Raw genomic sequence first — 107857 nt, 5'->3', positions numbered from 1 at the left:
AGCGGCGCTGACCAATCAGCGCAGCGAGTGTGTAAGTGGAGGGAGGGGCCTGAGCACACACGGTGAGCAATGGAGGAGGCGGGACTCTGAGGTGTCAGTGAAAGTGATGCTCAGAGGCCAACCCAAACCACCATTTATTATTATAATAATAACAATAACTCTTACGTTTGTTACGCAAACGGCTTCTCCTTCAGCCCCCGCACCGTCTCGGGTGGCGTTCCTCAGGGCGCTCGGTCCTTGGTCCCCTCCTCTCCAATATCCGCAGCCATGGGGTCAACTTCCACACGTTTGCGGATGGCACCCGCCTCTACCTCTGTCTGTCGGACACCAAGTCCTGGATGAGAGCTAACAAGACCGAGGATCTCCTGATTGGCTCCCGTCAGTGCCTCCACACCTCAGGCGCAGACTGCATCACCATCCATGGTTGCACGCTGCAGCTTGCTAAGCCGGTCCGGAACCTTGGGGTCTTGTTTGACCCTCAACTATCCTTTCTACCCCACATCTGTGCCATGACCCGCTCTGCCTTCTCTCACCTCCGCAACGTCGTCCGGCTCCGCCGCTGCCTCACACCGCGGGCCCCCGATACCCTCGTACATGCATTCATAACATCGAGGCTCGTCTCGGCAAACTCATTGCTTGTGGGGCTCCCCAGCTCCTCCCTTCATAGGCTGCAGATCATCCAGAACTCTGTCCTCTCCCGCACCAGACTCCGGGACCCTATCATTCCCATCCTCGCCCGACTCCACTGGCTTCCCATCACACAGAGGATACAGTTCAAGATCCTGGTCCTCACCTTCAAAGCCCTCCATTGTCTTGCTCCCTAGAGGGATTAAGGGATAGAGGATAGGGTGGGTAATGGAATTGGGTTAGAAGATCAGCCCTGATCTTATTAAATGGCCAACACCTTGGGACGTCCTCCTGATGTGAAAGGGGCTAAAGAAATGTTGTTGTTGTTGTTGTTGATATAGCATCTTATCACAATGTCAAGGCATCTTACAGCACTTCACGGGACACACTGTAAGGTGTAGTGACTGTGTATTTTGTGGGTGAAACATGGCAACCAATTGCGCACAGCAGTGTCCCACAAATGGTCGTGGATTGAGTAACCAGATCATTATTATTATTATTGCTCTTTCACTGCAGTAACTTTCCATTCACTTGCTCTTTCCCAATTGTCTCTGCTGGTGCTTGCTTCCTCCTTCTCCTCCCCCTAATGAGGCTGTTTATTCCTATTCCCTGGTCTTACCCAATACCACTCTATATTACATTGTTCCTCTTCAAATTGCCTTTTAAGACTCTTTAATTCCCAGATCAATGTCCAACCACATGTTAAGCACTTTTGTTTTATATGAATGGTGCCGTATAGACATTATACAAACACAAGTTGATGTAATCATTACGTATGATATTGGGCCTTATCACCCCATCGAGACGTTTCAGAGCGCTTCACAGGATTTTACTGTGAAACGTAGTGACTGTGTATTAGTAGGCAAGTGGGGCTGCTGACCAAATTTATCTTGCCAATTGTTGTCAAACGTCGGTCATTCACTTCATGGCTGTTTGCGGGACATTGCTGCGGGCAAATTCACTGCTGTGTTTGCCTATAAATAGACAGTCATTATTTTCAACAGCAATTAATTGTGAAGCACTTTGAAACGTTTCAATATTTCCAGGAGTTATATCAAATGCAAGGAATATTATTGATATCGTGTGTCAGTGTGCTACAGTGCCACTGCATTCTTTATCTATAGTTACAAGTTTCCTGGCTGATGTCACCAGTTTTGTTTCCTCTTAAGGAAAATCATTACCAGGACATCAATTTAAAAAAAAATCAAAGTACTGAAAGTGCTAAATGATTCTCAGCTACAGGTAATATGACTCAGGCCCCTGAGGACTTTATGGTAAATGCAGCCCAAGGTTGGTAGTGAAACAATCTTGATCTGTGCTTAGTTAACTGATGTCAGTCAGGGTAAAGTGTTACAATTAAACTTTTGAATATCATGCAGATTATGGATAATGAGATCTATCAAGGGTCACATGCAAACCAAGTGTAAACCCAGCTGAATTACGCTCCATGTGTAAATGCATATGTTCAAAGGGAATTATAGGTGCCCTTAATTATCTAATTAAGAACCAATGGAAACAATTTCTTAATTATATCATTAACAATCCTTTCAAGATAGAAAAGTCATTTTTGCACGAGCACCACAGCAAATAGGCTGTAAAATGGCCTTTCTCAGTCTCCGCTGATTTCTACCGTATCTCCAATTCGACATCTTTTCATTCAAATGAAATCAGGAAATATGATACTGACCAATTGCCATGAATAACCAGGTTTAGAAATGACATTGGCAGCGAGCCTATGTAACAGCAGCTGTGTCAACTGGCTCAGTTGATAACACTCAGAGAATTGAGGGTTTAAGCCCCACTTCAGGACTTTGAGTCCATAGTCTAGGCTGACACTCCAGTGCAGGACTGGAAGTACCTGCATTGTCAGATGTGCCGTACTTCAGATGAGACGTTAAGATGATGTTGGCAATACTTGAAATGAAAAAGGAATTTCTCCTGGTATCCTGGCCAACAATCCTCCAGTTAAATTGGCCATTCACCTCATGGTCCTTTGAGGGACAATGTTGTAAGCAGATTGGCTGCCACATTTGCCTACAAATGCACAGTCACTTCACTTCTCAGAAACTTAGGTGCTAATATCAAATGCAAAAATCATTATGTAGTTTATATTTCATACGTCTTTGCCTCATTCCGAACCTTTCAATGAAAAATAAATATGAGCAATTCCTAATTACCATTTGACTATGTCAGTAATGTGAATGATTGTACGGTGTTAAAGAGAGAGAGAGGAGGTCCAGAAATTTCAGTGTAATAACAGAATGATGCATTAGGAATGGAAGCAAAACAGAAAGAGCACTCAAGGTGAAAAATTACATTAGAAAACTGGCCAAAACCATCACAAGGCAGGATGTAACCGAAATTGCAATGCACAAGGATGAAACGTTTAAATGGCATTCAAGAAAATGGATGAATGAAATAATAGAAAGAGAAGGAAGGACAGAAGATTAAGGGTTTCAGCAAAATATTTGCAGGTTCAGCTAAGGGAACCTTACCTGATTTTATGCCCCCTTCCCCACTACCCTGGGGCAAACAGACCTAGGGATCAAATCTGTGATTACTGATGAAAGTGATTCAGTTTCACACTGTACTGTAGCTTTGTCAACTGACCCATCAGAGGAGTCACTTCTAAACCGTCTCCCCCCCCCACCCCAACCCCTCTCTCCACGATACATTTTAATTATAGTTGTAATTTTGAAAAGATATAAATAGAAAACAATTTCCATGCAATCTGCTGTGTAACTGGCTCCATCTGTTACAGCGAGGGAACATTCTGGCTAATCCAAGCTGCTCCATCGCTCCAGGAAATGAGGCTGACAGCAAAGGCTCCAACTCGGCAACAAACTCGAAGCAGAAAGTATTGCAAGTGTCTTCGAAGCAGCTGATGGGTGTAACAATGTGTGGCTGCATCCAAAGAATGATCACATGTTTGAGATAGCAGAAGTACCCCAAGATGGGTAGGGTGCCCCAAGATTTTTTGGGTGTATCCAAAGAGTATTAAGAGTATCCAAACCAAGCTGAGAATGCCACGCATCCCCACTTACACATGGAAATCCCAGAGATAGATTGTTCAAATGGAATGCACACTCTCTCTCTCTCCCTGGAGGAGGAGGAGGAGGTGGTGGTAGACATAAAAGGGGCAAAATGAGAATCTGGATGTGTTCCAACATTTGTCAATTACACTGTAGGAGCTTCCTGTTTCACCCCAGCACTCCCTTCTGTTCTTTCCTCTGTCAACATTCTTTTCTGGGTTCCTCTTCTCATTTCAGTCCCCTGAGGGGTTTCTGGTTTCTAAGCGCTGATTTTCCACTGCATCCATCACATATCCTCGCTGAAGTGTGCACTCCAGGGTCACTTACAGGCAGCTGCTCACACATTAAAGGACAGCGTGCACCAAGTCCCTAATCCTGCATTCTTGAAATAAACAGAATCGCATGAAACTTGTAAGTTCAGAGGTCGAAACGTTAAGAATGGCCACTTGGGCAGAGGAATAGGAGGCCATTCAGTCACTCCCTCCTACCCCTACCCTCCCTGCCCTCTATCCCCTCCTGATCCGAACACCCCAGCCCAAGTGCAAATCCTTGACTGTCCAGTGCCTTGGGATGTCATCCTGTCATGAAAGGTGGTATACAAATTGTTATGTTCTCTTCAAACAACATGTAGAACACTCTTTTATTTCAACTCACAAGTTACAAAATCAAAGAATCTCACTAAAAGCCCTCTCCCTGCTTGCTGCTTTTCTACCTCCTGTTTCCCTTCCATTGGTCCTAGTCAATTGGTCCTTATTGTCTCAATGAGTATCCAACATAAATGTTATTTGTTCTTCTTGTTGTTGTACAGCAGTTTATTGGATCATGGTAGATATTTCAATCCAGTTTCAACTCCTTTTCTCCATACCTTACTTCCTAAAAATCTATTTCCCTTTCGAATACCCAATCGATCCTCTCTGTAATCTGCTTTTGACAACCTCTATCTTAAGAAAAAATGTTTGATCTCACTTCTTAGCTCTAATTTTAACATTGTGTCTCCCTGTTTTGTATCCTGGAGGTACTGCCATGAGAAGAAAAGAGGAGCTGTGTTTCTATATGACCTTAACAGTCGAAACATCTCAAAAGCCTTTTACAGTTATTATTGTCAAGTATAATGACTTTTATTTTTGCACACAAATGTAAAACAGTCAATGCTAGCATGAGGGAGGGGGAGAAGTGAAAGGTAAATGAAAACCTGAAATTGAGAACCAGCCATGAATACAGATAAATACTTCAAAGGCAAAGAGAGGGTTCCTATTAGAGAAAGTATTGATATCACCAGCAGGGCTTCACAATGAGCTGTACAAAGGACACTAATGCAATCTTCCAAAAGTAAAAATAAGGGACAGTGATCCGTCATATTGAGACTATCGATAAGGGAATTAAAACAAAAAGAGGAGATTTATGTGTTGTCTCATTTCACCTTGAGGTATTTCATTTTATCCTTGCTGTGTGCAGAAATGATTTCAGTGGCTACATTGGTCTATTTCAGTCCAAACCCATTCACACTACCGTAAATCACCAGACAGCAGATATTAATCAACCATTTTTAAAATAAAAGGCAATTGGCCAAGTGTTAATAAAATTCCAGACAAGCCAGACGGCCAGAACTGTGAAATGATGCTACAATTTATAGCCCACTCCAAGGAGAGCTGTGCTGTAGTGCAGTATAACAGTGACGATTCACCAGGGAACGGAACAGAATTAGTCAATGTTGATCCAAGGTGGATTTTTAAACACATACACAGCGTCTCGTTATAATCAGGCGGTATTTAATGTACCTTGAGTGTAAAACTTTCCCAGGTAGCAAGGGTAAATTAATGTTTCTTTGATAACTCTGCAGTGCTGATGTCACGACAGTTAATGTCACATAGTAAGGTTATGAAAAGGCAGCAACACAGCAGCACCAAAGGCTGATGTGTGGGGGACAAAATTACCTAAACCTCTCACGTAAAAAATTAAAACGCTTTAAACAATTTGGCAGGCGATAATGTAAAGCCTACCAAAATTATTTTGAGGACTTGATGATTTGTTATTCAACTCGCCAGCTCTGGCCACCCGATGTGAAACGCTGTAATAATAAAATAAATAATCCTCGCATTTGATATAGCGACTTTGAGACATCTCAAAGTGCTTCCCAGAATATACTGTAAAGTTTAGTGACTGTGTATTTTTTAGGCGAGACGCGCCAGCCAGTTTCACACAGCAGATATTGAATGCTCTAAAATCTAACGATAGAGTCCAGCTGGATTCCTTGATTATATCCGAGAGTGCCTCTTCTGAGGAGGGACTGCACATCAGAAAAACATAAACCGTACATATGTTGAATTCCCAGTGGAGGTTCTTAAGCGTGGGGATGGGTATTTGGGTGTCACACCCAGCTGAACCAAGCCAAAAAAATGTTTGGGACATTTTAGCCGCTACACCAAATGCAAGAATTATTATTAAAGAGTATTGTGATCTTCCTACATACAAGAGCCACTGAATGCACTTGGCACACTTTTTTGACAGGAGGTGGGGGCGCGGGTGGGGGGGGGGGTGGGGGAAGGAGACAAGTACTGTTTAATCCAGGCTCTTTGCTGTTATTTAAGGATCTCCACAAAAGGTTAATGAGCTTAAACCTCAGAGCCTGTGAATGGAGAGCAGCCTCTTAAACTAATTAATCTGAAAGTGGCAATTCCTTTTTTCATCAGGGTGAATTATGAAGCTGCAGACTGCCACGAATGTTAATCACGTGTCCCTCGTCTGTTTAACTAACAAGGATTTGACTGAGTCAATATAGACACATTTAAATATCGCTTCCACGAGACTAAAAACTGTGCTCCCGTTTTTCGTCGGAAAGGTCAGTTTTAGTTCCATCACAAATTCATTCCCTACGAAGAAAAGTAAAGCCAAATATTGCTTTGAATTTGAAACAATTAGAACAATTCTGGAGGCATTGTAGCAAGTAGGTCAGAGCCTGAGAGAAATGATATGTCAACACTTTGGTTGTGACTTTTCGCAAGAACACAGGTAACCATCACATTCTCTTACCTTCTAACGCCAATTGATTTGCTGTGAGTTTCCAGGTTAGATTTCATTAAGGGATTGGTAATCCTTGCATGAATTGGTTGCTGCATTTTTCCTACAAATACAGAGTCACTGTATCTCACGGCAATTACCTGTGAAACAATTTTATGGGTGCTATATAAATGTAAGGATTATTATTTGTGGTTTGTCCATCTCCCACCATCCTATTTGGAAGTCAAGTGAGGGGATCCCAGCTGCTTTCCTGCCTCCAAAGAGCACTTCTTTGTGGTGGTTTCAGGCTCTGCACTAATTGATGACTCCCACTCAGATGTTACTCAAGATCAAAGGTCATGCAACGATGAATCAAGCAACCATTTCGCCCCAACTCAGTTGAGAGATATCCTAGAAATCTACATGCACCAGTTGGGAGGTCCCTGGACTTAGAACATGAGCAGAGATCTTGACTGATTGCTTGAATCTCGGTAGCATGTTAAGCCGAGACCTTGGCTCTTCACATTGGGTCTCAATACATAAAGGACAAGAGAAATATCCAAATGAGAATATGAATCCAACTGCTTACTAATCACAGCCGTCTTGTGCTGACAGTTTGTGCAGACAGCTATAAGCTAATGATGGAGTCGAGCCAGTGTTGTGCTGTGATTGACAGGGTTCCACTTCACTGTGATCTTTTGCTGCAAAGTCCTTTTTTACTTTTAAGATATACACAAATAATCCAGCACCTCCTCCTCCTCTTCTCTCACAATGCTTCACGTAGCGATTCACATTGAAGTGCTGTCGCTTGTTATGTAGATAAATACAGCAGCTACCTTGCTATAATGCCTAAATCCACCCCCCCCCCCCACCCCCACCCCATTCATGCACACAAACAACCATGAGACAATTAACCACTTACTTGTGTGTAAATTTGGATGAGTTGGAAGTATTGGCCTGGAGATGGGAAATTGGATTCAAACAGAGTACACGGATGTAGAGGCGTCTTGCTACTCACAATCATAATAATAATCCTTGCATTTGATACAGCCCCTTAACATGTCTTTAAGACGTCTCAAAGCGCCTCACGGGATATACCATAAAGTGTAATGACTGTGTGTTTTTGTGGGTGAAGACAACACAACAAAGAGTGCTATAAAGTGCTTCAAAGAGCAATGTGACATTTTCTACTGCAATAATTCCTGTGGTGCAGCAGTGCCTTGTTATCTGAGCGATGCTGTGTCAAAGTGTAAGTTGGTCTCATTCCAGTATCAAAGCTGCTTTGCTCGGGAGAGGTTTACAAGCCACTCGCTGCTCCACAGGTGGAGGGAGCTCCTGGCTGTGGGAGATAAGATGGAATTTCTTCACACATTGATCCCAGAGTGATGAATAATTCACACATGTCCTCATTCATCCCCTGCACACTTGTATGTCTCTATGAGATAGACGCTTCCAGTCCCCTGCTGTCCCCCCCAATGTCACGGTTTTAAGAACAAGGTGAAAACAAGATTTCCCTATTGTTGTACAATATCTGGAATTAAATTTGCATGATTTACCTTTTCAGTTGCTCGAACCATTGGGACTCTATCCCTTGTTAAGTTTTGATGTCACCTCATATTGAAGGGTTCCGTCAATCAAACACAGGACACTGCACAAGCAAGAGGTTTATACCCGCTTCCCCATTGGAGTCACAGCAAGTATGGTTTGAGGAGGGGAGGAAGTTCGTGTGATGTCAGGGTCAGTTATAGCAGAGCCATTAACAGTGAAGAAATACTTTAGCATGTTTATTCATTTATAATTTAATTTATAAATTGATTTATTCAGAAAGTACATCGAACCATAGAAATTCACAGCACAGCAGGAAGAAGTCGCTTCAGACCATCTTGCCTGTGCTAGCTGTTTGAAAGAGCAATCCATTTAGTTCCATTTTGATTGCTACCCAGTCCCCTCTCCCATCTCCCCTGCTGCAAAGTGTGTGTGTTTGTGAGAGAGAATGTTAGGTGAGGAGCAGACTGAATTCCCTCTGGCATTTACTGTCTGGCTACCATAATGTCTGGTTGCCTAATGGTTGGAGTCTAGAGTCCCTGTCCTAGCAGAGGAGAGAAAGGGGAAAGAATCAATAACACTGATCCTAACTCTAGATATACAAAGACTAGCAGGTGTAGGGATCTTACAGGTAGAGTGAAAACCAATGAAATTCTAATAAGATGGGTGACAAAGGTGACTTAATAAAAACATCAACATAAAGGACTAAGACTGGTCCTCACCTTCAAAGCCCTCCATGGTCTTGCTCCCACTTGCAACCTCTGCGACCTCCTAACCCCCTACCATCCTGCTCGCTCCCTCCGCTCAGCGGGCTCCGGCCTGCTTCACGTCTCCTGCCTCGCTTGCCACTGTTGGCAGGTGAGCCTTCTGCCACTCTGCCCTCACCCACTGGACCTCCATCCCGCAGTCCCTCTGCATCACCCCCTCCCTTGCCTCCTTCAAAACCAGTTTCAAGACCCTCCTCTTCAACCGTGCTTTCGATCACCCTCCTTCCCCACCCCATCCCCCCGCCCTCCATCCTCCCCGATCCCGAACCCCAGCTCGGGTCCAAAACTCTTGACTGTCCAGTGCCTTGGGACATCTTCCCGACATGAAAGGCGCTGTGTAAATGTAATTTTGTTGTTATTGTTAAGACTAGTTTTCATCATGTGTTTTTGTCTCGGTTTGAATGAGGTGTGCTCAGCTCCTATCCTATTGTTGGAGACTCACTATCCAATACCTCTCTGCTTAAGAAGATAAGAATTGCTTGATGAATAAAGACAAATTTGCCTTTCGGCATTCTGGCAGTTGCGTGCACATGTCTTATTCCAAACTATATACTTTATCCCAAGATATTATTATCTGAAAGAAATCTATCTCATTTGCTTTTGTAAGAACCGACAGGAAGGCATATGGAGAAAGTGCAATCAAAAACAAAGGGTGATAATACAGGCAGCAGTGCCAAAAACACCAAGGGTCGAATAATCTCCTCCTGTGCTGAAAAACTGGATGTTTCAGGCTGTGAAAGTGACGCACATACTTGCAGGCTCCAGGGGACAGAGAAAGAAGCTTAGAGTTTTGGGGAAGGGAGGGAGGGTGGGAAGAGAGAGAGAAAGAGGAAATGAGAGGAAGAAAAGGAAAAAAGGAGATATAATCAGTAACTATCCCAGCAAAGGGGAGCACTGCGTCAAGAGAAAAATGGGAATTGGGGTAATTAAACAGTTCACACAAAATAAGGAGTTCACAGCAGCTTGGATCTGTGGTGATGCAGAGGGAATGTGTGTGCGTGTGCTGCAATCTTTTCAGAACCCAACACAGGAACACTCTTGTCGATTTCCATTCTCTTTTGGTGTGTTGAGCCTCTTGGCTCAGTGCCAGCCCTTCAACGCAGGAAGAACCCAAGGGGAAAAAGAAGCAGTTCTGACAGCTGAGGCTAGCTTTGTACATCACCTACCCCCCCCCCCCACTCCCCCATCTGCCCACCACATACACACACTCACTCTTTTTCTCTCTCTCTGTATCTATTCACCCAGCCTGAATGAGCTAACTTGATTTGAGATGTGTTTTTATCTATCAATGTGCTTCTCGCTGTTCTTTTCCTGTTTTCTCCCTCCCTCTTTCCCTCCCTCCCTTTCTCCCCCTTTCCCTTCCTCCCTCCCTTCTCTTTCTTTCATTCATCCTTTCCCATCAATGGAACATTTCACTGCATTGACTGCCTTCAAATTTCCGATGTGCTGAAATCAGAAGCAAATATGGTCCGCTGGCTTGTGAGCTCTGTGTTCTGTTGCTGTTACACTATTTGTTCGCCACAGGACATTTGCCCTCTGGTTTGGCATATGCGGGGACAGGTATGGCACTCTGGCCCAGGTGGGGAAGGTGATAAGATCCCATAGGCGATTGCATAAGAAGCAATGCCAGAGCGTGACTGACTAAATGCCATCGGAATGCCAATGAGGAAGGCAGCAGATGGTTGTGTAGTGAGAGACCACAGGGGGATTAATGTAGCTGCTAGTTTTTATGTGACCTCATGTGTAGCCCAATCAACATGTCCACTGGAGGAGGTTAATGATTATCTGAAGAGTTTGGTCTTTTGTCAGTTAAGGTCCAGGAATATGACCCCCACCACCCCCAACACACACTCACATTCACTGTCAAGTCAGAGAACGTGAAAGCAAAGTTAAATAGATTTACAATTTCGAAATCCTTGACTGTCCAGCGCCTTGGGACGTCCTCCCGATGTGAAAGACGCTATACAAATGTAATATTGTATTGTAATGTATTACAAGTCTCTCCCACGTCGAGCTGACTTGGGCTGAGGTATAGATGAACAGGGAACCCAGATGTGCCATGGGATGGAATCCTAGATGAGTCCTAGCAATCCAATAAGAATATAATGGAGATGCATTCCTCCAAACACCACCACAAGTAGAACCACTTTTTTTTGTTAGATAACAACAACAAATTACATTTGTATAGTGCCTTTCACGTTGGGCGTTTCAAAGCACTGTACAGTCAAGGATGTGGATCCGAGCTGGGGGTTGGGATCAGGAGGGCTGGGTGGGTGGTGTAGGAGGACAACCGAAAGCACAGTCGAAGAGAAAGATCTTGAGATGGGTGTTGAAGAAGGCAAGGAAGGTGACGAGGCTAAGGACTGTTAGATGGAGTTGCAAAGATGGTAACAATGCGGAGGCTGTACAGTGCTCTAGGCACCGTCTTGTCCCTCATCCAAGTAGCTATTCTTTGTGGGTGAACTTTGACAGTGAGCGTGGATTGAGTCTGATGTGGGAGGTGGGAGAAGAAATCACAGCATCACCCAATGACCATATAAGCACAGTTTCTATAAGAGTGTCTCTGGATAGGGATGAGGAGCAGGTACCCCGGCTAATTAAAATTTCCCTAAACTTGGTTCTTTCATTGTAGCCTTGCTTATTAGCTTGCAGTGGTTTGGAAGTCAGTAGATTCTTTTAATTCCCAGTATCTTTATCTCAGCCCAGTCTGTGGTGATGCAGCCATGTCTGTAATTAGTTAATTCATCCTGACAATAATTACCCAGCCTAAGAAAATGGTTGTTTTCGTTCTGTCACATCAATGCCGTTCTTTTTTTTGGGGCTCCAAAAAGATCTTGCAGTGGCATGAAATAGGACAATTCATTAGTGGCCTCATTTGGGGTCTAATTTGTGGTGTTTCTTAACGGATTTCCTTAATAAAGAATCACTTGGAACGCTACTGTGGAAGCAGATTGCGTTGGAGTGGAGGTGCCTGGGGTTGATGTGATGTATAGTACTTCCATTTATAGGAAAGGAATCCCCATTTGCACAACTTGGAATCCTTGTTAATGAATACCATTGGGAAATAACAAACTTTGGGAACCAATGCTCATTGTTAAGGCTGGAACTTGGAAGAGGCACCATAGCAACACCTGTGGGACGACACCTCAATAGAAGGAAAACGATAGGGAGTCAAATGCTTTAAGGAGAGGATAAAATGAAGGATAAATCAAACTAGTTCTAATCTGCACCGAAGACTGTCCTCGTGCATCCTTCTGCCACAGAGAGCATGTTGAACCCACAGCATAGCCCACTCCCGAAACAGCCTCCATTTGTCAAATATCAGGTGATGTGAAGCCTCCTCAAGCCACTGGGTGATGCTTTGTTACCATTTAGGCACAAAGTGGCCTCACCTATAGTGATAGTGTTCAGAGGAATCCATCTTTCTTATATTCCCATTGGATTCCTAAGGCTCATCTGGGATTCCTGATCATTTGAAAATACATCCTGCGGCTAGGAAATACTGACTAGCTGAGTTAATTTTGTCAGTTTGGGATGTAGGAGCTCAGTGCTTTGGGGTCTCTAAGGATATTTCTCACCACTGACTGGTAAACATTCTGACTTGTCTTCACAAGAAAGAAAGTGAGACAGTGAGAGAGAATAAGAGAGCGAAAGCACGATAGTGAGTGAGACTAGTGAGTGAACTCGAACGTGTGTGTGTATCTATGTATGTGTGTGCATGTGCGAGAGAAAGATAAAGACCTCCTTCAACTTCAACTACATTTACTACTCTGCCTGATCTTCGGCAAATAAAACACGGAATAAACCCAAAGACTGAACCGTTGAACCAGTCAATGGGAAGAGATCGAAAAACATACTGTTTCTGAAAGATAGACATTTTATTGAATATAAAATAATAAACATGTAGTATCGAGCACGTATGGCGATGCGGTGACATTACTGGACTTTTGTGCTTGTCCAGCTGTCCTGCAAAACGTGTATTGGCTGTGCCGGTTCCTTTAAGAACTGGTGAAGCGCTCCTGTGCCGGTGAACTTTGCCTGATGAGGAACCGTGGCTTGTGAAAGGGGTCGGCGGAGAGCGGACGGAGAGAATTGCAGTTGATAAGATGAGAAAAACTCCTATCCCATTATGCATTCTAGCCCTGTCCTTTTCCAGTGCCCTCCGAAGGCTAGAGCACAGAGCTTAAAATACCAAAGGTGCAAATGGTTGCTACAGCAACCCACCGATGACGCATTTACAATAGTCCCAAACCCCCTGAAGGAGAATTCACAATTTATAATCTCCTGCCACTGAGATCTTACATCGCTTCCCATTTGTTAGAAGCCGTCACAGGCAAACCAACATCAGCATAAAGAAAGCAGCAGCAGGGAGGGGGAAGATGAGAGTAAATGGCTGCGTGGGCATTTCTTCAGCTTGTTCCATCACACTGCACCTCAATAAGGTTACAGCAAACACACCATCATCATTCGCCATGTGTGGAGCACTCTACTGCATGCTGGATTGCACTCTGTTCTGCCCCGGCCTTTTCAGAAAGCATTCTTGATTGTGATTCTGTGTTGAATGTGTGTGTTGTGTGTGTGGGTGTGGGTGTGTGGGAGTAGCTGATTGAATCCCATCTGATCTATCAACGGAATAATTAATCAGAGCCCAGTGAATTTTTTTTCAGTCTATCACAGAAGTCTTAAAGCCGCAGGCTCCTTTCTTGTCCGCCCACTTAGCTTGTTATGGCCAGATAGACTGGTCTTGTCCGATACACAGCATTTATTACTATTGAGTGGCCTGAAATTCCACATACTTTAGCATGAAGCACTCCGAGATGCTATCCTGTGTAAAGTGCACTATATAAATGCAAGTTGTTGTATGGGCACTTTTTCCTCAAAATTTAAGGTCCTGCAGAGTGGTGGAAAATTCTTAAATTCAATCTCAATTTGGAATCTTATTTTCTGCAGTGTTAACATACCCACACAAATACTTTACAGTAGGGTGGGGAGGGAGAGCGGTGACAGGGATCACTCGTGGTGTATTGGTCGATTTTTCTCCTCCCAGCACTGAGTTTGCCGAGGCTAATTGCAGTTCCCAAATGTTGACTTGGGTGAGGTCAGAAACTCCCAGACCTGGGATTGAACCTGAGACCATCTGGACCAGTAAAGTACTCAATGGCCTCTGGATTACACACCACTGCCCTCAGCAGTGTGGGACATGCACAGCGTGCATCAGTGTACCTTTTGTACATCACAAGAGATCAGATAAAGAAGGCTCTCTGGCCCGTTTGACTTTATCCTTCTATAATACCAACTCTACAATTTTTCCAATACTGCGACTATTACATTATTAAATATTATTATTGTTAATACATTACATCAAGCTGTTTCTTAAATGAGGCCAGCCTGCTAGTCTTCCCGCTATCCCATTTCAGTTGTTAATCACCTTTTACGTAAAGAAATACTTCCGGACTGTCCTGAACTTTCTCTTCACCACCCGAACCTCAGCCCTCTCATCCTACTTTATTTTTAAGTATTATTTTATTATTTTGAGTTTATTTCTCAACCTCATTTAGCATTTGTATACATATTTCTATGAGGTGCCTTCTGAGAAATCTCTTTTCAAGGCTCCATCTGAGGCATCTGATTTGAAGGCTGATGAAACCTAATTTATCTGATCTTTCAATGTAGCTTATCTTTTCAACAGTAGGGTTTGCTTGCCTGAGTGTCGGTCTGGCTAGAGGTCGTGCGCATGTAATGCAAACCTCAGACAGGTGCTAATGCGCACTGTTGTGTACCAGTATACAGCATACAAACCACAGGCAGTCATGTTGATTACAATGACATTGTCACTGGTTCAGTCCGTGTTCTGTTTAATTCCTGTACCTCTCAAGTGTAGAGTGCTGTTTAACTGTTTGTTGCCCACACAACGCACCAGCACCAACATGATACATTTCCCTCATTTTATTAGAAAACTATTCAGCAGGACATAGTTCAGAGGAGACATGGCACCAGTTCATGTGTCGGAGGAAGACTATGTTCTACAATAAATCTTAAATTTCATAAAAATATTATCATGTGTAATTCTAGCTTCTCGGAGGGAGCAGGCGGTACCTTGAGTATCCTCGTCATGCTGGAGTTAATACACTTCATGATTGAAAGGTGTCCTGTACAGGGCTGAGTTGATGTGTTAACCTCGATGGAAATGGGTATACTTCACACATGGGGATGCTCTGTGAATTTCTCTCTGGCATTCCAATTCCACATGCAGCTGTTCAGCGGCTCTGATCGAGGCTTACAGTGTCTGACGATGTTTTGTTCAATCCTTGTGGACACCACTACCATTGTCTTTCAGACTGCAACAAGACGCCTTGTTCACTCGGACTGAAGACTTGTGTGAATTCTCTCACACTGTCCAGTGGTTACCCAACAGGGGAGCGTTGCGGGTATATTTAATAGACGGATTCTGTGGACGTATTTAACAAGGAGGTGTTGGAGGGAAAGGGGGTGGGTATTCACCCTTTAGCAAGCGGATGACAGAAGCCAGGCAGCTGAGCATTGAAGTTCTACTCCTAACAAGATGGAGACAGTAGTGAGGCCCTACGAAGAACAGGCAGTGAATCATAAAGATTTTGGAGGAACCAGGAAGCTAATATTGAAATTAGGAAGTAAGTCATGTTCGATTCTGGTAACCGAATTCTGGAAGGAAGATTTCCAAATCTAGATCTCGGCTGACTGAGCCTAAACTTTTAGAGAAATGGACTATTCCGAGATTTTTATGGTGCGTTTGGGGCGATCTCAACAAACCGCAGTTCACAATGGCCATTATTTGACGACTCATCGAAAATGACCTTGAATTATACACTCTGATCACTTTGTTGACTTGTGGAGAGTGAGAAATCCTTCCGATTCAGAAGATGGCTTCACATGGCCTCACTTTGTGGGCACAATTCTCAAGAGGCAACCCGACAACTGGCATCAGATGCAAGACAAGATCAAACTGGTTTTCCTCCACATATCCGAAAAGGAAAGTCAATGATGGATGCAATCGTCATTCAACATGAACCCCAATAGGATTGGTTATAAGATCACCTTGTGTGGAACGTAATCAGACATCTGGACATCCTGAGTCAGCTGTTAGTATTGCTTAAGATGCTGAAGAGTCAGCGACGTTTACCAGAAGAGCCAGCCTTGCCACAACGGACCACAGCTTAAGATGCCAAAGTCCAGCTGTTCTCTTGCACTCCAATTTGGCTCTTCCTCAGCACAGGTTGGTAGTGATGAGGATATCCATATCTTACAGTGAACAGTCTCATTTAAAAAAAAACACAATTGACACAACATTAATGCTACATCTGTTTTTTTACATCTCACCCCCAGTCCAATGCTCCTCCTGCAAACTTTCAATCCTTCTTTATAACTCAACCAAATTGTGCAATGGACAGTAACCTGTTTGATAACCTTGACCTGCACTAAGAGCACACTCCCCCCTCCCCCCCAGCTTAGACCCTGAGCAGACAAGTGTTTTTGTTCTGTATATAAAGTTCTAGGGAGGGATGCGGGGAGAGGGGGGGGAGAGAGGCAGGGTGGGAGGATCGGAGGTGGAAGTCAAACCAAATACAGTGTATATTACTGATTGCATGGGGAAATGGGGAATGCCTCCTTGTCCCCTGTTTAGGCATTTGCACCACGTTTTACACAGGCCCAAGGTGCAAAGTTTCCTTGTGCCCAACTACTCAAAGTCTTTGTGCTTCTAGTTTCAATGTCCCCACCTATCCTGGCATGGGGACATCCCATTATCACAGTAACAAAGGTTTATATAAGTGGTGAGTAGATTGATTATTTACAGAGATACAGGTAGGAAACTTCAATTGGAAGCCACGTACACTAATGATATTACTAGGAATGTCCTTTTTACAACGGCAACATTTAAAAAGCTAACACATTTAGGAAATGGACATTATGATGAAGGGAACATGGGGGAAGGCCAAATATACGTGAATTAATCCTAACTACTAGCATTTTTCCTTGTCGCCAACATTCTGGCATGTGCAAGGAGACAAGGGGGAGGGGTGGGTGGGAGAATGGGTGTTCAGAAGTTTATGGTCACAGAGAAGAGGGAGGTATAATACCAATATAGACCAGATAACATGCATCTTCTTGGGACTGAGTCAATTACTTTTGTCTCTGACTATTGTTTCTATATGTGCTGAGCTTTGAAGAATTTTATTGCCATAACGGTAAATAACGAGAAAGTGCAATGCGTAAAACCAATTAAATCGTGTGGTATAGATCTCTCTCAGGCAGGCTGACAGGGGATGGAGGAGTAGGATCAGAGAAGGAAGAGCCTGGTGTTGCTTCCACACAGTCAGTTTCATAGCCTTACTGAGCGAAGCTACTCCACTGGAGACTGATCTACATCAGGTTACATTTTCCCTTCAACTTCTCGGTTCTCTTCTGCTGCTTGGATTTTTTGCCACCGATGTTCAGGCTCATTGACCGGTGCTTTTCCAAGTTCAGCAGCTCCTGGAAGAGCTCCTTGACATTGTGGTTCAACTTGGCCGAAGTCTCCATGAAGGCGCATTTCCACTCCTTGGCCAGAGCCTCCCCTTCCTTTGAATCCACTTCCTTGACTGTTTCATCACACTTGTTTCCCACCAACATGACCGGGATATTGTCAATACTGCCTTTGATCTGGAGGATCTGCTGGTAGATGGGTTTCAGCTCCTCCAGAGATTGCCTACTGCAGATAGAATAGACCAAGATAAAGGCATGGCCTTTAGAGATAGACAGGCGCTGCATGGCTGGAAACTGATGGGAGCCAGTGGTGTCAGTGATCTGAAGGGTGCAGACACTCTTGTCACAGCTGATCACCTGCCTGTAGGTGTCTTCGATGGTGGGAATGTAGGTCTCGTGAAATGTCCCTTTGACAAAACGTAGCACCAGGGAGCTTTTCCCAACACCCCCAGCCCCAAACACCACCACATTGTAATCATTGCTCTGTTCAGGCATTTTCTCAGCTCTTCTTTACCTACAAATAAACAGTAGAATAATAAGAGCCTAGCAGCAGAACGCATCGGTGATCACATTCACACAAAACGATTTGGAACGGCCACAGCTGTTGAATCACTTTTCCAATAACCTGACCATCCATTAATGGCACAAAGTTAAAAGCAGCTGATATGCAATCTGGGCCATCTTTGGCTGATTAACAGATAGAAGCCATTAGCAAACAGGCTATTTGCCACTACAGGCAAGAGAGAGATGTCAACTTGAGTTTTTTTTGGCATGCAAGCCAGAAATATCCGATTTGCTGACATTCTGATCTGACACTTCTCTATTGGACAGTCTATTAATATCCCAAACTATCAGCAGAACTTCTGATCAACTAAATTTACAGTAATTTGCCGATTTCTCTCTTCTCCCTTTCCTGAAGAAATAGAGTTGTGCTGGGCCACAGATCCATGTGTCCTATGTATCAGAACATTCAATAATGCAACTGGGCTTTAGCTTCAGAAAACAGATGCTATCAAACAACAGACTGCAGCAAAAAATGTCTATTAGTGTACCACCTCACTCACCTGTTATCAGCAGTGGCACACGTGTGAGTCAACAGCTTGCACTGTCATTAACAATACTTCAAGGGAAAATAGAAATAGCTTCCCAAGTATAAGCCTGGCTCAGTTGGTAGCAGTCTCTTCCGAGTCAGAAAGGTATGGGTTCAAGCCCCATGCTGGGACTTTGAGCTCATAGTCTAGGCTTCACTCCAATGCAAAGGAGGTGCCATCCTTTGAATAAATGTTAAACCAAGGTCCCATCTATCTATTCAGGTGGATGTTAAGGATCCCGGGGCAGACTATTTGAAAAGAAAAAGGAGTTTCTCTTTGGGTTCCTGGCCAACAATCCCCAGATACACAATTGATTATTAATTTCTGGCAGTCTGTAGAACATTCCTATGTACAAATTGGCTGCTGCGTTTGCCCACAAATAAACAGTCACTACACTTTACAGAAAACTCTGTAAAATGCTTTGAGAGATTTTGATGTGATAAGGCAATGTATCAAATGCAAGGATTGTTAATTTTAGTATGCCCATCTCTCTCTGATAATTGATATCAAAGTTAGGAATCACAGACATTGTAAAACCCAATTCTCTAGCTTTGAAGTATCATCATCAATTAAACATTTAAATTTCTATCCCTCCTGGCCAGTGTAAAGATACAGCGCAAGCCAACAAAACACAGTCACTACACTTTACAGTAATATCGGTGAGACATCCTCCTAACAGGAAAGGCTCTAAGCCAAATGTAAAGATTATTTTTATTATTTGAATTCCACGTTGCCATTTTCTATTCTCTCACAAGCGCAATGATGAATGGGTATTTAGTTAATAACTGAACTGAAATTCATCCCTGAAGTAATACTTACAGTTTTATTATGACCATCTCTCTCTGACAATTGATATCAAAGTTAGGAATCACAAACACTGTAAAACCCAATTCTCTAGTTTTAAAGTATCATCATCAGTTAAAAGTTTAAAATTCTGTGTGTTTGTTTCAGACCACATGAGATGCTGGTGCTTGAGTGAGTTATATCATTAACTTAACCTCCCCAAATTACATTGACATTGGGCAGGTGGGAGTGGGGGAAGAGGGCACTTCCTGATGGTATTTCTAATGCAACCCTTCAAAGTTAGGGCTAACGATTGGAAGTTTGAAAATACTCATCTGTTTCACTCTGCAAAGTGATTCATTTGTGGACTTTCTCGGAAGGTTATTGTCAGATTAAGTTGCGAATACTTTAGAAATGAAGGTGGATTGTAAAGGTTTCATTTCCCCCCTTTTCCTGTCCTTTTTCTTTTTGGTGGGGGTCTGACACCTGCTGAAACCCATCGCCATGCTGAAGAGTATCCAAACCAAGCTGAGAATTCCTCGCATCCCCACCTACGAATTCCTTTCTCCTTTCCTAAGGTGACTTGCACTTGGTCAGATTTTTGCATGCAAAGCCATTGCAAGAAGCATTGCAATACCATGCCTGAACTTTCGAGTCACGTCTGCAACGATGAAAAGCTTTAACCCTCCGCATAACATTATACGTGCAAATGTGCAATGCCTTTTTTTTTTAGAAACACAAATATTATGTGAATACAAGAGGCTTCTACCTACGCCAAATTGAGTGACCAATCTAAAGCCCAAAAAGAAACACGTTCAAACGATTATTCTTTCCCTTTGTGAAATCTCTTCACATTTCCTCCACCACATCATGTGAGTTACACACTCAATACTGTATTCGGAGTCGCTGCAAACCACAGATTAAATCAGTCACGTTTTCCCATCCGAATTGCTCAGTTAGTAACTCCAGATACCGCTCGCATTTTGGGGAGGATTCGCTAAAAAAAAACAACACAGCCATAGAAATCTTCGGCGCATTCATTATTTGGGAAACGTTTTATTTGCGATCCAAACGCAAGAAGGGTTCAAATATCGTGCAAAAAATAATACTCTTCCAGAAAGGGAGCTTTTTTTTTAATACCTTAAACGGGTAAAAAACACACACACACACATGACATATCCTCCAAAACGTCCCATCTCATCCGTATTGCAATTTCCCAGAATACATATATATCAATTAAAAAAAAACCTTTCTATATACACATATAAATACTATATGTTTGCGTATATATACTTATAACTGTATATAGACAACACATATATATTAAACATCATATAGAATGTACATTATATAATATATAATTGTATATATATTTAGTATAATACATATACACGGTATACAGTACACACATATATGTATATTATATATATGTATATATATATAAATATGTGTATTATTTCAAGGTTGACAGACTGGGTCTGAATGATTACCTCGTCACTGCTCGCTCAGCAAAAACTTTCCAGCCACGACCACAATCCGACAGGAAAGATAAATGGTTTGGTCTCTCACAGAGACAGCTTCTATTCAAAAAAATATCCCCCTACTCCCCCACCCCCCTCTGAATGCGCAGACATTTATTTATCTGTCAGTTGCACACTCCACACGCTCTGTTTCACCGACTGACACACTCGCCCACAGTTTTACACACACTAATCCTTACCTTTGCACCTAAACGTTTGACACACTCACACCCACCTCATCATACTCACTGTTCACGCTCACATGCACCCAAACGGATAGTCTGGTCTTCCCCACCACTGCCTTTGTCTCTTGTGTGTGTTTTTTTTATGTTGAATTAAAAAAAAATTCACATTCAATTATTTGACGTTAAATCGCCTTTCATCTCCTCGCCTGGTGCTTCTCCAACACACACACACACTCTCTCTCTCTTACAACCCCCCAAGCTTCCCTCCTTACCTACCAGATCGCTCTCAGAAAGGCTTAAATAAATCCTTGTCCCCCCCCCCACGTCTGTTCCTGATCAGCTTGTGTTCGCGATTGGACAGTGGGTTTTACTACTATTTCACATCTCGTTTGCACACTGAGGAATAGCGACTCCGGCTTCAATGACATAAGAATGCACAGCGCGTTTGCATTGCATGGTACCTTTTTTTCCCCCTCTCCTCTCCCCCTCCCTCTCTCTCTCTCTCCTCCTCCTCCTCCTCGCACCCCCGTTTATCTCTGGGCTGTTGTTGGGTTGTGTTTGGCTGCTTTTAAGATCTAGTCGAGTGGAGCATTGCTTTAGCATCAAGGACAGCTCCTGAGCTCAGCACATTTCCCCCCCAAAACCTCCTCCTAACCTCACTGACAAATATCTCAACAGATCTTTGCAAATCAATCTCTCTCCCCACCCTAACCCAACCCCCCCCCCCCCCACCCCCTTTTTCCAGTGTAATGTAATGTAACCCAACCTCTGGGAGTGGGTGACATCGATTGCAAGATATTCCCTTTCCCTAATTGAAGTGATGGCGAAATTGTTCTTTCTCACATTGAACAGTGGAGTGCTGATATTTTTACATTACTGGGCGGACACATCTGGATATAAATGCACCGTTTTCTCTCTATCTATCTGTGTGTGTGTGTGTGTGTGTCTCTCTCTCTCTATCTCTCCCCCCACCACACGAATGGTCCTCTTGCACCGTTTGCTCCAAGCCAAAAGGTTTCCCTTTCTCTGTCTCTCCCCCAACACACCCATCACTTACCTGCTTTTGTGGGACTGGCTGACAAGATTAGAGCATGGTGCTGTGAACACGGCTCTGGGAAGGAAGGGACTGTGAGAGACAAGCCTCTAACATTCTCTTTCATTCAAAGCCTCCTCCCCCCTTCTCTCTCTCTCCTCCTCCTTCTCCCACCCACCCACCACCACCCAATGCATCACTCGTAATATTTCCAAAATCTAACCGCGAATAGGATGAATGGAAACCATGAACGAAAGATGAATGGAAAATAATAATAATAATAATAATGATGATGATAAGAATTTGGTCGCTCAATCCACGACTGTTTGTGGGACACTCCTGTGTGCAATTGGCTGTAGTGTTTCGTCCACAAAATATACAGTCTTTACAGTATATCCTGTGAAGCACTTTGAGACATCTCAATGACATGATGAGAAGCTATATCTAATGCAAGGATTATTATTATTATTAAGACAAGTAATCACTGTGTTGTGGTGCTGCAATCTAATGGAGGGATTGGTGGATTATGTATAGAATGAGAGATTCCTCGAGTTACAAGTTGGCATATAACCAATGGGGGTGAGGGGAAAGAGAGGTTGACAGCCTAAATATACAATGGCAAATGACAGAACACAATTGAGGGAGTGGGGAAAGCGGATAACAATATAGAATGACAGATCTTTCAGGAGCGGGCTGGAAGTTTCTATAGTTTATGAATCGAATAAATAATAAGATTAATCCTTGCACTTGATACAGTGCCTTATCATGTCAAGATGTCTCAATAAAGGCCTGAATGAAGCCCCCTCCCTCCTCCCCAATCAATCTTTTTTCAAGTGAGAATAAGTCTCGCTCTGTGAGCCCCTCCTTGTGATTAGGACCTATTCCTCAGAATCATTCCCTCTTGATCATTCTACCACCTCTCCAATGCTTCAAAATCCCTTTGAAGGTCAGGTGCCCACACCTGCATACAACATTTCTAAATGTGGTCTCCCAAGAGATCTACACAAGGTCAGAGACTTATTTTGACTTTTAATCAAATACATTCACAATGTAACCTGGTATTTTAATCAGTCGGACAACAGCAATTTCATAATTAGTGGAAACTTTTAATGATCGATCAATAACTACTCCTCCTCCTGCTAATGGGCACCTCACACAGCTTCTTGTTCAATGTTCATCACATTGCATTCATCTACAATGCCCAGAACTCACTCATTGTCCCATCTGTTTGCTGGTCTACATCTTCCTGAATGCCATTTATATTCCTCATAATATTCATCTGCCTTGACATAGGCTAGTATCACCAACAGTTGTGGCGTTACAAGCAGGACCTATTGCTTCTAAACCAATTGCTAACCTGTGCTTGAACTATAATTTAATGGATTTCATGGAAGGTCGAAAGACCAACACTTACTACAATGGGTCAAATGGCCTCCTACTGTGTTGTAGATTTATAGTGCTTCATTGTTCCTCCTGACAAGAGTTTGTGTTCTTCACAAATGACCTAATTATTTGACATGGCAATGGGGAAGCTCCTAGTATTATATGGTTCCTGGTAGCTTTTGTGCTCTTTAGGTGTGTGAACTAATTATTTTTATATTGAAACGACTCCCTTCGGACAGAGACATACTTGACGTTATGTGCTTTTATCGTTATATCTTACAGCAGCTGCGCTCTTTAACTGTGAACTAATTATTTTATATTGAGGTGGCTCCCTTCCTTCAGGGAGGCACTTGGCTTCAGCTCATCATATATCCTTAGCCCAAATATATGTCCTGTATCTCTTGTGACACCACAGTATGCATTTCCCTCTTCCCTCCAACCTTTCATCCTTAGCAGTCACAGGTCTTCTGGTATCTCACTCTAGCACTCATTTTCTGTGTGGAAACATAGACACCGAGTGCGGTATTATACAAATTTTGGAATTGTGAATCATATCATATGGACTTAGAGAAAAAAACAGACAAGCGCATCCCCCTGAGATTCCTGTGTGGAACCTAGGGTACAACGTTTCACGCTCTCAAACACAATTAACATCTGCAGCTGCTAAATACAGTTGGCAATTAGTGGATCCCAAGAGTTAATTGTGAGCTGCCCATCACTTTAAAACAATTGATCAGCTTTCAATCAGCAGTGGAAAACTGAAGCGTAATTTCACGGCTTTAGTTCTGAGTAAGGATGTAAAAGGTCAATTATGTTGCGGCAAGAATTTATGCGAATCTGACAATAAGCTCGCTCATAAATTACAATCCTGATGCTCATTTTCACACAAGCTCCTTCAATATTCACAGAATTATTGTCGACCATTTCTACTTCATGTAACTGCTATTTTTCTTTAAACAGAAAAGCCTGATGGCTTAATTGATCGAGGGCATGCTTCTGCAGATGGCTGTTCAGAATGAAGACTTTATAGGCATATAAAAACCTACATGAGGTGGAGTTCCAAGATATCATACCTTTGACTTTCAGGATTTCACAAAGTCCTGCTTCCCCAATTTCTTTTTCTACAATTAATTTTTTATTTCAATTGCAAATGAGTCGAGTGTAACAATGTCTGATCCCAGTAACGTCCTCACTCCATCCGTGTCATGGAAGATGCGTCACTGAACATAGCGATGGACCATTATCTGCCATGAAAACAATGGCACACACACACCACACACGTTTAATTATCTTAACAGTTATAATCAGTCTGTGATTGGTCTGAAAGTAACTCAGCAAGATATTCCTGAGGAAAGGACAGATATCTGATGTGCTGGCTGCTCCCAGCCATGATGTACACAGTTCCCCAAATGAATACATGTAAAAGATTGCCTGATACAAAAAATATATTTTATTTGTAATACACACCATGGTTCCTGTTGGCTAAATAATAGTCAGTAACAATGCTCTACTTTCCCCACTGCAGAGCGCAGGACCCAGCGAGATGATCTGACTGCTTCGTCCACAGAATCTTTGCTGCATCATCAGCCCCGTTCGCAAACTCGCTTCAATGTTCTGCTGATCTTTTGTAATTCAGCATTCCCGATCTGACTGTGCCAGCATATAACTGCAAAAAGCTCCTTAAATAACATGTTGAAGCTCCCCAATGACCAAGCGAACAGAAGAACTGCCCGAAAAGCAGTCCAAAGCAACAGACCAGAAATGCTCAGCGGGCTGGGTTTAAAGAGGGAGAAATCACAAAGGGTTCCAGTTCTTGATCAGTATCAATGGATCTTTTGTTGGAACATATGTGTGTGTTTGGACATTCGACAAAGACAGGATTGGGTTTAGTTATGAAGCTTCCCTCCTCCCGTAATCGATGATAAGGGAATCGTGTCCCATAGCAGGAAAAAAGCAATCAAAACATCTTCAGGGTGGAAAGAATTAAGAGGAAAAAAATCATCTAAAGTCTGTTCACGTCTCCTTGTGTCAGACGGTTACAGGCTCTCACAAATTCGGCTCACTGGGAAGCAGAACACGATTTAGGCAGGACAAAACACAATTTCTCACGTTTGCGTCTCAGCCTGGGTGAATCCCAGTGAAAAAGCCTCTCAAATCACTAGAGCCCAAATAATTAGCACCCTGACCTCCAGTGATATAACTCAACAACAACTTGCATTTATATAGTGCCTCTCATGCAGGGTAGCGTCCCAGAGAATGATTATTAGGAACCCTGGGAGAGTACGGCGGAGGGTACAGGACGGAGAAAGAGGAAAACATTCTGAGTAACAGACTGAACGATCACTGCTAATTCAGAGAACACGTGACGTCAATGGAAGCCTTTTAGCACGCACGCACAGTGAAAAGCCAGGCAAGAGAAAGAAAAAACTGAAAGTTCGCTCAGTCATGACAAAGAGAAATAATTAGGGGGGAAAATAAATGAGGATGACACAGGCCTGAGCACAATCGTCTCACAGCCAAGGATGTTATGTGGAGAAACAGAACCAAAAAAACCCAAAACATTTTCTCTTTAAAACGCAATTCAAGCATAGCTGAGAAATAAGTTCTGGAGACAAGCTAGTTGATTGTAAGTCCATCAGGTCTTATGAGCCAGCAATATTGACAATGCTGCTAATCCAACCCACCCTCTACTCCACATCAAGCAAATTAAACAACTGCAGTTCTGTTCTGTCCTGAGAGCAAAAATTCCCCCAAATAAGTCCCAGACAGTTAAACGTCGCTAGCCTGTGATGTATTGACACTCAGCACAGAAATACTATCTATAGAACAGGATGCAGACATATGGCATGCTGCCGGTTAAACAATGAAACACCAGTGCAATGTACTCCATCGGCAAAGACTCAGTCCCAAATCCATCACGCAGCAGCCCAGATGACCTCCACTTGGTTATGAAAGCACTGTCACCTCGAAAGATACAAACACATTTTTTTTATCAAAATTGCACAACTAGATTACAAACTGGATTCCCTGAAGGTAGCAATTTTCCAACTGTGTATACTTAAGAATGATAGATACTTTACCTACAAATAAATACACAGGCATCCTTTGAGACATCCTCCTGACGTGAGAAGACGCTATGTTAAATGCAAGGATTATTATTACTATTATTAATGTTGCTGTAATTTTTTTAAAAAAAAAATTGGTTTAAGTGGCATTAAGAAACAAAGGCTTCCACCTCCACACCTCCTTTCAATACTTCCTCCTCTGTTTAAACATAAAATGGCTTTTCTTTTTATTGATCAGAAGTGTAGATCTGAGGAATCAATGTAACGGCAATATCTCATTCAGCAAAACACTGGGTTGTGTATCTGTAGCCAGAAGGTACTGCCGACTTCTGAAACATAGACTGTACCTACAGTAAGTAAAAGCCTTGTCTCCTTGTGTCAGACAGAAGGTTACAAATTCTGAAAGCACATACTTCAAACACATCGCAAATTAAACTGATCGGACATTAGTTAGCTTCGGTGATTCTCGAAAAACAGTTTGTTAAAAAATGAGCTGGCAAGAGTCTTTGAAGGATCATGTTTTTTTAAAAAATATATCATTTTGGAAGACAGCTATCACACAAGGATTCAGTGCCAAAGTTTCACAAACCCAGAAATAACTTAAATTCTGTACACGCAGATACAAGCAGCTAACACCCAGCCCAGCAGCTATTACAACTTGTGATACACAACAAACCTGCTCAACATTTCATTACACAAAATAGCAATACTTTGGGAAATAAAAGTCATGGATTCACAACCTAACCAGAAAGAGGAAACGCCATGTAACGTGGAGACTGATCGCTCAGCATCTTAAGGTAAAGAGTCATCACTTGAAAAAGGCGAGGCCTGCCATCATTCCGTATCCCAGGATCAGAAAGAGCACTTTCAGAAGTCGGTCATGTTTCTCCTCCAACTCTTTGCCCAGAATTTCAAAGAACGTAACAAACAGGAAGGCCCCCGCTGAAAGACTTTGCAGTAGGAGTGATGCAATGCTGCCGCCGATGTTCTGGGCACTGTGAATGCCCATCCCAATGCCAACTCCTATTGGCATCATCAGGCTGACAGTCCAGGCCAGTTTCAGGGCACAAGTCATTGGCAAGGCTCTTTTTGCAACACTCAGTCCCAGGGATGTAGCGGCAAGCACCTCATGGATAGCCACGCTGATAAACAGGTTCAGCACTTTGGCTCCTTGCTCCTGTAGCCCCAAAGTCAGCCCCTCAAGCATGGAGTGAGTGGACAAGGCCAATGCCAGGCAGACTAAACGGAAAGTGGTGGTGCAGGAGATCTCAGAGTGGGTCAAGCCAGGCCCGCGAGCCGGACGCCGGCGATCATACTCCCCCTCACCCTGGCCTTGGCCCAAGGAGATAAGGGAACTCTCGCACTCAGAGTCACTGCCACCATCAGACCCTGCGTTGAACGTCTCCAAGGCAATGAAAGATGGTTTCTCTTTCCTAAACGTTAGAATCATCTGCTCGATAAGGACAGTGAGGAAAAACCCCACCAGCATGGTCGTCTCACCCAGTGGATAGTCAGTCCACATGCTTCCAAGTTTAAAAACCTCTTCAACCTGCACCAGGGAGAAGGCAACAGTTTCTTAGTTGGCAATTAACAGTACATCAGTCGAGCTGTTTATTCTGCAACTGATGATATAAAATGTCCTCCATGACAATGGCCTGGTGAGTAAAGGCACCATCTGCTGTAGCTCAGGTCTCTCCTAAGTGAACTGATCTCAGCTTTACTACAATTTGGGAGCTACAATTAGCCTTAGCATCTTGACTAGCCAGGGCTCCCATTTCTGATCACTGGCCAGGGATTCCTACTGGAAAGTACATGTGTGCAGTCAGTCGTAAGGTGAGAACAGATCTGAGCTCAGTTTATAATTCTCCCCACCACCCCTACCCCCAGTATGGTCAAGTAACTTACCAACATTCACTAGCTGGGTGAATATATGAACAATCGCCCTTGGGACAACGAACTGGAGAATGAGCAGCACCTTTAGAACTGACTTGCAGTGCAAATTGACCATTTCAAGAATGGAGCCAGATATTGAATGTCAGAAAAGTAATCTCTAGAATTTGGGATATGATCTTGTGGCTTATATTCAAAACAAACCACTCACTTACTGCTTAATAATAATTGTTCCAAAATTCCTATAAATACAATGAAATGCAAAAATGCCTTCTATAATAACAAAGTAAAGCCTGTTCACCTAATTTTTAATCGACTTATTACCAGAAATCCTTATGCTTTAGTTCATGACTTCTGCCTTGCAAACAATCAAAACTCATCACAAAACTTCCTCCAGAATCTCTCTTCAAACATCAGTTACACTGGGAATTTGCTCTTACATGGAAAGAACTTACCTTTTCTCTTACTCCTGGCAGCAGAGTGTTGAAGCAGATAGCTAAAAATATTCCACAGCCAAATGAGTTGCTCAGTAAGAGCAGTTTCCTGGACCTGTGCACTTTGGCACGATCTCCCTGAGTCAACCGAACTGGTAACAGAGAGCCTAACATCATCAGGAGAAACACTCCAATTATACACAGGAGTTTGGCCACCACAAGGTTCATGATCAGTTCTGGGTGCCTGGCTCTCAGCCTTTAGATAGGAGAGTTCATGGATGTGGAACAGTTCTCTCCTTTTTCAAAATGTTAAGTTGCACCTCCACCTTCTTTCCTGTTCCATCTGACTTCCATCGGGTAGGAATTGGACAACCGAGATGCCATCTGAGATGAACCTGTGAATGTTTCCAATTCAACAGCAACTAGGAGACTTCAAAACAATAAAAAGGAAACAAGATTAAGTATGTCCCCTAATTGATTTGTAGTTGTGGATTTGGATTTCTGAGGTAATTTCTTTTATTTTTGTGTTGGGTGTCGGAAGGGAATAAGGCAGATGGGGCCGGGAAGAAATATTACAAAAGGGTATGAGGAAAGGGCAGACGATTGGGACTGTTAGGGCTTTAGCTTGCAGGGTTAATAGCGGGGGTGGGGGGGGGGGGGAGATTCCCTGCCCCCAATGCAGCTGCTGATAACAGATCAGCCTGGATATTTAGTTCAGGTGTCTCACTACACCCAATGCTTTGCATTATTTTTCCTCTGCATAACTCCAGGCTCTTCTCCTCACCCCCACCAGCCCCTTCACTCCTCCTCTCTCCCGCTTGCCTCGCTCTCTCCCCCTTAGCGCCTCTTCACTCCTTCTCCCCCTCAACCCCCCTTCACTCCCTCTCCCTCCTCCAACCCCCCCCTACTCACTCCCTCTCCCCCTCAAGCCCCCTTCACTCCCTCTCCCTCCCTCCTCCACAACCTCTCCCTCCACCCCCCCCCTACTCACTCCCCCTTCACCCTCCCTACTCACTCCCTCCCTCCCTCCTCCACCCACCCCCAGACTCCCTCCCTCCCCTCCCCCACACCAGGCTCTGTCCTTCACTCCCAGATCCTCACCCGCCTCCTCCATGTACCCAGAACCGGATATTCCTCTCGCAGCGCAGCCTCGACAACATTCCGGCCCACTTCCCGTCAGTGTTTGTGTTGTAAAGGAACTCATCTCCTCGCCCCCACCTCCACTATATATATATATATATATATGCGCGACACACACCCAACACACCCATCAATACATGTCACACCGTTGTCAGCGCCGACTGGAAGTTTCCGGTCCGGCGCCCATTAACAGTCCGCCCGTCGAGCTTCCCCTGTCGGCACCAGGGCCGGTGGCCGCGGGGATAAAGGTTCCGGCGGCGCAACAGGAGGCTGGGAGAATGGTTCCGGTTGGATGTCACTGCTGAAGAGTTTAATTAATTGTGTGTGTGTGTGTGTGTGTGAGCGGGGGGGGGGGGGAGGAGGGGGTGGTTTGTGTGGGGGAGGGTTAAGATTCTGATTGAACATAAAATTGCTTGATAAAGGTCCTTCCGGCTTCTCCTTCCACCATCCTGGCAGTCGCTTGCACATGTCATGTCCCAAACTTGATTCCAATCCCTAACTATTGATAGAGACATATATATATATACACACACACACATATATATATGTCAACACCCACACATTGTCATTTTAAAGCTTTCTTTGGTTAAGATGACAGTGAGGTGTTGTATTTCTTCAAATTGGTTCTTTTTGTAAGTTTAGATGAGCCATTGTTCCTACAAAGTTATTCGACAGTAGCAGTCGTACGCTTACGGTATTAACCCACGTTTGCAATCTAAATTAAGCAATTAGATGATTTCCTGGAATAGGTTCAAATAAGATGACGCTAAGCAACATCGCCACCCACTGGTCACACAACCGTATATTTTTTTAAAAAATCAACTGTTGAAATGCAGCTTTTGAGGTTTAAAGAATTTAATGACTGTATAGACCTCTGGAATCCTGCGGATAGAGACTACAAGCAGGTCAGGTGCTGACTCAATCTCACTGCATGCCTGCCAGCATGGAGTATCACTGGGAACACAATATAAACTCACCCACATCTCCAAGCTGGGGAAAAACACACTATGATTCACACTCTTGGTAATGGACATTCAGGATAATGTTTTGTGAATCCATTCAGCCTTGAGCCTAGGTTTGAGAGTTCTCCAATATTCAGCCGCCCCAAATGAAAGCCTAGTGGCTGCCCTACTGAAATACCCACTCCTTCAGACTACTAGGGCAATCGTATGCTGTATGATCGATGCTTTGGCCTGCCATTTCCAAACCCAATCTAATGGTTTCCAGCAACACTCACTGGAAGAGGAAGTGCCTTGGACTAAGATTTGAAGCCACATCCAAAATGTGCATAATACATCCACACATATACATATATACATACACACACAGAATAAGCTTCTGGACAGAACTGTATCCATTACTGTTTTACACAAGGAGACCTTGACTCATCACAAATGTTACTTAATGTTTGTTGTTCTTGTGTGGATGTAACATGGAATCTACCAATTTTAAAATACAAATGTATAAAGGCTTTGCAATTCATTTGTATTCAAATCTTAAGTAAAGCAGCTGTCAGTCACAAGGATTATGCTATAATAGTTGAGATGCAACATATTTATGTTCATTTATTTAAACAGAAAAACTACCTCTTCTCCTCCGATCAAACCAATCTACTGAAAATATTCATCAATATGAAGTGTTGCAAACTTGCTCTCATAGTTACGTCTAACAGGCTGGAAAGGCTGCATCTCGCATAGGACAATAATCAGATCCATCCTCTCCCTGGGCAAAATTTGTTTTTAATGTGCAAATTACAAAATTATTTTAGTATCCAAGCCTTACTTGAATCTTTAAGTTGCATTTGCCCCAAGGCAATGTTAGCCCATTCAGCACAATCCATGTGTTAGTATGCACACTGAAAACACCACCACAAAAGGGTTAGGAATAACTCGTCCTCCCCCCCACCCCCCCAAACATTTAACGGAAGGGAGTTCTTGACGGGAAAAGATCTCACATGACAACAGGAAAACATCTAACTTTCTTCTGTCCTCTCTTCGCTTTCTGATTAGGGAACGAATACAAAGTCCAAACATTAAATTCGAGCTTTTTTGCTACAGTTCAAAGAATAGGTTTAAAACCCTCATTTTTAGCATGAAAAAATGAGGTTTGGCAGTGCAAGGTGCAGTTAGCTACCGTCCAGAATGCTTTCCAAACACGGCCAAAACACCCGGCTGGGACTCGCTGTTTGTTGAATTGCAATGACAAACTGAATGATTACATTTTAAACAATGATAGCTTGTTTGCCAATAGTTTTCATCTCCTGTAATGGACAGTCTGTATTTCACACAATTTTCAAATTAATACAAATACAAAACCACACGTCTGGCTTTTATAGTGCTGGTGTTCTTGCTTCTCCAGTTAATAGGTGTCCTGACATTTCCCCTCAAAGATTCGACAAACACGTTAACAAATACCATTCAGCCTTATACTACAAATTGGCCCTTCTCCACTCACACCAGCTTCTACTCACGGTTCTGCGATACAGATGAGAGGACAGCTAAATTAATTCATGGCGTGAGCCGGATTTGATTAAATATGGCTTCTGTTGTCTCATCGTACTTGAATACATTTACAAAAACAGAAAAATAAATGCTATGCAAGTGAAACGGTGAGGGATATGTCTGTAACAGTAGAGGAGGTTCAAACTATCTCAATTTGTAGTTTTGAAAAAGAAATTCTTACAAGAGGAGATTTCTGGAGAGATGACATAGCGATGTTCTGCTCCTTTGAACATTCTAATAAAAATTACAATGGGGGGGTGAAATCACAAAGCTCATAATACAGAGAAATTCCATGAAAGGTTGATAGTAGCTTTTTTTAAAAAAAGCTTTGAAAACCCAGTTTTGTTTTTTTAATTCTGTATTTACAAAATGTTGGTTCTTCGATCGGAGGTTCTGCCCGAACATGCAAGTCACAGTACAAATCATAACTTCAAGTTCCCGAAGGCAAAATGAAGAACGAACATCCTCCAGTCATTGTGGTGAGGGTCCGAGCTGTCCCTTCAACCCCTGCACAGGGAAGAACACAAGAGCGTCAGTGGCGCCAATCCTAATAACTTAGTAAATCCCTGGACTTTCTGGGTTTAAAAAGAATCAAACCACATTTTGTACTGATTCAAAATGAAATTTAAGGATATAAAATTACATGCAACTGTGTAACATTCCTTCCATCTACATCAGAAAATGGACGTTCTAAAGCAGGGAGGCTTTTGGTATTATGTTCACTGATGCATTTGGTAGTTCAAGAGCATGCTTCTTTCATGGCCTCCTTCAAGACCCGTTACGAGACCGTCCTCTTCAACCACAGCTTCAGTCACTCTCCTACCTCTACCTTCCAAGCCCTCCACCCCGCCTGATCCCAATCCCCAGTTAGGGTCCAAATCCTTGACTGTCCAGCACTTTGGGACATCCTCCAAAGCGTTATAAAAATGTAATTTGTTGTTGTCTCAAAGTACTTCACGGGATTTACTGCAATGTGTAGTTACTGTATAATTTGTAGGCAAACAAAATGTAGTTGCTTATACACATTGAGGTGACTACAGAGTCAGGAGGCTGGGTCCTCACCTGGTCTGCTGTTAGGATTGCTCCTCATTGCTGGCACTAGGGGTTCGGCTCCGAATCTGACTCCGTAGCTGTTCGATCAGTTCTGGGTTCTGCTGCTGCATCTGCTGTGCAAACTGCTGTCCCCTGCGCAGTAAAAGAAACGGGTCGTCTCAGAAAATGTCCTCCTGGATTTGGGTATGAGGAACTGTTGACCTGTCTCTCTCTCCCAGTTGCCACTACTCGAGACCAGTGGAACTGATCTATTGACCCCCATCATCATCCTTCATAATTTGGAAGTCCCATGACTCAGGTCAGTGAACGACAAAGAAATTAAATCAAAAAGGGAATGAGATACAGAGAAATGATGGGCAGATGGATTGCAAACTTTTTGCACGGATGTGTTTCACTCCAATATTGAATAGTAGAACCAGAGGACACGGGCTGTGATTGTAGCGGGGCTAGATTCAGAAGAAATCTGCGGGAACACTATTTCAGTGAATGAGTAGTAAACTTATGCAACAGGCTCCCTGGAGAGACAGACGGTGGAAGCAGAAAATGTCATTTGTTTCAAGAACAAATTAAGATAGATTTCAGCTAGAAGATAATATCTTGGGATATAGTGTATAGTTTGGGACACAACATGTCAAGCGACTGCCAGGATGGTGGAAGACGAATCAGATGGATCTTGGTCTTCTTTCGCCTAGCAAATTCTTATGTTCTTATGTAATGCAGAGGCAGCGAGAGAAAGTTTAAAGAGAAGCACAGACTTACGCTTGGATAAGGCCAGCGATATCATTAGCTCCGGCTCCTGGGCCAGCCCCTCCCATCGCTGGCCCATAGGACCCAGACATCATGCCAGACATTCTGCCAGAGCAAATTATTAAAAAAAGTACATGTTATTGGACAAAATCTCCATCATCTTTAACAAAGTAAATGTGGGAAAAGGAGAAGTCAATGAGAGAGACAAGACTTACAACTGCTGGACTTGTGGGTTCTGCATCAGGTTGGATGCCTGAAAAGAAAACACGTTTCCAAATGTGCATTTTACGTTAAAAGGTTTGTATAATAATCATCCTTACATTTCATATAGCGCCTTATCAAATTTTCGAGACATCTCAAAGTGTTTCACAGAATATACAGTAAAGTGAATTGACTATAAATTTTGTGGGCAAAGCGGGGCAGCCAATTGTGCACAGTAGTGTTCCACAAACAGTCATGGATTGAGTGACCAAATTATTATTTCTTTTTCTAAATAGTGTTGATTTATTTTCTCTCTGCACTGCTGAAAATGTTTAATTCTCCGCTTCTTCTTTCTGGCTTGGGGGAAGGAGGGAGAAAGGAAAAAATGTTGCACCACCTACAATTTGAGGGTGAGGGAATGAAGAGAATTAAGGGGGCATGAAGTGGGATGAGGAGGGGGGAATATGAAGTATTTTCCCTTCCCTAGGATGCAGAGGCCAACTGTAGCCTTAATTACTACCACAATTGAGATCAACTAACTCAGCACCGACCAGGGGTGAAACCTGGGCCCTTTCCAACTACTCACTAAACTCAAAGCCGTTGGGGAAGCTACACAGCTCTGATTCAATCAACATTGAAGTACAAATAACAAAAAAAATGCTTTTGATCACAAGGTATAAATGACACTCAGTGAAAGAAAAGTTTGTTCCTTGGTCTTGAGGCCTGCTGTTGTATTGCAGTCCATTCAAGCAGACTCAGTGTGGCTTCCAAGTGAAGGACTGCCACTACAGCTAGCTTGGGTATCACCTGCCACTCAGATGGAGTGATCCACTTTAAGATTTCAAGTGCAAGGAAAGCTAATGTGCAACTTGTGCACCTTGCCAAGTAATGCACATTTCTAGCTGTCCAACTGCTTGCAGAACCTCTGTGGTGCTCCTGGCAATGGAAATCTGTGATGCGTAGTCACCTTACCCTGCCTCGGGGTGAAGGTAGGAGTGCATGAGCAGCAAAGCAAATGCAAACCAAAATGGAAGGAGGAAAGCATTTCCATTGGTAATAATTACCATATTCATGAAGCCCGGGTTGTTCAGTAAACCGGCCAGGTCAAACCCACTGCTACCTCCTGTCTGAAGGGAAGAAAAAACAAAACAAAAAAGTTAATGAGCTGATAATAAAGGTTTTCTCATACTATTGGGACGGGTCATCAAGGAGACAGAAGAATCTATTGCTCTTTCAGGTATTGTGAAGCCTCTCGCCACCATGGAAAAACCTTCTCATTTCTGCAAAACTTTTCAGTTTTTCATTCACTCTCAGAAATGGACTGTGTACCCAAGCCTCCTGGCAAACTCAGCATTCTAACAGTGACTGTGAAGTGGCTGAACAGAAAGTTGCCAGACAATACAACGTTGTTCAATCACCATTATTGGCAGAACAGCTTGACAAATGAAGTTACATTTTGTATGTGAGATTCGTACAAATCTTGCAATAACTGATTACGCCAAGTAACAAATGTAAACTTAAAATAAAAACAGCTGATTCGGCAGCCTTTTTTTTTTAAGAAAACCAAAAGCCGTGGAAATGATTTTGCATTCTATTCTGCTTTTATTAAAATGTTGACCAACCTTGTAGATCAAATAATCTTATTTTAATTTCACGAGTGGATAGGATTGACATTAGGTAAAATACTGCAGATGCTGGAAATCTGAAATAAAAACCTTGGAACACGCAGTAGGTCTGACAGCATCTATGGAGAGACTCACATCCACAGATACTGCCTGACCTGCTGTGTATTCCCAGCATTGACATTGGTTTGTTTTAGTACTTACTGGACTCGGAGCATCTTTGATCTTCTGTTCTGCGATGCCCAGGTTCGCTTTGTACGATTCGTTCTCAGGATCCAGCTCGAGAGCCTTTTTATAGTAATTAACAGCCTCGCTGTATTTATTTAAACTAACCAAGGCCAACCTGAAAAGGAGTCAAAAACAATCTGAGTTTTTTTTTAAAAACCCATAGGAATGGACTTAAATGCTCTTTAGAACTTCAGGGACATTTCAACCATTTCAAACTAAATTTTCTGGTTAAGGAATCTACTGCAAACTCCTTCCAGTCAACAGGATTTCAACATGCAGGAAACCTGCTTTGAAGGTAGACCGAGTTGGAAGGAGTTCCTGCAAGTTAGTGTGGTGTACTTTTTTTTACTTAAGAGAATTATATTGTCGGTTACTCATTAACCCAGCCTTGGATCACTATGGAGCTTGGTCAGGACAGGGATATCAGTAGCTCAGATCGACAGGCATTATTTACCCCATTCTTCCATAGGCTTTGCTGTAACTTGGATCGAAGGCAATCGCCTTTTCACAATCTTGAACAGCTCCAGCATAGTTTCCAAGTTTACTGAGTGCTGCTGCCCTGCAAAAGGAACACAAATATATCAATCAAGTGAAGCTGAGAGTTTTTGAAACAAATTGTGACAGGGCAGCAAGATGGGGTTTTGAATTCCCCCTTAACCAAGCAACTAAGTTGAAAGTCCAAGTATCTAAAACACCCAGGTTAAAAAGTTGGAATGAGGGCAAGATAACTTGATAATTAGTGGGGATGGCAAGCTAGAATTTAAAAACCCGTTGAGTATAGAAGGAAGAGCAGACTGAAGGAGGAAAGGAATTTTGACATCCTAGAAAAGAGTGAGTTTAAAAAAAAATTGGATAGGTTTACAATTCAACACATCTGTAGTTACAGAAATCAAAATAGCTGCAATGAGATTTTAGATTGGAACAAACAAATAAAAAAGTATTCTTCTTACCGGTTGCAAAAATAAACAGCATTTTTAGGATTTAGTTCAATAGCTTTTGAATAGAAGTCAACAGCACCTTGGTAATTTTCTACTTTCATTTGCTCATTGCCTGAATAATCAAACGGGGAAAAATTAAGAATTAACATATATTATTGAGAATGCTCCATTCCTACACTTGCCCATCTTTCCTCATCGTTAATTCCCAATATAAGAACAAAGAGTTATGGTTTTCAACAGGTTAGATAATTAGGAATACACTGCATAGCTCAATTTGAATTGTGCGCAATTGGTTGTCTTGTTTCGCCCACAAAATGCAGTCACTCCACTTTACAATATATTCTGTGAAACACTAAGATTTTCAGTTACATGGCGCTATATCAAATGCAAGGGCTATTGTTATTGTTCCATGAAGCGTGCACATTATCAGAAGCCTAAACTCCCTAGAAATATTAAAAGAAACATTGAAAACTAACATAACACTGTGGTACACCAACATAAAATCTGTTTAACAAATGCAGAACTTTCACCAGCTCAAAACATTCTAACAAATGTAGTCCACCACAAAACACCCCAAACCTGAACTTTTCACACAAGCTGTTACTTCGGTTTCAAACTACTAGATCATGTACAAACAGCCAAACATTATTGATTTTTACCCTCAGTTTTTAGCAACTCTGCTTTTGAGAGTTCTTCAACAGTTGGAGATTCGGGCTCGCAGTTCACAGTCACTTGAGGCGGCTCCTGAGAAGAAGTAAGTTTTATTTTACTGGAAGAGTCTTGAATTCTATTAGTGATATTGGATATAATTGAATGAGCAGATTACCACACTGATGTCAGCCTAACTCAATGAGTTTCTGGGTCATGTGGCTATGGGTGCAAACTTTACTTCGGGAATTGAACTTACAGACCAGGGTGCATTATTGCTGCATTATTGGATGACACAGACCATTCCACCTACCTGTTCAGGTGGATGTTAAAGATCCCCAAATACTATTGGAAGACAGTAATTACTACTAAGCATCTAGAGACCATAACATATGCAAGTTCTTCACAATGCAATTCTTTAATGTTCAATTGACACATTGCAAAACTGTCAGCTTTAGACTATGTATCAAGCGCATGCGATCACTGGAAACTTGGGGTAATGTTTTTCTTTTAAAGTGTAATTCTTACCTTACTGACAGCAGCTGCGAAAATCTCTGGGAGGGTTTGAGATACAGCGAGAGCCTCGTTTTCTGTGGAGACACCAAATGCCGTCTCCAAACATTGGATAGCAACTGAGGGGAGAAAATTATAGACGATTGTATGTATTACCATCAATCACAAAAGAGCAGTAGATTTTATTAAACTTGTGCTCAGTAAAGCGAAAATGAGAGGTTAGTTACTTGCCTTTAGCTGATGTATGTTTCTATTTTAACAAAAGTATATATTTATCTTCCTCTATGACAGATTTCGCGACTTACATCACTTACCCTCTAAGCTCTCCTGAGCATCTGAGGAAAGATCCCCACCCTGGAGCTGGTCACGTAGAAACTGGATAATGGAGAACGCGAGGCGCTTGGTGTCGGTCATTATCAATTGTGTAGTCTAGACCTCCAAGTCTAGGTTTCAGAGCAGTACGGTACACTAAAAATAAAAGGTTCAGTCAATGATTCAAAATTCCTTTTTAGACGTCAACTATCGTCCTTAACCTTATTCTTTCCAGAATTAATCTGTAAAATACTACTTTGTCTTTCCCAAAACAAGGCAGCTGAGCCTCCAGGCCTTGCAACATATTCCTGGACAACAGGAAGAGCATTGGCAGCAGGCACTTATCCCTCCCCTTAAGAAGAAGAGATGACGTCCTCTCAGTGATCAGGCCAAGTAGTGATCCGACTATTTTAGGCCTGGATGAAAACAAATAGATTTGGAAGAGAAGGCTCCTCTTTTCTACCAATCTACATCAATGCACTGAGACCAAGCAACTGTGTACCACTGATTTGCTGTACGATGCAATCAACTGCAATTAGACTACAAGTTGTATTTAGAATATCTGTGTACTTAATGAGGTTTCAGTCTCTTGTTCAGTAAAAATGCTGGTGAGAGGCAGCTTTGTGTAGAACAGTCTCTCGTGTGCTCTCCGATTGCATAGCAAACAGCGAGCTCCTCACTGTCCCTTTTAGAAAGGATCTTTACCAAGACACAAGCGAGAAGAGGGATAAAATTCCTACATGATACTTCTACTTTTAGGCTGCCTCTAACTGGCATTCTTAAGCATTAAAAGAAGCAAATTGGACTCACAAAGGATTCACTTCACAGTCGATATGGAGCAGGTTGGAGAGGATGAACAATTTAAAAGGGTTGACCAAAGATGAAGTCAAAGAGAGAGGTTTTTGAAGGCAGGGAGAAAAAGATGCAAACCAAAACGACTTTGTGAGAGAGCTGGAAAGAGCCAGGGCATATTGGCTGAAGGCCCCTACACAGATGACGGAATAGAAAACGTAGTAAATAGGGTGACCAACCATAAAAAAAGTCTCCCTTGTCTGATTCTGGTTCAACTGAGTAAGACGTGTTATATAAGAAAATCAAGTGCAGAAATACTTAAAAGTTTCTGGAGTATCAGCCAAGGCTGCAAGTTCAAGCCCAAATTGGGGGATTTCTAATGCCTATGAAATTAACTTTTAAGGACATCACTGTAACGTTCACAATATCCTCTTGAACTACAACATTTTAACACAATGTCAAACATTCTGCAGTAACTGCATGGGGCAGTCATGTTTCGGTGTCTACAATTGGTAACAAGAGTCTGCATTTTACTTGGAGGGTAAATGTAGCTCAGTCAGTGCATGAACTTGGCTATAGTAATATTTCAAGCAGTCTTTGGCACACATTCTTTTCACAAATCCAATGGAACCAAGGATTCAATAACCGCTACACACAACCACAGAATTTAAGGCACCCAGAGCTACGGTTTTTTTTATATAAAAAAAGTTTCAGAAAAATAATGGCCATCCAGATTCTGAAGCCCACAGGGGACTGGAGCACCCATTTACAAAAAGAATGAACACAAATCGATTCATTACACAACTGCACCACCTTCAGCCCAAGGGTGGAAGTATAGAGAAAGATTTGTATTCAGCTACCCATACTTATAGCAGTACATCATTTGCCTTCCCTAACCGACACAAAACTTGAAAACAATGAGCTTTTGGCATGTCACAGAACCGGTTTAACATAGTTAACCTCGTACTGTTGTGCACAACAGATGGGTTCTCCTCTGACACTGAAACATTTTGCATGTTATGGCACAAAAACAAGCATTCTTCACTGTACCAGTGTGACTTTTTGCATTCCCTGTAGCAAGTACAAAGGGTGCTATTTTGTGAGGCATTAACAAAAAATTGCTTTCTGAGGTTTGTACTCACTAGTAACTGTGTGGAACTTGCGCTGAAAGCAATTAACATGGGGCCTTTATATACAGCAGGAACAGAAGGTATAGGGAGGATAAATAGTAGAAGATTATTCCTTCTGGTTGACAAATGTGTAACAAAAGGATGTAAACTCAGGAAGAGGAAAGATGTTTCTGGCACCACATTATTGAAACATGGAATGGTTCGCTACTAAAACAGCTATTAAAACTAATATTTAAAGGGATTTATTTCAAGAGGCATATCCATTGGTTCAGGAAGAATGGTAGCCCACCACAATGGAAGTCAGAAACACAGTCTGCTTGCTTGTCCTCAAATGAACATTAAAGATCTGATGACAATAATAATAATACAATGCTGTCTTGCCCACCCAATCCTCCAGGTTCATTATTCAGTCAACTACAACTGTTTGTTGGATGATGTTGGTGCAATGCTGCTGTGTTTGCCTACTCAACAATAATTACCTATGAAGCACTTTGAGACATTTCAATTTGATAAGGCATAACCAAAATGCAATTTCTTTCTTTCATTGAGCACCAAGCTTTCAGAGAATTTGAAATAGGCTCAAAAAGTTACAGGACCAGCTAACAGCTCAAGCCCAAGAAGAATTTTGAACAGAGTTTTACAGTATAATTGGCACCTTAACCATGTTCAGTCATTTCGATGGTGTCCATATAATGGGCATAAAAATATTGTCCTTTAGCTTGAGCCTTTATGAGTCACAGATCTCAATATTGCTATGAAGGAAAAACTTCATAACACTTTAATAAGCTGTTACTCAGAAATTGTCAAAAGCTCAGGAGCGGAGGAGTAATGTGGATGAAAGCACAGTCAAAACGATAAGACTTGAATCAGGTTGAATGAAAAGGAGTAGCTGGATTGGTAGGGTTTGGGGTGGTCGCAGAGATAAGAGTGGGGTGAAACTTTGGAGGGTTTTGAAGGTGAGAACGGGGGTGATAAGCTCATAGAGCCTGGAGCAGGAAAGGACACAGGGCTTGCGTAGGAAAGAGCTGGGGAGTCCAGGAAGCAAGCATTGGCATAGTCAAGCCTGAACTAAGGAGTGAGGTAGTGGCAGAGACAGGCACTCATGGTGTGCATAGCCAGTCTGGTTACTAATCAGGTCACCCATAAAATACAGCACCACTTTACTGTATATCCCATGAAGCACAATGTCAACAACGTAAAAATATGCTATATCAAATGCAAGGATCATTAATTTCCTGTGCCCACAGCTCAGACACACACACACACACACGTCTTGAGCATGGTGGAAAGACAAGACAGCTTGTGCCACCTTGATATTGCGAAGGCGCAAGTCTAACGACGCTCGCTGAATACCAGCTGCTTGATCCAAGTCCTCGCGTGAGGAGCCTTAGCAAAGAAAAGAGAGCGGTGCCGACCACGAAGCTGCCTCCAGAGGGCTGAGACAACAGGTAGGCCTCGCTCCCTCCCTCCCTCCCTCTCATATTTTCCCCCCCACAAAATATACAGTCAATTCACTTTACAGTACATCACGCGGAGCGCTTCGCGACATCTCAAAGACGTGATGAGGCCCTACATCAAACGCAAAGATCATCATCATCATCATCATCATTATTAGCAGCAGCAGCAGCAGTGGTAGTGGTAGTATTAAAATAAAGCACATATCCACTTCGCTCACTGACGGCTTTGGCTTCTGGATCCTTTTTTTTTCGTTTTGGCAAATGGGGGGCCACCAACTGGACCCAGCTGCTGCCTGTCCAGATAGAGAGAGAGACTGACAGACTGACGCACACACACACACACACACACACAGGCTGCTGACAACCACGAGCACAAGGGCAGCACATTCCGATCTGGGCCTTGCGAAGCTGCTGCTGCCCTCACCCTCTCCCCCTCGCCTCAGCAGCTCTACCTCACCCTCTCTCCCCCCTCCCTCCCTCCCTCAGTGTGAGGGTTACCCGCCCGCCAGAAGACCCGTTACCGGCGGCGGCAACAGCAGCCGCAACACCCGAGACTCCTTCCTTCCTTCCGCTCACTCACTCACTCACCGCCGTCGTGGTCGTCGCCGCCTCTGCTTTCCCGTAGGCCACTCGTTCCAGCACCGACGCGGCCTTCCTTCGCGCAGGCGCCCGCACGTCAAAGCCCCAGGGCGCATGCGCTCTTCTGCCAGCAGCGCCGTGCGTGCGTGGGGGGAGGGGGGAGGTCGCGCTCTCCGCGCACGTGAGCGGCTTTTCCACCAGCTCGGCCACCCGTTTTGTGATTGACGTCGACGTCAACGAATCAGGTAACGGCAGGGCAGCCGCTCGGGGCGGCAGGAGTCCAATGGGAGCCGTGTTAGGCGGGACTTCCGGTAAAAAATCAGAGGGCAACCCGTCTGTCAAGGGCGGGGGGAGGCATTTGGTACGATTGACGTGGCGCCGGACCAATAGGAGAGGAGTGATCGGCCGAGGCGACCAATGAGGAGAAGCGGGAGGCGGGAGCCGTGCGACAGTTAAGTTTGAATCGTTGGAGGTGCTCACGTTGTGACTGGAAATCGTGAAAGCGCGCGGCGGCTCTTCGGCCTAATCGCTGCCCGTGTCCTCTCCGGCCTCACTTACCGCCCGACCGCTTTCCCCACCCCAACCTTCTCCCCCCACCCAACCCAACCCTCCACATGGCTCCTACCGGCGAAGTGGTGATCAGCGGCGCCCGCGAGGGCATAAACCAGCTCCGATGGAACCTCAGCCGGAGCCAAATCGAATCGGAGACCGAGGCCTTGATCCAAAGGACAAAGCAGGTGTACGACCGGGTGGGATCGCAGCCCCTGGCCGAGGTGAACTACGAGAACACGCTGAAGGCCCTGGCGGACATCGAGGTGGAGTACACGGGTAAGGGAGCGGGGGCTGCGCTCTCTCTCTGTGTGTGCGCGCGTGTGTGTGTGCGCGCGAGATCGGCTGCCGCGTTTCGCCCGCAACACACATGCAGTCAGTCCGCTTGGCAGTGTATCCTGTGAAGCGCTTTGAGACGTCCGGCAAGACGCGATGAGGCGCTGTACCAAATGCGAGGATTGTTGTTGTTGTTGTTACACCACGGGGTCCGCCCAGAGAAGCCCATAGGGGAGAACGCCATAGGGAGGGAGGGGGGGGAGTGGGTTGTCATGACCTTTTTGTGTGTGTCCCGCTGCTGGTGAGGCCTGGGATGACTTGGAAGGATAAAATCCCTGTGTGGGTCAAGACATCTGCTGCTCGTCATTGCTGACATGGAGATGTCAAACGGTTTAGTTGCTCTCCCTCGGGAGGGGGAGTCACCCAGCAACGCTCTGCCAAGCGGAGCTGTTTTATCCGCAAAACACTGCGTATTCACTTTGCGGTATACCCGGCGAAGCGCTTTGAAACGTCCCGGAAGACTCGATAAGGCGCTCGCCATCAAACGCCAGGGATTATTATTACTGTTATTGCTTGCAAAGCACCGGAACCATCTTGTCCTCAGACCTTATGTGTTTTGCTTGAATCTTGGGCTCTGAGCAATGACGAGAGAAGGGCGCTTGGTGTTTTGTTCTTGTACTTATAAAGATTTTCCCCCTCCTTTTTCATTCTCCCTAATGCTGTTTAAAGAATGAGAAAATTACACTTTGCCATTTTTTTTAAAAAAAATGTCCACAACAAAGCAGAACCATTTTGCTGCACTATTTAGTATGAATTGACGGTGAAGCATAAAGAATTTTCTCTGGTGACCCTTCCACGCTGACTGATATTGTATGTGAACAGAAAGCCCTGGTCAGAGGGGTAGGTATTGTGGGGAAAAAAAAGCCTTTTGTAAGCAGATGTAAGCAAAAGTTCAAAATGTTCAGCAGTTTTTCCGTGCAGAGCCGCTGACTGAGGGCTTTACCTATCTCTTCCACGGCCTTTGTTGGACCAAATAAATTTGGGGATGTGTTTGATTTTTCACAATAGACAAAGGATCTCGAAGTTATAAACTGACCAATCAACCCGATGTACTGTATATATTAGAGGACAACGCTGTAGGTTTTTATGCCAAGTACAAACTTTTAATAATGATGGTGGCCATTGTACTGTAGTATAATGCTGTACGAGCATCTTCTATATGAAATAACCAAAAATGCTAAATCCCTGAATATTCAGGTGAGACATTTTTCCTGCACATTCCTATTAGCTTCAAGCTTGATCAGGTACAGCATAGGTTAGATGCAGATAAAGCTGTTATTTACACTCTCCCGCCTATAGGTATAAATCATCTATTTCCAGGAAATCTCATAACCACACATGTTAGAATTGGGGAACTCAAGGACAGTTTTGTGCTCTCAACTTATGAACTTTTGATCAGCCAGGTGTTCACATGCGCGGGAGCCCATCACCATGCTTAATAATAGTAATAATATAACATCTAAGTTACTGAGTTCCACTTTTGTATGAAAATTTCATTTTGTCTGGATCGCAGTGCATAATCTCTCGACAGGGACACAGCATCATCTAATCCCACAAGTGAATTGAGACTGCCCCAAGCGCTTTTCACTGAGAACTCATTACAACATAAAAGGAATTATTTATTTTAGTTGGGTAAATGAAAGATCTGTTTTCTCACTTATGACATTGTAAAAGTATACATATCAGTAGTACTGAGAAGAAGAATTTCCTGAATGTCTCTGAAATCTTCTACCTCTAGTTACGAGTTTTCTGATTGCAATAAGTTGCATCAAAGTGTTATGCTACCTAGATCACCTGCTTGTCTTTTCAGAAGCTACAAACATTAAAGCTGAGAGTCCCTGGGGTTCTGGTCTCCACACAGTACAATGTTGATTTGCTGAGTCATTTTCCTGATGCTCAACAGCGTTTTCTTTTGATTATTTCAGTGCACCGAAACATTCTGGACTTCCCTCAGCATGTCTCTCCTTGCAAAGAGATTCGAACTGCGAGCACAGAGGCAGACAAACGGCTATCTGAATTTGATGTAGAGATGAGCATGAGAGAGGATGTGTACCAGAGGATTGTAGCTCTTCAGGTGAGAATCAGTTGCACGCTGAGTGGGGAGCAGCACTTCTGGGAAACCCTGAGGCATTTCTGAAAGAATCTGGAATTGTGTCTTACCCTGGGAGTGGGGGACTTTGACACTAAACTTAATAATTGCTGTTCAAAATCTAGGATCAAATACACGAATGAAAGGCTATGGAGCTCTCCGTTCACTGACGGTTTGATCTTTCAGGAGAAGTGCCAGGCTGATGCACTGCGTCCAGAGGCCAAACGTTACATGGAAAGACTTCTTAAACTGGGAAGGAGGAACGGGCTTCACCTGAACAAAGATAAGCAAGAGGTGAGCATCAGGATGTCTAACAGAAAGGATACAGATGATATGGTGTTATCTGTGCTGGTGGATGTGTTATAGATATATTAAAAAAAGCAGTTGGGGCCCCTTAAGGTTGAATATTTTTTTTTGTCTCAAATATTTATCTCGTACCCTGTGAATATAATAGGTATCAGAGAAATAGCTGAATGTCTTCCTTTCTTTACTGTAGGAAATCAAAAGCATCAAGAAGAGAATCAGCACCTTGTGCATCGATTTCAACAAGAACCTGAATGAGAACACCACTTTCCTGCAGTTTACCCAGGAGGAGCTGGGTAAGACTGGAATCATCTATGGGTGAATACTTCAGTGGGAATGGAGAGTAAAGGTGACAAAGTCTAAGGGAGATATAGTACTTTTTTGAATGATTCCCCTGTTGTACGGAAGAGTGATAAGACTCTAAAAATTTTGAGTAATAATAAAAAAAAGAAGTCACTTTGCACGTCTCCGTCCCTTTGTTTCTCTATTTTAGCTTTCACTTTTTTTTTTCAGGTGGTCTCCCTGATGATTTTATAAGCAGCCTGGAGAAGAGTGAAGAAGGAAAGCTGAAGGTGACGTTGAAATACCCGCACTACTTTCCCTTAATGAAGAAGTGTTACATCCCAGAAACACGAAAGAAGATGGAGGAAGCCTTTAACTCACGGTGTAAGGAGGTAAGTTGCCTGGTTTTGTCTGCATAGAAGGATTGCTTTTGGGCTTCGTAAAAGCTTTTCAGAGAAACGAAGGGACGTCAAGTCACCAAGAATGAACAGAGATCTCCTTTAGGATTATGTTCCACCCATATAGTAGAATGTTTTTCAGTGTCAACAACAACAATAAAATTACATTTATAGAGCATCTTTCACGTCGGGAGGACATCCGAGAAGAGTGAAAGAAAGCAAATTTGTATCTTACTGTTGTAGGAAAATGCGAAAATCCTTAAGGAATTGGTGGAACTTCGTGGGAAGAAGTCTGCACTCCTGAGCTTCAACACCCACGCTGACTTTGTACTGGAGATGAACATGGCCAAGAACAGCAAAAATGTCAGCGTGTTTCTGGGTAAGGAAGCTCTTTATTACCAGGCAGTGCTGTGCCTGGTTGGAAGTGCATTTAGGAACTATTAAAGATTAGAATCCTTCAAAGTCCGCAGTGAGGCTCTTGTTTAGGTAATTCTGTTCATTTACTGGACCATGCCTGGCTTCAAAACAGGCAATGTGTTTACATGCGGTCCTCTGGCAATTGTGTGATCAGACCTCTGCACAACAACACCTGGGACAAGGTCGTTGTAGATTTGAATCCATTACTTTCGAGCAACCTCCCCGGTTTCCAGCAGAGCCCTTTCTGAACATCTAGCCAAGAAGCTTTTATTTCTGTTCTTAAGGAAGTTCCTTGTTTCTGCTCAGTTTCATCCTGCACTTAAAGGGAGTCAGTTGCCAAATTTGCCAATGTTAACTGCGCATTTTTAATCTTTGTTCCCATTAGACGAGCTGGCACGGAAACTGAAGCCACTGGGCGAAGAGGAACGGAGGTACATCTTGGAGCTGAAGACAAAAGAGTGTGAGAAGCGAGGGCTAGATTTTGATGACAACATAAATGCCTGGGATTTACGGTACTACATGAACCAGGTGGAGGAGATGAAGTACTTGGTGGACCAGAATCTGCTGAAGGAATATTTCCCAATGGATGTTGTGACGTCAGGGCTGCTGGATATTTACCAAGAGCTGTTGGGTCTGACCTTCGATCAGATGGTGAAAGAATCTGCCTGGCACGAGGATGTGACCATGTACTCCGTCAAAGACACAGCAAGCAGAGAATTGATTGGACAGTTTTACTTAGATTTGTATCCAAGGTGATTATTTAATTCTGGATTGAATATAGTTGTGCAATTAACCCTCTCCTCTACCCACTGGAGTAAAAGATAGTCAGTGTTTCTCACTTTTTGGCGGTAAACTTAAATCAAAAGACTCTTCTGAAGTCTTTTCATTTTATTTTTGTTTGCCAAGATCAAGTTGACGGGTGGAATTTGAACTTCATTCCCCCATGAATTTGTAAATTTCACTCATTCCCATGTGATGAAATCCTTCGCTAAAAGTCTAAACTTTCATTGTGAATTGCTTAGCATGTTATCTGGTGTTGAGCATGTTATCTGGTGTTGAACATGTCATTGGTCGAAGTGTAGGTGGGGACTGTTCTAATCTTGTTCTCCGGTGTATGTTTGGCAGGGAGGGCAAGTACGGACACGCTGCTTGCTTCGGTCTCCAGCCGGGCTGTCTGCTGCCTGATGGAAGCCGGCAGATCACCGTGGCTGCCATGGTGGCTAACTTTACCAAGCCCACCCCCAATGCCCCATCTTTGCTCCAGCACGATGAAGTAGAGACTTATTTCCATGAGTTTGGCCATGTGATGCATCAGATCTGCTCCCAGGTGAGACTTCTGCTTTTGTTGCTGTTGATTTACCAGTTAGCCTATCCACATTGCCACACAAGAAGCCACAGGAGAACCTAAACTATAGCAGGACCTTGCCTGATCTAGGCCTTCAGCTTGCTCTTATTAGCTGCTGTCCAGACTCAAGCTCCACAATCTTATGGGATGAGGGCCTACCAATTTCCCCCTCTCCCCCCCTCTTCTGGGGTACAACTTCATTGGCACTAAAACTAATTTATTCCAGGCTGAGATTTAAATGTGGAACCTTCCAAGTCTGTACGAGTTGCATTTGAAGTCTCTGCCCACCCAGATCGTCAGGGATCTGGCCACCACAGTGACGTGCAAGTGAACTGACTCTCCTCTTGTCTGACAGGCTGAGTTCGCCATGTTCAGCGGAACACACGTTGAGAGGGATTTTGTGGAGGCTCCATCCCAGATGTTGGAGAATTGGGTTTGGGAAAAGGAGCCTCTGCTGCGGATGTCCAAGCACTATAAGGACGGGACTGCCATTCCTGAGGACCTGCTGGAGAAACTCTTGAAGTCCAGGCTTGCTAACACTGGTAGGTTTACTCATATTGTTTCTATCAGCTAGTTCGCATCACCAGAAGCAGATTGAAACAGAAACTCGACCAGTCTGCAACCAAGTTAACTTATTTCTCCACATACTCAATCTGGTCAAACATTTCAGTATCTGTTTGAGTTCAACAAGATCAGATGATGTGTTACATACTGTATGTGCCTGAGACTGTGCACAAATAATCCTTGCATTTGATGTAGCGTCTTTTCACATCGTTGAATTGTCTCAAAGCACTTCACAGGAAAATGGATTGACTGTATTTTATGGGCGAACAGCGGCAGCCACTTGTGCACACCAATGTCCCACAAACAAAATCCCAAATGAAAACAGGTCTCCTTATATTGCAGAGGCCTAGAACTTGTAAGCATTAGGATTCTCACTCACAGTGCTCTCATGATCTTGAGAGATTAGGCAGAACACATGGGTTCAGATGATTCCAGTAAATGTACACATTTCTCCTCTCTGTACAGGGCTCTTTAATTTGCGGCAGATAGTTTTGGCAAGGGTCGATCAGTCGCTGCACAAGAATGTCGGTGTGGATCCGAAGGAAGAATACAGCAAGCTCTGCAAAGAGATCATGGGAGTTCCAGCCTCGCCAGGTACTGGGTGGAGAGCAGCAGTGCAGTGGGTGGGGACTGGTGGGGCTTTGGATGAGAGCACATGAATTGCCAAGTCTGTGGGTATCCATAGAGCAGCTGCATCAATGATTCTTGCATTTGATATAGCCACTTTCATGTCAGATGGACATTGCAAAATGCTTCACAGGGTTTACTATGAAGAGTAGTGACTGTGTATTTGTTAGGCAAATGCACAGCCAATTTGTGCTGTGAAGTCCCACAGACGTACCTTTTTAAATACTGCCAAGGAATCTTTAACACCTACCTGCCCAGCCAGAAGGGTTTAACATTTAACATATCATCCAAAGGATAGCGCTTGGCCTCTGCTCAACAAACAACAGATCAGACAGTCACCATGTGATTGCATTACACAAACTCCATTTGTAGGGTTTCCAAACCTTCCATCTTGTCAGAACTAATAGCTCACCTCTAGTGTGATTTCTTACAGATATTTCAAGTAGTTCAGCAGAAACATCTTAATATTAGCCTTTGTTTTTGCCAGGAACGAACATGCCTGCCACGTTTGGGCATCTGGCTGGAGGCTACGATGCGCAATATTATGGCTACCTGTGGAGTGAGGTCTACTCCATGGACATGTTCTATACCCGCTACCGACAGGAGGGAATCATGAACTCAAAGGTACTTTGATGAATTTTACACAGGATTTGAAATCTTTGAGGAAGCTGTGATTCTTTTTTCTTACTTGCTTGTTTGGGACAACTATCGGAGATAGAATTGTTGTTCTGACACTGATGTCTACAGTTCAACGCAACACTAGTAACAGAAGCCAGCAACAGTTGACTGTTGTTTCTTTGTGTACACAGCATGTTATAACATGGCAATGCAGAAATATCTTTGCCTTCTTAATGAAATAAAAAATAGAACTTTCTATTATTGCAAAGCCAATCTAACTTGTTCCCCATGTTTGCAGGTTGGCATGGATTACCGTAATTTCATCCTTAAACCAGGCGGTTCAGTGGATGCCGAGGACATGCTGAAGGATTTCTTGGGGCGTGAGCCAAAGCAGGACGCTTTCCTCCTGAGTAAAGGGCTGACGGTGGTTCAGGGTCAGGGACGGGTTGAAATCTCTGCGCCGTCCGCCTGCTGAAAGGCTTAAGACTACGGTTGTATAATTCACTGGACATCGTGTAGGGCACAGGCCACCCTCTGCCCCATCCTGGGAATCTCTTCAGCGGTACTGAAGCGGCACCTTGTGATAAAGCTGAGGAGAATTCAAATAGTTTGTCAAATCCATCAAATTGTAATCCATGTAAACTTCTGTTTTTTTGTGAAGATGGAGCACATGTGGCTTTACATTAGAATATACAGCACAGTAACAGGCCATTTTGGCCCAACTGGTCTATGCCAGTGTATATGCTCCATGTGAGCCTCCTCCTGCCCTTCCTCAATTAAGCCTTCAAGCATAACCTTCTGTTCCTTTCACGCTCATCTACCTATCTAGCTTCCCCTTAAATACTATCCGATTTGCCTCAACAGTTCCTTGTGGTAGCATGTTCCACATTCCCACTACTCTTTGTATAAAGAAACTTCTTCTAACTTCTCTATTTGATCTATTTGTGACTATTTTATATTGACGTCCCCTGTTTTTGGTCTCTCACAAGTGGAAACATCTTCCCTATGTCTATCTTATCAAACCCGTTCATCATTTTAAAGACCTCTATCAGGTCATCCCTTACCCTCTTTTCAAGAAAAGAGTCCATGATCTTGATGGGGGATTGACTGGTGCAGTGGGTTTAATTCACAGGCCTTTCACTTTGTGCCGTACCTGAGTTTGAATCCAGGCCAGACTAATGGTCGAGTGTCCTTGGCCTGTGAAATGAGCTTTGTGTTATCTCACTCTAAATATGAACCTGCAGCACAAATCAACATTCTTGTTTGAGGGGTCATTTTCAGTGATTTCATTTTTTACTACTAATGTGAGAAATGGAAAATAGTGGACTGGGGAATGCTTATCTGAGGTGGGATTGGAGAGAGGCAACACAAGTGCTTCACTTACCATCAAGCCATGCCACATGTGGCCACATACCTTCACAATGTATTCTGTTCCATAGAATGTATTCTGTTCTACTGTACATTATGAGAATTCTTTTTTTTAAAAAAAGCTTACTGTTGGCCATGAAGGTCCAAGTTTCAATCCCTGGATACTGCAGAATTAGCTAAACTCAGCAGGGAAGCAGTGCTATACTGCAAAGGACCTGAGCAAAGAGGAGTAAAGAGAGGACACAACTCTTGCTTCTATTCTCCATCCAGTAATGGAAAATGAAAATATTTTACTTTAGATACCAAATCCTCCTAGGTGGATGAATGAATTAGTAGCTGTGGAAACGGGTATATGGAATTGGGGGGGTTGTGCTAAAGGATGTTCAGTGAATAAATTAGCCACCAAGGGATTTTATTTTAGTACTGTAATCTGAATTGTGGGTTTTATCAGTGCAACTTCAACAAGTTTTCAAGAGGGAATGACTGTTATGAACAACCACCTCACTTAAAGCAATTATAGAAAGTATACAGGGGCTCAGGGCTAATGTGGTATTAAACAATCTGCCCTTTTAACTTCCAGTGTACAATGCAGAAATAGTACACGGCTGCTATCGAGAGGACAAGAGTAGTCAGTCAGTGCTGTGGGGGGAATTCCATTGCTAACCAACTTGAATTTATTCCATTGGCAAGACTGACAGTAAATCTGGCTGTTAGACGATTCCACTGTCAGCTGCCCCTCGACACCCCAGCATCTGTTGGCTTATAATGAGGTGTGTGTGTGTGTGTGTCTGTGTGGGTTTGTTAATGACGAACACAAATTCTAGCATGATAAAGTGGGAAAACAGCCCAATCAACTTGTGTGCAGAATTATTACAAAGCCAATAATTTTTTTTGTAGATATAACTTGCGTGAAACAAAATTGAGAGATAACACTAATAATAATAATCCTTGCATTTGATATAGCGCTTTTCACGTCAGGAGGACGTCCCAAAGTGCTGCACAGAACACACTGTCAAGTGAATTGACTGTATATTTGTGGGCGAACGCAGCAGCCAATTGTGCACAGCAATGTCCCACAAACAGTCGTAGATTGAAAATGACCAATTTATTATTGTTTGGGGTTTTTGGAGGGATTATTATTAGGCTCTGTGTGGAGTAAGGAAACTTGCCCAAGGTTTCGCCACTAACTGGACGTAATATCTACAAACTTTGATTTAACCATGGTCTGCGGGAAGTCTGACTAGAATCCCAATAGAAACATTCACAGTCCTAGGTTGTTTATCTAAATGAATGCAGTCTTTGAAGTTTGCCGCAACAAAATGGTGTAAAGACCGATTAGAACTGTTTATTTTGGAAACTGATTGAATAAAATGGATGGTTGCAAACGTTTGTATGTGTGATTATATTGATACTGACAATACAATAGTTTTGACTATTTCAAACTGGATATGAGGTCCTATGAATATTTGTGGTTTTTTTTTTAAATGGCAGAATTCTTCTGCTTTGACATCTGTCCAGAGGCGCTATGCAGACGAGTTGTCTGTACGACTTCCCGAGGCAACATTGCTGCTGCGTAATAAATGATACGCAGCATTTAATACAATGTCCATCGTAGCCAAATCGTGCAAACCATTACTTTATAACGGGTCTTGCATTTGAATCCGAGCTCTTATCGTTTCACCGCACATCTCACAGGGTTTACTGTGGCGCGTTGTATAATTCGCAGCAAATATCCCACAGGTAATGAATATGACAGTAATGGTTGCATTCGAATATAGCACCTCATCGGGTCTTCCAGACATCTCAAAGCGCTGCGCGGAACGTACGCTCAAAAGCGGACTGACTTGCGCCTTGCGGGCAAGCGGCGGGCGGACCGCGCGAGCGACTACCGGGCGTTCGATTGACCAGAAGGTGAAGGGCCGACCGAGAAAGCTGCGTTACGTGGGGGGTGAGGGGTATGGAGCAAGAGAAGGAGGTGGTGGTGGTGGGGGGGTGGGGGATCTCCCCCCAATCCACCCACAAGTGGGGGGGGGGGGGGGGGGGAGCTTTGCAGCAGGTCTGTGGCTGTGTCCCACCCTCCCTATCTCCCCCCCCCCCCCCCCCCCTCTCTCTCTCTCTCTCTGTGTGTGTGTGTGTGTGTGTGATGACTCATTTCCAAATCGCTGTTTAAAATTCAGTTTAAATACCCACTTCGACACCACCGAGAACCCGTCACCTCTGATTGGGTGGAAAGCGCGCGGGGATTCCCACTATTGCCCCTCCGCTCAGGTCGGTCCCACCGACGGAGTCCCTGATCGCAGAATACGCGGGAAAGGAGCGAGAAAGCCACACAGATCGACACAGAGAGAGAGAGAGACAGAGACAGAGAGAGAGAGACAGAGAGAGAGAGAGCAAAAAAAAAAGGAAGCGACTGCAAAGTGTCTTTTCTTTAAAAAAAATAATATATAGAATTAAATGTACATCATCATGTCTGGGGGCGCGGCGGCGGCGGCGGCGCGCGTCTCGCCCGAGAGGATGGTGGTGTCTGTGATCAAGTCCAAGGTCGGTGCCCAGGACCTGGGTCTGGGTCTGGGTCTGGGGGGGGTTTCTGTGGTGTTTCCCTGCGGATGGGCGGAAAACTCCGAGCACATGAGCCCGAGTCCAACTCCCAGCACCGGGTCAACGGGATCGACCTCTCCCCACCAGAGCCCGGACTACCCCACTTACAAGGTAAAGAGCTTTGACCATGTCCTGCAGCGGATCCAACTGGGGGGGGGGGGTGTGGGGGGGGGGGGTTGTTGGGGTGGGGGGGGGTGGTGGTTGTTGGGGGGGGGGGGGGGGTGTATTGTAGCTTATGGCTCGATTTGACTTTTTTTTTAAAAAACCTAGAAACAAAAATCGAGTTTGCGAATGCAAAAAGGTTCAATTAAAGTTTAAATTAAAAATAATAATAGTAATAATAATAATAATAGACACTGATCACCGGCTGCGGAAAGTGAGACCTGGTCCGCGTTTGATTTGATTTTGTTTTTGAGGCGGTGGGGTGTGGGGGGGGGGGGGGGGGAATGGTGGGGTAGGGGGTGGGGGGGGAAATGGTGGGGTAGGGGGGGGTGTGGGGGTCACTTCTTAAACCCTTCCTTAATGCATTAGATCTGGACATTAAAAAAAAAGACACTTTGCAGGATGTTATCCCGGCTGATTCCCACCTAATTTCTGGGAACAATAATTGTGTGGGTGGGTGGGGGTGTGTGTGGGTGGGGGGGGTGTGTGTGTGTGGGTGTGGTGGGGGGGTGTGTGTGGTGGGGGTGGGGTGGGGGTGGGGGGTGTGTGTGTGTGGGTGGGGGGGGGGGGGGGGAGACACTTCTTATCAAAGTACTCCTGTGGGGTCCTGACTGATCACGACAGGTTTAAGTGCCTTCACTGTCACTCCAGTACGTGGCCATCGAGAGTGTAACCCCAAGTGGTTCCTCTACGGGAGAGAGAGAGAGAGAGAGAGAGGGTTTTTTTTTCTCAATGACACGGAGAAAACGCGCCAAAATCGCGGGCGCCAACGTTCTGTTGCCCAGGAAACTGCAGCGCCATTGGCTGCTGGAAGGCGCGCAGCGGGGCGGGGGGGCGGGGCCAGTGATTCATTCATCCATTCATTCACTTACTCACTCACTCACTTCACTCCACTCCACTCACTGTCCTAATGGGAGCCCAGAATTTGCAGCTTCTTTGACTCGTTCATTTGCGGTCACTTTGCGGCTGCAAGGGAGCAGGGAGGAGGCCATTCAGCCCATCGAGCCCGTTCAAACGCGCTTTTGCCCTCTTAAAATCCTGACCGGCTCGTGGAGTCCCCCACCCCCCCCCCCCCCCGCGAGACACAACGGTCGGTCGGTTCACTTCACGCCGCATGTCCTGTGAGAGGCGCTTCGAGACGCCTCGGAGTTGTAGATAAGGCGCTGTGTCGAGCGCGAGGATTATTATTATTATTATTATCATCATCGCGTTTCATCACTTTCAAGCAGTGATGTTGGAAGGCGTGTACTGGCCACACCCTGTTGCAATTCAGTGTTCCTTCTTTCAACTTCCTACTCACCCCCCCCCCCCACCACCACCACTTGTCACTGACTCTTACTGGGGTTCACTTCCACTGGAATCCCTCTGGTCCCACACCCAAGTCCCCGTCCTACAGGTTTTGACAGCGAGTGATCCCGGTTGAACTCAGTTCAGGCAGTACAGAACCGCAGGCCGGAGTGTTAGATGTACTCAAGGGGCTGCGGGGTGGTTGTCGTGGTAAAATAATTCCGTCTGTTCCAGGACGGGATTCGGCGTGGCCGTCCGCGGGGAGAGATTGTCCGGGAACTGATCACGGAAGGCACCATGTCCACCAGCCGAATCCGCTGTGAGATTTGTAACCGCGTTTTCCCACGAGAAAAATCCCTTCAGGCCCACAAAAGGACACACACAGGTGAGTGAGTGGATGTGGCGCTGAAAGGTACCTTTAGAAACGAGCTCCTCTGGGACGCAACGTTGGGAGCCTCGTGTGTCTCACTGCTCCTTCTGTGATCCCGGATTTATATTTCCTGTGGCCAGTTACACAGCTGTGTAAAGGGGCAACTCACCACTCCTCTCCCTTCCAGCAAGGAAGCCAACCTGAAAATTCTGGATGGGATGGCTATAAAAGGAGCTTTACCTCGTATCTGACTTTACAGTATATTCTGTGAAGCGCTTTGAGATGTCTCGAAGACTTGAAATATCAAATGCAAGGATTATTATTATAACCTGTGCTGTAAATGACCTGGATCCTGAGATTGGGTGAAAGCCTTCAATGGCTCTCATCTTGACGAGCAACTTTTGTAGACAGACTTTGCTTTCGCTCCCAGTTATTGTCTGCCGGAATAAAGCGTGGAACGTAAGAATTGCTGGACGAAAGAAGGCCAAAGGTCCATCCAGTTTCTCCTTTCACCATCCTGCCAGTCGCTTGCACACGTCACGTCCCAAGCCATACACTGTACCCCGAGGTGTTATTTCTTAAAAGAATCAAGCGGGTTGGCTCCCCGAAACCTGACCTTGTTATTGCCGTGAGCTGAAGAGTGACGACGATTTGTTTCCCCTCGTTTCAGGCGAACGACCCTACACGTGCGATTACCCGGGCTGTGGCCGTGCCTTCGTGCAGAGCGGGCAGCTGAAGACTCACCAACGGCTTCACACCGGAGAAAAACCCTTTACCTGCTCGGAGCCAGGTGAGAGGGGGGTCCTGTGGGGCTACAGACTGGGATCAATCAAGGGACTTGCACGAATCAACGTAACCACAGGAACCCAAGTGCACTGAGCACGTTCCTAGTCATTTTACACAGGAAGAATTGTAACTGGAGCAAAGGGAGGGAGGGGAGCAAAGTTTTATTTAGAGCATAGGCTTTGTCCACAAATACACGAGTCAATTCACTTTACAGTAAGTGAATTGAAGCGCTTTGAGACGTCTCGACGACGTGATAAGGCGCTATATCAAATGCAAGGATTATTGTGATTATTATTGCACAAGGGGGGGAAAAACCCCCCACTTAATTCAGTGCACTAATCTGATGCTTGGGGTTCACTTCCACCGGAATCCCTCTGGTCCCAGACCCAAGTCCCCATCCTACAAGTTGCTTCCAGCACTGGCACCAGCAGTGCGATTAGAGAAAATAGCTTCTGTGATAAAGTTAACGTTAGCGCAGGCAGCATACACCAAACCACATCCTCCTAAGCTGTAAACTTTCTATGAATCTAAAATGCTTCCTTTAGACCCAAAACGGGACAAGAACTGTAATCGCACTGCACTTCGAGTTTTTGTTTGGTGTCACATTTTAAGTGTGAAGATTTCACCTTTGTTCTTCTGCTTCACTGAAATCCCATTGATTGTTCTTAGAAAGTGTCTTCAGTAAAGAGGGTGTCAGATTGAACAAACTCACGAGGGGTTAGCACCCAGTGCCTGGGTTGTGGTATTAGAAAGAATAGCTCCTCTGATCCCTCCACTCCTCTGCAACCCCCCTACCTCTCTGACCTCCTCTCCTCGAAACAGTGCCCATTGCATTCGTTCCTCCGGGTCTGGCCTCCTCCTTGTCCCCCGAGTCCTCCGCTCCACCCTCGGCGGCCGTGCCTTCAGCCACTACGCCCCGAGGCTCTGGAACTGCCTCCCTCACTCCCTTCGTCTCGCTCCCTCCCTTCCCATTTTCAGGTCTCTGCTGAAGACTTTTCTTTTCGACCGCGCCTTTGGTCACCTTCTCACCCCCCCCACCACCCACCCCCCGGCTCGGTCCCGGGATCCGTGACTGCAAAGCGCTCTGAGACGCCGTCAGGCGCGGAGGGCGCTATATAAATCCCAAGTTGTTGCGGTTGTTGTGGTTGATTAAAAAAATATCTAATCAGCATCGTAACAGCGTTAATGCGTGAAACTATTTTGAAACCTTGTCTGAATCCTGCGGTTGGATTGGTTCGGGGCTTGAAAGGCGCTGATGTGAGTATAAATTATTATCGAAGACGACTGGAATTTCTGTCAAAAGTTCCAGTCCTTATTAAAGCGCGTTTGCTCGTGGTGGCCACTGGGCGGCGCTGTTTATCCACCCGGTTGTTTTTTTTTTGATGGAGAAACAGCGACACCGTGTGGCGGAAAATGACCATTACAGGCTGGATTTTTAAAGTCCACCTGAATAATTTCGACTGAGCTTCCAGCACTGCACTGGAGTGTCCAGCTGCACTGGAGTGTCCAGCTGCACTGGAGTGTCCAGCTGCACTGGAGTGTCCAGCTGCACTGGAGTGTCCAGCTGCACTGGAGTGTCCAGCTGCACTGTGTCCTCAACGTCCTGGGGTTTGAGCCCACACCCTTCCGACCCGGAGCCCGACCAACGGAGCCGCTCGCCTCGCTCCAGGTTGGAATGGTTGCCCGATAAAGTCATTGTTTCAGATCACCAAAGTCATTTCGGGCGGGCAAAATAATCGGGAGCTTTCACTTCCCTGCAGGCTGTGCGAGCAAGTTCACTCACGCCAACCGTCGCTGCTCGAAGCACCCCTACGCACGGCTGATGAGGCGGGAGTGCGCGAGCGAGCCAGGCAGGACTGGGAAGAGCGAGGCTGATGAGGCTGTGGCGGAGTGGCTGGCCAGGTGAGGGGGCACAGCACTGCCCGCTAGGAACTTTCAGCAAGAAATCCTTTTGCTCTCGCCACCAACACTCCTTTCTCTCTATTATAATAAATAACCTTGTGACTGATTGATTGAGTGCGGCACAGAAATGTCTCCCAACTGCTCCGAGATGGGTCTGGTTTGCTCGCTGCGTCTCTTGCTTGCAATCACTCCCGGCGCACATTCTGTCGCGCGCTCTCTCTCCCCGCGCATTCTATTGCAGTCTTTCTCTCCCTGCACGCCCTCTGCCCCGCACGCACTTTATCACACTCTTTCATGCATATTTTCCACAAAATACAGTCAATTCACTTTACAATATACGCTGTGAAACAGGTTGAGACGTCTCAATGACATGATAAGGCGCTATACCAAATGAAAAGATTATTATTATGCACCTATCCTTAAAGTGTCTTTTCCTTTTCTTCTTGCTCAGATACTGGCAGACTCGAGAGCAACGGTCTGTGGGTGTGAAGGGGGGACTGGATGAGCAGAGCTCGGAGCAGGAGCAGGCCGGGGCGAGAGGGAGCGAACGGGACCAGACCTGTGCCTGGCAGCACCTGCAGGAGCAGAGGGAGCGGTGGCATGGGGCCTTGGCACTGATCCAGCTGGCGAACCTCTCCGGGGCTGAGCCATACTGAGCAAACCCTGCCCCCAACCACCCACCCCCGTGCCCTGCACTGCCATCCTACTGGAGTGAGACCGACACACACGCAATGCGGAGGCTGGGTTCTCCTTAACCCGGCCCGTCGCTCAAACCACAAAGCAAAGGCGACCCTCAGCACTCATCCCACCTGTGGAACCAACTGGATTCTCTCCACTCTGTGGGCCCCAGAGGAATGGTGGAATCTAGACCTCACTGCAGATGGCTCTTTGAGGGACAATGTTCTAGAAACCACTACATCTGTCTCTTACCTGTGGTGTGAGCGGGGCCAAGGCCAGGGTGGAGGGAGTGATATATTTTTAGCACATGGTTCCTTCAACTCAGCACTTGACTCACTGTTATTCCAGCACTTGATGTACCTGCTCAGCGAGAGAGAGAGAGCACAAGGCTGCAGGTTGTGGAAACTGAAGATAAAAGGTGTGCGGAGGGAATTAACAGGTGTCGTCGATCGGGTCATTAACAGCCAGTGATCTCGGCAGCTGTGACTTCCCTCCTGACCGACACGTTTGCACATGATTCGCAACCTGCCTATCCCATTCCTATCCCTCTTGAATTCTCTTAAGGCTACATACAGCCCGACCCAATGACCGGCATTTTAATCAGAGGAATTTTTATTTTTATTCGCTCTCTCTCTCGCTCTCTCACACCTTTGTTTAAAATCGACCAATTCTTCAAGACCTTTTGTTCACTTTTAACTTTTTTTAAAAAAAAGTTCCCAACAGTTTTGCTCCGGAATTTTCCCCCAATTAATTTCCGATCTATTTTAATCAAGCCCTTCAAAGAATCAATACCCTGCATTGTCCCCCAATGCTGTGTTTAGCCTGTGTTGGACCGGGCTGGTTTGGGGGATGGGTGTCTGTTTTTAACGTTCGTTCACACAGAAGCTTTTGAGACACACGTTTATCACCAGGGACGTGGCTAAAATCTTTCCGTGGTGATTATAATTTAATATAAATCTGTTGTTTGCAGCGAAACAAATCCAGCACTTTATACCCTACGGACATAAGGGAAATAATTGCATCTGATTTCAAGGTGCATTAAATACACGGCCACACTACTTTACTGTGTATCCTGTGAAGCGCTTTGAGACGTCTCGATGACGTGAGGAGGCGCTATATCAAATGCAGGGATTGTTATTGATAGTAAATCGCTAATCGCTGATCAGAGGGACAAACCGACACTAAAATATGTTACTCACCCCTTGTGAAAGGCTGTGTGTAATTGTAAGTTGGGTGGCATTAAAGGGGAAGTTGCTGTGCTGTTTGGTTTAAGTCCCGTCAACAACAATATTTACATAGCAGCCTTCACGCATCTCGGAGCGCTTAACAATGGTGTTGTTTGACACCTTTTTCCCCCTTCCCCACAACTTCTTTTAATCATGATTTCCCTGCTCCCCTTTTGTCGAGTTCTTTTGTCGTCCTTCACTGAATTTGGACAGAATCGCACTGAAATCGCTGCACTAACTTTGTGAATAGTGTAATTTAGCGCCAAGATACGACTGGCAATAGAGATTGTAATTTAAGATCCCCGTGCACATAGTATTTAATAAAAAATACGTCAAAAAAAAAATCGCAGCCAGCGAGTGGGTTACTGTGTCCGCGTCGGGGGTGAGAATCGTCAGAAGCAGAGTGTGGCTTCCGCGGAGGGTGACTCATTTGTGAAGAAAAAAGGCTCATTTGAAAAATGCCGTTTTATACGTTGAGAGAGGTTCAGAGTATGAGACGCAACCGATCTCCTCTGCCCAGTGCTTGTCAGTGATACCGCAGTGGGGAATGATCTCATTGATCGTTACATCAGATAATCGGTAATAAACAGTTCCCTCACACACTAATTTAGGTCTAAATTTAGCAAGACCCTGTGATAGGTGGGGTCCGCTGATATCTGTCTCCAGACTCCCCGCTAAACAGCGTCACTTTTCGAAAGAAACCCGTCATTTCATCCCACAGCAACACTCCATTACCCTGTCTTGTGTTTCTTCCACATTCTAATAAACCCCGAATTCATATTGATTTCCCGATCTCTTTGTGGGACGCGTTAGCCGCTGACTTCGCCTGAATAACATCCGCCTCATCTCCAATTGCGCTAACTCAGTCTGTGGAGACCCCTAGGGTAGTGGTTAGAAAGCTCGCCTCGCAAACGAGAGACCCAGGTTCGATTCCCGGGCAGGGCACAACCTCAGGCGAGTTTCCGTACATCACCACACACGTCTGTTGATGTCACTCAATCCACAACTGCGTGGGACAAATTGCACAATTTTTGATGCATTTCACCCACAAAACACAGTCAATCCACTTTGCAACTTATTCTGTGAAGGGCTTTGAGACGTCTGAACGATGTGATTGGGCGCTGCATAAAATGCAAGGATTTTATTATCATTTCTATTAATAATAAGCATCTGGAGATGTTCGTTGAAGTGAAAATTGCTGCTGAATATCAGATCATTTCAGTCCAGGCAAAAAGAGCGTCTGACTCGGGGGCCCCAACCGGTTTTGTTTTTTCTGGGAACTTTGCCTGTGGTGGTGATAAAGGAAAGATAAGATCTTAAAACGTGCCCCTTTGCCGAGCAATGGAACCGTTGCCCAATTTGGAATAGAAAAAAATCAAGAGACAAGCGGAAAATCTGCAGCTGCTGATAACTTCTCACGGAAAAAGCAACGAGAACTTTGCCTGTCACCTCAGACTGTCACCTAAGGGAATGTCTCAAAGCGCTTCAGATAGACAGACTGGGATAAAAGTCCAATGGTCCTTGTTGTTGCTACCGTTCTGCATCCCAACAACTCTCCTCGTGTAACAAATTCTTCCTAAGCTCTACCTCTTTGCTCCTCGTTTACATTGATCGTAATAGTAATAATCCTTGGATTTGATATAGAGTCTTTTCACGTCGTCGAGACGTCTGTAAATTTGCTGTAAAGTGTAGTGGCTGTGCATTTTGTAAGCGAATGTGGCAGTCAGTTGGCGCACAGCCATGTGCAACCCAGACAGCCGCGCAGTGAATAGGGGAGAATTGTCACTGACTCGAATTCTCAGACACCAACCGAGACACTTGTGTTTATCACTGAACGCTGCTCAGTGCAGTCTGGGTGAGTTATCCTGTTCAGCCTTGCTGCTGTGTTAAGATATGAGCTTTACTGGTCGGTGAGTCAGTGACTAGAGGACATTGCCCACAAAATATACAGTCAATTCCCTTTACAGTATAGCCTGTGAAGCGCTTTGAGACGTCTCGACGATGTGATAAGACGCTGCATCACGTGCAAGTATTGTTAGGATTATTATGATCAATTTAAACGAGGAGCAAAGACGGGAAAATTTGGAAGAATTTGTTAAACGTGGAGAGTTGTTAGGACGCAGAATAAATGCCGAGAGGGGAGGTCAAGGCAGAATCCCTCTTGGTCTTAAGACTTAAGATCAATCACAAATGAAACCCATCTGATCTCACCCTACCAGTGTGCGTCCATCCTGGCTCCCGACCTCAATCACCCGCTCACCCGCACGCAATGGTGTAAATGTCTTTGGTTCCTAATGAGTTACCTCGCACTTAAAAGAGGCCATTCAAGGAGCATTACATTCAAGGAAAAGCGTCCGGTCAAACAAGAGCAACTTGCATTTATATAGCGTCCTTCACCCATGGCGGCATCTCGGAGCGCTTAAAACCTCTAAACACACACACAAACAAACGAAAAACACAAACACACTGAAACTCAGTCGGATTCTCTTGAGGGAGTGGTCCACAGGTCCTATTTCCACACACTTCGCTCCTTACAAAAACATTTTTGCCGAAATCTATTTCTATGAAGACAGAGGTTAAAGAAATGGCTGTTGTGTAACATCTCGAAAGAAATTCTGTGTTGAAATGCTTGCGATTAATCCCATGTTACTGCCAGTATTTCGCTCACTGCATGGTGAAAAGTTACACAAAGTGCTGGCAGGCTGGGTGTGATGTCTATTTTCTTCTCGGCACTGAGCTCCCCCATCAGTGTCGTCAGATGTTCAATCGGGTGGTGGTGGGGGAGGGTTAATGGCCCCATCTAATCATCACGGTAACTAGCCCGCTATCGGGAGCGAGGGATCTTGGCTGTTTTTAACCAACCTGTCCGCTCCCTCCGCTCAGCAGGCTCCGACCTGCCCGACCTCCTCCGCCCGGCCCGCCCCATCATCGCAGCTCAGGCCTTCAGCTTCTCCGCCCCAACCTTTGGAACTGCGTCCCACGGTCCCTTCTCCTCGCTCCCTCCCGCGCCTCCTTCAAACCACGTCTCAAGACCCTCCTCTTCGACGGTGCATTTGGCTACCCTCCTACCCCTACCCGCCCGGCCCTCCACCCCTCCTGTTCCCGACCCCCAGCTCGAATACAAATGCCTGATTGTCCAGTGCCTTGAGACTTCCTCCCGACGTGAAAGGTGCTGCGTAAGTGCAATTTGTTGCTATTGTTGGTCTCCCTCTTCCCTCACCCAGGGTACTGAAGCCAACTGTATCTCTGACGTTGCCTCCGGGCCGAGATGAGTAACTCACAGCTCAGAGCGAGACTGATCCACCTGTCCTCTGCTAAAGCACGCGTCAGGTCAAATTGCCGCACAGGCAATTTCTGCCACGTGTCCATAACGATCCTTACACTTGACTAACACCTTCACGTGTAGAGTCCCCTAGGGTAGCGGTTAGATTGCTCGCCTTGCAAGCAAGAGGCCCCGGGTTCGGGGCGAAAACTCGGACAAAGTTTCCTTTCTCCACACACACACGCCTCTGTTCACTCAGCAGTGAGTCGGAACCCGGTTGTTGGTTGATTGGGGGATCGCTTTACGAGGGTAATAATTCCCTTCCTCCTCTCCATCCCCAAAACAAAAATTTGGTTACTCATTCCATGACCGTGAGACACTGCTGTGCGCAATTGGCTGTTGTGTTTCGCCCACAAATTACCCGGTCAGTCCATTTTGCAGTATATTCTCTGAAGAGCTTTAAACCGTCTCAATCATGTGAGAAGGCATTACGTCAAATGCTAGGATTATTAGTGTCATAAATTATGACGCGTGGTGACCGTACACATATGTAGTCACTGTATTCGTTGGCAAACACGGTTGCGAGGTGCTTTGCGAGAAACTGTAAGGCAGGTTGCCAGCCGTTGGGCTGTGAGCACACTTCCTTTTAATTGTTATCAGCTGGGAAAGGGGCAGCAAGCGGTTGAAGGAGTAAACAGGAAAACCGTAACAGACTCCACTTGAGAGTTGCACAAGAGACGAATGTTTACTACCTGGTAGTTTTTCTGAGAAACCCTGTACGTCACTTGTTTTTCTTTTCCCCTCCACCGCACTATTGCAGTTCGCAGCCACTTTGCTCCACCTTGGTCTCGGGTTCAGGCCGAGACAGAAATGGGACAGATCCTCATTCCTCCCTTCAATTCAATACTCCCTTATCTCTCATTGGCAGCCCAGCCTTTACTTGCCGGACATTGTCCCGTGTAATGCATTCAGTTGCAGCCTTGCAGTGTGGAGCATTGCCCTGTGTCTGTCCAGCGCTTGGGTACGTTGTTGGTTTAGTCCCCTCAATCCTCTTTAGCTCCCTCCCCCAACTTGGGTGCTCAGCCAAACACTTTGAGATGCCCTAAATATAAAAGGCACTGTATAATTGTACTCAGCACTACAGAGTCCCAGGACTGCCCATAACTGCTCTAGGCTGTCAGCCTTGACCATGACTTCAATGATCCGACATGAAGCTTGAACTCGCAGGCCTCTGACCCCGCAGGGGAGAGAGAGCGCTACCCTCAACCCACGACCGTCTGGTGGGACACTGTTGCGCGCAATTGCCTGCCGCGTTTGGCCCGCAAATGTTTGTGTCGCTTCACTTTACAGTATGTCCTGCGAAGCGCTTTGAGGCGTCGCCACGACGTGATGAGGCGTTGCAAGGATTATTATTAGTGACTGAGCCAGACTGAAATAACAGAAGCCATGCTTCGCTCTCAACATCTCATACGCTGCAGCCCCCACTGACTGAAACCTGCCGCACATCCGTGCGTCTCATATGCTTATCATCACTCAGCTTCTGGTGTGGGTGGGGCAGGATCGTGATATATGTTCCAACTTCTGTAAATTTCACAAGTTGCTAAAGCAGCCTGCGTGCGGGTCAGGAGGCAGAGCGAGCAGCTCAGCGCTGAGGGACTGGGGGCAAGATGAATGACTAGTTTCATCAACTGCTGAGGTAAGTCCACTTGTTCACGAACCTGCTCCACGCACTTTTCCACCCCCACCTCCCCCAACCCTACTCTGCTCTTCAGCGACTCGGAATACTACAGCTAGTCCAGTCTGCCTTAAACAGAATGCAAAAAAAAAAAAAAAAAAAAGTTTGCGGGTGCTAGCCCCATGTTGGATTTAATAATCCAGTCAAAATTAAAAAGATAATAATTTGTTCACCCAAATCGTGGCTGCGTGTGGGACGCTGCTGTGCGCAATTTTGCCTGCAAAATGCACAGTCACTACACTTTACGGTGCGTCCTGTGAAGAGCTTTGAGACGTCTCGAATATATGACAAAACACTATATGAAATAATGCTCCTTGCAAGGATTATTGTTGTTATTGATTGGATCTTGCGTGTGCCTATAAATATGTAAGTCGCTGCACTTGACAGCAATCATCTACGAAGTGCTTTGAGATTATATTATAAACACGAGGTCAAAATGCAACGGTTATTTTTTAACTCCACCTCAAATGTACGGTTAAATATCTACGTTGCCATCAACCTACACCCAAAAACTGATCTATTGATGCGGTAGCAGCTCGCAGCAACTTCACCGCAGTCATTTTGCAATCTCTGGCTTATCGTTTATTTTCCATCTAAGCGTGGTTTAGACCCCGCCAGTAATGTGAAGCGCACGGACCGTGTATTAAACTTGAAACGTTTTTTTCTTTACCAGCAAGAACTGGTACAGATTTGCAGGTGATAATTAGTGGAGTTCAAAAACAAGGGAAGTAGGTTTGAGCTAATGCTTTTCTGTATGTGACCCGCTCTCGAAACAGATTATATTTATATATATATATATAGATATATATGAGTACTTCACTTGTTGTGATAAAAGGAGTTTGAAAGGTCACAGTAAAATCACTTAAAGGGGAAGTGCTGTCTTTTTAGAGAATTATCACACCTGTGCAAAAACCTCCAGTGTTTTTGTGTTGCCTTAATGACCTCCAGGAAACATTCGCAGCTTTTTCTGCTCACGGCGCATACGGCTCCTTCACGAGGAAGTGAAATTTTACGAGGACAAAAAAAAATGTGTTTTTAAAAAAAAAATACGCTTGTTTTTCTGCATAAAGGGGAAATATAAAAAGACACGTGCAAAAGAATATAAAACTAAATGGATAGCTCTTTGAGACAGCTCTTTCAGGCTTGATGGGCCGAATGGCCTCTTTCTGCGCTGAAAACATCTACGGTTCTACGACTCGCTCAGTGAGAGTAGCGTAAGGGGGGATGTTTATGAAGTTCTCTGGCTCCTCAGTCCATGGCTTGTTTGCGCCATTCTCTTCACACCAGCTGTGTGTGATGTTGCATTTCAGTGTTGCAATAAACCATTTCTAATAATAGACAGAAAAATTCAAGCACAAATATTATTTTTTTGACATCTTTCATAATACCTAGCCTTTCCACACCATCGCTGGACCTAACGGGACACATTTCCGCAGGGTATAGGTTTAAGCCCCTCTTGACTTGAGACGTACCGGCTGAGCACTAGAGCGTGGTGCTGGGGAAACGCTACGTTGTCAGAGGAGCCGTCCTTCAGACGAGATGCTTAAAGATCCCATGACATTGCTCAAGGAAAAAAAGGCGTTCTGCATTTTATCTGTGTACAAATTGGCTCCTGTTTGCCTACAAATCAGCATTCGTTACATTTGACAGCAATTAAGTGTGAAGCTCTTTGAGACAGTTATAATAATACTCGCATTTGATATAGCGCCTCATGACATCGTTGAGACGTCTCAAAGCGCTTCACAGAAGTGTATTTTGTGTGCCAAATGCGGCAGCCAATTGCACACAGCAGCGTCCCATAAACAGTCGTGGATTGAGTGACCTTTTTGGGGGGGGGGGGGGTTGTGGGAAGGATGGGGAGGAATTATTAATCCCAGAAAGCCATCCGCCAATCGACTAACACCTTTCTGGGGTGTCTTTGCAGGACTTTGAGATTGGAAGTCTAGGGCAGGCCCTGAATGATTGTTCAGCCACTGGTCCAATTCTAAGGAGCAGGGTGGAGTGATGGAGCGCTCATCAGCGAACATCAGCCACTGTCTGGCCTCTGTGAGGACCAACGATCTGAACATAATCCTGCTGCACTACAACTACACGGGGAAGCTGGAACACCGTCCCTCGCCCAGCGACGGAGCCAATTGGAGCACCGTGGTCCTGATGTTCATCAGCTGCTTCATTGTCCTGGAGAACCTGCTGGTGTTCCTGGCCATCCTCAACAACACCCACTTCCGCCGTTGGGTTTACTACTGCATCGCCAACATCACCCTGAGTGACCTGCTGGCAGGAATGGCCTACATGGTCAACCTGTGCCTCTCGGGAAATGTCACCTTCAGCCTGAGCAGCAGGATGTGGCTTCTCAGGGAGGGAGTCCTGTTCATCGCTCTGGCCGCCTCCACCTTTAGCCTGCTCATCATGGCAGTGGAGCGTTACACCACCATGGTGAGGCCGGTGCCCTTGGCCTCGTCCTACAAGACGTACCGTGTGTACGTGCTGATCGTGCTGTGCTGGGTGATGGCTTTCTGCATCGGGCTGCTGCCGCTCTTTGGTTGGAACTGCATTTGCAATTTCCAGGACTGTTCCACCCTCCTGCCCCTGTACTCCAAGAGCTACATCCTCTTCTGCATGATCATGTTCAGCCTGATGATCATGGGCATCGTGGCTCTCTACTCCAGCATCTACCACCTGGTCAAGACCAGCGCTAAGTCGGTAGCCTGCTCCAAGAGCAGGAAGAAGTCCTTCCGGTTGCTCAAGATCGTGTGTATGATCGTCGGGGCTTTTGTGGTGTGCTGGAGCCCGCTCTTCACGATGCTCCTCCTCGATGTCTTCTGCGTGGGCTCGACATGCAACCTCCTGCTCAAAATGGAGTGGACCATAGCCCTGGCCGTCCTGAATTCAGCCATCAACCCTATTATCGCCTCCTTCGGTAGCAAGGATATCGAGAAAGCCATCCTTAACCTGCTGTGCTGTTGCTGTGAGCGGACCATGGGGCCTCTCAACTTCTTGAAGAGGTCCGAATCTAGCTTGGGACCATCCACCGAGAGTTCCTACAGACTGCGGGATAGCTTCCGCAACTCCAAGCTCCTGAGCCCCAAGAAAACTCTCCCGAAGCCCATGGAATCTAAACCAGAGAACAGTGAGAAAGCAATCCATTTACTCGAGCTGACAATTTGATAACGCAAGGTATATCCTGCCAAAAACTTGCCAACAAAGTCTTTTAGGGATTAATTGGCCACAAGATGGCCCAATGGCCTACCTCTGCCTGAAGCTGAAACAATCAGAGGGCTCGAGCCCAGAAACGTGCCATCTGCCCGCCAAGCTCCGCTGTTGCATATGAACCATCTACAATAAACCTCACGCAAGTCGTAACAATTAGGTGGGATCATACATTTATTATGATTATGCAAAGTATGTATTATGTGAAATTCATAATAGGAAATTCAACAGGACTTGGACAGATGTATGACTTGAACAATTATACAATTTATTACAGATCAGACTTATGCGAGTTTTACTGTAATCCCGCTCGCTCGCTCCATGCGGCCTTAAATATTCCACTTTAAGATGCTGGAGGTAGAGAGAGATATTTTCTGCGATTTCAAGAGCAAGACAGACTGGTACTTATTAAAATTTGCCGAGCTTTTGTATGAATATTCTCAGTTATTAATGATCAATTTTCTTTTTTTAAAAAAATTGTTTTTTTTTAAAATGCCAATTCAAATTCAGGTTCCTGGCAAATCACTGGATGGATCACAGGGGAATGAATGTTCATTGTGAAGGCATTCGTTCGACAGATGCAATGAGGGCTGTGGCTCTTTAACAAGTCAACTGCGGCCACTTCCCTCCCATTATAACCAGGAACAAATTCCAGAGCTCAAGACCCAAACTGTCATATAAAGAACCCAAAATGACCCTTACAAATTGGTCATCGACTCCCATGGCCGTTTGTTTGTGGGACATTGCTCTGTGCCATTGGCTGCCGCGTTTAACCCACAAAATACACAGTCAAGTCCACCTTACAGTATATCCTCTGAAGCGCTTTGCGATTCCTCGACAATGCGACAAGACTCTATATTAAATGTAAGGATCAAATGCAAGGATGAATTGAGCTCGAGGAGAAAACAGCTACCAAGTCATCGTTTTTTTATGATTGTCACAGCAATGTATCAAAGTGTAATATTTATCAGTGATAGAATTGCCATTTAAACATGAAGCAAATGAATACGTACTAATACTGTAGTTGTAAAGATGTCCTGGATGAATGGAATTTGCTTGAAATGTTGGGTTAATATCCCCATATTTTAAGTGCAATTGATTGTATTAAAGCCTCATTCTTGTGTATAATCTCCTTCAGTCTGTGTGAAATGTCTTTAACATTTAAACTGTGCGAAAAGCACACCTCTGATTTTAATTCAATTCCATTTATTAAACTTTGCACCATCCACATGACACGGGTCTGACTTAATCCAGCTCCACCATTGCCCCATTGGATCTTCCTCACCCATCCCACCTCTGAGCCATTTCACCAACTGAATAGGTTTTAGTGACAGATACTGAGAGACCCCTGGGCCTATGGAACTCCTCTTCAGGAGAGGAGCTGGTAGGTGATGGGGAGGAGGGGAATAGAGAAAGGGACACCGCATCTATTTTGACATCTCTATCTTGCTCCATAAGGAACGTAGGAACAGGAGTAGGCCATTCAGCCCCTCAAACCTGTTCTGCCATAAATTTAGATCATGGCTGATCTGTACTTCAACTCCAATTATCAGCCTTTACCCCACATCCCTTGATACTCTGACCTAATAAAAATCTATCCACCTCAGTCTTGAAAATTTTAATGGAATCCAAACCTGAGACAATCTCTGGACTGTTTCCCAGCGAAAAGTAGATAGGAGATGATCATACAATGCGTTGTTTCTCTCTGGGTATGAAACTTAGCCACTGTGAACAAAGCTCTCCAATGATACTGCTCTCCAAATGGCTAAGCTCTATACCAGCACAGAGCTCAGGCTATGGGGATCAGGCTGTTTGGTCACAGTCCAAACCATTGAGAAAATACCTTCCCTTAGAAGCCACTGAGTGAAATGTACGATAGCCCATTAACCCACGATATGCCCAAGAAAACAACAACTTGCACTTATACAGCATCCCTTACACAAGGTATCATCCTGGAGCCTTTGACAGCAGTTGGAGTATGATGCCAAGCCAGGGGAAGAGGGAAAGGGAGGCACGGTCGAAGAGGAAGGTCTTCAGGCGTGACCTGAAGATGGGGAAGGAGACGGCAAGGTACAGGGCTTGAGGGAGAGTGTTCCAGAGCTTTGGGGCATAGTGGCTGATAAGCGTGGCCATCGATGGCGGTATGGAGGGCACGAGGGACAAGGTAAAAAATTGCATCACTACATACCTCATCTTCAGCAGCACCGATATTCACCAAACATCAACAACAAAATTACATTTATAGAGCGCCTTTCACGTCAGGAGGACATCCCAAAGCGCTGAACAGTCAGGTATCAGGGCCCGAGCATGGGGGGGGGGGGGGAGGGGTGTAGGGGTGAGGGGAGGCAGTGAGGTGGGAGGGAGAACAAAGGTACGGTCGAAGAGAAAGGTCTTAAGACCGACCTTGAAGGAGGCAAGGGAGGAAGCGATGTGAAGGGACTGTGGGATGGCGTTCCAGAGTATGCAAAAGGATATTTGTGAAACTGCTTACTTCTCGTTATCCTGAGCTACAGACCAAAGTGAGGCACAGACACAAATACCTCTGGTGTGTCAGTGATGCCATTAGACATTGTATTTCTTGCTGTCTATCTCTCAGTGATGGCTGGTCTGGTCTGGGGCTGTATGGGAATCCCTGGCAATGTGATTTCTCAGTGATTTTAGCCTCAAATCACAATGACAAGAACACCTCACAGCCACAGCAAAGGGGGAGAAAAAGACAACTCTTCAGCAATCCTTACCAAGGCATATTACCTTTCTTCTGATGCCAGTGGGATACTTCTGCCAGGAAAGTATGGAGAGATTGATGGGCTCTTCCCTGGCTCAGGCCTCAGCACACGATCTTCTAGGTTCTATTATACAAAGATTCGGGGTATAATTTGGGACTCCTCCATGTGTTACAGAGCTCAATCTCACTGGCAAAAAAAAATCCTTGCATCTAACACAGCTTCTGTAAATAATAATCATAATCCTTGCATTTGATATAGCGCTTTTCACGTCTTCTAGACGTCTCAAAGCGCTTCACAGAATATTGTTAAGTGCTTCAAAGGTAATTGACAATAATAATCTTACATTTGATATAGAGCCTTATCACGTCACATCATTGAGATGCCTCAATTGTTATCAAGTGTAGTGACTGTATTTGCAGGCAAATGCAGCAGCCCATGTGAACAAGACTTCACAGATAGTCATGAAGTGGAGGATTGCTGGCCAGGACATTAGGAGAAACTTCCTTCTCTTTTCAACCAATATTCTCTATTGCTGACCCCTTACAAGCAGACAGGACCTTGGATTAGCATTTCATTTCAAGGACGGCATCTCTGACAATGCAGTGGAGGTATACTGAGCTCAATGAAGTAACACCTTACTGTGAGCTCAGATTCCCAAATGGGATTTGAACTCATAACCTTCTGACCAACAGAGATGAAATGGTCACTAACTGAACTAAATTGACAAACTGGGAAGTCAAAAGCAACAATTTACATTTATACAGCGCCTTTCACGTTGGCAGTTTCTCTGTGACCCATTTGTCCACATCAGGGCAAGTTACAACAATTCACAAATTAACCCGAACTTAACTATTATCAGTTTAACACAGACTGGAAGCAGAACAGCCAAAAGATAGAAAGGAGGTGATCCATTTTACACGTTGACCCAGATTCTCCGGAAAAAAAGCTAAATAATTAACCGAATATTCATTTCTGTGCAATATCCTTTAGTCTCCATTAAAACAACACCTTACCTGTCTGTCCGTCTGTCACACATACAAACACACAGATTTTTTTCCCCCAGAGAGCCAGAAATGCAACAACTTCTTGTTTTCTATTTTAAAAAAAGTCTTCGGTTGCTTTAACGATTTGTAATTTTTCTTTAAAAGAAATAGACGAACGAAAGAGCTGTACGGCAGTTCCAGTCTCCTCGTCCCACCGAAACGTTCAGCTCGACTTCAAGCCCTTGTTGAAAGCTTGCTCTGCACATTACGTCTAAGCAGTTCATCATGCCCCACTTATTAATGCGGTAGCAATGGGTTTTATACGCCAATTCCACAGGACTCAACCCCTGAGTAAACATGCTTTCCGGTTCAATAGTATTTTCTCTACATCCTCTTTACAAGCACACTTGTGGTCTCCTCTCAGAATGTCTCTGCTGTTGCAATGAAAGTTAGCCTGAAAGCTGCTCTCATCCCATTAATGCATCGTGAATCCGAATAGGTTTTCTTATATCAATGTGGCGAGAAGCTTTCAAGAGTGGGAGGTCCAGGTCCCTCTAGGAAATAGGTCGCAGATGGATGACTAGTGATGCACAGGATTCATCTCTCCAATGTAATAAAATAAAGGCACTTACCTCTTTCCCTCACACACGCACACACACGTCAAACTGCTTTTAGCTGTGTCCATGCATTTGATGTATTTTTATTCTCATTATCAAGGTGAAGGAAGGGGAGTGAGGTGCTGGAAATTAAAACACTGCTACACCTACACTCCCAGGTCAGGCAACGACGGGGGTTAGAGACAGCTGAAAGCTTCCTCCATTCGGTTCCCTCCAGCACTCCCTTGGTCAAGGATAGCAGCCTCTCCTCTGCCCCATCCTCCTAATTCAAGTACAGCACAGGTTCGACAACTTAAAGCTCCCACTTCCCCTTCCTAATATTTTCCACACCTGCAATTCTGGTCTCTGGGTGAAGACTGCCCTAAACTCATTTAATAATAGAACAGGAAACCCAATTAGATTTGACGGGGGCAAATGATTCAATTCTCACATGTTATCTTGTTCTATTTAATCCCACAACCATTAAACAACCGCCTTTTTTTTTGGTCAGCAGGTGTCTGACACATGCAGAAACCCATCACCATGTTTAAGAGTATCCAATCCAAACTGAGAATTCCAGGCATCCCACCTACACACGGAAATTCCAGAGATAGGTTGTTGGAATGTGCACTCTCTCCCTGGAAGGGCGCATCCCGCTTACCTAATTCTGAAATGTACCCTTGATCCGCCATCCGACTTCCCAAAGGATTCCTCGGAATCCTGGAATTTTCAAGTCACTTTAGTTAATAAACTTTCCGGAGATTCTCCAGGCTTGTATGCCGAACCAGCATGTGACTGCACAGGTGCACTAAATGATGCAGATGACTGCCACTCATGCTAATCAGACTGCACCTGATTAGGATGCGATTTGTTGGCAGAGGCAGAATGGAGGAGGTAAGTCACTGGGGCAAAAAGTGGGCACCTGTGCCAATAAAGGGAATAAGAATATAATAAAAAATAAGTCACTCCACTTTACGTATTTCTGTGAAGTGCTTTGAGACGACTCAACGATGGGTTAAAGCACGATACCAAATACAAGAATTGTTGTTATAAATCTGATGCCTTACATTACACCAGAGCAATGCGATGACCCATTTCACCCTTTCTCCCTAGTGGTGTTGCCAGGATTCCAGAGAAACATGGAAATAATTAAAGCAAAGTTCCATTCCATCCATTATCTACAATCCATTACTCTTTCATTAACAGCATCGTGCACCGATTTCTGGGATTGCGTCTTGGCCTTTCTTTCCAGTGATGCAGAAGACTACTTTCTGACTCTTCTTGTGCTTCTTTTTTTAAAAAAAAGCCAAAACGCATGAAGTACATAATTCCCCCAAAGGCATGTTGCTTCAGTAAGCAGTTTTATAGCTAAAATCTATCCATAGTCTTCCCCACCCCCCATCTCCCGCCCCATACACATGCAATCAAGTCAATGGGGCTTCTGTGTAAAGACAGCACAAAGGAGTAACTGACCTTTGAATGTGGGCTATGGGCTGAATGAGAGGGTGGTTCTGGCTAAACAGGTTATTGATTCAAGGGGAGAAAAAATATCTGTTCAGAGTAAACATACCCACAAAGGTGTGTGACTGCTAGTTACAAGATTGAAATCAGACGTTGATGTATTCAAACATCCAAATATCATTGGGGCCAACAACCCCTTTAAGATGTCTTCCCAGATTCTCACCGAGCCCCTGCCTGGCTCACTAGATACACACCCAACCTCTTTATACCCGTAACTTCAGGAACTGGTCACTGTTCAAAGCAGTCGAGACACTATCCTGCATGGCGGCCACTACATAATTGGAAGTTGACGGTGTCCACTGATCCTTGTGTGTTTGGGCTGAGTTAATTCAATTTATAGTATATTCCGTGAAGCACTTAAGAGATGTCTCTACAGTGCTATATCCAATGCAAGTATCATTATCAGTCTGTCTCTACCCCTCCAATCCCACTGTAGATAACCTGCCACGCTTAAGTCTGGCTTATGAATGGCCACACGAGCTGCTGGATGCACGGGAGTGAGTGCAGAGTGGGGGAAATAAGAGAAAGCGAAAATATCACAACGTTACAAAAACACATTGCAACACTGGTGCAGATGACTTGCTCCGTCCAGTTTCTCATTTATTGCGTGGTCCTCCCATCTGTATCGGGACTTCCCGTTCTGCACAGCTCCACTCTTTATCCCCATAATCCATTGCATTAGACAACAGGAGGAAATTGTCAACTTCAATGATTTTTTTTTGCAAACAAAGAACCATTTACAATATATAAATAAAAGCTCAGGATTCAGCGTCGCAAATCAACTGAGGGTAAAAAACAAAACACCCCCCCCTCTCCGATATCCCCTAGTGTTTCCAAAATAAACCCCGAAATAGGGAAACAATACATCGCAAAGTTCAACAGGAGCAAACTTTCTCCTTTCGGTTTTCAAAGAGACAATCCACCGTGTGCTTGTTAAGTGGGTCTGTTTTCTTCTGTTAAAATGAGGATATGGATGGACACTCTCTCTCTCTCCCCACAAGAGGTGCTGCAGGTGAACTTATTTCACAGACTAACCACGAGTAGAGTGTGCTCTTATTAATAAAAAAAATCTTTGCAACAGCCCCCCTGGAGTAACGACCAAGGAATAATGGGACCAGAAGGGATTGGGATGCTCAGTGCAGTGAAACTTGCTCCCTCTCTCAGTTGCCTAATGTCTTGGCTGCACACTCAACACACAAACCCAGGCTAGTTTAGGGGCTGGTTGGGACGACATTATTTGGACACAAAAAAAATCAGAAACAGCACTGGGGTGAATGGTACCTCGCGTACACAGACCCCAATTTTGAAACAAACGTCCCTTTGCCCTTCGCTATTTACAACCGTTTTCTTTTTATCTGGAGTAAAAAGGATTGATTCCATTGAGAGTCGAAACACCCAGTTAAAGGGGCATTTCAGAATGTGATGAACAGGATCAAACTAAAACATTGCAATCGGTGCATGGATTGGTTTCAATTTACCAAAGGCACACACAGGCAGCTTGGTTTGGGCGGTGTGTGCCGAACAGGAGGTGCCTTTGGGTAAGAATTGAAGCATAGATGGAATTGGGGTGGTAGTGGTGGGAAGGGGAAGATAAAAGTCCAACTCAAACAGTGATTCAGGAAACATCTTAACCCTGTGGGTGGTATGGTGGCAGTGAGTGGCTCAGTGCGGCTGGTCAGAACAAGCCACAATGACATGGGGAGTTTTTTTATAATATAAACTGGGAGGAAGCCCCCTTAGTGCGGGAGTTGGTGGTCTGTCGTCAGTGTTGCTTCTGTTTCAGGGTGATCCGTCGGACTGTGTTGTAAAAGAAACCGAAGTTCTGCGGATAGTGGAAAAAAAAGCGAGATTTTAGTTTTTGCAGCTGGAAATTGATTTTTTAAAAAATAAATCATTTGCATTTGATATAGCTCCTTATTGCGTCTTTGAGATTCATCCAAGCGCTTCACAGAATACACTGTAAAGTGAATTGACTGTATATTTTGTGGGCAAAACGCTTCAGCCAGTAAATAAACAGCAACAGAATTTGCTATAGAATCACAGAACGTTACAGCACAGAAATAAGCCATTTGGCCCATTAATCAGCCTTTTTTTTTCCCCCTTCCACATAATCTCATGCTCCTCTCCCTTCTCACAGCCTTTAATATTCATCCTCTTCAAGGCTATTTATGGTATCTGTGCCCTCATTACAGTTTGTTTTAGAGGATTCTGCATTCCAACCATCCTCTGTCCAAAGAAATGTTTTCCAAACACACCTTTCATTTGTTTTCTGAAATTAGTCAGAATTTGTGTCCAGATTACTGACTTGCCGTACCAATGAAAATAAACAGATCACTATCTAGCCCCGTTGCAGCCCAACATAAACTTAAGGGTGGCATCAGGTCACTCCTTAACCCTTTTCAGCGCTAGTTCAAAAACACCCCATTGTAAAAGGCAGCGTTTTCTAACAGGACTTTAATTGGAAAAAAATACGCAATACTCTGGGACTCTACCGTACGCGAGGACGCTTTATAAATGGAATTTGTTGTTGTGGGAACTCTCTCATACAAGTCATTTTTGGAGCAAATCAGCATGTCCTAAATCCAGTTAGCCTATCGAACCTGAATATTATGCGATGCAAAGAAGCGAGTTTGCTGGTGGGAGCTCCAGTGTCGCACTGCCACACAGCCCTGGTCTCTCAGTGAGACCTCCTCACAGTGACTCACACCTGGACTCACCTGGGCAACGAAATACGTAACTGCCAGGTATGCTGCTATGCACAGCGCCAACAGCAGATCAAAGATGGCAGGTTTCACTCTGCAAACAAACAAATAACAAACAGAAATGTCATTTTAACTGTGCAAAAGGTGGGAGGAAAGAGAACGAACAAGTAGACAGAACCATTGTCTCAATCAGGTTTCTTACTTCCAGTCCCAGGTCACAGCAAAGTTTCACTGATAGACAGTAATGCCCTGCTTGCAAAGGAGAAGTCGCTGTGCTGATAGCAACTCTGTTTTCTGATAATCTTTTTGTTTTGAGGATGTTTCTCAGCTGAGGCAAAGGCTCAAAAACATCTGACAGGTCAGCTGACAAAGAAAATCAGCCTTTGGTCAGCTTTTGGGATTGTGATCTTCTGAAACAGATTTGGCAGTGAATCCTGCAGCTTCAGTCACAAACCAAAGCTGCAAGTTGTGCAACGACCATGGCACTTTCAACCACAGTCTTTAAATATATATTGTGAATTTATAACAAAGTTGGCAAACCATTTTGGTTATCAGCAACTGATGAGGAACTCGCTCCACAATCAGAACAGATCGCTTAGAAACGGTTACTGAATCAACAATATCCTGCGCCTCTGTGCTCCTTCTTTGAAAAGATATTCCAAAAGGATTTCAGAACCCGCTCCAGTTACTTATCAGAACAACTTGCAATCCTGGATCAGTTTCATACCTGTAGGCATTCATGGTTTGCTTCAGCTGATCATAGAAGACAAATTCTGGATCTCTGAAACCAACAGAGAGGAAGAAAAATAATCATTCCTTTTTTCACTGGTTACCTGAAGAATGACTCCACCTCGGCAGGCAGGCTGAGGCTGAGTTGATTGAATTGATCATCTGGAAAGAGCCCTTTCAGGGGAACGTACCTCTTATCTGCTTTCACATGATGCCGTTTAACGTCTTTCAGGTATCTGCTCATGTAATACTCCATTGTGGCGATCAGGCTGCTGTCCTTATCCACCAACTGTGCAGCACGAGGCTGTGTTGTTAACCAGTCTAATACAGATGATAACTGGTCCTCCTGTAACTGCTGAGGAGGGCGAGCAGAGGAGACAAACAGTGAGAGATCCCCATCATCCTGGTGATTCTCTAGCTTGTGTTCAGTTCGGCAATAATTATAAACCTTGCATTTGATATAGCGCCTTGTCACGGCTTCAAGATGTCTCAGATTGCTTCACAGGATATGCTGTGAAGTGCATTGACTGTGTAATTTGTGGGCGATAAGATATTCTTCAATCAACGAAACAGAAATTTAATATTTTTATAGCTTGATTTTTTTCTTAAATAGAAAAAGAAGTGGGCAAACTTCCGTGATGGGAGATTTAGGAGGAGATAATCTCTTTTCAAACTCCAGGGGAAGCCAGATCTTTCTGTCAAAGCTTTGACCCTGGGGTGGGGGAAGAAGGGGGCTGTTCAGATGAAAGGCTCTGCTTACCATTTGCTCTGTGAAGATCTGAAGGTCCGATGGGGCACCCTTAAAAAGAGAACAATCCTGAGAACAGGGAATAGATGCAACAAAGCTTGGTACATATATAGCAGCATGTGCCTCTTTACATGTAAAATAAACAACACACCTACCTGCTGTACACACTCCTCTGCCAGTTACACACGCACACACATGCGCGCATGCAATAAACCATAGAGTGGGTTTGCAGAGTGCATGCAAAAGTAAGAGGAGTACTGATCTTACCTTCTCTGTTAAGTTGTAAATTACCCGTGCCAATGCTTCTGCTATTATTCTGGTATTGCGACTTAACTTCTGAATATCAATCTGGGACCTGAGTCAGGAGCAAAATGAAAGGCGATGATGAGCAGCTCTGCCTCGGATTAAGTGCAAGGCTAAAAGTGCATCCTATGTACATCACATACGTGGACGCACACACACACACAAGATATCAACAAGATGAACGCATGAACACATGCAAAGTCCATTACACTAGAACTGATTCAGACTGAAGTAGCTGAAAAAGTGATACCATTTTCCCTGAGTTGTCACAGCAAGGGCAGATTCAGGGCTAAAGAGTAACTCACATCTTCAGTGCTAAACCGGCTCCAGCGACTGACTGGGACGAGCACTATGCCGACTGGGATTGCATGGGATGTTCACTTCACAAGGGAAGGACTCAATGATAAACAGGATCTCTCTCTCCCACCCCGAGCGGGCTGCAATCTCCCACGTGTTGAACTCAACAAATGGACGAGCGAACGCAGAACGGGTCTCACCTGACGTCCATGACAGTGGTGCGCAGACTGCTTTTGTGGCTCTCGAGGTGAGACATGGTGAAAGCAGGTAGCCGCCGGATACCAAAGCGCTCGTGCTCCCACGCCAGCATGTCCTCTGCCAAGTTGATTTTTTTATGCACCATCGAAAATTTGACCTCTTTGTATTGGCTGGATGTCACCTGCAAACAAGTGAGTGGTTACACTGATCAGTGCCCCGGAGGAAAGTGAGGCAGGGAAAATACAACAACAACTTACATTTGCATAGTGCCTTTCACGTCAGAAGGACGTCCCAAGGCGATGGACAGTCAGAGATTTGAACCCGAGCTGGGGGTTGGGATCAGTGGGGTAGGAAGGTGACCGAATGCACGGTTGAAGAGCAGGGTCTTGAGGCGGGCCTTCAAGGAAGTAAGGGAGGGATAGAGTGTTCTAGGTGGCATAGTGCTGCATCAAGACGATGCTTTTATCTATATTAGGCCAGTAAATGAGTGAGGCCTGAGGAAGGAACAATTACTATGCAATAATCCCTCAAATAAAATCACTTCCCTGTAGCAAGTCGCAGGCCCTGGATGGAGGCAGCATCAGAGCCATGTTAAAGCCAGGGTCAATCCTATTCCCAGAAATTACACATAAGAGCGTAATAAGGTTTCTGAGGTCTGGCACCTTCAGTGAGGCGTGCGCTGGAGGCGGGGGTGTGAGCAGGAAGAAATAAAAAGGAATGGCTCCACCTCCTGCCGCTCCTGGCAATGACCCTCTCATCCCAGGTGCTAAAATCTTCCTGACTCACTTACCATTTCCAGGTCTCTCAGGAAGGCATGCTGTGGGGTTGCCTCCTTTGGTGGCTTTGAGACGTGCAGATAAAGGTCATTGTTATTGCCCATTGTGTCCAGGCACAGGACAAAGGCAACATTATCCTGCAGGAGGCTGGAATCTGCAACAAAGAATTCACTCTTACCACACAGCTCACCAACCTGGGAACCACTACACTCCCACACAGCATTTCTCTCAAATCAATGCCAGAAATCTGCTTTTTTTTTTTGAGGATTCACCACATATAAAAATTATCTATGTTTAATGTTTCCGTAAATAAGAGTTGATTTCCATCTGAAGAGCTCACAATCACGAAGGCATCTTCCAAAAGACGGGGTTCATTATTGTATCGGTTACACCCAGCCTGGGCTGACCTGTGTGGTCGAGGTTATCTTCCAGCCAGCGCTTTGTTCCCTGGTAGTTGAATTTCCCTCCCCCAGATACAAAGAACAGGATATTGTATCTGAAAGAAAAGATGCATATGATGATACTTATACATTAATGTGATAATGGCTTGAAGTGATTAATGGTGGTTTTCCTCTGTTCAATTGTAAGTAACAGCTTTCCTGAGCCTGATTTTGTTCTCACCCAGCGTGAATACACAACCACCACCTTGGGATGTCGGGATGACATTCCGAGGCTCTGGACAGTCAAGGGTTTGCATTTGTGCTGGGGGCTGGAATCAAAAGGAATGGAGGACGATCGAAGGTACAGTCAAAGAGGAAAGTCTTGAGACGGGCCTTGAAGGAGACAAGAGTGGGAAAGGCAAAGGGATTCTGAGACGGCATTCGAGAGGATATTGGCAGAAAAGCTGACGGTCCGACTGCCAATGGTGAGGGGACACGGAATAGGCCAGCGCCCGCCGAGCGGAGGGAGTGGAAAGGCTGGCAATGTTTTAATTGATCACTCCCCCAACCCATCAAAGCCAATTGCAACCACAATTACTACCACAACTGAGATCAGTAACTCAGCATTGCTCCCTTCCTGGTCTGTGCAGTTGAGACACCCACTGAATAAAACCACATCTATTAACTTGTTTTCACATTAACGAGGATTGCATGTAGATTACATTGCCAAGTTAAACTGGGAGTCAGAAGATATAACACAGGTTTTTTTAAAAAAAAACTTGTTATGAATTAACTCACGCTGCATGTGTCCTCTTGTACGTGTAGAGTCGAGAAAAGAGACGAGCCAGTTCCAGCAACGCTGCCACCCCACTCCCATTAGAGTCAGCTCCGTATGACAGCCACTGTCACAGGGAACAACAGAAGTCAAACATAATCATACATGCTGCTTTCAATCATGTAGTCAATTGCTGACTTACACATTTCACCGACAAAATACACAGCCAATTAACTTTACAGTGTATCCTGTGAAACGCTTTGAGACGTCTCAAAGATGTGTTAAGGTGCTATATATCAAATTAATAACAACATTTAATATCCTCAAACTCGATACAATCAACCAAATCCTAGTAACAGCAAATCAGTGTAACTGATCATGCCTAAGGACCTTCCTTTTTTGATCGTGCTTACTGTCACCTTGCACCCTCCCTCTCTCCCGGCTCTTCCACCACTGTTAAGTGCTCCGGGACGATACCCCGCGTGAAGGGCGCTATATAAATTTGTTGTAACTCACAGGGGCCACGCCGAAGGAGTCGTAGTGTGCAACAATTGCGATGGTGGGCAGATCCTCTCCTCCCAGACCAGTCAATCGTCCCTGAAAAAAAAAAACAGTGGGTACTTTTGTAATCGGAAAGCTTGGTATACCAGCTGACACAGGGTCAGGGAAGAGCAAAAGCATTCGGCAAACAAAATAATGGTGACTTTGTCACTCAGCACTGATTGGGAGATGCACTTCCATGTACAAGAATGGTCCTCCCTCCTCCTTCAAAGACGCAATGCTTTTGTTCCCTTCTTGGGCTAGCTCAAACCTGTAATGTTTGAGCATTGCTTGATCAGATGATATTCTAAAAGAGGAACTCAGTGTGACATACTACATGTCCCTTGTTTGCTACAGATGCTCAACTTAAGAGTTTCCAAAATTTTAGGGATTTATTTATTTTTACAAATCTGTTTTTATAAACAAAGTTTTCCAACCCTTGGAAAGTGTCGGCCTGGCTCAGTTGGTAGCACCCTCACTAGAAGGTTGTGGATTGAAGCACTACTTATTAATATGACGTGATAAGCTGTAAATAGTTGGGTTTACAGTACTCATTAGTACTAGTGAATAGATGAATTAAGTAGAAAGAATTAAAGAAATAAAAACTGCTATGTGGCATGCATCACACACACACCCACAGTCCTAGTAAAGAGACGCTGAGCTAGGCGAGAGTACACTGGAATGCGACCCAAAGCCAGAAGATAAGGATAGCTGGATCGGGAGGATGGATGGTAGGCTATCTGCGCTTACAAAGGCATGTGACCTACGGGGAGGAGAAATAGGAACCTGGGATAATTGGACTAGGAGAATGGATGGGAAGCCAAATGTGTGGGCAGGTATACGAAATTAGCAATTAAAACTGAGGAAAAGGATGCTGGAGCAAAAGAGCAGGGTTTTAGAACTGACAATTAGAGAGAGAGAAGTAATGAGAAGAAAGTAGATAAAATACAGGTGGCTGGCGAAAAAGGGTATATTAAAAAAAAGTAGCCCAAACTTAGAAGTATTCAAGCATCCGAGGAGAGGAAGGGGACGAACCTCTACGGAGAAGAGTGCCTTTGAGGGAAAGGGGACAAGTCCAGCTCTCGCCGGAGTGGACCGCAAAGAGACGTTTGCAGCTAGAAGCAAGCCAGAGACGTTTGCAGCCAGCAGCACACCAGAGACAGTGTTTAACTTTTGTGCCAGCCTTAGAACTTCGTCACAACTTCCTGCCTGCTTGGTAGTAGCTCTCCTACTTACACACCCAACATACATGCAAAACCGTTAAGAGATTATTTAGGCACATTTCATATATCACATTTCTTTTAATAGAGATTTAGAATTTTAGTATTGAATGCATCTTAAGATATAGTGCTTTCGTAGTCATTTAAGCGCTACGAGTAATGGGTCAGGTCTAATGTGACGCTTATGCTTGTGTGGTTTTATAATTGCTAATAAAAGGTTTTAATGATATTCTTGGTGTGGTTTCTGACAAACGCCTGAACCCAATTTCACAAGCTACTATATCAAATGTGAGGATTATTATTGTTGTAATCCAACTAAGTGCCTGATAAAGAGAGCTACTGGGCTTGTGGAAGTTACTGTCTATGTTGCCACTAGAAGGCAGATAATGGTACTGCAACACACACAGATTTAATTTCATCTTTCGTACCGTAAAACTTGTAAGGACAATTTTAGAATATGTGAAAACCGCAACAGATCTTCAGTATTTCAGCCATAATTCTCACAGACAAAGTAGAGGAGAGAGAGAGAGACTGAATATTTACTGGTAAATGTCTTGGGAATTGAGGAGATAAAATCCACAGGAGAAAAAAAAAGTAAATTTTCCAAATTTCCCAGATGGGGGGGGTGGAGAGGGAAAACACAGGACTTACCTCCAGGCTGGTTACTGCCCAGTCACTGATGGCTTTGCTTTGGGCTCCACTGGTGACCATTTGAAACCCATTGGCTGTAGCTGTGTGTATGAGCACTGAGGGCAGGAGAGGAGGTTCGTCAATTTATTACTAACGTCTAAGTTGCGAGGTACAGATAGATTAAAAACAACATACATTCAGGCCAACAGCTAAAGAGAAGCGCAGACTCGACATCTGTAAAAGTAGCAGTTTGTCTGGATTGGAAAATTTATTAGAGGGAACACGGAGACTCAAATACATTACAGGAAATGGAAACAGTGGCTCCTGCTGGAAGTTGATATGTCAGATCACTAACCACCCGATACAGCTGGAAGAAGCTGGCATTTGAGTGGAGTTCCATTGGCATTGCTGCAGTTATAAGTCAGTGACTGAATTATAACTGTGGAGTTATCAGGAGAAGACCCTACTTGGTCCTCTGTTCTGATGTTCGCCACATTGGTAAACAGCTGCTGCCAACATGACCGCCAGACAGACTTTATCAGGCTCACTGACTGACTCACCCTCTGCCGCTGAGGCGGTGCCCTGGGACACGGAGGCCGCCTTTGTCTGATCGTGTATGGACAGGAGCTCGTCATCCTCCAGCGCAAAGTACACCGGGACGATGGTCTCGGTCGCCAGCAGCTCGGGCTCAATCTCCATAAATTGCTGCAAATTAAATACAAAACCCACAGCTCAGTCTACGAAAGCCAGTAACTGCCAAAAGACACTCTTGGATTTGATTTTTTAATCACACATTTTAAAGCTCTCTGGGAAGCTACCTTGCATAAATGCAAGCTGTTGTTGTTAAAAGTAAATCATCGAAAGTTCAATCTTGCAATTTTCCATCAGCTTCCTCGCTCCCTTTTCTCCTCAATCACCCCCGGGGCAGATCAGCAGATAAAGAGATGCTTGAATGGAGCAAAACAATGTCTTAAAATTTAGAACGAGTTGCCTCATGTCCAAAAATGAGTGTCAACTTTGAAATTGGTTAAACTATGGCCCTTCCCTTCGAGTTCAATCCTGACAGCCTACCCACAACTGGAAAGGAAAAAAAAGGAGATTCCTGAGTGGGCTATTGGAACCCACTGAGTAAACTGCTAATTTCCCAAATACCCCCTCGCGACAGTCTTCTGTGCACTCGACTGCCCGGCTGTGTATATTTTGCTCTCTCACCCCTCAACAAGAACTTCAACGACCAATTACATTTGTATAGCGCCCTTCACGTTCAGGCGGCATCTCAGAGTGCTTAAGTGGGTACAATGGGAATCGCACTTCACCTGAATGACGTCCTGAGGCATCGTGGACATATTCTGGGGCAGAATGACGACCACTGCCCCAGCTGACTGCCGAATGGCCTCCTGGAATTTTTCGAAGGAGAACTCCGCTAGTCTCATTATCACACAGCGACGGCTCAGCACGTCCGCCTCCACAGTCCGGGCCTCAGTGTTAAGCATTGCATTCCGTGTCCCTGCCGGAGAGAAAAGACTCATGTTTCTGTAATGTGCTGAAAACTGCCAGTTTGCAACCAATTCATCTCCTGGATATTCAATGCCTTTATTCCATCTTCTTGAGGCATTTATAATAATAATCCTTGTATGTGATATAGTGCTCCATCACGTCTTCACGACCTGTCAAAGCGCTTCCAGGACATACTGTAACGTGTAGTGACTGCATGTTTTGTGGGTGAGACATGACAGCCAATTGCACACAGCAGTTTCCTGCAAACAGTCGTGGATTGACTGACCAAATTATTATCNTTTTTCTCTCATGAATATTTTTTAGAATCATGAACAGAATGGTTAGCTAAATAATGGATGACTCTTCCCTCTGACAGATGGATCCAAATCAAGGCGACAGTCTTAAAATTAGGGCTAAATGATTAGATATAAGATCGGAACACATTTCTTTACAAAAGATTGTGAGCATGTGCTCTCAAGGCCATGGAGACAGAACGATTCGAGATGTTTGAAAGGGAGATAGACAGAATCTTGGGAAAGTAAGGTTAAGACCCAGCATGTCCACATAAACTGGCAGAACAGGTTGATAGACAGAATAATCTACTCCTATTTCCAGTCAGTGCACCTCAATGTGGTACATTGACCCCAATGAAGCCATCTGTGAGTTTAAGAGACACTAACTCCATTTGGGAGTAGAAAAACTGAATCACAGTCTCTCTCTGTACGTGTTTGTCTTGGCTAATTATTTATGATCCAATGCGATATATTAACAATGTTGTACACTTGCCCCTAGGTGTGTCTTGACAATCTTCCAGCATAAGGTTGACCCCAACTGCCCTTTCGGGAGGGCATAAATTAAAAAATAATGATAATTTAGAAAGTTTACATACTGTTCGTCTATCGTGTATGTGCAGGTAAGTACTAGCGCCCTCCCTGGAGCCATCTACTCTAATACAATTTACAATTCACAAAAGAGTCAGGCTGAACTGTGTTTAAAATAAATCAATTAAATTGGAAGCGTAGGGTCACCTTCCTAAATCAAAACTGTGATTAAAAACCTTTTGTCTTATTTTATCCATAGCTGTTTTGATGGGCTTTGATGCTATCCCTTCCCCATTTGGAAAGGGAGAGCGAGGAGATACTGAGGGTTGACCTTGAAGAATTGATCATTAGCAGAGTTAAAGCCACAGACCCACTGATGAGTCAGCATTAATGAGGAAGTTCGTCTTCTGCTGCCTTGTTGCGACAGAGGTGAACCTTCCCAGCACAGCCAGAATCTCCACATATTTTAACCCAAACTATCTACAATATCTACAAAAAAGGACCCAACAATTAACAAACAGATTAATTCAGACGAAACACAGCCCGCTCCACAGCCCATCTTAAGTCTGCTACACACTGCTTAATGATTATCTTAATATCACTACAACGCACAAAAAATAATTAGAAAAGTGATAAATCCAATGGCTAAGACAGTTAAATGCTTTATTTCCCCGTAATGCTAATACCCAAAGACATGTTTATAGTCTCTATTATTGATGACCGCTGGACTCCAAGTCTTTAAACCTTACTTGAATCCATATATCGGACCCATAGAACTCTATATTTCATCAGTACTGATTAGAACAGTAATAAGTGATTCACTGAGTACAACACTTTCAAATGACTTTGTGATGCTTTTTAAAAAATGTTTGCAACATCATACTTTGAGGATATAAACAATAGGTCAGGAGCCCAAATAGACTTGTAAGAGTTGTGAGTTCTTGTGAGTTCACACACCTACTCCCTTGATTGCCTCTTACAGGATACTTCTTTTAGACATTCTCTCTCTACTTCCTCCCCCCCATTTCATTATGAATACAACTTGATCCTGTCAATGTTACTTTAAGATTTAATGCTCACAATCGCTGTATCCTTGCAGCTCTGGCTAGCTTAAGATCAGTGTTCATCCTCCTAAATTAATTACATTAGCCACTCCGTGGAACAGACAGGCCTTGGAACTGTAATCCCACTTAAAACAGGTTGCTCGCTGTATGGATTTGCTCCCCTCTCCACTCAGAATATTTAAACAGGGCTACATTTGCCTCGGAGACCATGTCTTTCATTCTGCTAATTCCATTTACACGGGTAAAGTAAATGAGAACCATCAGAGATAAGTTTCTAACCACTAACAAAAAAACAAATGTTGTTTTGAAAAGTTGCTGCTCGACTCACAAAGCAAATTAATAGTTGCGAGTCCTAACAAGAGGGTCTACCCAATGGAAACAGGAATCAACTGTTCAAAGATCCCAATTTTTATAGGGGATTGAACAGAAGAGGAACTGGAAGTGGCCTACAGACACCCAGCCATTACACTTTACAGTAAAACCCACTTTGATAGATAATAATCCTTGCATTTGATATAGCGTCTTATCACGTCGTCTAGACATCTCAAAGCGCTTCACAGAATATACTGTAAAGTGAATTGCTTTATGTTTTGTGGGCGAAAGGCACCATTATATTAATAATAACATTAATAATAATAAGGCACCAGGAATATTAATTCTTTTTGTAGTTATCTTGAAGACTCATCAGGTGTACTCTGCATTCTATGAATGATATCCACAGCAACCTTGTGCCCGTTAAACTGCAGCATGGCATCTGGCATCAATCCCTCCTCCTCACACCCTCTTTATTTAATCTTTAAATCCCATCTTAAGATCTACCTTCGACCACATCTATGGTTCCCCCCACCTTTGCTCGGTGTCCAACCCCACCACTCTGCAGGGCTCTAAGGCACTATCCTGCATGAAGGGTGCTATATAAATGCAAGTTGTCATTGTCGTCCTAGGGGGCAGACGCTCATTTCTGGGAGAGAGGTTATGTCCATCAATGGAAAGTTGTAAAAATTGAATCAAAAATTCCACAGGCTATTGTGCCCAGACATCTTTCTCCAGTTACTAAAACAAACACCACTTGAGTGAATTCACACTGCTAGTTTATAAGCACAAGTTTTGTTCTTAGGACAAGGCAACAGGTGAAACCTTATGATTAAATTAGTCTTGTAATCACACCACAGAGATCCATATTTCTGGTACATCCATTTCTTGAAGTCTGCTTAACTTTCGCTTCTAATCTTGCAAAGATAATTTATGTTTGGAAGAAACTTTTTTTTAAAAAAGCGATGCAACTGGTTGAAACTGCAACAGATACACAGATAACAAAAAGGTGGAATCTGTGAAAAACCCACCAGTGTCATGCATTTTTATGCAGTGAATTCCCTTAGTTGAAGCAGATGTTCAGAATGGTCATGCTCTGGCCTCTGAATCAGACCCTGTACGGAGACTTTATCTCACAACCTAGGCTGAGACTCCAAAGCTGCATTGTTGGAGATGCTGTTAAATAAAAGTTCTGCCTCTCCGTCTGCTCCAGTGTCTTAAACCCAGATTACAGATCCTTTGGCGCTATTTGAAAGAAGTGCAGAAGTTTTCTTAACGATATTTCTCCCAGATTTAAAATGATCAAAATTGCCCATTCATCAGACCACAGTGTGCAGAACATTGCTGGCGCAGGAGAGTTGTTGTCCCACTTATAACCTTTACATCTAATATATTGTTTGTGATGTTCAAATGTCGCAAAATGCTTCACATGTGATTGGTGTCAGGAGTTGTGTGTGCAAAATGACTGCTGCGTTTCCCAAAATAACACACTGTAAACAGCCATGAAACGAATGGCCAATAAATCTGGACAATTGTTGGCCAAGGCAGCATGGTGTAATTAAATCCCTAACTCAAGCAGATGGGATCCTTAGTTTAACATCCCATCTCAAGGATGGAATCACTGAAATATGTGACACTCCCCCAGCAGTGCACTGGAGCATCACTCCAGACTGTGACCTTAAAATCCTGATATAGGACTTGAATCCACAACTTACCAGTGTCCTGGTCAACAATCTGCCAGGTAAATTAGTCATTCACTTGATTGCTAGTTTGTAGGACCTGGCTGTGTGCTAAGTGGCTACCAGGTTTGCCAACAAACACACAGGCGGCAAACCATTTCAAGAATTTTTTTTTGATATCTTATATGTATTATCAAACGCAAGGATTATCATTCTATTGTGATTTCTGACCCAGAGGCAAGAGCACCAAACTGACAATACCTTGTTGTGCAAAGCGCTTGGGAGATGTTGATGATGCAACGAGGCAGACACAGCAGACGGCCCAACCCAAATTGTATTGTGACCATATGTCCCCCAATTTCGGGGACATCCCCAGGTGAGGTATTGTGTGTCCCTGGTACCAAATTTGCCCTGTCTTGAGTTCAGCAACAAACTGAACAAGAACAATAACACTGATGTCAGAGCCATTAATGCAGCCATTAATCCAACAAGCTTCTCCACTCACTGCCAGCATGAGGAATTGTGGTGAATTCAATAGATTTTACATAACAATTTGCATTGATATAGCGCTCTTCATCAGGGTAGCGTCCCAGAGCGCTTGGCAGTGGCGGAGCACGATGCCGATATACACGTGTGTCCCCGGATTTGGTTTACAAAATATGGTCATACATTTGAGACCCTCATATATAAAGACCTTACTTTTTGGCTCGTGCTTACGGTCACCTCCTCCCTCTTCCCCCTGGGTTGGTGTCAGACTGAGCCACTGTCAAGTGCTCCAGGATACTACCCCTGCGTGAAGGGTGCTACATACAAGTTGTTGTGAACCTGTAAAAAAATACCCTAACCCTATGGTATCTGAGATCCTGTAGAGTATATGGTCACCATCTGAGACCCTGTAGAGTATATGGTCACCCTAACCCCATGGTATCTGAGACCCTGTAGAGTATATGGTCACCCTAACCCCATGGTATCTGAGACCCTGTAGAATATATGGTCACCCTAACCCCATGGTATCTGAGACCCTATAGAGTATATGGTCACCCTAACCCCATTGTATCTGAGACTCTGTAGAGTATATGGTCACCCTAACCCCATGGTATCTGAGACCCTGTAGAATATATGGTCACCCTAACCCCATGGTATCTGAGACCCTATAGAGTTTATGGTCACCCTAACCCCATGGTATTTGAGACCCTGTAGAATATATGGTCACCCCAAGGAGCACTCACCATACGCCTGTCCCTGCAGGTCATACTGCTGCATTCTGTAGACGGTGAACTCGTGGGCAGCCTCTGTGGGCAGCGGCGACACCAGCAGCAACACGGCCGGGATGAAGACGATGAAAGTCAGGGGGAAGGAACCCTTGAACATGTTGTCGAACACCTCGCTCGCTTCCTCGAACATCTCCGGACTCCGGCTACGTCGTTTTCGATACGAAAATAAAGTGTAATTTTCCTTCGCCTAAACCAGACCCGACACCGCTCGCTTCCCACACACACACACACTCACTCACGCTTGCTATTGGCACCCGGGGTCCTTCAGGCGCTGCGAGGACACACTCCTGTCGGTTGGAGAGGTGGAGCGCGAGGGGGGGGGTCTTGATGATGATCCCGCCCCCAAAGCCCCCTGCGGATTGGCTGTCGGGAGCCCGCGGCATCTTCTGTATGGCAGGCTTGGCTGTCACTCAACCAGCGGGCGGCTTGGCTGTCCCTCCCAAACGCCTGACTGAAATGGATGAAGCCTATGGCAATCTTTTTCTCTGATGGGTTTGTTGACGAACCTCGAATAAATTTCAGAGTAGACAACAGAGGGGGTAATGCGCTATTTAACGACTGCAAATGTACCTTCCTCCCCCCCCCCCCACACCCATGCGTTAAAATTCGAGTTGCGAAATTATTTAGATCCCAACTGTCAGTCAGTCTGTGTTGGGGGGGGGGGGGGAAACAGGAACGGACACGCATGCGCGCAGTGGGTGGTAACTGATTGCTCTTCTGATTGACATGGCTATGAGCCAATCCCGTATGCGAGCAGCAGCAGGCGGTAGGTGGACCAATCGGCTGAGAGAGTGGACAGGAGGAGGCGGAGCCGTCAGGAGGTGAATGCGGAGGGGAGGGTGTGCGTGTGTGTGTGTGGGGCGGGGTTGCGATGATTGACGTCAAAGAGCAGCCAACGAGGAAGGAGCACGGCGTGCGGTCGCGCGTGGTATAACCAATGGGGGAGCAGCGTGAGGGCGGGACAAAGCGGTGAGGGCGGCGGTTGTATTTCGCGCGCGCGCGCGCGGGGCCGGTCCGCGATTTGAACTAAAGATGGCGGCGCGAGGTCGCAGGAGCATCAGGTGAGTGCGGTGTCGCTCATCTCCCCTCCCCTCACCTCAGCAGAGCCCCGGAGTGGGCGGCATTAAGACGCTGAATGCTCTCGGCGAGGGGTCTGGACTGGCGAGGGAAGGTGGGAGAGTTTGGGGAGGCGAAGGCTGCTGGTTGCCTAGCAACGGGTGGGAGGGAGTGGGAGAGCCCAAGCAGCAACTAACTCTCTTGGCCACTGATATATAAAAAAATAATAGTAATAATAATCCTTGCATTTGATATAGTGCCTTGTCGCAACTTCGCCGTGTCTCGAAGAGCTTCCACAGAACATACTGTTCCAAGCTCACCTACAAGGCCATTCACGGCCTCGCTCCCTCCTACCTCTCCGACCTACTATCCCCCTCTCTACCTGCCCGTACCCTCCGTTCCTCTGGCTCCGGTCTGCTCCACATCCCCCGCCCCAACCGCCCTACCATCGGTGGCCGGGCCTTCAGCCTCTCAGCCCCGAGGCTCTGGAACTCCATCCCCCAGTGCCTTCGCCGCCTCCTCCCTTTCCTCGGTCTCAAGACCTTTCTCTTTGACCGTGCCTTCGGCTCCCCTCTCGACTCTCTACCCCCTCCTCGCTCCCTCCCTTCCCTCTCCTCACCCTGACCATTTCCCCCCTGCTCGGGTCCTGACCCAACTGTACAGCGCCTTGGGACGTCCTCCCGATGTGAAAGGCGCTCTGTAGATGGAATGTTGTTGTTAAGGTGAAATGACGATATAGTATCTCGTGGGCTTGACTGGCTCCAGCCTCCTGCATGTCCCCCCGTGCCCTTTGGTGGCTGTGCTTTCAGCCACTGCCCCCCTGAAACTCTGGAACACTCTTCCTCTATCCCTCCGTCTTGCCTCTTCCTTCCCCCATCTTCAGGTCCGCACCTGAAGACCTTCCTATTTGACTGTGGCTATGGTCACCCCACCCCACACGCACACACACACTCCCCCAGGCTCGGTGTCGTGCTCTGCCACTAATTCAGGTTGGATTAGAATTCCTAATCTCCTTGCATCCTGCTCGTTCCCTCCGCTCAGTGGGCTCCGGCCTGCTTCACATCCCTCGCCCCATTATTGGCGGGCGGACCTTCTGCCACACTGCCCCACCCTCTGGAACTCCAACCCACAGTCCCTCCGCCTCGCCCCCTCCCTTGCCACCTTCAAGACCCATCTCAGGACCCTCCTCTTCGACTGTGCCTTCGATCTCTCTGCTTTCCCCCCTTGCCCTCCACCCTCCCCGAGCTCGGGTCCGAAACTCTGTCCGTCCAGCGCCTTGGGATGTCCTCTCGACATGAAAGGCGCTATACAAATGTCATTTTGTTGTTCTCGAGCGATCTGGGACTCTACTCTGCGTGAGGGGCACTGTGTAAATGCAAGTTGTTGATGAGTGAAATGAGGCAGCCATTTGCACACAGAAGTGTCCCACAAACAGTTGTGGAATGAGTGACCAAAATTATTATTATTTTATTTATCTTTAACCTATTTCCCCTAGCTTTATATTAACTTTTGTCCAACTTTTACATTAATTTTTAACTATTGTGTTAACTTTTATATTCTCCTTTTCTTCAGCTTTTAGACTAACTTTGTTGTTATTTTCATCACTGCTGTACAAGGTGCTTGTAGCCTCTAGTGGCAGAATGCAGTCTTGCCAGCAGAACATCTCTCCTGTGTCCTTCCATTGAAATCTTTTCCAGTTAGAATTCTTGTACTTCAGCTGCAATTTCTTCACATAGGTTTAATCAGTGCGACTCAGTTAGTAACACTAACCTCAGATTAGAAGATTATGGGTTCTAGCCGCATTTGTGGATTTGAGCTCAAAATCTAGGATGTCACTACAACAACAAAAACAAAATTGCATTTGTATAGTGCCTTTCACATCGGGAGGACGTCCCAAGGCGCTGGAAAGACTGAGTCACTACTTGCACTTCATTCAATGCCATTTCAGATGAGACATAAACAACCATTTACGTTGAGCCTTTCATGTGGAATAGCGTCTCAAACTGCTTAAAACTAAGCTCTCAACTGTTTGTTCAGATGATTCCATGGAAACTTTCCATCCCACCTCACCACTGAAGCAAATGTTTTTAACCAGGCAGCTGGGGATGCTGCTTGTATTGCACTGAAGAATCGCCATGTTTTTTTCCCACAGTGTCTCCAAGAGTGCTACCAACCTACTTAGTGGCAAACACCTGCGATTTGAGTCTGATCAGAACTCTGCTAGTGGTGATTCAACGTTGTTTTCCCAACAGAAGCTGACACAATCAACTGGTAAGCTTGTTCGGAGGAATTCCTTTGGATTGAAAGGTTGGTGTAACTAGAATTCAATGTTTTTTTGTTTTCTTTTTGTGCCTCCTTTCTTCTATATTGATTTCTTGTTGCACACTCCTGCTTACCCCCTATTGGTGGCCGAGCCTTCGGTTAATGTGCCCCCGCTGTGAAACTCGCTTCCAAATTCCCTTTGCCTTCTCTTTCAGTCTTTTATAAAATCTCTCTTTTTACTGTGCCTTCAACTTAACACCTATAAGCTCCCTTCTTTTCCTTTGTGCTTGGTGATCCTCATTGTCCTAATAAAGATGTATGTAAAAGCCACAGGTTACAATAGAACACTAGTTGTGCATTGTCCCTACAACTCCACATTGGGGCTCCAATCTGAAAGGAAGTTTGGTGAAGATGTTGGGGAAATATAGTGTGATTTTATTCCCCCAGAGTGACCAGAAGAAATCTGATCCAGATGTGTACAGGATCAGAGAAAGAGAGAGTGACACACACACAACCATACTCTATGTATTCGCTCACCTCTGAAATCCATGATTTTATTTTCACATTGGAGTGTTCTCAAATAGTGATTACATCAGATGCTGTGCAAGTTTTCTTCATTTAAACAACTTCACCAGAGCTATGAGACAAAGATTTGCTTTTTGCTTCAATTTTATTGAACAAACACTTTGCATCTGATATTTTATGTGGTATGATAAAGTGTAACGCACTGCTCTTTACATTGCAGCTTTTACTGAAGATGGCAAAGACCCAAGCACGTGAGTATCGCATTGGAAAACTGGCCCCACTTCACTGGGTGGTGCTTGGTGAGCAATTATACTAGCCCACATAGCAATGTACAAAAATAACTTGGAAAGCAGTGAATGACTGACAAATTATTGTTTGCTTTACATTCTTGTAAAGAGCAGTGCATTAGGATTTGAGTAGATAGTTCCAATTGGACACTCTTCTTCTATCCCTCCACCTTGCTACTTCCTTCCCTATCTGCAGATTGCAACTGAAGACTTTCCTCTTCGACGTACCTCTCCCTGGCTCGGCGACGTACTCCCCCACTATCGAGGTCTGGGACGATGCCCTGCACGAGGGGTGCTATATGAATGCAAGTTGTTGTTGAGCAAGCTAGTACCAGACATTAGAAGGGGGATGGAAGAAAGGAGCAGTGGAATGGGATTAGAATAGAGAATTCCAATATAAGATAGAATCAGCACATATCTATTTGTTACCCCTATTAAATACGGCATTACATAGTTTAAATCCAGGGCAGAATTGAATACTGGATTGCCCCATGAGTGTATTTGTTCTGACTTCTTGTCATCCTGACTGCTGTGTTTTCTCCTGGTTAGATTGCTTAAGAGTTTTAAAAGTACGCCGGATCTAAGTCAATCTACGCATTCATCTATTGCAACCGTGACATCACTTGGGGCATCTGGTCGGGGGCCACATCCAACACGCAGTCCAGCCAAGCCCAGGGTGTGCCAGCGTGGCCTGTTCCAGCGCCTCGTGCAGCGAGATGGTACTAACTCCACAAACTCCTCTCGCACAAAGTGTAAGTGAAGAGCTTCGAGACATTCATCCTTTGTGAAAGTTGCTATATCATTGTATGTCATTGCAAGATGTTATTGTACACGACTGTCATTGAGCGATTCAATTCTGTGTCCTTGCTTGCTCAGAGGAGTGACCGCAGTATATTATTAATGTAATCTAATTTTATTTACAGCATCTGCAGAAGACAGTGAAGGATCAAGATTGTAAGTACTGGAGCTACATGTCTCTCTGTGCACTGATTCTTCTTGCTAATTGGCTCTTGATTATGTGAGTGTTTCTTGGGATGAGATGGCAAATGAGAGGTGATGCTGCTATTTGCATGGCTGCTGGATTTGTCTGGCTGTTGCAGAGAGTGATTTGTTTTGAAGAACAATTGGAAATGGGAGAGATGTTATGACAAGTTTTACTTCCACCTTCCTGTACCCACTCCCAAAAAATATCCTGGCCGCTGCATTTAAAGGGGATATGTGGTATCACAAGGCAAGGTTGGAAAGTCTTTCTCCCTGTGTCTTAGCAATTGGAATCTTTTTCAAGTACACTTTGAGAAAGGTCAGCCACTGTGTCTCTGATTATTGGTCTGTGGCTGCTTTAATCAGCTGCTGCACTCTCAATGTGCCCTTGGCTCCCAGCTCTGCAGCTCCTGCATTTTGTCTGAACCCTTAGCTAAGATGAGCATAGCCGGGGTGTTTTACGAGATTCAGTAAGAAAAACAATTTAATAAATCAGTCTTGAAATGATGCTAAACTTTGCACTTATCGAGTGGCGAGTTGATAGTCCTGGGAAATTGAATATTTTATTCCTCTGTTTTGCATCCAGTGATAGCAGTGAAGCTCAATAGAGCTATGCAGTGCTGTCTTCGACCACCCCAACAATGAAGGATGGAAATGTTGGAACAGGTTGTTCCCATGCTGATTTTGGCAGTTGAAATTCATCATTAAAAAGATGTATTTTTGCTTTTGGGACTGCAATTTGTTGGCTGTGAAAAGGCTCGTAAAATTCAGGAGGCAAAACTGCATAAGATAAGCTTTCCAACAAGTCGTGCAAATTCAACTGCATTCACAATTAATACAGTGTAACTGAGGAATTTGTTCTTTCAGAGCGTCATCTTTGGAGGAAACTATCACAAAACTGAAGTCAAAGGGTAGGAAAGAATTTAGTTGATGCCTACCAAACTGCTGCTAGTTGTCTTGCAAGGTGTGTGGGACAAATCTACACAACTCTTTCCATCCTTTACAGGCCCACGAGAGGTTCCCTCTAGATTTATGGAATCGGCAACCACAGAAAAGAAAATGCACAGCAAAGTAAGTGGAGATATCTCCTGCTTTCTCCTGAAAGTCCTTCCAAATAACTTGTTTCTTTCCCCCACCACCTACCCCCAAAATTCTGATTTTTGCAAAGAAATAACTTGATGTTTGTGAGTTAAAATGTTTTAAATATGCCTTTGTGGAATGCTGAGAGCAATAACTAGAGGCTTGGAGCTGGTGCTACTATAACTGAACGTAACCTGAAGTGTGTTTCTCTTGAACAGGCTTCTGTGACAAGTTCAGGATTTGGGCTGAAAAGTAAGTAGCTATAACCAAGGGATCAATAATTCAACCAATTATAGAAGCAGAAGAGGNTTTTTTTAAGATCAATTATACTGATTGGAACAAGATTTTTCCTGCTTTATTCACTCAACGATTAGTAAAATTATATTGATTGATTATTCAATTATGATTTGTCGCTTCCTGAGGTCAAACAGCAACTTTTGGTTCAATGATCCCTCTCAGGAAAGGATCGTTGTAATTATAAAAACAAATGAATCTGTGGGGTGATGGCTTGCACCCCTCATGTGGGCGCTTCTCATTTGACTTTAATTTAACCCTAGCACAAATTTGATGCCATCAGATTATCACCTGTCCCTGTTGTTCTTTGTCAAATCTGACCGATGTTAGCTGGAGCCCTGAGGGAGGGGAGAAAAGACTTGCAACTAGTTCCTAACCATAATTATTTGCACCTTGTTCCTCACCAGGATTACACCCAATATAACTTGTACATAATTCAACCAAAACCCTAATTTACACCACCTGCAGATTTGACTTCTCTCATGTTCCCCTTGCAGGCATTCCTAGTTTGTTGCTACACAAGTTCCATCTTTCTAAAAACATAATTTTTGATTGTGCCTTAGGTCACCCTTTGTCTCCCCACCCTGCTCAGGTTCCCATTTCATCTCTGTGAAGCTCTTTGAGATACCCTGCATGACAGGTGCTATAATAAGTGCCATGTTGTTCTTGTAAACCTCCAACTCTGTCCTTATTAAATTCTACAGAACTGAACAAAGCGAGAAAGACTCTGAAGCTGCACTCTACGGGGCTTGAGGAAAGTATGCTGCCTCCAAACTGGGATCTGTCCTTTGTACAGAGTAAGTTTTTTTTTTAAAAAAATATTCTTGTCAGATTGCATGTTTCATCTGAAGGTCTTCTCTCGGTTTCATCATTGACAGAAAGCTTGCTGCTCTAGCTATTCTAATGTGTAGGGGAATGGACAAGAATGGATTGAATACGGCGGGCTGGTCATTAATAATCTTTCATCTAATTTTGCCCCCAAAATCGAATTGCTTCACTACTCATCCCATTGTTTGTGGAATGTTACTGCAACAAATCACCTGCCCTCACCGCAACATTTTGCTTCATTAATCTCATTCTGTAAAGCGCTTCAAGACATTTTCACGTGAAAGGTACTGTATAAATGCCAGGTGTTTCTTATCTGCTGTACTCTTCTGTGCCCTCAGGTGAATCTACAGAAATTAGAAACCCAGAAAATACAATGTCCATATTGGAAACCTCGGTAAGAAACTTGTAACTTGTGATTGAGTATCTGTTGCATAACCTTAGAGTAACTATTGTTCGTATGAGCAGCAAAGGGCGTTGACGCTTATATGCCCTTGATCAATGTTCCTAAATTGTTTTACATATGCTAGTGTCCTTCAAAATTCTGGATATAGCTATGGTGATCATTATTGATGTGTCGCACAATTTGCAAAGGTATCTAATGTGTTCCCCTTGTGGGGTGAGGGTAAAACAAGCTGAAGGAATGTCTGCAATTTCCATGCTGGAGCATGCAACATTGAAACCTATTTTATAAAAATATAACAAAAGAACTGGATGGATTTGAAATTGGTTTAAGTTTGAATATGAAATATATCAGCCACTTAATATTACAAATGATAGTAAGGAATAACTTGTCTGTGACAGTGTTATTGAGGACTCTCTTTGACAAAGCTTGTCATCCAGTCGTGCTACAATTTGACTAAAGAATCCTTTTGTGCATTTGTTGCTCCTGTCCAGCTCTGTCCCATGTCTGAAGCAGATGCAATTGAGCAGCTGGAGTTTGACGCAATCCTCTACATGTACATGGCTGTCATGGTAAGCTGACATCTTCGCACAACCGCACGTGCGCACTATCACTTCAGACGTGCAATTTATTTTGATTCTTTGCTTAAGTGTGATTTGAAAGGGTTGCATATGGCAATAAGGGGGAGAAAAGTGAGAGAGAAATGAAATGTTGCAGAAACATGTGCTTCTGCTATCCCAACTCCTTTTGTGTCTCTAAAAAGCGCCTGTGGGCGCTTTAAGTTAAACAACTTAAATAGAAATAACACGACGGGTTGCGTATTGAAGAGTAGTGTTCAGTTTTGCTGCTGTGGCTGTGAATGATCCCTCTTTTGCTGTCGACTCTACAGAGGGAGGAGAATTTGGTTAAATACCAGGACAAGGCGGAGCGGAACTTGCTGCTGATCGAAGAGGAAAATGAGCTCCTGAGACGGGAAGTGTTCCATCCCAAACAAGATCAGCTCCTACGGGAAAAAGAGAGGCAGCTTTGTGAACTGATGGATCAGCAAGTGAGTACGAGTCTCACTGCTCCCCGACCCTAGCCTCTTTACCCCAGCATTGGCCTCCTGTCTTGGCACGATGTGGCCTAGAATGAAAGGGAAAATAAGTTGTCCTTCATTCTTCCTTATTGGTTAGGAGAAGTCAGTCATTTGTAAAACGCCTTTCACGTTGGGAGGATGTCCCAAGATGCTGAACAATTAGGGATTAGGACCCGAGTGTATGGGGTGGGGGGTTGGAATTAGGGAGGGTGGAGGGCAGAGAAGATAGGAGGGTGACCCAAGCCACTGTCAAAGAAGAGGGTCTTGAGGCATGTCTTGAAGGAGGCAAGCGAGGAAGCGAGGCGAAGGGAATGTGGGATGGAGTTTCAGAGGGTGGGGGTACTTAGGAAGCATAAGGCAAGCAATGTTGCATCATGCTCCGCCACTATCAAGCGCTCTAGGATGCTACCCTGTGTGAGGAGTTGCTATTATAAATGCATGTTGTTGTTGCGAGGGATAGGAACAGTTAACAGACTAGGTAGGAAATGAGTGAAGAGAATGGGAGTGCACAGAAATGCTTGCTGATTCCCTTGTAATCCAATCCCAAACCCCTGATTGTCTAGCGCCCTGGAACGTCTTTCCGACGTGATACGCGCCATACAAGTGTAATTTGTTGTTGTTGTTTTTCTGTTTTAATCCTCCATTTCATAATCTTCTGTACGTTTATTTGTTCTTTGAGTATGAAGTCGCATCGTGGATTCCAAATTGACAGTTTGGCTCTAATTGCAGATGGAGATTCTGCGCGAGGTGGTGAGGCAGGTCCAGCTGTTCGGAGGCCAGTACAAAGCCTTGGGACAGGCCCTCGATGTCACTCGTCACAGCCTTCAGACTAAGAACATTTTAATCCCTGGAGGCACAAGGGAGTATTTGGGTATGTTTGCACGTGTTTTACTGACAAATCACAACGGCTAGTACGGTGTTGCTCGTCTAACTCACTGGTCATTTCAAGGAACTTTGAGAATTGTGCATCCTTTGCCCTCCATGACTGAGGCTGTTCGTCTTGTCCACTGTGCATTGGCTGTCATGCTTGTGGTGAATATAATAATAAATAACGTCTGAGACGTCTTAAAGCGCTTCACAGAATACACTGCAAAGTGAATGGCTATATTTTGTGGGCGAAACGCAGCAACTAATTGTGCACAGCATTGACCCACAAGCAGTCGTGTAATGAGTGACCAAATTATTATTTTTTCAAAATTTATTTTTGTTTTGAAGGGATTATTACCCCCGGATAAGCAATCCGCCAAACGACTAACAATCAGGTTCCTACTCACTGCTAGGTAAACAGTTGTGTGGAATAAGGAAACTTGACCAAACCTGCCGGGAATCAAACCTAGGTCTCTCGCTTGCGAAGCGAGTGCTCTAACCACTGAGCTACAGGACTCCAATGGCTGAAATGTGTAATTTTTTGGGTGGGGGAAGCAAAAAAGATCTTGGCTGACCTTCTAGTCTATGTCCCTCCAATAGGCTGAGTCATGGAAGGGACTTGACTCAGGAAGCGAGCTTTTCTCTAAGGCTTTTCAGATGCATTGATTTAACTTGACATCAGTCAAAACTTCTCATAAATTTTCGTTGATGCAGAATAATGTTTGAATGCTGTACGGTTTTCCGTGTTCCTCAAAGCTTATGCTGTGTCTGGGCTTTCACCTTTCCCTTTTATAATGAGCAATATGCATAATCTGCTTAAAGAAAATAAATAGTAAATAAATCTTGCTTTTGAAACGGCGCCTATACTGAAAGGTACTTGCTGCCAAGCAAAGTGATTGTATATCTCTAAGCAATTGCGGCAGCTAATTTGGGTATAGTGAGGTCCTACAAACAGCGTAGATGTAAATGACAAAATTTATCTGAAGGATTGTTGGCTAGGATGTGGGAGAAACTCCCTTCTCTTTCCAATAGTGTTAATCTTTCGTGATCATTTTACAGTAGCAAGTTTTGCTTTGAATGCAGAATGTATATTATTTCACGTCCATCTGAACAAGCATTTTCATTCATTACAGTGCTTTGGGGAGAGATGGCATCAAGGAACCAGACGTTGGGGGGATAGAGGCATTGAGGGTTTTGGCTCTGGGAGAGAGGAATAAAGTACATTGGTACAATAGGTCACAGGCCCTCATGTTTCTTAGCAAACAGAAGAGTGACCAACATTGATGATGGTTGATTCTTACTGATGACGTTGATCTTTTTAGAGCAATTAAAGTCTTTCCTGAAGGTGACAAAGGGGATTCTAGACGGATTTGGACTGGGAACCAGCACTGAGAATCACGAGGCCTTGGCTGGGATTAAGGATCTTAGAGAGCTTGCGACAAAGACTGAGGTCAAGATCAAGAGGTACGGATGCTTCTCCTTTAGTTTCTGTTAATTACAAGCTAAGCTCTAAAAACAGCAATTGTTTAATTATAAAAACAATAATCCTTGCATTTGATATAGCGCTTTTCACGTCTTCTAGACAACTCAAAGCGCTTCACAGAATATGCTGTAAAGTAAATTGACTATATATTTGTTGGCGAAACGCGGGAGCCAATTGCGCACAGCAGTGTCCCACAAACAGCTGTGGATTGAAAATGAACGATTTATTATTGCTTTTTTTTTATTGTTGTTTGAGGTCCAAATTTGGGATTCAGTAGCTTAGTACAATGAATTGAACCTGGAAATAACCTGGCTCATCTAGCTCAGTTTCACTCTGAGTCATGGCTTTACCAACTGAGCTGGGAACCTTTGTAGTTTTTTTTCCTCTCTCTTCAATGAAGAGACTTGAAATTGGACCCCTCCCTTTGCCCCCTTCAAGGCCTGTCTCAAGAACCTCCTTTTCAACCACGCCTTAGGCCACTCTCCTACCCCTGCACTCCACCCCTCCTGATCCCAAACCCCAGCTCGGGTGCAGAGCCTCGACTGTCCAGAGCTTTGGGACATCCTCTTGACGTGAAAGAAGCTATATTAATGTAATATTGTTATGGAAGATCTCTGGTGTGGGTCTGCAATCCTGTGGGAAGAAAATGCTGTCCTGATAAGAAAGACATTTTAGCAATGTTTCAAAAAAATATTAAGGATAATATTTTAGAAATTGAATGCTTGATGAGGCGTCTACAGAAATCTTGCTTCCAGCAATGCTAATGGCTCTCCCAGGGCTATAATTCTTCTAGTGACCGATGATGACTTGCTGGGGCTCTGAGGTAATTAATAGAGGGCCTCAATAATCCCTGTTCTCTCTGACAAGAGTCGGGTGCGGAGCCTTGGGGAGTATCGAAAATATAAAAACTCTGATGTTACCCAAAAATCTGTTTTTTAGACCAATAACCCTGATTTAGTGACCTTCAAAAAACTATTTGTGCTGATGTGCAGTTTAATGCCCAAGGCCCTCTGTCCCTATCCTGCACTCGGGATCTGTAGCAAGCCTGAAGTCTTTTGCAGAGAATCCTCTGCCTCTGTGATTGGAGGTGACAGAATGAAATGCAGCCGTGATAGGAGTGAGAGTACACAAATTATAGACTTTTACAGGCCAGAAGGGGGCTGTTCAGCCCATCGTGCCTGTGCCAACTCTAAAAGATCTATCCATTTCCTCCCACTCTCTGCCATTTTCTCCAAAAACATTCGTAATTTTTCCTCCTCGTTTATTATTTGACTGATTCTCATTTAAAAGCTAATGGTTTCTGCTTCAAAACCTACCTTTTTTTTGTAGGTCATTCCATGTCCTAATCATTCTGTGTAAATAATAATATATATTAAAAAAAACTCCTAACCTCTCCCTTTGTTTATTCGGTAACGATTTTAAATTTATTTCCTCCAGTTACTGACTCATCAACCAATAGAAATAATTTTTCTGTTAATAATAATAATCCTTGCATTTGATAAAGCGCTTGCCTTATGCCTTTGAGACGTCTCAAAGCTCTTCACAGAAGATACTGTAAAGTGAATTGACTGTATATTTTGTGGGCAAAATGCAGCAGCCAATTGCACACAACGGTGTCCCATAAACAGTCGTGGATTGAATGACCAATTTATTATTTTTAGTTTTTTTGAAGGAATTGTTACCAATTGTCTGGGCTAAACCTAAATTGGAGGAAGTGGTCAGATGTGGTCACAGCCACACCCACCCAACACTAGTGATATTACTCCAGATTGATCCTGTAACAGCCGCACAAAGTGAAGCCGCAGCTGGTCATTCACCATGGTCGCGCGCACGGCTTAACTTTAATTTAAACGTCTCGAAGCCAACATTGATTTAGTCATTGCCTGTAAATCAAAGGGGAAGCTGTGGACTTGATGCAGTTGGAGCTAATGACTGCAGGTCAGCTCACTCTTTTGACCAGCCAGGCTCAAAGCAGGGAATTCTTATTCAACCCTGTCGGGCGAATCCATGTCACTCGCGCCTGCGTTTCTCCGTGCTCTGACGCAACCCCTCGTGAAGGGTGATCTATAAATACAAATTATTGTATTTGGAAAATTCCGCAATGACTGTTACGAATATAGTATTTCTAATTGTTTTATTTTGACAGCGGTAAATTGAAACGTTTTTGTGTTTCAATGCTGCTAGTCGTATGCTGGGATTCTCACACTGTCGTGCGCTGTCTGTTTATAAACCTTTATCTTATTTGCTCTTTTTTGTTAAAAATCCCAGTTACCTTACGGAGGTGGAGGCAATGGCCTCTTGGGTCAGCAGGGAGTCTGCTCTGCTGCACCAGGAAGTGGACGAGCAAGACTTGGGAATGGAAGCACTGGCTGGATGGATTTTTAAGTAACGTGCTTATCTTTTTAAAAGCACTATTGTAAATTATATGTATAATAAAATTTGACACTTCAAACAACCTGCATAAAGAGGGATAGTATTCCTTGTGTCTTTCGTAATGAGGTATGCTAGTGTCGGGTGATTGGCACAGACTACAGACCAGTAACATACCTTGTGAGTGTGGTTTAAAAGGTGCTACGCAAAGGTAATTTGCTGTTGATGGTAACTAGTCATTGCCAATGTGCTCAGTATTCCCAACTGAGAAAGCTCAGCATTTCTTCCAAGTGAGTGAAGGCTGGTCTGAAAGGGCACATTAGCACTGTGGTAAGTCTATAAATTCCTGGGCTTGTGTGATATTGGCTTGAGTTGATGGGGTGGAGAGGGAGAGATACAAGTGTTTGTATTCAGAGGGGAGGAAAAGAGTGAGATGGGGGGGGGGGGAAGAGAGGATTGTACACCTTGTCGTTAGGGTTCAGCTAGCCTTGCATTCAAAGAAGGAATGAACTGTAGCGCACAGGGAATGTTTGCATTGAGCGTGCTGAGGCCACCCACCTGAAGCCTTCGCAAATCCTACCCTAGCTGATGTCGATGAACTCGACACACAGCAGGAACCAGCAACCATTATGTTCTGTAGGGCTCAGCGCTGTACTGGATGTTGCCTTTACTCACTGGGCCACAAGGCAGCTCCCAATCTAATCTGTAATAAGCATCTGACACTCCATTCATTTCAGTCTATTTGTCAACTTTCGATGTGTCCTTGTGCTGTACACGTGACAAATGATCCTACAAAGCAGTGACTGCCCTGTGGTTTCTGGGTGCCGGAGAAAGCAGGTGATGTGATTAGAATGCTTATTCATGATTTGTAAAGTGGTCTTTAGAGAACTGGGTACCCTGTCAAATGTGATTCTAAAACTGTTCTGTAGAAATGAGCCATTTTTCATGGCTGTCAATTTATTCATCCTTGCCTTTGATTTTAGCGACCAACTTTGAAATGTCTCAAAGTGCTTCATAGGGAATCCTGCCAAGTGTAGTTGCTGTGTATATGTAGGCAAATGTAGCAGCCAATTTATCCACATCAGCGGCCCATAAATGGTCACATGAAGTGAATGACCAATTTAATCTTATTTTAATCCTGAGGGTTATTAGGCAAGAGCATACTGAAGAAACCCCCTTCTCTTTTTGAATGGTGTCGTGAGACCTTTGAACATCCAACTTCATTTTGAGTTCATCATAAAGAAGCAAAATTTGTTTTTTTGTATGAAAATGGTGACCAGATATGTTGCAAATCATTTTAACTGAAAGGAACATTTTGCTTCAAATGTTCCAGCATCGAAGTACACACTTACACAAAGATTGATTCTCTCGATTGATTCTGGTGGATGGAAGCCTCTTGATCCATTTCATCCTCTTGCGTCTGTTAAGTTTCAAAGAGAATGGTTTGTTAGTTGACTAATTTACAGTTGATTTGTGAGTAGTTTATTTTGTGAAACCTAGGTGGAGTTTTTGCGCTGAAAGAATGGGAGGGAAGACGGAATGAATTGTGAATTGGCCCCAGACCTCCAGATTTTTGGAGGAAGGGAGACTGAGGGCGGGCTGATTCTGTACTTGAAGGGAAGGGAGAGGACAGAGAGGGGAGAATCTGTTGTGAATCCTTGTCCTTGAATCCGGTTATCTTCTGTCCCGCTCTGGTTGATTTGGGGTAATGGAATCGTCGAATTGTACAGAACAGAAGCAGGCCATTCGACCCATTGTGCCAATGCCAACTCTCTGTGTGTGGGTGTGTGTGAGAGCTATCCATTTGATCCCACTCTCTTGCCTTTATCCATCCATACCCTTTACCCCATATTTTTCCTGTTTGAAACATTTGTCTGATCACCTTTTTAAAAGCTATTGCGGGAAGACTTTTCATTCTCGTTCTCTGGTCTCTGTCGACTGTTCACCCACGCTTTCGCGTACACAGAGGAAAGAGTGTGTTGTTGCTTCCAGTTTTACAAAGAATACCATGCATGCCATCCACTTCCTCGTTAAAGTGCCAGCACAGTACTATTACACCTTGATTTATAATCATTCTAATCTATTAATCTCTCTCTGTCAGTGCTTATTACATTTATGTGGAGTGTGGTGACTCGTAAGAAACGGGATGCATGACTAAATTGTGTTCCATTGTTAATGTGGTGTTGTTCATAAACTAAATTAACTATAGCAATTTAGCGAAACTTAAAAGGTATCTTCTGAATTCCTTTGCATAAATGTACAATAAAACAGAACTGAATTGCTGCGGTTGGATGTTTTTAATGTCGCTTAATTACTTGTTTTTTTAACGTCCCTGCCTGTTTAGTAACATTAAACTCTGCTCTGCTGTAAATGTGTATTTCGCAGGCAGAGACAGACAGTTCTCTCCAGGGGGCAGGTTATGTCAAGTCGTAAATATTGAGAATCAAACTTATTTACCAGTGGCTAAAATCTATTTTGATGCATTCTTTGACATATTACATATAGGTACTGCAACATGGAGAGTATAGCGAAGATTTACAAGGATGATGATGATGATAATAATAATAATAATGATCATTCCATTTGATTACCTGAATTGAGTGGATATAGCCATCAAGAAAGATTGTACAGGTTGGATCTTTTCTCTCTGGAGATGAGAAAATTGAGAAGATGTTTGAGATACAGATATTAAGGATTATCAAAGGATTTAAGTTGAATGATTGGTTGCTTTCAATTGCTAGCGAGTCCAAATCAAGGGGGCATATAATACGACCCCTAATTAGATTCAGTTCAGGGGAAACTTCTTTACGGAGAGGAATTTGCTGCACAAAAGCTGTGGTTGAAGGAAAAAGACATCAATGTATTTAAGAGGAGAGAGAGAGAAGGCAATGGATGGATATATGGAGGCTGGACTGTAAACACGAGCACAAGCTAGTTGGGTGGAATGGCCTGTTTAAGGCACTCAAAAACATTACCCTATGCGAAGGGCGCGATGTAAATGCAAGTTGTTTTTTTCCCCTCATGCAATCGGAAAGTAAATGTCCCTGGAAAACAAAGCAGTGTACTGGTTGTAAGATACAAGTTCAGCTGATTTCCTTTGCCACAGTGTCGCGTTTCAGCAACTTTGTTGGATGATTTTACCACGAGAACATTTTGCTTTGAAAATGCCAGATGCTGGGACCTGGCTCAAACCGAACGGGAGTCGGTGGCTTTATCGTGTTTTGTGACGTGAAAGGCGCTGTACAAATGCAAGTTGTTGTTGTGCAGTTCTGGTGGCGAGATAAAGAAATGTCATTTTTTTTTCCCCCTGAAATGAAAAGTAACCGATTGTGATGCCTTTAAAATGTCCTCATTGTTTGGGACCTGATGCAGCCCGACCTTCAAGATTACGGAGGATTCATTGTGGTTTTTTTTACCGGCTGCGTGCTGTTTGTTCTGTACAGTAACTTGCATTTTGAGGGGTATTTTGTTTCAGTTTTTATCAGATGTGCTTTTTAGAAATGTATTTTCTAATTTCATGTTCATTCCCCACCTCCCACACAATCATCTATTTACAGCGTTATCACTTTTCTTTCCACCTGTTTGAAAGCACGACTTAAACCCTTGTACCTTATCCCACAGTAAATTTATATACATTTTTTTTTTTTTTTAAAAAAGTAAGCAAATCTAGAATTTGCTCCACAGCATTGGTGTGAGGTTGGGATTGAAGGGGAAAGAACATATTTTAAACAAAAATAAAGGACGCCCCCTC

At 44.3% G+C, this 107857-nt stretch overlaps 8 protein-coding genes across 17 annotated transcripts; 4 read left to right on the top strand and 4 right to left on the bottom strand.

The window, feature by feature from the left end:
• Positions 1–14899: 14899 nt before the first annotated feature.
• Positions 14900–22220, bottom strand: LOC103181957 (GTP-binding protein Di-Ras2). 6 transcript variants are annotated; one of them, XM_042342885.1, is made up of 3 exons: positions 22104–22220; positions 21323–21621; positions 14900–17981 (listed from the first exon to the last, which is right to left on the bottom strand). In XM_042342885.1, the coding sequence occupies exon 3, from the start codon at positions 17960–17962 to the stop codon at positions 17366–17368; it is 597 nt and encodes a 198-aa protein (XP_042198819.1). In that variant the 5' UTR covers positions 17963–17981; positions 21323–21621; positions 22104–22220; the 3' UTR covers positions 14900–17365. The 6 variants fall into 6 exon arrangements, with proteins under 6 accessions (XP_042198819.1, XP_042198820.1, XP_007896961.1 ...); XM_042342886.1 differs by having other exon boundaries at positions 21323–21462; XM_007898770.2 differs by lacking the exon at positions 21323–21621.
• A 4817-nt stretch (positions 22221–27037) lies between these two features.
• slc39a1 (solute carrier family 39 member 1) lies at positions 27038–30208 on the bottom strand. Of its 3 annotated transcripts, none has more exons than XM_007898761.2 (3): positions 30110–30208; positions 28873–29281; positions 27038–28076 (listed from the first exon to the last, which is right to left on the bottom strand). In XM_007898761.2, the coding sequence occupies exons 2-3, from the start codon at positions 29077–29079 to the stop codon at positions 27336–27338; spliced, it is 948 nt and encodes a 315-aa protein (XP_007896952.1). In that variant the 5' UTR covers positions 29080–29281; positions 30110–30208; the 3' UTR covers positions 27038–27335. The 3 variants fall into 3 exon arrangements, with proteins under 3 accessions (XP_007896952.1, XP_007896953.1, XP_007896954.1); XM_007898762.2 differs by having other exon boundaries at positions 30119–30208; XM_007898763.2 differs by lacking the exon at positions 30110–30208 and adding an exon at positions 29953–30093.
• Positions 30209–30828: 620 nt separating this feature from the next.
• Positions 30829–42815, bottom strand: LOC103181952 (small glutamine-rich tetratricopeptide repeat-containing protein alpha). Of its 2 annotated transcripts, none has more exons than XM_007898757.2 (12): positions 42722–42815; positions 38757–38910; positions 38458–38561; positions 37941–38025; positions 37294–37393; positions 36798–36902; positions 36320–36458; positions 35558–35620; positions 34508–34545; positions 34305–34406; positions 33555–33677; positions 30829–32999 (listed from the first exon to the last, which is right to left on the bottom strand). In XM_007898757.2, the coding sequence occupies exons 2-11, from the start codon at positions 38854–38856 to the stop codon at positions 33566–33568; spliced, it is 948 nt and encodes a 315-aa protein (XP_007896948.1). In that variant the 5' UTR covers positions 38857–38910; positions 42722–42815; the 3' UTR covers positions 30829–32999; positions 33555–33565. The 2 variants fall into 2 exon arrangements, with proteins under 2 accessions (XP_007896948.1, XP_007896950.1); XM_007898759.2 differs by having other exon boundaries at positions 34305–34397.
• A 244-nt stretch (positions 42816–43059) lies between these two features.
• LOC103181955 (thimet oligopeptidase) lies at positions 43060–50965 on the top strand. Its single transcript, XM_007898760.2, has 12 exons — positions 43060–43540; positions 45523–45671; positions 45873–45980; positions 46183–46285; positions 46503–46663; positions 46913–47048; positions 47472–47838; positions 48212–48413; positions 48787–48973; positions 49461–49589; positions 50110–50246; positions 50539–50965. The coding sequence occupies exons 1-12, from the start codon at positions 43327–43329 to the stop codon at positions 50713–50715; spliced, it is 2070 nt and encodes a 689-aa protein (XP_007896951.1). The 5' UTR covers positions 43060–43326; the 3' UTR covers positions 50716–50965.
• Positions 50966–53900: 2935 nt separating this feature from the next.
• LOC103181951 (zinc finger protein 367-like) lies at positions 53901–60919 on the top strand. The gene is made up of 5 exons (XM_007898756.2): positions 53901–54317; positions 55890–56040; positions 56696–56815; positions 58572–58713; positions 59165–60919. The coding sequence occupies exons 1-5, from the start codon at positions 54063–54065 to the stop codon at positions 59367–59369; spliced, it is 873 nt and encodes a 290-aa protein (XP_007896947.2). The 5' UTR covers positions 53901–54062; the 3' UTR covers positions 59370–60919.
• A 4508-nt stretch (positions 60920–65427) lies between these two features.
• On the top strand, positions 65428–70054 carry s1pr4 (sphingosine-1-phosphate receptor 4). Its single transcript, XM_007898755.2, has 2 exons — positions 65428–65575; positions 67539–70054. Exon 2 carries the CDS (start codon positions 67619–67621, stop codon positions 68780–68782), a length of 1164 nt encoding a protein of 387 aa, XP_007896946.1. The 5' UTR covers positions 65428–65575; positions 67539–67618; the 3' UTR covers positions 68783–70054.
• A 5149-nt stretch (positions 70055–75203) lies between these two features.
• On the bottom strand, positions 75204–90864 carry ncln (nicalin). The gene is made up of 15 exons (XM_007898754.2): positions 90551–90864; positions 85265–85455; positions 84509–84653; positions 83970–84064; positions 82075–82155; positions 81582–81685; positions 80811–80899; positions 80418–80557; positions 79630–79808; positions 79097–79184; positions 78842–78880; positions 78273–78436; positions 78080–78133; positions 77368–77446; positions 75204–76472 (listed from the first exon to the last, which is right to left on the bottom strand). Exons 1-15 carry the CDS (start codon positions 90723–90725, stop codon positions 76413–76415), a joined length of 1683 nt encoding a protein of 560 aa, XP_007896945.1. The 5' UTR covers positions 90726–90864; the 3' UTR covers positions 75204–76412.
• A 688-nt stretch (positions 90865–91552) lies between these two features.
• Positions 91553–104191, top strand: haus8 (HAUS augmin like complex subunit 8). 2 transcript variants are annotated; one of them, XM_007898753.2, is made up of 15 exons: positions 91553–91656; positions 93804–93922; positions 94659–94689; positions 95275–95477; positions 95649–95679; positions 96574–96617; positions 96713–96777; positions 97005–97038; positions 97785–97877; positions 98247–98302; positions 98803–98880; positions 99198–99356; positions 100116–100257; positions 101576–101717; positions 104005–104191. In XM_007898753.2, exons 1-15 carry the CDS (start codon positions 91628–91630, stop codon positions 104123–104125), a joined length of 1347 nt encoding a protein of 448 aa, XP_007896944.1. In that variant the 5' UTR covers positions 91553–91627; the 3' UTR covers positions 104126–104191.
• Positions 104192–107857: the final 3666 nt, after the last annotated feature.

This window comes from Callorhinchus milii, unplaced genomic scaffold, assembly GCF_018977255.1.
Source record: "Callorhinchus milii isolate IMCB2004 unplaced genomic scaffold, IMCB_Cmil_1.0 Scaffold21, whole genome shotgun sequence".
NCBI classification, from domain to species: domain Eukaryota; kingdom Metazoa; phylum Chordata; class Chondrichthyes; order Chimaeriformes; family Callorhinchidae; genus Callorhinchus; species Callorhinchus milii.
The sequence above is the reverse complement of the archived record's forward strand: the minus strand, read 5'-3'. Positions and strand labels throughout refer to the sequence as shown.

Excerpts from the sequence above, each read along its gene's own strand:
- LOC103181957 (XM_042342885.1), bottom strand. The coding sequence starts at position 17,962 with ATGCCTGAACAGAGCAATGATTACAATGTGGTGGTGTTTGGGGCTGGG.
- slc39a1 (XM_007898761.2), bottom strand. The coding sequence starts at position 29,079 with ATGAACCTTGTGGTGGCCAAACTCCTGTGTATAATTGGAGTGTTTCTC. Across the intron at positions 28,077-28,872 it reads TGCCAGGAGTAAGAGAAAAG|GTTGAAGAGGTTTTTAAACT; the intron begins GTAAGTTCTTTC and ends TCCCTGGTGCAG.
- LOC103181952 (XM_007898757.2), bottom strand. The coding sequence starts at position 38,856 with ATGACCGACACCAAGCGCCTCGCGTTCTCCATTATCCAGTTTCTACGT. Across the intron at positions 38,562-38,756 it reads TGCTCAGGAGAGCTTAGAGG|TTGCTATCCAATGTTTGGAG; the intron begins GTAAGTGATGTA and ends TTCTCCCCTCAG. Across the intron at positions 36,459-36,797 it reads AAAGCCTATGGAAGAATGGG|GTTGGCCTTGGTTAGTTTAA; the intron begins GTAAATAATGCC and ends ACTCCTTTTCAG.
- LOC103181955 (XM_007898760.2), top strand. The coding sequence starts at position 43,327 with ATGGCTCCTACCGGCGAAGTGGTGATCAGCGGCGCCCGCGAGGGCATA. Across the intron at positions 43,541-45,522 it reads CATCGAGGTGGAGTACACGG|TGCACCGAAACATTCTGGAC; the intron begins GTAAGGGAGCGG and ends TGATTATTTCAG. Across the intron at positions 45,672-45,872 it reads AGAGGATTGTAGCTCTTCAG|GAGAAGTGCCAGGCTGATGC; the intron begins GTGAGAATCAGT and ends TTGATCTTTCAG.
- LOC103181951 (XM_007898756.2), top strand. The coding sequence starts at position 54,063 with ATGTACATCATCATGTCTGGGGGCGCGGCGGCGGCGGCGGCGCGCGTC. Across the intron at positions 54,318-55,889 it reads CGGACTACCCCACTTACAAG|GACGGGATTCGGCGTGGCCG; the intron begins GTAAAGAGCTTT and ends CGTCTGTTCCAG. Across the intron at positions 56,041-56,695 it reads CCACAAAAGGACACACACAG|GCGAACGACCCTACACGTGC; the intron begins GTGAGTGAGTGG and ends CCCTCGTTTCAG.
- s1pr4 (XM_007898755.2), top strand. The coding sequence starts at position 67,619 with ATGGAGCGCTCATCAGCGAACATCAGCCACTGTCTGGCCTCTGTGAGG.
- ncln (XM_007898754.2), bottom strand. The coding sequence starts at position 90,725 with ATGTTCGAGGAAGCGAGCGAGGTGTTCGACAACATGTTCAAGGGTTCC. Across the intron at positions 85,456-90,550 it reads CCTGCAGGGACAGGCGTATG|GGACACGGAATGCAATGCTT; the intron begins GTGAGTGCTCCT and ends TCTCTCCGGCAG. Across the intron at positions 84,065-84,508 it reads CACCGCCTCAGCGGCAGAGG|TGCTCATACACACAGCTACA; the intron begins GTGAGTCAGTCA and ends TCCTGCCCTCAG.
- haus8 (XM_007898753.2), top strand. The coding sequence starts at position 91,628 with ATGGCGGCGCGAGGTCGCAGGAGCATCAG. Across the intron at positions 94,690-95,274 it reads GATGGCAAAGACCCAAGCAC|ATTGCTTAAGAGTTTTAAAA; the intron begins GTGAGTATCGCA and ends TCTCCTGGTTAG. Across the intron at positions 99,357-100,115 it reads GTGAACTGATGGATCAGCAA|ATGGAGATTCTGCGCGAGGT; the intron begins GTGAGTACGAGT and ends CTCTAATTGCAG.